This window comes from Salmo salar, chromosome ssa11 (genome assembly GCF_905237065.1).
Source record: "Salmo salar chromosome ssa11, Ssal_v3.1, whole genome shotgun sequence".
NCBI classification, from domain to species: domain Eukaryota; kingdom Metazoa; phylum Chordata; class Actinopteri; order Salmoniformes; family Salmonidae; genus Salmo; species Salmo salar.
In genome coordinates this window covers 67259169-67381064 of record NC_059452.1, presented here as the reverse complement: position 1 = coordinate 67381064, position 121896 = coordinate 67259169, and the positions used below count along the sequence as shown (strand labels likewise).

Here is a 121896-nt window from a genome sequence, read left to right as displayed (position 1 = left end):
CTGAGAGTAAATGCCTTTGTTTCATTTTGAGTGTGACCACAACACTAACAGCTCATAAAAAAACCACATAAACATCCCTATAATCAACAGCTTTATCCTCTGCCTAAGTGGCTTCGCTATGCTATCATTCCCCCCAATGTCCTTTATGTGTGAAAATTAAACTATCAAAGTACACAGAAAAATAGAGACAAGCCAAAAACAAAGACATAACCCTTTAATTTCCCCTGTCCCTTCCCTTCCCTTCTTCCTTCTTTACTTCTTCCTCTCTCTCAGGAGAGTCTGGAGCCCAACTGAAATGAGAATAATTAGCGGACTCATTAGTACTTAGTCATATGATGCTGCCTGCCCCCCTTCCCCTCTGGGCCTTCCGTCGGGTCCCGCTGTTCAATCAGACTTTTATGGAGCTCTCTCTCTCGCTCTCCCTTTGTCTCTGTCTGTCACACACACTCTCTGTCTCTCTTTCCCCCCTCCTCTCTCTCTCTCTCTCTTTGCCAGCCCCGGATTGATCGTGACCCAAAGCAATGGGCTGCATCAGAGGCTGCACAGCAGCCAATTTGAATGAATGGAACATCTCAGTCATAAAAGGGGTGAGAATCATATTTTTTATATCTGCCGCTGTGTCTACATGGAGGGGGCTGATAAGCGCTGAGAGGTGGTGATGATGGCTGGGGAGTGTAATGGCCGACTGCCTGGAGAAAGGGACGTGAATTCTATCAGGACAAAAATGTCACAGACTAAAACTCTCCCTCTGTCTTTCACTCTTAATTGTCTCGCTCTCTCTCCGTGACTCCAGCTCTGTCTCCAAGTTAATACAGAATGTAATGTATCTATCCTTCTGTCTCTCCCCCTCTATCTCTCCCGCTCACCCTTTACTCACATTCTTCTCTTCTCATTCTCTCTCTCACGCTCTCTCTTTCTCACTCTATTAGCTCAATAGGAAAGGATAAGAGGAGTGACAGAGAAAATTGTATGCATTCATTAAAGTCCCAGTGCAGTCAAAAGGGAGAATTTCCTTAGAATTGTATATATTTACACAGTGTGAGGTTGGAATAATACTGTGAAATTGTGAACGTTATGATCATGCACTTTTAGTGTAAGATCTGTTTGAAAAGACAGCTTGAAATTTCAGCCTGTTTGGTGGGATGGAGTTTTGGCCTTGCATGGTGACATCACCCTGCAGTAAATTAGTTAATAGACCAATAAGAAAGAGTTCAAACCTATCTATCAACAACAGCAAATGTTCAGTTTTCCACTCCCTACTCAGATTACTCCCAGACAGTCCTAGCAAAATTCTTGCTTGAAAAATTGCCCTTTGCTAAGAAGCAAATTTTGTTTGTTTTCAATTGAAATTGTAAAAATAATCACAGTAAGGTACTTAGAAATTATATTAGATTCAGATCAAAATGTCTGCATTGGACCTCTAGAGTAATTGAATTGGCCAATTATCAACCCAGAAAGAATTTGAAACCGTTAACATTTTTTGAGAAAAATGTCCTCCTGTGTACCAGTCAAAAGTTTGGACACACCTACTTTTCCTAAGGTTTTTCTTTATTTGTAAAATGTTCTACATTGTATAATAACAGTGAAGACAACAACACTATGAAATAACACATATGGAATCATGTAGTAAACAAAAAGGTGTTAAACCAATCAAAATATATTTGAGATTTGAGATTCTTCAAAGTAGCCACCCTTTGCCTTAATGACAGCTTTGCAAACTATTGTCATTCTCTCAACCAGCTTCATAATACTTGGAATGCATTTCAATTAACAGGTGTGCCTTGATAAAAGTTACTTTGTTGAATTTCTTTCTTAATGCGATTGAGCCAATCAGTTGTGCTGTGATAAGGTAGGGGTGGTATACAGAAGATAGCCATATTTGGTAAAAGACCAAGTCCCTTTTATGGCAAGAACATGTTCAAATAAGCAAAGAGAAACGACAGTCCATCATTACTTTAAGACATGACGGTCAGTAAATCCGGAAAATTTCAAGAACTTTGAAAGTTTCTTCAAGTGCGCTGGAAAAACCATCAAGTGCAATGATGAAACTGGCTTTCGTGAGGACCGACACAGAAAAGGAAGACCCAGATTTACATCTGCTGCAGTGGATAAGTACATTAGCGTTAAATGCACCTCTGAAATTGCAGCCCAAATAAACGCTTCAGAGTTCAAGTAACAGACATATCTAAACATCAACTGTTCAGAGGAGACTGCGTGAATCAGGCCTTCATGATCGAATTGCTGCAAAGAAACCACTACTAAAGGACACCAATAAGAAGAAGATACTTGCTTGGGCCAAGAAACACGAGCAATGGGCAGTTGGGAATCTGTCCTTTGGTCTGATGAGTCCAAATTTGCGATTTTTGGTTCCAACTGCCGTGTCTTCGTGAGACACAGAGTAGGTGAACGGATGATCTCTACCCGTGTGGTTACCACCATGAAGCATGGAGGAGGTGTGATGGTGTGGGGGTGCTTTACCTGGTGAAACTGTCAGTGATTTATTTAGAATTCAAGGCACACTTAACCTGTTTTTCAACAGGACAATGACCCAACACACCTCCAGGCTGTGTGAGGGCTTTTTGACCAAGAAAGAGAGTGATGGAGTGCTGCATCAGATGACCTGGCCTCCACAATCACCTGACCTCAACCCAATTGAGATGGTTTGAGATGAGTTGGACTGCAGAGTGAAGGAAAGCCAGCCAACAATGCTCAGCATATGTGGGAACTCCTTCAAGACTGTTCGAAAAGCATTCCAGGTGAAGATGGTTGAGAGAATGCCACAAGTGTGCAAAGCTGTCAAGGCAAAGGGTGGCTACTTTGAAGAATCTAAAATTTAAAAAAATTGATTTGTTTAACACTTTTTTGGTTACTATATGATTCCATATGTGTTATTTCATAGTTTTGATGTCTTCACTATTATACAATGTAGAAAATAGTAAAAATAAAGAAAACCCTGGAATGAGAAGGTGTCTCCAAACTTTTGACTGTTACTGTATATCAGTATGTAAAATGATTAAGATAATACAAAATGCATGCATAAATGTTCCCATATATAGACTGAGTACGGAAAACATTAAGACCTGCTCTTTCCATTCCATAACCTGACCAGGTGAATCCAGGTGAAAGCAGTGATCCCTTATTGATGCCACTTGTTAAATCCACTTCAATCAGTGTAGATAAAGGAGAAGAGACACGTTAAAGAAGTATTTTTAGGTCTTGAGACAATTGAGACATGGATTGTGTATGTGTGCCATTCAGAGGGTGAATGGGCAAGACAACAGACTTAAGTGCCTTTGAACGGGGTATGGTAGTAGGTGACGCAATGGTTTGTGTCCTACAACGCTGCTGGATTTTTCACGCTCGACAGTTTCCTGTTTCTGTCAAAAATGGTCCACCACCCAAAGGACATCCAGCCAACTTGACACAACTGTGGGACAGCGTCCCTGTAGAACGCTTTTTGACACCTTGTAAATTCAATGCCCCGTGTTAAAACATTCTCACAGCTAGAGTACCTTTGTAGCGATGTACGCTGCGAGTCGGGAAGCAAGTTCAGGGAGTGAAAACACTTAATAAATAAATGAACCAACCACGTAACACAACCAGCGCACCGACATGATACAGATACAATGACCACTGGTGAAGGAGCCAAATGGAGTGGCAATTATAGGGCAGGTAATCAAGGTGATGGAGTCCAGGTGAGTGTCATAATGCGCAATTAAGCGTTACGAGGGTGACAGGTGTGTGCCATGACGAGCAGACTGGTGACCTAGAGGCCGGAGAGGGAGCACACGTGATAACCTTTTTAAATTCATCAGATTACTCAAACTCCTGATGTTAAAGTTTAAACACTGAGGTAAACATTAACGCTCATGCACAATTTAAAAGAAAGAAAAAATACAATAAGAAAACTTATTCAGAATCAGAAGGGCTCTATGTAGAACCCTTCTTGCCTTCCAAACAATCATCAAAGAACACTTTCTTCCAAAAACGGTTCTTAGGATGAAAAAGGTTCTAGGTTGAACTCTTTGCCTAACAAAGAACCCTTGTCTTCCAAAAAGGGTTCTTTAGATGACAACGGTTCTTGGTAGAACCCTATCCCTCCGCAAAGAACCCTTTTGGAAACCTTATTTCTAAGAGTGCACTGTAGGCCACAACGTGGTGATATATTATATATTATAATGGAGGCTCCATAAAATGTGTTTAGACTAGGCATATTGTATTACTCTTTTCAAGACTGAGAGTAGAGCAGCTCAACCACTCTAAACAGACAGTGTGTTCATCCCAAATGGCACCCTATTCACTATATAGAGCATTACTTTTGACAACAGCAATATGGGCCCAGGTCAAAAGTAGTGCACTCTATAGGAAATAGGGTGCCATTTGGGACTTAGGCGGTAATGCTCTGCTGGTTCTGAACAACAATAGCTTTTAGGCTACATGCAGTCAAGCTTTTTCCCATTAACCTCTCAGCTAATTTGAGGGCACCTACTGTAGCTAGCTTTTCCTTTCAAAAGCCCACCCGTATAAAAAACTATTTTGTACACAAAGCAATAGAGGGTAAAAGTGTAATAGGATGTTTACCCGACTTCACTATCTTAAGGAAAAACAGTTAGTAAAACTAACAACTAGTAGACTATGCAGCATGTTCTTCACATTACATTACCCCACAGTATCTCTCTGGATTCATTCCAAGTGGCACCCTATTCCCTATACTGCACTACTTCTGACCAGAGCCGTAGGCAGGCTCTGGTCAGATGAAGTGCACTATAAAGGGAATAGGGTGCCATTCGGGACATGCACTATGTACTTCATTGGCTCAGTCCTTTGTAGCCAGAGTAGATGTAAGTGAACACATTTAGCCAGCTATAGCTAGCTGGGTCCCTCTGTAAGCTGTTTAACAAATTAAGGCGTGTGTGTCTGATGCTACATGCCTTTAAGCTGTTAGTGTATGATACAATTCCATCGAGATGCAGGCAGCCTGGCGGCCATGGAATCGCATCAAAGACTTCTCGGGCAAGCAATTGACAGAGGAATTACTTTTGGTCTGCATCTGAGAGAAAAGAGGCCATTACTGAGGCACACAATGAAATGAGCGCGGCACAGAGGGAGAATGCTAAATAGACCACTAAAGTGACAAAGCACATAGGCTTACACACAGCGGCCCAGCACTGTGGGCTACTGCCTACACAAACAAGACCCCCTGCGCACTAATATACCCAATCCAAATAGTTAGATTCTCTCCATGCATAATATTGTAGGATAGAAACTCAGTTACACACACTTACTTACCTGTGGCTCGCCCCCCCACACACATACACACACCCCCCACACACACATACCCCCTTTAGACACACACATACACACACAGACACACCACCAACATATTTTCACTTTAGTTTGAGGGAGGACATAAGCCAGCTTACAGTGACAGTCTATAAAAGTCTATAAAGCCCTCTTCAAGCTGACACACAGCACTTGAACACATTGTACATCACATGTGGCTAAGAGAGGAAGGCATTCAGATGAAAAGTGTTGAACTGCACTTTCAATTCCAACTACGGTTGCAGTCAATTTCATGAACTGCGATATCCCTAGCGTGCAGTTGGGTAAAGCAAATCAAGAACCGGCTGTAGTTGCAGCCTACCACACAGTACGAACACTGTTAAAACGAAGTGCTTCGTAACACCAAAACAAGTAGCAACTGAGCTATCACCAATGTGAAGGAGCCGAAACCTTAACTTTGCTGGAGTATTGAAACACATTATCCTGAGATGTTTTGAAACATTACTTGGTGGGTTTTGACACCACTTAATCAAGTGTTCTGCAACACCTATTTTGGTGTTTCGAGTTCGGTTAGATACTTTCTCTTTTGGTGTTGTATTGAAGAGCTGTTGTATTGAACACGGCGATGTTTAACAGTGAGAACGGCAGAATGGTGAACTTACTAAATGAAATGAGAGTTTGACTGTGTGATAATAGGTTGCTTCTTGTGTAGCTTCTAAACATTATTATGGTGTTTCAAATCCTGTCTAGTACATAATTGGACCACTTCTTTTGGAGTATTTTAATGTTTAACATTGATTTATGTATCTGATCATTTGCCAGTTTAACCCATTTTGTCAGGCACAGTTGAGCACAGTTCTCGATCCCCCAGGAGTAGCTGCAGGTTTTCCAGAAACATTGCAGGAAACGGTATTAGCCTCCAACATTACAAGCTAGAAATGTGGGAATGGGTCGTCTCATCACTGAACTTCATTTTGCCTGACGGTTTTTAAATCTGTTCATCATGAGCAATTACACCTCATGGCACAACAAGCTGCTTAATACTAATATAGAGGTATACCTTTCTTTCTTCAAACATGCATACCACATTGTGTAAAATAATAATGAAGTCTGAACCTTTTGAATTACCTACAGTCCTCTAAAAACAGAGCCACAGGGCAAGAGAGGAAGTGCAAGGAGATTAAAAACACGAGACTTCCAATGAGTTCAATAACTTAATTTTCTCTATCTTTGGTTATCCTCATAAAATATAGTTACAATTAGAATTCCACAACAAACATTTCTTCATAGACCCTTATCATGAATCAATATTTAAGGTGTAACCCATTTGCATTTCTCAGTCTCACACAGTCTGCTAAAAATATATTTATGTTTGTTTTGATGCAGCATTTTACATACACTGAAACGCAAAGTGTTTTCAAACACTCTCTTAAAAACACTAATATTCAGATTGAAGAACCACTTCGGGTGTTTCAGAATAATGCTATTCCATTTTTAAAACACTTTCTGTGCATCGTAACACTTACATTGGGTTTACATTCAAACACCTTCCAAAAACGAGATCTCAGCACTACTTTTCATGGTTTCATGCAACACAAACAACATTACATAATCCCAGTGTTTTGAGTCTTTCTATTTTTACAGTGAAGCCACTGTTACTGCCAGTGTTGCTTGATCAATTTCTCAATTTAGAAACCAACACACGATTTCAGCCTTACAGACTATGATCATGTATTATTTCAATATCAATGAACAGAGGTGTATGTGAAATGAATACCATTATTTTGGAATATGAGCCAAATCAAAGAAGAAACTCCCAATGGACTAAATAGGCTATCTAGAACACAGACAGGCCAGCTTTAGTTTAATAAACCTGTGACAAATAAATTAAATACTAGAATTGAGGGACATGTTTTCTTAATAATAAAAATCATCAAATATTAGGCCTTCTCCCATATCTCTCGTGCGCTCCCTGTTTGAATTTCCCACGCTCTGGCATGTCATTTCCTGGTTCAACACCGTGGACAGCTCCGCCGTCTCTCACATTTTTTCACCAATCGCTATTCTTGAGGCTCGAGGCAGGAGAGCAAAGTTTTGGCAAAATCTGAGTAACCGGTGCAGCTTTCCGTAAACCTACGTCTTCCTTCGCAAATGTTTATCAGAACCCGTAGTGGCGATTAGAGGACGAAAGGGAGGACGAAAGAGGGAGAGCAGAAACACGGAGACCGAGAGGAGCCGAGATTTTTTTTTTAAATATGCGAAGAGACTGTGATTCCGCACAGATTTATCGCTTTCTACTATTTGATTGCTGAGTGATAAACAGGCGGCGAGCGACCTCAGCGCTACGAGGGAGCGGAGAGGACTGCCGTGCGGGGGACGCAAAGGAACCGATCTGCATGTGAGAGCATTGGTACGTTCCACACACCGGAGGCAAGAGATGCAGCCCTCGAGCAAGATCCTGAGTCTTATCGTCCTCGTCTTGATGGGCACAGAACTCACCCAAGTAGGTTTGAACACACGCCATTTTCCCCTCTGTATTAGAGCTACAACGTGGCGGGCGGTTAATTGGTCCGATAAAAGATTAAGAGGCTACCCAGTGCCTGCTCGCTAGACAGAGCTCCGGTAAATCAGACAGTTTCCGCACTTAAACAGATTAAAGGGTGGGATTACATGGCGATGATGTGGATACATTGTGCTACACGGGCGCAGATAGCGCCAGAAGCGCCCAATGAATGTCACACAGCCTGACCCTACTGGGGCTCTCCGTCTAACGCGCAGGGATACAGAGATATACAAAACGCACAAATGTGTGTCAATATACAATATACAAATATATTACAAACGTATAAATAATGAGCAAATGTAATAAATGAATGACAAATATATCCATCCAAATAATCAATGTGCGGGTTAGGGTTATGTCAGAATGTTTTTAATTCCAAATCGAATCGTTGTGCTTTGTCTGCTAGATGTATCGTTATTCTGGATGTGTCGTTTGTTTTGAATAAATAACAGTCAAAGATGATTGCATATCAAGTAGCACAGCTCGTCCTTTGAAGATGCCCAAACGAGCAGTAAGAATTTGACTTCTGAGAGGAATAGGGAGGTCTTCATTCTAACCAACGAAGTACATTTTATTTGTCTGGTATAAACCATTATACAACATATTGATCCAATCACCAAAAATGTATCCAAGGCTGTAATGCAGGAGTTGACAATGTGATGGAAGAATGTTGTCAAGTGTTGTTCTCTGTCTGAACCACCCACACAGCACTTCTGGGAGATGCTTATGGTGGTGCTGTCCATGGTGCTGATGGTTGGTTTATTGTTGTGAGGAAGTTGCCTTTAACTCACATTGTGCACATTTTACTCTATAATTTAAAGTAAATTCCCACATTTTTAGCACACATTTTTACATAAAGGGTTACACAGGTATTCAAGCAATTATTTATGTTTCCCAAAATTACACGTGTGTCTGTTCATTCCCAGAGACCTACACACAAAAAAATTATGGTTATAAATAGTACCAGATTGCGGTTCTTTGGCTTGTAAGTATAGTGGAACCCTTTTTGGTGCTATATAGAACATTTCTTTTCAAGGTTCTATAAAGAACCATGCTCATGAGGTTCTAAATGGAACCCCTATGATGCTATAAAACACCCTTTCCTAAGGTTCTATAAAGAACCATTAAAAAGGTTCTTTATAGAACCAAAAAAAGGGCTCCACTATGGTTACAATCCTTTTTGGGGCTATATATAACACTTTTTTATGGTTATTTTTACAACCTTTATAAATAACTGTTTATTTTATGGAGAAGGGTTCTATAAATAACCTATATCAATCTGAAAGGTTCTGTGTAGATCCTTTTGAAGAACCACACTTTTCTTGTCTTTCTGGTAAGCCCTATTATATTGCTATAAATCCATAGGTGTTAGAAGATTAATTGAATCACGTTAGCTACCTCTGGAACAGCTGGGGGTCCATGAGGAGAGAATTGAGAAACTCTGAGTGATTGAGTCAACCATTTTCAATTGACGCAAGGCCATGCAAAATCTTTCACAAGATATGCCACTGCCCATAATCATATAGCAGAGCATAACACAACACATTTTTACATTACATTTTAGTCATTTAGCAGACGCTCTTATCCAGAGCGACTTACAGTAGCGAAGGCATACATTTCATACTTTTTCATACATTTTTTTTTTCTTCCGTACTGGTCCCGCGTGGGAATCGAACCCACAACCCTGGCGTTGCAAACACCATGCTCTACCAACTGAGCCACACGGGACCATTAGATAGACTGGAATGACACTCTCACTCACGGTTGCACAAAAAGAGCCCCAAAATATCTTAATGAGCCACCTCCCCTACATTTTAAGTATCACTAAAAGAGCAAAGAACCCTTATGTGAACTGTAAAGAACCATTGAAGAGCTCAAAGGGTTCTTGAGTCATTATGGTTCCACATAGAACCAGCACACTTCCCAAAAAACTCTTGAGGAACCCTCATATTTTTTTACCTATCTCCCTAAGCATGAACAAGTTGACAACTGGTTAAAACCTCGAGGATACAATCCCGATAACGGGATTGGATGGACAACAACCAGTGAGATAGCACGGCGCGATATTCAAAACAAAATAATCTCAAAATTAAAATTCAAGTATTATACGGCATTTTAAAGATACTCTACTCGTTAATCCAATCACATTGTCCGATTTCAAAAAGGCTTTACGGTGAAAGCAAAACATTAGATTATTTTAGCATAGCACCTCAGCAAAAAAAAAAAAAAGCAATTTTCCAAGCACGATAGCCATCACAAAACCAGATATACAGCTAAAATTAAGCACTAACCTTTGACAATTTTCATCAGATGACACTCCTAGGACATCATGTTAGACAATACATGCATTTTTTGTTCGATCAAGTTTATATTTATATCCAAAAACCCAATTTTTACATTGGCGCGTGACGTTCAGAAAATGTTTTCTCCCCATAACCGCCGGTGAATAGGCACATTTAATTTACAGAAGAACTCATAAACGTTGAAAAAATGTATAAAATTTATTTAAAGAATTAGAGATAATCTACTCCTTTATGCAACCACTTTGTCAGATTTCAAAATAACGTTACGGAAAAAGCACATTGTTCAATATTCTGAGTACAGAACTTAGCCTTCAATGCTAAGCTATACAGTTAGCCTACAACCACGGCGTCGACAAATCTCTAACAATATGTTCGAAATATTTACTTACCTTTGCTGATCTTCGGCGGAATGCACTCGGATCGGCACCCACTTCCACAAGAAATGTTCATTTGTTCTGCAAAGTCCATCATTTATGACAAATACGTCCGTTTTGTTGACCCATCCAGAACACTTTACAATGCCATGTGGCATGGACGCAAATCCATAGACGAAATGTTCAAAGTTCCATTACCGTTTGTAGAAACACATCAAACGATGTTTACAATCAATCCTTTAGGGTATTTTTTAACGTAAAATTGCGATCATTTTACAACCGGGCAATAGCTATTCATCCCAGAAGAAAAATATAAAAACGATGAAGTCACGTGCACACGCATCTTAAGACACCTCTCCTCAGACTGGCCAATGATTGACTGAGCCAAAATGATCTGCCCGGTAACAGCTGACGGTTGAAACCAGTTCTTAAAGATTGTTGACAGCCAATGGAAGAGTTAGGAGGTGCAACGTAAATCCTATGTCACTGTAGTTTTTCAAGGGATTCAAAACAAAAAATGTCATATTTCTCCCACTTCCTGATTCAATTTTTCTCTGTTTTTTTCTGCCTGCCTTATGAGTTCTGTTATACTCACAGACACCATTCAAACAGTTTTAGAAACTTCAGAGTGTTTTCTATTCAAATCTACTAATAATATGCATATTCTATTTTCTGGGCCAGAGTAGTAACCTGTTTAAATTGGGTACGTTTTTCATCCGGACGTGAAAATACTGCCCTCTAGCCCCTTGAGGTTATTAACAAGCAGAATGGACATTAGTTGAACATAATAATCCTGTCAACATGAATACATTATGTGGACATCTATTTGGCAATGCATAAACATAGACCACACAATATTCTACCAAATTTGAACCTACATTTTAATTAAAATTCAACCACAGGCCTCAACATTTAATTCATTTCAGATTGGATTAATGTTAGGGACAGATCGGAATTTACTAGGGCGGGACTGGTCTACCTCAAGGTGTCATAAAAAAAGCACCCCCCTCCACAAAGTAAAACATATTTTCACTTGACCCTCCCGTTGTACTATAAAACATATTGAACACCCTCCCCCCTCATAGAATTACCTCAAAATAATGTGTTTACTGCCACAAATAACAATAACTGTAGGGATCCTGTGTTTATAAACATGGATATCGACTTTGCCACTTCAGCATGCTTTTGTGGTACAGCTGATTCCACGGAGGGCTACGGGCCAGAAGGTTGAGGTTTCGCTGACCACCACAGACGAGTTAACTCTCCCTGCCTCAGTGATTACACTACGATCAGAGTTGGCTGCAGACACAATCAGCTAGGGGGAAATCACATTTCATTCAACATTTTGATGCAATATTTCTAATTATATAAAATGTATGCAACATATTTTCAACCAACAGGTTTCTGTGCTAATGCACCTCACAACTAATAAACAAAGCATACCGACATTGGGCAATTCAATATCATGGTTTGCATTTTCAACACCACAATAAATAGATTATGTCAATCTCGACAAACAGAAAATACATCCCTACCTTCTAGGCTTACCCAGTATCAAATCCTTGGCTTGACAATGTCCGAATGTCATTCAACTTTTCTGTTTTCTGTATTAGATCTCTCTTTCCATTCATCAACCAGCTGCTGCACAGTTTGGACTGATTGATTTTATTTGTCAGTTAACATAACATATATACAGTTGAAGTCGGAAGTTTACATACACTTAGGTTGGAGTCATTAAAACTCGTTTTTCAACCACTCCACAAATGTATTGTTAACAAACTACAGTTTTGGCAAGTCGGTTAGGACATCTACTTTGTGCACGACACAAGTAATTTTTCCAACAATTGTTTACAGACAGATTATTTCACTTATAATTCACTGTATCACAATTCCAGTGACTCAGAAGTTTAAATACACTAAGTTGACTGTGCCTTTAAACAGCTTGGAAAATTTCAGAAAATGATGTCATGGCTTTAGAAGCGTCTGATAGGGTAATTGACATAATTTGAGTCAATTGGAGGTGTACCTGTGGATGTATTTCAAGGCCTACCTTCAAACTCAGTGCCTCTTTGCTTGATATCATGGGAAAATCAAAAGAAATCAACCAAGACCTCAGAAGAAAGAATTGTTGACCTCGACAAGTTTGGTTCATCCTTGGGAGCAATTTCCAAACACCTGAAGGTACCACGTTCATCTGTACAAACAATAGTACGCAAGTATAAACACCTAGGGACCACGCAGCCGTCATACCGCTCAGGAAGGAGACGTGTTCTGTCTCCTAGAGATGAACGTAGTTTGGTGCGAAAAGTGCAAATCAATCCCAGAACAACAGCAAACGACCTTGTGAAGATGCTGGAGGAAACAGGTACAAAAGTATCTATATCCACAGTAAAATGAGTCCTATATCGACACTTTTTTGGTTACTACATGATTTCATATATGTTATTTCATCATTTTGATGTATTCACTATTATTCTACAATGTAGAAAATATTACAAATAAAGAAAAACCTTGGAATGAGTAGGTGTGTCCAAACTTTTGACTGTTACTGTATAAGTAAAAATGTTGATAAATACTTTGAGGGAAAATATACTTGATACGATTTTGATATGTTGTTGGCTCACCTAGCTATCTTAAGATGAATGCACTAATTGTAAACCACTCTGGATATGAGCGTCTGGTAAATGACTGAAATGTCAATTTTTATGTAAAAATTGCAGAGCCTGCTGAGTATTATTCTAATGAGCTCTGCCCTGAAACAAGGCCATTAATAGTACCCAGTGTGCTTTGTTGTTGATTTTGGTATGTTCATTTTCACATATACATTTACATTTTGGTCATTTAGCAGACACTCCTATCCAGAGTGACTTGCTCAACTAAGGTAGTTAAACAACAACATATCACAGTTATAACATGAAAAACATTTTTGTAACCGTTACTTGCAAATTTATTTTTGTATTTGAGTATGTATTTTAATTAAATACATTAGAGAAAACAAGTGTTTTGTAGTTTATTTTGATACACGGATCACTGTATTTTCTGTCTGAATTGTGTCCTGTTTTGCATCACACACATGCCCCCAAAAAAAAAAAAAATGTTCTTCAAAGTTTCTTTGGGAAGGGTGATGGTTCTATGTGGGGACCATAATACCTCAAATAACCCTTTGAGATCTTCAATGGTTATTTACAGTTCACAAAAGGGTTCTTTGCTCTTTTAGTGATAATTGAAATGTAGGGGAGGTGGCTCATTAAGATATTTTGCTGTGTGGTATGTGCACAGCTCTTTTTGTGCAACCGTGAATTAGGTCATTCCAGTTCATCCAATGTGTTGTGTTATGCAATTGTATATTATGTCTATGGCTAGTGATAGGGTTGTGTGAAACACTCATGTATGGGCTTCTGTCAATTGAGAATGGTTGTTTAAATGTATTTCTTTACGCTCTCCTCGGGGACCCCAAGCTGTTCCAGAGTTAGCTCTCTTGATTCAGCTTGTCAATTAACACAATAACACCTATGGAATTTTAACAATATGAGATGGCTGACCAGAATAAAAAAAACATGTATGGTTCTTCAAAAGGATTTACAGAGAACTTTTCAGGTTGAGAAATGTCAATAAGTACCACCTTGTAACCAACATCAGAGAAGGCGTGTTTGGAGAGGGGCATGGTTTATATAGCTAGGAGCTACTCTGCTGGTGCCAACATTTGACTGTAGTGTCTCTGCAAATAGTGCATAATTAAAAGTTTACCCAGTTCATCTATATAAAAGATACGTATAGGTTTCCCCTTTCATCTGTGTCTGGTGTTCGCTAGTTACTGGCTAGCTAGGTCTTCAGCCAGCATGGAACAAACGTGGGGAGGGCTGTTCAAAACTCTGATGCAGTTGTCAAGTCAACACATCAATCAGTGTTGCTGTGATAACATCACAAGAGACATGCCAAATGGGATATACAGTGCCTTTGAGAAGTATTCAGACCCCTTGACTCTTTTCCCAATGATGTTATATTACAGCCTTATTCTGAAATTGATTGAATCTCAACTTAATACCCAATATTAACAAAGCAAAAACAGGTTTAGACATTGTTGGCAATTTATTAAAAATACAAAACTGAAATATCACATTTACATAAGTATTCAGACTTTTTACTCAGTACTTTGTTGAAGTACCTTTGGCAGTGATTAAAGCATCAAGTCTTCTGGGTATGACACTACAAGCTTGGCACACCTGTATTTGGGGAGTTTCTCCCATTCTCTGCAGGCACTGTCAGGTCGGTTGGGGAGCGTTGCTGCACAGGTTTTTTCAGGTCTCTCCAGAGATGTTTAATCGGATTCAAGTCTGGGCTCTGGCTGGGCCACTCAAGGACATTCAGAGACTTGTCCGGAAGTCAATCCTGCGCTGTCTTGGCTGTGTGCTTAGGGTGATTGTCCTGTTGGAAGGTGAACCTTCGCCCCAGTCTGAGGTCCTGAGCGCTCTGGAGCAGGTTTTCATCATGGATCTCTCTGTACTTGGTTCCGTAAATTTTTTCCTCGATCCTGTCTAGTCGCCCAGTCCCTGCTGCTGAAAAACATCCCCACATAATGATGCTTTCACCACTGTGCTTCACCGTAGGGATGGTGCCAGGTTTCCTCCATACGTAACGCTTGTCATTCATTGTTTTCATCAGACCAGAAAATCTTGTTTCTCATGGTCTGAGAGTCTTTAGGTGCCTTTTGGCAACCTCTAAGCGGGATGTCATGTGCCTTTCACTGAGGAGTGGCTTCCATCTGGTTACTGTACCATAAAGGCCTGATTGGTGGAGTGCTGCAGAGATCCTTGTCCTTCTGGAAGGTTCTCCCATCTCCACAGAGGAACTGTCTTTTCAAACTTCCTGGTAATTAGCATTGAGATAAAAATCACTTTTTCTCTAATTTTGAGCATTGATATCCAAAACAAATATTATGGGTGATATTTTAGTCACTCTAAAGGCTATTTTACGTGGGAATCAGTCCTCAACTGGCAGCTTCATTAAATAGTACCAGCAAAACACCAGTCTCAACGTCAACAGTGAAGAGGCGACTCCGGGATGCTGGCCTTCTAGGCAAAGTTGCAAAGAAAAAGCCATATCTCAGACTGGCCAATAAAAAGAAAAGATAGGCAAAAGAACACAGACACTGGACAGAGGAACTCTGCCTAGAAGGCCAGCATCCCGGAGTTGCCTCTTCACTGTTGACGCTGAGACTGGTGTTTTGCGGGTACTATTTAATGAAGCTGCCAGTTGAGGACTTGTGAGGCGTCTGTTTCTCAAACTAGACACTCTAATGTACTTGTCCTCTTGCTCAGTTGTGCACCGGAGCCTCCCACTCCCCTTTCTATTCTGGTTAGAGACAGTTTGCGCTGTTCTGTGAAGGGAGTAGTATACAGTGTTGTACGAGATCTTCAGTTTCTTGGCAATTTCTCACATGGAATAGCCTTAATTTCTCAGAACAAGAATGGACTGATGAGTTTCAGAAGAAAGTTCTTTGTTTCTAGCCATTTTGAGCCTGTAATTGAACCCACAAATGCTGATGCTCCAGATACTCAACTAGTCTAAAGAAGGCCAGTTTTATTGCTTCTTTAATTATAACCACAGTTTCCAGCTGTGCTAACATAATTGCAAAAGGGTTTTCTAATGATCAATTAGCCTTTTAAAATTATAAACTTGGATTAGCTAACACAATGTGCTATTGGAACACAGTAGTGATGGTTGCTGATAATGGACCTCTGTACGCCTATGTAGATATTCCACCAAAAAATCTGCCATTTCCAGCTACAATAGTCATTTACAACATTAACAATGTCTACGCTGTATTTCTGATCAATCTGATGTTATTTTAATGGTCAGAAAACTGTGCTTTTGAACATTAGTGTAGCTGTTGCCAGAGAATCGACTGTTCATTTCTTTACCATAAGCCACCTCCATTTTAGAGAATTTGGCAGTACATGCAATCGGCCTCACAACTAATTGTTTTTATAATTATTTTCTCTCTGACAAAAATCTTCCTTCGGCCAAATGTAGTTGCGTACTCCTCCCCTAGAGCACTACATATCCAATAGTTCCTTTATGAAGATGTACTCAGAGCATAGCTAGTATGTGGGCAGTATGTATTCCAGAATTCCTTAATTTTTTTTTTTTTAGAATAGATAGTGAGGGCAGTATTTGTTGTTGTTGGTTCAGGTTTTCCGTCATGCAGTGAAAGGCCAGCTGTTCACCTGGCAGTTCCCTCAAGGCTTTAGGCCCACTACATCTCCCTGCATGGCAGTTTTAGACCCCTCTCCCTGCCTGCCCTCTCACAGAGACCTGAAAAGCAGCTGCTGCTGTTACAGTAATATAACAACCCTCTGTAACACTCAAGGATTCAGGCCCACCTCTCCCTCCAGCTTTATGAAGTGATATACAAAGAAACACAGCGAGCATGGGCCCGTGAGTTCTTCTGCATAAATATAGAAATAGAGTTGGATAAATGTAGATAAACTTGCATTTTTTTTGCAAGGACTTATACAGGATACTAGCCTCAACATCAAAACCTTCATTCCAATTTTTGTATTTATTATGGATCCCCATTAGCTGCTGGCAGCAGTAATTCTTCCTGGGGTCCAGCAAAATTAAGGCAGTTTATACCATTTTTAAAAACATTACAATACATTCACAGATTTTACAACACACTGTGTGACCTTAGGCCCCTATTCCACCACATCTACAGTTCTAAATCCATGTGTATGTGTGTATAGTGTGTATGTTATCGTGTGTGTGTATGCATGTGTCTGTGCCTATGCTTGTGTTGCTTCACAGTACCCGCTGTTCCGTAATGTGTTTTTTATCTGTTTTTTAAAATATAAATGTACTGTTTGCATCAGTTACTTGATGTGGAATAGAGTTCCATGTAGTCATGGCACTATGTAGGACTGTGCGCCTCCCATAGTCTCCTCTGGACTTGGGTACTGTGAAGAGACCTCTTGTGGCATGTCTTGTGGGGTATGCATGGGTGTCCGAGCTGTGTGCCAGTAGTTCAAACAGACAGCTCGGTGCATTCAACATGTCTGACACATGTGCTCCCACTCCGGCCTCTAGGTCACCAGGCTGCTCATTGTGGCGCACACCTGTCACCAGCGTTACGCGCATAATGACACTCACCTGGACTCCATCACCTCCTTGATTACCTGCCCTTTATATGTCACTCCCTTTGGTTTCTTCCCCAGTCGTCATTATTCCTGTTTCATGTTGGTGCGCTGTTTGTGTGTCTTGTTTTGTTCATTTATTTATTAATTAAATGTATTCACTCCCTGAGCTTGCTTCCCGACTCTCAGTGTACATCGTTACAATGTCAATACCTCTCATAAATACAAGTAGTGATGAAGTCAATCTCTCCTCCACTTTGAGACAGGTGAGATTGACATGCATCTTATTAATATTAGCTCTCTGTATACATCCAAGGGCCAGCCGTGCTGCCCTGTTCTTTTTTTTGTAGCAGCTGTCCACACGACTGAACAGTAGTCAAGGTGGTACAAAACTAGGGCTTGTAGGACCTACCTTGTTGATAGTGTTGTTAAGATGGCATAGTGTGGCATATTTATTATGGACAGATTTCTCCCCATCTTAGCTACTGTTGTATCAATACGCTTTGACCATGACAGTTTACAATCCAGGCTACTCCAAGCAGTTTAGTCATCTCAACTTGCTCAATTTCCACATTATTTATTACAAGATTTAGTTGAGCTTCAGGGTTTAGTGAATGATTTGTCCCAAATACAATGCTTTTAGTTTTAGAAATAATTAGGGCTAACAAATTCCTTGCCACCTACTCTGAAACTAACTGCAGCTCTTTGTTAAGTGTTGCAGTCATTTCAGTCGCTGTGGTAGCTTATGTGTATAGTGTTGAGTCATCATAGAGTCATACATAGACACTCCGGCTTTACTCTAAGTCAGTGGCATGTCGTTAGTAAAGATTGAAAAAAGCAAGGGGCCTAAACAGCTACCCTGGGGAATTTCTGATTCTACTTGGATTATGTTTGAGAGGATCCATTAAAGAATACCCTCTGTGTTCTGTTAGACAAGTAACTCTTTATCCACATTATAGTAGGGGTTGTAAAGCCATAACACATGTTTTTCCAGCAGCTGACAATGATCAATAATGTCAAAATCTGCACTGAAGTCTAACAAGACAGCCCCCACAATCATTTTATCATCAATTTCTCTCAGCCAATCATCAGTCATTTGTGTAATTGCTGTGCTTGTTGAATGTCCTTCCCTATAAGCGTGCTGAAAGTCTGTTGTCAATTTGGGTACTGTGAAATAGCATTTTACAGAAGTTTACTATGGGTTGGTAACAGGCTGATTGGCCAGCTATTTGAGCCAGTAAAGGGGGCTTTACTATTCTTGGGTAGCGGAATGACTTTAGTTTCCCTCCAGGTCTGAGGGCACACACTTTCTAGTAGGCTTAAATTGAAGATGTGGCAAATAGGAGTGGCAATATCGTCTGCTATTGTCCTCAGTAATTTTCCATCCAGATTGTCAGACCCCGGTGGCTTGTCATTTTTTTTACATTTTAGCCATTTAGCAGACGCTCTTATCCAGAGCGACTTACAAATTGGTGCATTCACCTATAATATCCAGTGGAACAACCACTTTACAATAGTGCATCTAAATCTTTTAAGGGGGGGGGTTCGAAGGATTACCTTATCCTAACCCAGGTATTCCTTGAAGAGGTGGGGTTTCAGGTGTCTCCGGAAGGTGGTGATTGACTCCGCTGTCCTGGCGTCGTGAGGGAGCTTGTTCCACCATTGGGGTGCCAGAGCAGCGAACAGTTTTGACTGGGCTGAGCGGGAACTGTGCTTCCTCAGAGGTAGGGAGGCGAGCAGGCCAGAGGTGGATGAACGGAGTGCCCTTGTTTGGGTGTAGGGCCTGATCAGAGCCTGAAGGTACGGAGGTGCCGTTCCCCTAACAGCTCCGTAGGCAAGCACCATGGTCTTGTAGCGGATGCGAGCTTCGACTGGAAGCCAGTGGAGAGAGCGGAGGAGCGGGGTGGCGTGAGAGAACTTGGGAAGGTTGAACACCAGACGGGCTGCGGCGTTCTGGATGAGTTGTAGGGGTTTAATGGCACAGGCAGGGAGCCCAGCCAACAGCGAGTTGCAGTAATCCAGACGGGGATTGTCATTGTTGATAGACAACAATATTTTTTTCCTCTTCCACACTGACTTTGCGGAATTCAAAATTACAACGCTTGTCTTTCATAATTTGGTCCAATATACTTGGATAACTTGGATTAGTGTCAGCGTTTGTTGAAATTCACAATTCCATACCTAAAACCTTGATTTTGGACAAAATTACCTGAATGGACTATTACTACCAAGTACTATCAAGGAAAAATACTTCTAACAAGCCAAGACCTGCAGAAGAAACACAACGGAACCTGGAAATACCATCCAACACAAAATTGCGTGAGTAATGTTCAGACTGAACCTACTTTCTGAAGCCAAAAAGTAAAAGACAATCTCGAGGTAATTTTGTTATATGAAGCTTAATAAATAAGGCTACTAATCTGCTAGGAAATAATCTGACTGAAATTAGCACTGAAGTGTGAAGTGAGAGGAGTGAAAACTCAAAAAATGCAGGAGAGTTTCACAGCCTCTCCCCACCCAAATGCAGAGGCCTTTGAAGCCCTCTCCATCTGTGCAGAGAAAATATCCTCCTCAGAATCCCCAAAATACAACAGCCACAGGACAACTTTGTTTGGACGTTGTAAAGCACCATTCGCCAAAAACTGACAAGATAAAGCTAGCTAACGGCCTCGTTTTCCATGTGGAAAAGATGGACAGAGACATACTAGCTACGTTAGCTGGGATTTTCTACAAGGAATCTGCCTCCTGAAAATAGCTTCTCCCAAGTGGGTCTGACACCTACTCCCATTGCCTGCTGCACTGCTGCTTGGATTCCACCTGGCGATCTGTTCACCGTTTGCCCTGGCATGTCTCCCCTTATCTGGTATAGGTACCCCCGCCACACTCCCCCCTCTCTCCCGAGCTTTCTCTTGCCTCCAGCACACATGCACTGTTGAGGCAAGTGACTCTGAACTTACAACGGCTAGCCCAAAGTTATATTTTTCTCTTGTGCCTTATGCTATTTGCCTCATGACGCCTGCATGCTTTGTTGACTATGAACTTGCTTGTTTACCCAACCATGGGAAAGTCTGTTTTTTTTAAACACTCGGGACTCTGACTCTCTACTGGTTACACGGACTCTTGGCCTCCCATCCTATTCTAACCACCTCTTGCTGGCTTTGTATTCATGTTACCTGATGAAATTGCTGTACAATATGATCTTGTATGATATCATTCAAATGTTATAAATCAGCACTGCAGAGCTCTCCCTGTCCTCTGCCATTCCCTGATTGTATTACTATTGATTATATCTGGAAATGTGCAAGTACACACTGGCCCATCTACTGTTGCTAGTCCCAATTCTGATTTGTGCTCTGATATCTGCTTCACTGATTTCTGCTCACGTAAAAGCCTGGGATTTCTGTACGTTAACACCAGAAGCTTATTACCTACAATGTATCAATTGAAAGTGTGGGTTCACAACTCCATTCCAGATGTGTTGGCCATTACTGAGACGTGGTTAAGAAAGAGTGCTTTGAACACTGATGTTAACCTTTTTCGGCAAGACAGATCTTCCAAAGGTGGTGGAGTGGCAATCTTTACCAAGGAACACTTTCAGTGCTCGGTTGTCTCCACCAAGTCTGTTCCCAAACAATTTTATCTGCTGGATTTACACATTAAACTTTCAAATAACTCTTTGTTGACTGTTGCTGGGTGTTATCGGCCACCATCAGTACCAGCCTGTACCCTAAATGCCCTAAACTCTCTCCTGCTCCCTTACAATAAGTCTTAATTTGTCCTGCTAGGTGACCTAAACTGGGACATGTTTAAACCACCTGACCAAGTCCTAAAGCAATGGGGCTCTCTAAATCTTCCTCAGATTATAACCCATCCCACACACTATGACTCCAAACACCAAGAAAAGGCTACTCTCCTTGATCTTATCCTTACAAATAATCCTGATAGGTATCAGTCTGGTGTTTTCTGTAATGACCTTAGTGATCACTGTTTTACAGCCTGTGTTCGTAATGGCTGCTCAGTGAAACGACCTGTACTGACTTGTCATAGACGCTTGCTAAAAAAGCTTAATGAGCAAGCCTTCCTTCATGATCTGGCCTCTGTAAATTGGTATAGAATCAGCTTGATCCCCTCTGTCGAAGACGCTTGGCCCTTCTTTTTTGATATTTTTTGTGGTAACAAATACACGCTCATAAGCTAAATGAGAATTAAAAACAGGTTCAGCCCCTGGTTCGACCGTGATCTGGCAGAGTTACTCCACCTCAAGAATTTCATTTGGCGAAAGGCTCGGCACACGGCATTCAGGCTGACTTGCTCTCGTTCAGGCAAATTAGAAATAAGTACACTCAGGCTATCCGGAAGGCCAAAGTTAGTTACTTTAAGGAGCAGCTCTCTCTCTGTGGGTCTAACCCCAAGAAGTTCTAGAAAACGATTACAGACCTGGAGAATAAACCCTCCTCATCACAGCTGCCCATGTCACTTAACGTTGATGATGTGGTTGCTGCTGACAAGGAGCACATGGCTGAGCTCTTTAATCACCACTTCATTAAGTCAGGATTCCTATTTGACAATGCCATGTCTCCTTGCCTGTCCAACATTTCCTCATCTCTCACCCCTTCTAATGTGACTATGCTCCTCCGTCTTTTTCCCCTGCCCCACTACAAAGTATCTCCCTCTAGGCGGTTTCTGAGTCCGGGGTACTAAAGGAGCTCCTTAAACTTGACCCCCAATAAACATCTGGTTCAGATGGTTTAGACCCTTTCTTCTTTAAGGTTACTGCCCATATAATCGTCAAGACTGTCTTTGACCTTTTTAACCGGTCCCTCCTCTGTGGGGAGGTTCCCATTGCTTGGAAGGCAGCCACGGTGCGTCTTTTATTTAAAGTGGGATATCAAACTGATCCTAACTGTTATAGGCCAATTCATTTTTTGCCCTGTTTATCAAAAGTGTTGGAAAAACTTGTCAATAATCAACTTACTGGCTTTCTTGATGTCTATAGTATTCTCTCGGGTATGCAGTCTGGTTTCCGCTCAGGTTATGGATGTGTCACTGCAACCTTAAAGGTCCTAAATGATGTCACCATTGCCCTTGATTTTAAGCAATATTGTGCTGCTATTTTTATTGACTTGGCCAAAGCTTTTGATATGGTAGACCATTCCTTTCTTGTGGGCTGGCTAATGAGTATTGGTGTCTCTGAGGGGTCTTTGGCCTGGTTTGCTAACTACCTTTCTCAAAGAGTGCAGTGTATAACGTCAGAGCATCTGCTGTCTCAGCCACTGCCTGTCACCAAGGGAGTACCCCAATGCTCAATCCTAGGCCCCACACTGTTCACAATTTACAAAAACAACAGAGCTCAAGCAGTAGGAGGCTCTCTCATCTATTTATGTGTAGATGATACAGTCTTATACTCAGCTGGCACCTCTCCAGATATTGTGTTGTACGCAATAAAACAACGTTTTCTTAGTGTCCAACAAGCTTTCTCTGCCCTTAACCTTGTCTTGAACACCTCCAAAACAAAGGTCATGTGGTTTGGAAAGAAGAATGCCCCTAATCACACCCCCCACCAGTGTGATTACTACCTCTGAAGTTTTAGAGCTTGAGGTACGGTATGGTACGGACGGTACACTGTCCTTCTCTCAGAACATATCAAAGCTGCAGGCAAAGATTAAATCTAGACTTGGTTTCCTCTATCGTAATCGCTCCTCTTTCACCATAGCGACTGGAACGAGCTGCAAAAAACACTCAAACTGGACCGTTTTGTCTCCATCTCTTCATTCAAAGACTCAATCATGGACACTCTTACTGAGAGTTGTGGCTGCTTCGTGTGATGTATTGTTGTCTCTACCTTCTTGCCCTTTGTGCTGTTGTCTGTGTCCAATAATGCTTGTACCATGTTTTGTGCTGCTGCCATGTTGTGTTGCTACCAATGTGTTTTCATGTGTTTCTGCCATGCTATATTGTTGTCTTACGTCTCTCTTTATGTAGTGTTTTGGTGTCTCTCTTGTCGTGATGTGTGTTTTGTCCCATATATATATATATATATATATATTTTTTTACATCACGGCCCCTGTCCCCGCAGGAGGCCTTTTGCATTCTGATAGGCCATCATTGTAAATAACAATTTGTTCTTAACAGACTTGCCTAGTTAAATAAAGGTTAAATATAAATAAATACAAATTCTTACAGAGGCTTGGAGTGTCAGATAAGCGCAGTTTGCACATTTGAGATTTTTCTGTTGTTTCCACTGCACCTGAAAGCTCAGTCAAGCACAGTATTTGAATCCAGGTATGCTGCTGTAACAGTAATATAACAGCCCTCTGTAACTTTCAAGGTTTCAGGTCCACTCTATCTCCACCTCTCCCTCCACCTCTCTCTTCCTGCATTCTTACAAAGGCCTGATGTGCAGACCTAGGTTCGAATACCATTTAAAAAAATGTCTAAATACTATTTGAAATAATTTAAAATACTTTATCTGTGCTTGATTGAACTTTTCTGGCTTAACTGACCAATATAGTAGTCCCAAAACTGTAAACCCACATTTGGCACTCTATGCAGGCTAGATCAAAATATATTTTTCATGTTTTAAATTGTTATTTGAACCCAGGTATGCTGCTGTTACAGTAATATACCAGCCCTCTCCTCTATAAACCTAAAGTTTTCAGGCCTACAATTCCATGCTACATATCACACACCTACAATCTGCATCAAAGTGCAAACCTCTACATATCGTCACACGCCTACAAACAAATACAAACCCACACACAGTTACAGGCTAACTCAGAGCGATATGTAACATACTCCCACTAATGTAAACACATGCAGACTCCCTCATAGATCAAATTAAATGTATATATGAGGCCCTTTTTACATCAGCAGATGTCACAAAGTGCTTATACAGAAACTCATTCTAAAACCCCAAACAGCACCGCACCTAAGGGCGCAGCAGATTTTATACATGTGATCACTCCCTAGTGGTATGATCACCTACGTAAATGTATGTATACAGCAATATTTTGAGGTTACCTTATAAGGTGACCTAGTACAGTAGCTTCTCTGAATTCATTAGCATTGTCCACTGTCATACAAGATCAAAATGTCAAAACCAGACAGTGGTTACTTCTTTTTATCTAGTTTCGGTCTGACTCAGACCTAGCCTGCCTGCAAGCACACTCTTGCAACAGCTAGGGCTTAACCACAAAGACTAAAATAGATGGCTTGTGGAATGTATAGTGGTAGAGTTTTTAGGCACATAGCAACCGTATCTATTATAAGGCCTGCAGAAAAACATATGAATCTTAAGGTCCCCTTAATCAATAATGGGGAGGGTCTTTGGGACCCTAACCCCTTCAAGAGGAACCAGGTTCTGGGAGGGGGGGTCAGTCCTCTTCTGGCTGTTCCGGGTGGAGACTATAAGAGCACAGGGCCATTATGGCCAGATTGTTCTTCAAGATGTTCATACATTCATAGATGACCAGCAGGGTCAAATAATAATCACAGTGGTTATAGGATGTGCAACAGATTAGCACCTCAGGAGTAAATGTCAGTTGGCTTTTCATAGTCGAGCATTCAGAGGTCGAGACAGTAGGTGCAGGGGAGAGAGAGATCGAGAGAGGGAGGGAGAGTAGAAAACAGCAGGTTCAGGTAGCACATCCGGTGAACAGTTCAGGGTTCCATAGCCACAGGCAGTTGAACAGTTGAAACTGGAGCAGCAGCACAACCAGGTGGACTGGGGACAGCCAGCACTCATCAGGCCAGGTAGTCCTAAGGCATGGTCCTAGGGCTCAGGTCCTCCGGGAGGGGAGGGAGAGAAAGAGAATTAGAGGGAGCATACTTCAATTCACACAGGACACCAGACATAACAGACTGCTCCTAGCCCCCCGACACATAGACTATTGCAGCTTAGATACTGGAGGCTGAGATGGGGGAGTCGGGGGACACTGTGGCTCTGTCCGACGATACCCCGGATAGGGCCAACTAGGCAGAATATAACCCCACGCACTTTGCCAAAGTACAGCCCCCACACCACTAGAGGAATATCAACAAACCACAAACTTAGATACCCCCTGACAAGGCTGAGTATAGCCCATGAAGATCTCATCCAACGCTGAGCCAAAGGAGGCGCAAACCGGACAGAAAGATTACGTCAGTGACGCAACCCACTTAAGTGATGCACCCCTCCTAGGGAGTGCATGGGAGAGCACTAGTAAGCCAGTGACTCAGCCCCCATAATACGGTCAGAGGCAAAGAATCCCAGTGGAGAGAGGGGAGCTGGCCAGGCAGAGACAGCAAGGGTGTTTAGTTGCTCCACTGCCTTGCTGTTCTCCATCGCATCCCTGGGCCAGACTACACTCAATCATAGGATCTACTGAAGAGATGAGTCTTAAGTAAAGAGTTAAAGGTCAAGACTGAATTTGCATCTCTCACATGGATAGGCAGACCATTCCATAAAATGTAGCTCTATAGGAAAAGCCCTGCCTCCAGCTGTTTGCTTCAAAATTCTAGGGACAGTAAGGAGGCCTGCATCTTGTGATCATAGCATACGTGTAGGTACAGTTCAAGTCGGAAGTTTACATACACTTAGGTTGGAGTCATTAAAACTAGTCTTTCAACCACTCCACAAATGTCTTGTTAACAAGCTATAGTTTTGGCAGGTCAGTTAGGACATCTACTTTGTGCATGACAAAAGTAATTTTTTCCAATAATTGTTTACAGACAGATTATTTCACTTATAATTCACTGTATCACAATTCCAGTGGGTCAGAAGTTTACACACGCTAAGTTGACTGTGCCTTTAAACAGCAAAATGTCATGGCTTTAGAAGCTTCTTATAGGCTAATTTACATGATTTGAGTCAATTGGAGGTGTACCTGTGGATGTATTTCATGGCCTACCTTCAAACTCAGTGCCTCTTTGCTTGACATTATGGGAAAATCAAAAGAAATCAGCCAAGACCTCAGAAAAAAGAATTGTAGACCCCCACAAGTCTGGCTCATCCTTGGGAGTAATTTCCAAACACCTGAAGGTACCACGTTCATCTGTACAAACAATAGTACGCAAGTATAAACACCATGGGACCACACAGCCGTCATACCGCTCAGGAAGGAGACGCCTTCTGTCTCCTAGAGATGAATGGACTTTGGTGCGAAAAGTGCAAATCAATCCCAGAACAACAGCAAAGGACCTTGTAAAGATGCTGGAGGAAACAGGTACAAAAGTATCTATATCCACAGTAAAACGAGTCCTATATCGAAATAACCTGAAAGGCCGCTCAGCAAGGAAGAAGCCACTGCTCCAAAACCGCCATAAAAAAAGCCAGACTACGGTTTGCAACTTGCACATGGGGACAAAGATTGTACTTTTTGGAGAAATGTCCTCTGGTCTGGTGAAACAAAAATAGAACTCTTTGGCCATAATGACCATAGTTATGTTTGAAGTAAAAAGGGGGAGGCTTGCAAGCTGAAGAACACCATCCCAACCGTGAAGCACGGTGGTAGCAGCATCATGTTGTGGGGGTGCTTTGCTGCAGGAGGGACTGATGCACTTAACAAAATAGATGGCATCATGAGGGAGGGAAAATTATGTGGATATATTGAAGCAACATCTCAAGACATCAGTCAGGAAGTTAAAGCTTGGTCACAAATGGGTCTTCCAAATGGACAATGACCCCAAGCATACTTCCAAAGTTGTGGCAAAATGGCTTAAGGACAACAAAGTCAAGGTGTTGGAGTGGCCATCACAAAGCCCTGACCTCAATCCTATAGAAAATGTGTGGGCAGAACTGAAAAAGCGTGTGCGAGCAAGGAGGCCTACAAACCTGACTCCGTTACACCAGCTCTGTCAGGATGAATGGGCCAAAAATCACCCAACCTATTGTGGGAAGCTTGTGGAAGGCTACCCAAAACGTTTGACCCAAGTTAAACAATTTAAAGGCAATGCTACAAAATACTAATTGAGTGTATGTAAACTTCTGACCCGCTGGGAATGTGATGAAATAAATAAAAGCTGAAATAATGTCACGTCCTGACCAGTAACAGGGATTATTTGTTATTATAGTTTGGTCAGGACGTGGCAGGGGGTATTTGTTTTATGTGGTTCGGGGGTATGTAGAGGGGTGTTGTATTTATGTTTTCCGGGATTTTTGGTGTATGTTCTTGTTTTGGTATTCTAGGTTTTCTATGTTGTGTATTTCTTTGTTGGCCGGGTGTGGCTCTCAATCAGGAACAGCTGTACATCGTTGTTTCTGATTGAGAGTCATACTTAGGGAGCTTGTTTTCACCTGTCTGTTTGTGGGTAGTTGTTTTCACATTGCTTTCGTGTATAGCCTGCGAAAATGTTGGACTGTCGTTTCTTTGTTTATTGTTTTTTTTCGTGTTCACTTTAATAAATAAATATGATGAGCACGCAACCCGCTGCGCCTTGGTGTAATTCCTACGACAGCCCTGACAAATAAATAATTCTCTCTACTATTATTCTGACATTTCACATATTTAAAATAAAGTGCTGATCCTAACTGACCTAAAACAGGGCATTTTTACTAGGATTAAATGTCAGGAATTATGAAAAACTGAGTTTAAATGTGTTTGGCTAAGGTGTATGTAAACTTCCGACTTCAACTGTATGTACGGCAAATCGGAGAGATAGAGAGGAGTAAATCTATGCAATGCTTTGTAGGTTTGCAGTAAAATCTTGAAATCAGCCCTAGCCTTAACAGGAAGCCAGAGTAGAGAGGCTAGCACTGGTGTCATTTGATCACATTTTGGGGTTCAAGTCAAGATTCTAGCAGCCGTGTTTAGCACTAACTGAAGTTTATTTTGTGTTTTATCCAGGTAGCCGGAGAGTAGAGCATTGCAGTAGTCTTATCTGAAAGTGATTAAAGCCTGTATTAGCTTTTCTGCATGATTTTTGCAATGTTTTGAATATGGAAAAAAGCTGCCCTTTGATATATTCTTGATATGTTTGTCAGAAGAAAGATCAGGGTCCAGAGTAACGCTGAGGTCCTTCACAGTTTTATTTGGGACCATTAAGATTAATAGTCAGATCCAACAGCAGATCTCTTTGTCTCATGGGACCTAGAAATAGCATCTCTGTTTTGTCCGAGTTTAAAAGTAAAAAATGTACCGCCATCTACTTCCATTCATCTGAAACACAGGCTTCCAGAGTAGGCAATTTTGGGGCTTTACCACGTTTCATCGAAATGTACAGCTGCGTGTCGTTCGCAAAGCAGTGAATGTTGGCATTGTGTTTTCCGAATGTCGTCACCAAGAGGTAGAATATATATTGAAAACAATAGTGGTCCTAAAACGGAACCTTGAGGAACATCGAAACGTACAATTGATTTGTCAGAGGGCAAACTATCCACAGAGACAAACTGATATCTTTCCGACAGATAAGATCTAATCCAGGCAAAAACTTGTCAGTGTAGACAAATTAAGGTTTTCCAACAGTCTTGATGGAGTTCCCACATATGCTGAGCACTTGTTGGCTGCTTTTCCTTCACTCTGCGGTCCAACTCATCCCAAACGATCTCAATTGGGTTAAGGTCGGGTGATTGTGGAGGCCAGGTCATCTGATTCAGCACTCCATCGCTTTCCATCTTGGTCAAATAGACCTTTCACACCCTGGAGGTGTGTTTTGGGTCATTGTCCTGTTGAAAAACAAATACTAGTACCACTAAGCGCAAACCATATGGGATGGTGTATCGCTGCAGAATGCTATTGTAGCCATGCTGGTTAAGTGTGCCTTGAATTCTAAATAAATCCCTGACAGTGTCACTAGCAAAGCACCCCCACACTATCACACTTCCTCCTCTATGCTGCACGGTGGGAACCACACATGCGGAGATCATCCGTTCACCTACTCTGCGTCTCACAAAGACAAGGTTGGAACCAAAAATCTCAAATTTGGACTCATCAGACCTGTGGACATATTTCCACCGGTCTAATGTCCATTGCTCGTGTTTCTTGGCCCAAGTTAGTCTCTTCTTCTTATTGTTGTCCTTCAGTAGTATTTCTTTGCAGCAATTCAACCATGAAGGCCTGATTCACACAGTCTCCTCTGAACAGCTGATGTTGAGATGTGTCTGATACTTGAACTCTGTGAAGCATTTATTTGGACTGCAATCTGAGGTGCAGTTAACTCTAATGAACTTATCCTCTGCAGCAGAGTTAACTCTGGGTCATCCTTTCCTGTGTCGGTCCTCATGAGAACCAGTTTCATCATAGCGCTTGATGGTTTTTGCGACTGCACTTGAAGAAACTTTAACATTTCTTGAAATTTTCCAGATTGATAGACGTTCATGTCTTAAAGTAGTGATGGACTGTTGTTTCTCTTTGCTTATTTGAGCTGTTCTTGCCATAATATGGACTTGGTCTTTTACCAAATAGGGCTATCTTCTATATACTATCCCTACCTTGTCACAACACAACTGATTGTCTCAAACACATTAAGAAGGAAAGAAATTCCACAAATTAACATGCACACCTGTTAATTGAAATGCATTCCAGGTAACTACCTCATGAAGCTGGTTGAGAGAATGTGAAGTGTGTGTAAGCTTTCATCAAGGCAAAGGGTTGCTGCTTTGAAGAATCTCAAATATCAAATATTTTTTGATTTGTTAAACACTTTTTTGGTTACTACATGATTCCATATGTGTTATTTCCTAGTTTTGATGTATTCACTATCATTGTACAATGTACAAAATAGTAACAATTAAGAAAAACCCTGGAATGGGTAGGTGTGTCCAAACTTTTGGCTGTTACTGTAGGTCCGGAGACATGTTGGACAAAACCCACTAAGTGTATGATGTCTCCGAAAGCCTTTTGGAGTGGGTCTGTGAACTTTTCCATGTGAATATTGAAGTCACCAAAAATGTGAATATTATCTGCCATGACTACAAGGTCTGATTGGAATTCCAAATACTCAGTGAGGAATGCTGTATATGGCCCACGAGGCCTGTAAACAGTTGCTATGAAAAGTGTTTGAGTAGGCTGCATAGATTCCATGACTAGAAGCTCAAAAGATGAAAATAGTATTTTTTTTGTTGGTACATTGAAATTTGCTGTCGTAAATGTTAGGAACACCTCCATCTTTGCGGGATGCGCGGGGGATATGGTCACAAGTGTAACCAGAAGGAGAGGCCTCATTTAACACAGTAAATTCATCAGGCTTGAACCATGTTTCAGTCAGGCCAATCAGATCAAGGTTATGATCAGTGATTAGTTCATTGACTATGACTGCCTTGGAAATGAGGGATCTAACATAAAGTAGCCCTATTTTGAGATGTGAGATATCACAATCTCTTTCAATAATTACAGGAATGGAGGAGGTCTTTATTTCAGGGAGATTACTAAGGCAAACACCGCCATGTTCAGTTTTGCCCAACCTAGATCGAGGCACAGACATGGTCTCAATGTGGATAGCTGAGTTGACTACACTGACTGTGCTAGCGGGAGACTCCGCTAAGCTGGCCTGCACCGTATCTCATTGTTTAGCTAGAGGAGTTAGAGCCCTGTCTATGTTGATAGATAAGATGAGTCCGTCACTCCTCAGCAGGCCAGGCGTGGTCCTGTTTGAGGGTGAGTCCCAGAAAGAGGGCCTATTGTCTACAAATTCTATCTTTTGGGAGGGGCGGAAAACCGTTTTCAACCAGTGATTGAGTTGTGAGACTCTGTTGTAGAGCTCATCACTCCCCCTAACTGGGAGGGGGCCAGACACAATTACATGATGTTGACACATCTTTCTAGCTAATTTACACGCGGAAGCACATTCAAATGCATTCACTAAACACATACATAAATCCTCAGCAAATATACACATATCCACAAACACACTCATACAGACAAGACATTCATTTGTTGAGACAAAATTCCAAACACTTATGTCCCGTGTGCTGTTCAGCTTAATCTTTCACCCAGCTAGAAATGTAGGGATCCAAGAGAGAGAGAAGAGAGATAGAGGGAGAGAGTGAGCGAGAGAGCGAGAGGGAGAGAGTGAGTGAGAGAGTGAGCGAGAGAGCGAGAGGGAGAGAGTGAGTGAGAGAGTGAGCGAGAGAGAGAGCGAGAGAGTGAGAGTGGGGGGTTGTAATGCAAGGTTTACACTATAATCAATTCAGTTCTTGGGAGAGTGAGAAATATGGAGAGAAAGATGGAGTCTCTCTGCAGCTGCATTGCATTATGTGATTGACATCTTGGATTTGATTGATTCATAATTCAGTGTGAGTGAAAGAAGTTGTCCATTTGAATTGGCACAGCTCCATCTGACTCAATGGGAGAGATCATTGACGATCATATGTCATACTGTACTTTCACAGTTGTGTATGTAGTAGTAGCAGCAGCAGCACTAGTTATACATGCCATATGGTCATAGTAATCATATAACATGGGAGAATATAGCCGTTTTAAATGACATATTCTAGTCTGACTAAATGAGAGACATAATTGGTGCTGTGTGAACCTCAGGCTTTCTGCATGATACTTACTGTAATGTTCCTTTTACTCCTTAATTTCCTCTCTGCCACTCTCTGTGAATCGGTCAGTCAAGCCAGCCTAGCCTGACAAGCCCGAGCTAGTCCTCCACTGACTGATCTGTTCCAGTGGTTTATCCCGTATTAGCTGATCTGTCCAGGGCATGGTCATAGGGACGGTTTCCCATACACAGACTAAGCCTAGTCATGGACTAAAACCCATGCTCAAGGACTAGGTTGAATTTGTGTTGGGGAACCCACCCAGTTAAAGCAGGTTATTAATGCTTAGCACTGCTATGCAAACTGACTGGCAGAGATGAGATGGCCCTGGGATGGGGTGAGCAGAGCTGAGCTGGGCAGGAGGGGAGGGGAGGTCAAGGCAGGACAGGACAGAACTTGGATGGGTTGGGCTGGGATGGGCAGGGTAGGAGATGGCACACACAGAGGTGAGCTGACCCCCTCTGATACCTCACACTGTCCTGTAGAGTTACAACTGCTGTGTACTGTACACTGAGAAAGGTCAAAGAGAGAGGGGGGATGGAGAGACAGATACATTGTAGGAGGGGGAGAGAGGAAAAGGGAAAAGGAAGGAGAGACTGAAGGTGAGAGAGAATGGGAGACTGAGTCTTATTTATAACAGCATACTGCATTACTGAGAGGACATAAATAGCCCATATAACACTGGATATTTTGGGTCTTGATGTAACCTATAGGTTGAGCACTACCCAGGTAGTGTGATGCTCTGGTCAGTGCTTTGATTCTTTACTTCAGGGTTGGGCAACTCCAGTCCTCGGGGTGCTAATTGGTGTCACACTTTTTCCCCAGACCCAGCTAGCATACCTGAATACAATAATAAACTAATCATGATCTTTGGTTTAGAATGCAATTAGTTTAATCAGCTGTGTTTACTAGGGATGGGAAAAAAAGTGACACCATTCCGGTCACATGAACCAAAACGCTGTAATGAAATTATTTATTGGGTAATATTAAGGGAATTATTAAAGTGAGGATTCAAAATAGTCACAAGGTGATGGGAGAGAGGTGATAGGATAAAAGAAGGAGACAGGTATGGGGTCTAGAGTACTGGTGTGTCATCCTGCTGCTGTGGATATCACTGTGGTTCTTCCCTGTGGGAATGTCTTCCCTGTGGCTCAGTTGGTAGAGCATGGTGTTTTCAATGCCAGCATGGTGTGTGCAATGCCAGGGTTGTGGGTTTTGATTCCCACGGGGGGCCAGTACAAAAAAATATATATATATAAAAAATATGCATGAAATGAAATGTATGCATTCACTACTGTAAGTCGCTCTGGATAAGAGCGTCTGCTAAATGACTAAAATGTAAATGGTTCAGGGGCTGTATGCAGGGCTGGCCCTGGGCATAAGCAACATAAGCGATTGCTTAGGGCCACGGCTGATAATCGAAATTTGGTAGTGTATCAGCAGTTTTTGTCATGTAATGTCAGTTATTGACAGTCACTCAATTAGCCCATGTCAGCAAACATTGATAGCCATCTATCTATACCTTGTTGTAATCATGTCCAAATTACTGACCAGGCACACAAGGCATGTGCCTAGGGGCCCTGACCTATAGGGGGCCCTCATTGATTTTGTTAGTCACTCTCACTCAGGTATCATATGAACATGGGATAAGTCATGGTAAAATGTGTAGAATTGCAGGAAATTAGCTTTAAAACTGCTCATTTTTCTCTCCTCCCCATGGACAAATGACTAGAATTAGTTTTAAAACTGCAAAAATATATCTCCACTGCGTGGCAGAATTTGTAGAATTGCAGGAAATTAGCTTTAAAACAAGAAAATGTTCTGTTCAGCCCCATAACACAATGAGTAGAATTGCATGAAATGTGTTTTAAAACGGAAAGATTTTCTTTCCGCCCTGTGGCAAAATGTTGCAGAAAATGTGCCTTAAAACTGCAACATTTTCTCTATGCCCCATGGCAAAATGTGTAGAATTGCAGGAAATTAACTTTAAAACATAATTTGTTCTCTTCGCCATCAAGAAGGGGACCACTAAAATGCTTTACCCGTGAGGTGGGGGGCTCCCAAACCAAATCTCGCTTCTCAGAGTAGGAGTGCTGATTTAGGATCAATTCCCCCTTGTAATCTTATTCATTGTGAGCTTGAAGGCAAAACTGATCCTAAATCAGTACTCTGACAAGGTTGATACTATATATATGGCCTATGGCTGGGTTTCCAAAACCCTGGTTTTTGCCCTACCACTACAGAGCTGATTCAAGTAATGAGAGAGTGTGAGTGAGTGAGAATCAATTCACCTGACCCTGTATGTCAGGGGTAGGCAACCCTGGTCCTGTAGTGCCGCAGCCACTTCATGTTTTTTGTTTAAACGACTGGGAAGACCAGGTGTGTTGAATTTAGGCAATCACTGAACTGATCAATTAGCTCAGTTGGTCAGGTGTGGTGCCTAGTTGGAACAAAATCCTGCAGTACCTGTGGCACCCCAGGAACAGGCTTGCCTACCCCTGCTGTGCTTGTTCTTTTGCCTGTAACACCTTCAGAAATCATTTTAGGTGATGCAAATTAGGCACACATTCCAACACGAAATTAGTCGCTAACCGTTGGGTGATTCATTTACACATTTAAATTGGGTTGTGACATGTATGTGATATTTCACAGCTATTTAATGAAGAACAGTATTGCCTTATGACTACTGTCCCTTTAAAAGACAGTTTGAAGTACCAGCAACACCAAAAGCAGCTACAAGATGGTGCCAGAGTCTTCAACATCATTAGTTTCAGATTATACTGTAAAGGCAGTGTTGATAATGATAGGTGTGCGCTTTGGGGACTTTTGAATTAAGCTTGGTTTTGTGTTTTAATGCACTTTTTTTTCATTATTGGATAATAAATGCTTGTTATCCATATTGTGTGCACTATTAGGCATATGTACAACCCTTATTTGCCTATCTCACCTTAATATGCCCACCACAACTTCTGATCAAATTCTGAACTGGTGGAGTATTTAAATCAAATCATAATGGACTTTAATTGCATGAGGTTGTTCATTATATGAAGGTCAACTTGAGTAATTATCGGTACCTTAACACCTCGGGGTCCATGGTGGGGGGGGGGTTGAGAAACGTCACCTGCTGCGGCCCGGGATAATTGCCTCGTTCACAACAACTGGGAACTTGGAAATCTCCGATTTCCGACATTAGTGAGTTCAAAACAACTGGGAACTCAGAAACAAATGATCCCTGACTGAGAAAAATCGATTTGAAAAGGTCATCCAACTCGTGAACTTGGGCCTCTTTCTAGAGCTTCAACTATCCGACTTGAAGATCACCTACGTCATGATTTGACCTCGTATTTTTTCGAGTTCACTTTTTTTTTACTTGGCAATAGAAGCGCTCAGCGTCTTGCGAGCAGGCAAGTGGGGCAATTTTACTGGGAATTGCTCTTTCCCCTATTTCCTCTGGGGGCGCGATTGAGGACAATAACGGCGCGCAATCCGAGATTACACAAACCAAGTAGACACGGACCCCCGGTGGCACGAGGAAGGGAGTCTCGATCCTGGTTGACACCATCATTTTTTGCGCGTTGCTTGCGTTGCTATACAAATTAAATAATGTGGTTTCCTCAAGGGTACTTTGGGAAAGGTGATGGTTCTATGTGGAACCACAATGATTTAAAGAACCCTTCGCGCTCTTCAATGGTTCTTTACTGTTTCACAAAAGGGGTCTTTGTTCTTTTAGGGAAAATTAAAACATAGTGAAACGGCTCATCAGAATATGCTGGGTCATGGTATGCGCAAGTTATTTTTGTGCAACCGTGAGTGAGAGTGTCATTCCAGTTTTGTAATCTGTTATGTTGTGGCATTATATGTAACTATGGCCGGTAACGGTGTTTTTTTGTATTAATTGAGAACGGTTGTCCGTTGGTCGCAATTGTTCTCAGGGATCCGCAGTTGTTCCAGAGGTAGTTCACTTCATATTCACCTTGTCAATTAACACAATAATAACACCTAAGGGATGTTAGCAATATGATATTGCTGACAAGAATAAAAATAAACGGCGGTTCTTCAAATTGATCTAGAAAGAATCGTTCAGACTGAGAACGATTCTTTATGGAACCATTCTCCACAAAGTTAAATAAAGAACCGTAATAAAGGGTGCTATATAGCCCCGAAAAGAGTTGTAACCATAGTGGAACCCTTTTTTTGTGCTATAAAGAAAACATTTGAATGGGTCTTTATAGCACCGTACATGTTCCAATTAGAGTCTTGAAAAAAATGGTTCTATATTGCACCAAAAGGTTTCCGCTACGGTTACAAGCCAAATAACCCATCTGGCAGTATACATATCCATTGTTTTCTGTGTATATATCTGCAGGCACCTCCTTCTCCATTTGGAACAGCCTGTGTGTAGTCACTCGCACTTATATTCAAGAGTGCGCGAGGCAGGAGGCGGACTGAGGGCGTGAACGAAAGAGGAAGGGAGAACGGGAAAGCCACCAGAGCGCGGGACAGCACAGAGACAGCACAGAGCCCTTTGAATTGAATTGAAAGAGATAGGCCTGTCCATCCAGATTTCTCCATCTCCAACCCACAACTCAATCTCACTTTCTCACGACTTTCGGGTCTGTCCGATTGGTTATCGAGGCTTTATTCTCATTAACGTGATCCATACCTGCTCCTCCGAGCTTTTTCCAGCTCTGAACCATTCCGCCATTCACCAGTGATGTCCAAGAAACGACCGACCGAAACGGGGCTACGGGTGTTACACCAGCAGGCTATGGCTTCACCAGGCAACATGGATTGCCTTGCTCGTTTCTCACCGGATTGTGCCGAAATAGAATGCAGCTAATTTGGGTTAAACACAGAGTGAAGAGATGTCGGTACCGTTGTTGAAAATCGGTGTGGTGCTGAGCACCATGGCGATGATCACAAACTGGATGTCGCAGACGCTGCCCTCGCTGGTGGGACTCAATACCACCAAGATCACCGCGGAGAGGGCAGGCTACCCGGACAGGAGCACCGGAGTAAGTGGCACCACAACTTTTCGTTTCTCGCGGCTTCGTTTTGTCTGCATATTATTTTCTCAACTATTACTCGTTTTATTTTATTCGCTCTCATTGGTTCATTAATTATTAAACGTATAAAAGCCCTTCTCTTAAAGCTCTTTTTTTTTTGCTTGACTGGGTCACTAGTGTATTTTTATGTTGCGCTGTCTGTTTCCAACGCATGGTTGGCTCTCAGATCTTAGAGCAAATGGAATTGCAGAGGCATGATTGATATCGTCTTTTCCAGTCTGATATCACTCGAGAGAGAGAGAGAGACTAGTTGTAGGTTACTGTATTTTCGAGGTGAGGCGGGGGAGCGCGCTGAGAGGAGGAGGAGAACAAGGGCGCGCGGTGGGAACTGAGAGCGGTAATGGACTTGGATGCTGTCATTGATAAAACGCTGCAAGGTGAAAATTACAGTGAAAGCAGCTGGGTTCATATTTGTTCCCGGATTTCAGGCACCCTCAGTGGGGTCTCTGATTCTCTGATCATCGAATGAAAAGCGCACCAGATAAATCATTGGGTCCTGTTATTACTCGGGGCAGAAGGCTTCTTCTCTTTGTATCTTTGTCAAGCACAATCTGACCTTTTGGTTAATCGAAGAAAATGTAATGATTATTAAACATAAATAGGCTAATACTTTGTGAAATAAATGTTGAAACCTATAGAAAAAGAAATTCTATGTGATTTTACGCAATGAGGTTGAGTAATAAATAATTAATAAAACGCACTCCTTAATCGTTTACATTTTTGGCAAAAACCTATTTGATTAGAACATAAACCATTTCAATAATTAAACCATAAAACAATACTATCTGGTCCGATATAAAGGCTGCACTGTAATGAAGGGCCGACATATTACAATATTACATAGTCATTTTCGCTTATTACATGGTGATCTGATAGACAAAATGTTGTGTTATTACATAGTAATAACCAGAGCCATGTGTTTAGATAAGACATGGCTCTGGTTATAACATTCATGAGTGTTTGCACTCTGAATTTGAGCTGTTCTCCTGTGGGATTATTGATAAAAAAAACTTCCTCTAAACCATGCACCAACAAAAATCTAGGGGGGCACAAAGTACATGAGGACGGCTGGGGGGGGGGTGAAGTTAGAGAATTTAACATTTTTCAATCACCTGAAATAGATTTTTCTTGTAGTCTAGAGACATAATCATAATGCTTAATTATATGTAAAAAAATAAAATAAAAGTATATAATGACTAAAATAAACCTTTGAGCTCTTCAATGGTTCCTTACAGTTCACAAAAGGGTTCTTTAGTCATTTTAGTGATAATTAAAATGTAGGGGACGCGGCTCATTAGAATATTGTTGTGTAACCGAGTCAGAGTGTCATTCCAGTTTGTCTGATGTGTTGTGTTAGGCCAGTATCTGAATTTAGCCGGTGGAAGTGTTTTGTGAAAGACTCATGTATGGCCTTGTTAATTGAGAACGATTGATGAAATCAGTCAGTTCTCAATTCTTTCTTCAGGGACCCCCATCTGTTCCAGCGGTAGCTCACTTGATTCAACTTGTCGATTAACACAGTAATAACACCTATGGAATTTTAACAATATAATATGGCTGACCGGAATAAAAAAACCTGTATTGTTTTTCCGAAAAGGATCTACAAATGACCTTTCATGTTGAGAAATGTTCTTTATATCACCATACAGGTTCCATTTAGAATTCTTTATTGAACCTTCAAAAAAGGGTTCCCGCTATGGTTACAAGCCAAATAACCCCTATCTGGTATTATTTAGAACCATTATTTTCTTGTGTGTAGTTGAGCATCTACCTTTCCATTATATTCAGTCAATGCCTCTGTGAAGTGAATATGGAAAGGTTGCCAGTTGGCTTTAAACATTCAAATTTATTTACCACACTTTAAGTTAATTGTTGGTGACCTTTTTGGTTCCCTTTAGGGCTCTAAGGTAGGGATGTATGTAGGGATGACAAACTGCATCCATGCACTATCCATTCACTCTCAGCAGTACTCTGGCTACCGGACATTTGACTCAGATTAATATTCACTATTGGAATAGGCTTCTCTTGCACCCTGGTCATGATGTACAGTCAAACGATGAATTGTGGAATGAGTGTGTGGATTCAGGATCAGGACGCTGTTGGCTTTTACGTACAGTAGTAATGAAAGTGCTACGATTTCAGATTAGTCCTGCAGATATGTAATGGCCCAGGTAGAGAGACTGAATGGAACGGAAGTGCAACGGTTTCAGATGAACAATGCAGACGAACAATTGGCTATTTCCTATGTTCATGCCACCAGACCTGTAGATACATTTACATATGGAGCATGAGTCTTTGGCTGAAAAGTTTTAGTGATTAATTATTTCAAAGATATCTGCAATCTAAAAAATGCTGGGTTAAAAACAACCCAATTGATGTAAATATTGGACAGAACACACATTGGGTTATTTTGACCCAGCCACTTGGGTCACAAACAACCAATTATTTTCTTTAAATTGGGTTGTTGAGCTATGATCCACCAAGGTCAGATAAGAAGACTGGGGGCGTGGCTTTCCGGTAGTTATTTTTGGCCAACCGTGAGAGTGAATGTCATTCCAGTTAAGAAATTCTGTTGTATTGTCAAGGAATTATAAGGGTTGAGTCAGTCAGTAAAATACTTGGTGGAGAGTGTGGTGAATTGGTGACGACGACGACGTTGTCTGTCCTGCAAAGTTAGGATGTGTTAGTTATCCTGTGAGAGCTTTTGTTCTGAAAATACTGCGGCGTATTATGATCCAAGCTTATGGTCATGTTACAGCAGTGTGTATGAGGGAGATTCCTACATGTAACAAGTGTGCAGGAGGGCATGAGACAAAGCAATGTGTCGTATCGGTGGAGAAAGTCATGTGTCAGCTGTGGCGGTGCCCATGGGGCTGGAGATCGGGTCTCCATTGAGACAAAGGCAGGTTGAGGTTGCCAGGGTCAGAGTAGTACAGAAAGTGTTGTACTGAAGCAGTGAAGAGAGTGGTAGAGGAAGATGGGTACAGCGTGAGGGATCCTGAGAGGATTTCTGCGAGTAGGAAGAGACCATTAGAGAGGGATGGGAATAATATGCGCTTCAGTAAGGTGGGTTTCTTAGCATTCATAGACGTGGTTGTCAACTGAACCGCAGAAATGCAACGTGAGTAACAGAAAATTTGAGGTTGCGGTGGCAGCCGCAGAGAAGTCCTTGGGATTGTGAGGTTTTACTGAAAAAGATTTGCAGGGGGTGTTGAGTGGTAGTTTTTTCCTCCCAGACCTTTGGCCCGGAGAAGGATTAGATAGGGTTAAATAATGGAATAGGGTAGTGTTTTTTGTTGTTGTGAGGGCTAATAATTGGCAGGGTCATTTTCCTTTTCCCCAATTTTGTAGTACCGGAAGTTAGTAGTAGGTGGCGGTGTATGCAACTAGAAGTTGGATGCGAACCGCCAACCCAATCCCAAAGTAGAAAAAGAAGTGTCAGTGAAAGTAACTTGAAGGTTCTTCCGTCCAGAGGGCACGTGCGCTCACAATCACGCACATTGGGACAATAACTATGACTTGCTTTGCTCTTTGGGGCAGGGTGCCATTTAAAAGGAGTGATGGTGTTAAGTGTTGAGGAGGATCAACTGAAATTGAAGATTCCAGGTGTATGTGACGCCTGCCATTTGGTGCGACGCAGACCCAGTGGAGAGCGTGGTGAAACAGAGAAAACACTGTCTGTCCTGCTGAGTTTTTACCTGACAGCCATGGTTATCAACTGTACAGCGGAAATGGAACGTGAGTCTCGGAAAATACACATTGTGGTGGCGGCTGCAGAGAAGTACTTGGCATTACAGGATTTTACTGCAGAAGAGTAACAGGGGATGTTGATTTGGTAGTGTTCTGTCAGCCCAGGCCGTCGGCCTACAAAGTGTCCGTGCTCAACCTTAACATGTGTTGACTATACAACAGAACAGATTAACTGGAATTACATTTACTCCAAAAAATTACTATCTGTAAGTCATGCCCCGACTAAGCCATGCCTCTAGTCTTCTGCTCTGACCCGGTGGATCATAGCTCAGTAACCCAACTAAGTGAGTCAACTGGCTGGGTCAAAAATAACCCAACGTGTTGTCTGTCCACTATTTACCCAACACGGTTGTTTTTAACCCAGCATTTGTTTGAGTGTGGGCCTCAGCTTGTCAATCACTCAGGGACAAGGATAGAGACATGTCAATCAACACCGTTGTCAGATCCCTATCGGATTGCTGTCAATTGGTTGTGAGACCAGCATCAGCCCCAAATTCAGTATTCATTGATGACCTCTCAAGCTTTGTAGGATTCTGCATACCCAGCTTAGCCCTGTCTCAATGCGAACATGATTGGACTCTGTTCATTGTTTAATCTTGACCATCTCACACCTCATCCTTGTATTGTTAAATAGTTGGACACCAATAACTTTGATAATGTACACATACACGAGTATTTCGACGTCTCGACCAGTTCGATTGGCTGCTGTTCCCCTCTGTTTGCATTTGATGATTGGATGGTTGCGGGGTGGGAGGTTGGAGGAGTTTAACGGTTCTCGTCATGGCCATATGTCCCCGTGCGTAATCCTTTGTTCGTGTGCATCCCACAGAGAGACATTATGTAAGTGCCACTGTGGAGAGAAAATAAACACAAAGTACTGAGGGTTTAACACAGCTCCACCACTCCAAATGGTGCTATATGTGACCACAAGCCTACAGTGTATGTTTGAAGTGTGCGGCCAAGCTAAGCCAATGCAGTCAGGGAGCAGGTGAGGATGGAAGGGGCAGAATAAGTTATTTGTTCAACAAATCCCTGACAATTGGATTATAGGATGGATGCTTTTGTTATTCTCTCACCAGTTTTTTCCCCGAACACCCACCCACCCTCCCTCCCTCCCTCCCTCCCTCCCGCTCTCTCTCTCTCTTTCTATCTCTCTCTCTCTTTCTTCCAGGTGTTGCCAGCGAACCCAGAGGAGTCGTGGCAGGTGTACAGTTCAGCCCAGGACAGTGAGGGGAGGTGTGTGTGCACCGTGGTGGCACCGCAGCAGTCCATGTGTTCACGAGATGCCCGCACCAAACAGTTGAGGCAACTGCTAGAGAAGGTAACTACACTGAACAAAATATAAACGCAACATGCAACAATTGCAAAGATTTTACTGAGTTACAGTTCATGTAAGGAAATCAGTCAATTTAAATAAAACAATTAGGCCATAATCTATGGATTTCACATGACTGGGAGTACAGATATGCCTCTGTTGGGCACAGATTCCTTAAAAAATAAAGGTACTGGCGTGGATCAGAAAACCAGTCAGTATCTGGTGTGACCACCATTTGCCTCATGCAGTGTGACACATCTCCTTCGCATAAAGTTGTTCAGGATGTTGATCATGGTCTATGGAATTTTGTCTCACTTCAATGGCTATGCAAAATCGCTTGATATTGGCGGGAACTGGAGATCCCTGTCGTACATTTCGATCCAGAGCATCCCAAAGCGGCTCAATGGGTGACATGTCTGGTGAGTATGCAAGCCATGGAAGAACTGGGACATTTCTGGGACAGCTTCCAGGAATTGTGTACAGATCCTTGCGACATGGGGCCGTGCATTATCATGCTGAAATGAATGGCACGACAATGGGCCTCAGGATCTTGTCAGCGCTTCCCTGTGCATTCAAATTGAGGTCGTTGTTCGTAGTTTATGCCTGCCCATACCATAAACTCACTGCACAATTTTGCACTCTGTTCACAACGTTGACAAACCGCTCACACACACAGCGCCATACACACTGTCTACCATCTGCCTGGTACAGTTGAAACCGGGATTCATCACTTCTCCAGTGGCCATCGAAGGTGAGCATTTGCCCACTAAAGTCGATTACGACGCCGAACTGCAATCAAATCAACACCCTTGTGAGGACGACGATCACGCAGATGAGCTTCCCTGAGACGGTTTCTGTCAGTTTGTGCAGAAATTGTTCGGTTGTGCAAACCCACAGTTTCATCAGCTGTCCGTGTAGCTGGTCTCAGACCATCCCGCTGGTGAAGATGCTGGATGTGGAGGTCCTGGGCTGGTGTGGCTACACGTGGTCTGCGGTTGTGAGGCCGGTTGGACGTACTGCCAAATTCTCTAAAATGACTTTGGAGGTGGCTTATGGTAGAGAGATGAACATTACATTTTCAGGCAACAGCTCTGGTGGACATTCCTGCAGTCAGCATGCCAATTGTGTGCTCCCTCAAAACTTGAGACATCTGTGGCATTGTGTTGTGTGACAAAACTGCAGATTTTTGAGTGCAGCTGTGTAATGATCATGCTGTTTAATCAGCTTCTTGATATGCTATACCTGTCAGGTGGATGGATTATGCTCACTAACAGGGATGTAAACAAATTTGTTCACAAAATTTGAGAGATATACTTTTTGTGCGAATAGAAAATGTCTGTGATCGTTTATTTCAGCTCATGAAAAATGGGACCAACACTTTACATGTTGCGATTATATTTTTGTTCATTATATTATTACTTAATGTCCAAAGCAACACCAACCAATGACCTGTCAAGTCTTACCTCACAGACTTCAAAGGAATTATTCAACTACCCCACCACCACACAACCCACAGACAGCAGCCCACACATACAAGTAGCAGTCCAAGACAACACACTACTTCAGCACCCTGCCTTAACTTGTTCAGCACCAGCTCCACAAAATCTACCCAAATTTACTCCTCCAAAAATGACGGGTAAAAAAACAAACACAATTTGGTTATTTAGCATTGTTTTCTTGAACATGCATTGACAATAAAACACAACAGATGAAACGGAACAACATTTACTCTCACGGGTGGCCAAAAATAACAATATGAAAGCCACGCACATACTAAGACACGCCTCCAGTTTTCTTATCTGACCTGATGGATCATTGCTCAATAACCCAGCATCAACAACCCAACTTAAAGTAAACAATGGGTTGTTTGTGACCAAACTGACTGGTTCAAAATAACCCAACATTTGTCTGTCTAATATTTACCCACATTGGGTTGTTTTTAACCCAGCATTTTTTGAATGTAACTACACTGTAAAACCATGCAACATGTGAACACTTTCATAACTTAAACGTTGGTGTTTAAAACTTCAACATTAGGCATTTAGATTTGCCAATAAGTGTTCTCATCTTAAACACAGCTGTTTAGAATGCAAGATTAAACATGATAGTCAGCTTTTTCCAGTCAGTTTCCAATCAGGAGAACACCTACTGTATATCTCCTAGGTGATCCGATTTCAAACACTAGTGTTTACTTTCCCATCATCCTGTTTAGAGTGCATTTAGTGATTCGAAATTGATGGAACTTTCCATGCCTTTTATTCAGATCAGTGTTAGGAATGTCTGTCACCATACCTACATTTCAGCACTTAACAGGACATTTGATTCAAGAAATCTTTTCAATCGCATGGTGTTGTTGTTACTCGACTGTGTTGAATTCATTTCCGTTAACTCTCTCGTGAGTGAAAGAGACGTGGGAAGGGTGTCATGATCATATATTTCCCAGCATGATTTGTTGCAGGTTGATTTTTAGAGTAGTTTGTCTTAATATCTATTGGTCTTATACTATACAAAGACAAATAACTAAAGATTTTCTAAACTAATCCAATCGCTAAGGGTTTCTATTTATTGCACCCATTGCTGAGATGGTCGTTCCAGTTTAGACGGTTTAGGTACTGTGATCGTCTTTGTTATGTCCGCCATCATAGCAGTCATTCCGAGTGCACGTTGTGGGTGCTAAAATAATCAGGTCGTTGGATGTTCTCCCACTGGTTTGATTCTGATAGTAATTACTTACCGCTTCACTGACTTGTTGGTTTTCATGTAGCCTGTGAGTCAGGATTTTCAGATGTGAATGGCCAGGATAGCTGATTGCCTTACGAAATGTATTAAATTTGGTCATAAAGGTTTTACATTCAGTTGAAATACTTTCACTTAGGCAGTCACGTGAAGGCTTCAGGGGTAGAAGGTTCTGAATGTAACAACCATGTGTCTCTCAGTAAACAAACACAGTCACGCTGTTGGTGGGTATTTCTCACATTCATTCGAAAGGCACGCAGGGAAATATGCAAATACAGCTTTACACCCTACCTACAGTGTTAAAATAACATCCCCTGTGTTTAGTCTTTAAAATCTAAACTCCTTGTGCTGAATAAACATGTTCGTATGTTTAAAAAAATGTTACAGCGAATAAACATGTTTCTGGTATGTACAATCTAAACATTTATTGAAATTCGAAATGCCTTGACGTGTTTAAAAGAGTTTTACAGAAAAGTGTTTAGTTGTGTTCAGATGGTTGTCACCCACGCCCACCTGCGGCTCCATCTTCATCCACCCTGTTGTTCATAAGACAAGAATGAGAACCGGGAACCAGTCAGCCACTAATGAGTTCCATGGAAACCTCAGGGCAAGAAGCAGGCATTATGGGAGTCACTATTACATCACCGCACACTAGCCAGACAACACTACAGATGATGCAACCCAGCTCAATGCACATACAGTACAGCAGGGATTTACAAACTCAGTCCTGGGGCCCTCCTGGGTGCACGTTTTGGTTTTTACTCTAGCACTACACAGCTGATTCAAATAACCAACTCATCATCTAGCTTTGATTATTTGAATCAGTTGTGTAGTGCTAGGGTAAAAACCAAAATGTGGGTGGCATAACTGAGTTTGGAAAACCCTGCAGTACAGTGTTTAGAGAAGGAACAATTATCAAATGTTTGCGATATTTATGATGCATAGTTTGTGCTGTTTTGGCTAGCAATTGGTAAAGCTAATCTCAAAATAACCCAGAGTGTATTAGAACAGTTGGTGAGTGTCCATAGTATTGCTCAAGCTGCCAATAAGTCTGACTGACGCATAAAGATCTCTCTTCCTTAGACTAAGTGATTTATTGTCCAGTCATGTCTGTCGAGTTGTCTGTGGCATACAATAGGCAACTAATAATACATTGCATTATTATGGACAAGTATAGAAATAGAGTACAATACAATTTTACATAACAACATCACATACAAATCAAATCACATTTATTTATATAGCCCTTCTTACATCAGCTGATATCTCAAAGTGCTGTACAGAAACCCAGCCTAAAACCCCAAACAGCAAGCAATGCAGGTGTAGAAGCACGGTGGCTAGGAAAGGCCTAAACCTAGGAAGAAACCTAGAGAGGAACCAGGCTATGAGGGGTGGCCAGTCCTCTTCTGGCTGTGCCGGGTGGAGATTATAACAGCACATGGCCTAGATGTTCAAATGTTCATAAATGACCACCATGGTCAAATAATAATAATCATAGTAGTTGTCGAGGGTGCAACAATTCAGTAACACAAGAGTAAGTGTCAGTTGGCTTTTTCATAGCCGATCTTTGAGAGTATCTCTACCGCTCCTGCTGTCTCTAGCACAGTTCCCGCTCAGCCCAGTCAAAACTGTTCGCTGCTCTGGCACCCCAATGGTGGAACAAGCTCCCTCACGACGCCAGGACAGCGGAGTCAATCACCACCTTCCGGAGACACCTGAAACCCCACCTCTTTAAGGAATACCTAGGATAGGATAAAGTAATCCTTCTAACCCCCCCCCCCCTTAAAAGATTTAGATGCACTATTGTAAAGTGGTTGTTCCACTGGATATCATGAGGTGAATGCACCAATTTGTAAGTCGCTCTGGATAAGAGCGTCTGCTAAATGACTTAAATGTAATGTAATGTAAATGTCTCTAGAGAGTTGAAAACAGCAGGTCTGGGACAGGTAGCACGTCCGGTGAATAGGTCAGGGTTCCAGCAGGACTGGGACAGGTAGCACGTCCGGTGAACAGGTCAGGGTTCCATAGCTGCAGGCAGAACAGTTGGAACTGGAGCAGCAGCACAGCCAGGTGAACTGGGGACAGCAAGGAGTCATCAAGCCAGGTAGTCCTGAGGCATGGTCCTAGGGCTCAGGTCCTCCGAGAGAAAGAAGGAGAGAAAGAGAGAATTAGAGAGAGCATATTTAAATTCACACAGGACACCGGAAAAGACAAGAGAAATTCTCCAGATGTGACGGACTGACCCTAGCCCCCCGACACATAAACTACTGCAGCATAAATACTGGAGGCTGAGACAGGAGGGGTCAGGAGACACTGTGGCCCCATCCGATGAAACCCCCGGACAGGGCCAAACAGGTAGGATATAACCCCACCCACTTTGCCAAAGCACAGCCTCCACACCACTGGAGGGATATCTCCAACCACCAACATACCATCCCGGGACAAGGCCGAGTATAGCCCACAAAGATCTCCGCCACGGCACAGCCCAAGGGGGGGCGCCAACCCAGACAGGAAGACCACGTTAGTGACTCAACCCACTCAAGTGACGCACCCCTCCCAGGGACGGCATGGAAGAACACCAGTAAGCCAGTGACTCAGCCCCGTAATAGGGGTAGAGGCAGAGAATCCCAGTGGAAAGAGGGGAAACCGGCCAGGCAGAGACAGCAAGGGCGGTTCGTTGCTCCAGCCTTTCCGTTCACCTTCACACCCCTGGGCCAGACTACACTTAATCATAGGACCTACTGAAGAGATGTGTCTTCAGTAAAGACTTAAAGGTTGAGACTGAGTCTGCGTCTCTCACATGGGTAGGCAGACTATTCCATAAAAATGAAGCTCTATAGGAGAAAGCCCTGCCTCCAGCTGTTTGCTTAGAAATTCTAGGAACAATTAGGAGGCCCGCGTCTTGTGACCGTAGTGTACGTGTAGGTATGTACGGCAGGACCAAATCGGAAAGATAGGTAGGAGCAAGCCCATGTAATGCTTTGTAGGTTAGCAGTAAAACCTTGAAATCAGCCCTTGCCTTAACAGGAAGCCAGTGTAGGGAGGCTAGCACTGGAGTAATATGATCAAATGTTTTGGTTCTAGTCAGGATTCTAGCAGCCGTATTTAGCACTAACTGAAGTTTATTTAGTGCTTTATCCGGGTAGCCGGAAAGTAGAGCATTGCAGTAGTCCAACCTAGAAGTAACAAAGGCATGGATACATTTTTCTGCGTCATTTTTGGACAGAAAGTTTCTGATTTTTACAATGTTATGTAGATGGAAAAAAGCTGTCCTTGAAACAGTCTTGATATGTTCTTCAAAAGAGAGATCAGGGTCCAGAGTAACGCCGAGGTCCTTCACAGTTTTATTTGAGACGACTGTAGAACCATCCAGATTTATTGTCAGATTCAACAGAAGATCTCGTTGTTTCTTGGGACCTAGAACAAGCATCTCTGTTTTGTCCGAGTTTAAAAGTAGAAAGTTTGCAGCCATCCACTTCCTTATGTCTGAGACACAGGCTTCTAGTGAGGGCAATTTTGGGGCTTCACCATGTTTCATTGAAATGTACAGCTGTGTGTCATCCGCATAGCAGTGAAATGTAACATTATGTTTTCGAATGACATCCCCAAGAGGTAAAATATATAGTGAAAACAATAGTGGTCCTAAAACGGAACCTTGAGGAACACCGAAATTTACAGTTGATTTGTCAGAGGACAAACCATTCACAGAGACAAACTGATATCTTTCTGACAGATAAGACCTAAACCAGGCCAGAACTTGTCCATGTAGACCAATTTGGGTTTCCAATCTCTCCAAAAGAATGTGGTGATCGATGGTATCAAAAGCAGCACTAAGATGTAGGAGCACGAGGACAGACGCAGAGCCTCGGTCTGACGTCATTAACCCCTGGTCGGGCTCGGACGGACATCCAGTGAAAAATCCTATCGCCATTAGCATAACGAAATGTAATATATATATTTTTTCAAATATAGGACTATGTTATATCGTTTTATAGATACACCTCTCCTGAATCGAACCACGTTGTCCGATTTCAAAAAGGCTTTACAGCAAAAGCAAAACATTAGATTATGTTAGAGGAGTATATCGTAAAAGTAGCCACATAGCCATTTTCCGACCAGCCACATGCATCACAAATAACCAAAAAACAGCTAAATGCAGCACTAACCTTTGACAATCTTCATCAGATGACACCCCTAGGACATCATGTTACACAATACATGCATTCTTTTGTTCGATAAAGTTCATATTTGTATCTAAAAACAGCATTTTACATCAGCGCGTAACGTTGACTAACTATTTTCCCTCAAATGCATCCGGTGAAACAGCGCTACAATTTACTAAATTACTATTCAATTTTTTTTTTTAAATGTAATATTGTCATTCTAAGATTTATAGATGAATATCTCTTGAAAGCACCTGTAATGCCAGATTTAAAAATAACTGGGTAATCACACTTTGCGATAAAATGGGATGCGATACTCAGAAAAATAGGCTACCGTTACAGGTCAGCGCCATCTTGGAACAATCGCATATCAAATCTAGTCTTGTATACTATTGTCAATAATCCCTTACCTTTGATTATCTTCCTCAGAAAGCACTTCCAGGAATCCCAGGTCCACAACAAATGTATTTTCGTTCGAAAAAGTTAATCCTTTACGTCCCAATAGCTTGTTCTTGTTAGCGCGTTCTGAAGGCTGCTCCAAAACTTCCGTCGGCTGCGGGACTACTCTTTCAATAAAATGCATTTTTTTTAATGTAGGTTCGTTCAAACATGTCAAACGTTGTATAACATAAATCTTTAGGGCCTTTTTCAACCAGAGCTCCAATAAGATTCAAGGGGGACGATTGCACTGTGTTTCAAAACGTTTCGAAAGGGGAGGGTAGCCAGGGGCGCCGGCGTCATAATGGTGATGGCCCTCTCCGTGTGACCACGTTCCACTGCGTCTCATTCATTCAGTTTTCACAGTAGAAGGCTCAAATCACTTTGTAAAGACTGGGGACATCTAGTGGAAGCAATAGGAAGTGCTCAATGAACCATTGCTCACTGTGTGATTTACAGGCAAACTGATGAAGTTGAGTCCGCAATTCAGAATTCCACTTCCTGTTACGATCGGTCTCGGGGTTTTGACTGCCATATGAGTTCTGTTATACTCACAGACACCATTCAAACAGTTTTAGAAACTTTAGGGTGTTTTCTATGCACAAGTATTAATTATATGCATATCCTAGCTTCTGAGTTTGAGTAGGCTGTTTAAAATGGGCACGAATTCTTTTCAAAAATCGCTGTAGCGCCCCCTATCCTAGGCGAACGACAAGAGGTTAAAAGGTCATTTACCACCTTCACAAGTGCAGTCTCAGTGCTATGATGGGGTCTAAAACCAGACTGAAGCGTTTCGTATACATTGTTTGTCTTCAGGAAGGCAGTGAGTTGCTGCGCAACAGCTTTTTCAATTTTTTTTGAGAGGAATGGAAGAGTTGATATAGGCCGATAGTTTTTTAAATAATTTCTGGGTCAAGATTTGGCTTTTTCAAGAGAGGCTTTATTACTGCCACTTTTAGTGAGTTTGGTACACATCCGGTGGATAGAGAGCCGTTTATTATGTTCAACATAGGAGGGCCAAGCACAGAAAGCAGCTCTTTCAGTAGTTTAGTTGGAATAGGGTCCAGTATGCAGCTTGAAGGTTTAGAGGCCATGATTATTTTCATCATTGTGTCAAGAGATATAGTACTAAAACACTTTAGTGTCTCCCTTGATCCTAGGTCCTGGCAGGGTTGTGCAGACTCAGGACAACGGAGCTTTGGAGGAATACGCAGATTTAAAGAGGAGTCCGTAATTTGCTTTCTAATGATCATGATCTTTTCCTCAAAGAAGTTCATGAATTCATTACTGCTGAAGTGAGAGCCATCCTCTCTTGGGAATGCTGCTTTTTAGTTAACTTTGCGACAGTATCAAAAATAAATTTCGGATTGTTCTTATTTTCCTCAATTAAGTTGGAAAAATAGGATGATCGAGCAACAGTGAGGGCTCGTTGATACTGCACGGTACTGTCTTTCCAAGCTAGTCGGAAGAGCGCATCAGGCCCTTATTTGTGCCACCAGTTAGTACCAATCAATGATTTCCCACAAAGCTAAGATGTGTTCTGCAGAAGTCAGACTCTGAGCCCAGACCATAGAAATAGAATTGCTAGAATGGGTATCCTATTCAAGTCAATGTTCTGTGATGGAAGAATCATATTGAGTGTAGGCATACCCATCTCCATGTCTTCCCTGTTCTCCCCTATGTAGGTCCAGAATATGACCCAGTCCATCCAGGTGCTGGACCAGCGGACACAGAGAGACCTGCAGTACGTGGAGAAAATGGAGGTGCAGCTGAGAGGTCTGGAGACCAAGTTCAGACAGGTGGAGGAGAACCACAAGCAGAACATTGCCAAGCAATACAAGGTACAGCAGCAGACCAGTACACCTAAACCCACCCTGCTGGGGCTATAGGGGCTATCACCATCACCACTCATCTGATAAAAACCACCTCCATCCACCATGGATTGGTTTATGTATGTGCCCACTGCCCCCTCTGGATATGGTCCAGCATCAGATGATAAACAACGACATTCTCAATCAAAAAGTCGTGGATGTGCTGGATCCTCACAGATAATCAATGGAGAGCACTCCCAAAAATGTAATTTCAATACTTATGTATTACCCATGCATGTTTGACGAATGAGTATTGATATTGAACCATTGGAGTGCTGCATATTTCCTTCTTCTATAGTTCGTCTAGAGTGCTTTTCATATTCTCTAGGAAAAGTTCTCAGAATTGAATGCATCAGTATGTATCAAAATGAACTGTATTGGGACTTAAGACTTTTGAATAGGAACATTTGGGATTCTCTCTTACCGAGAAACAGTCTTCTTCCTCCACAACAATAACCATTATTACAACAACAACTACCACTGCCACTAATAGTACTAATACTAGTAACAGTAATGAATTCTAGTTTATTAGCTGATACTGGGGGGATTCTAGACCATTCAGTGGGCACATGCAAAAACTATCATCAACCAGATATTAATTCATTGCTTAGCTCTCCTTCCTTCCTTCCTTCCTTCCTTCCTTCCTTCCTTCCTTCCTTCCTTCCTTCCTTCCTTCCTTCCTTCCTTCCTTCCTTCCTTCCTTCCTTCCTTCCTTCCTTCCTTCCTTCCTTCCTTCCTTCCTCTCACTCCTCCCTCTGCTTCCTTTTAAATGATGATCAACAATGCAAGTTTAGCACCACATTTTTTTATTGATTGATTTGACAAATCAATGAAAGAGTAGATCCACCAGTAAATCACAGCTAACCAACTACACCTTTTAAACCACATAATCATAAGCTACACCTGCACACTGATGTTACTTTCCTGGCACTCAGAAAAACATATTTGTACATATTGTACATCTCAACATAAACAGCGGTGTCGATGACAATTTGCGAAACAACAATTTCCACCCCCTGCATTCCTTTCGGAGTGTCTACATTTCCATTGCATGCCCCCCGCCTTCATATCATGACTGCAAAAATAATCAAAGCCTGTTTAACATACTCTCTAATCCAGTGTGTGCATTACTGTGTGTGTTGTTTTGTGTCTGTTAGATAGGTTAGTGAGCTAGATGTCAAAAGTATGTTATTTTCTTGCTTGCAGGGCTAACTTTAGGACATGTAAAGAGAGAAGAAGAGGCAGGTCAATACCATGTTCCACCTGAACTGGGCTACCACAGTACTGAGCATCAAATAGTTTATGTTTTACCTTTAGCACCATTAGTACTACTACTAAGAAACCCCACCTACCGCCTTTCCCAACCAGCCAGTCTACCTACCTATCTACCTACCTACCACTGATCACTTCCTGCATGTTACTGTTACAATGTTTTCCATCCAAAAGCTTTTTCAAAAGTAAACATTTAGTTATTTACAATTATTGATATTGTTATTTTTATGATTATTGTTATTTTACTTTAGTTTTTTGTCTATGTATATTTGGTTACTAAAGACTACAACGTACTTATAAACATTAGTGATAATAAAATCCAAAACACTTTGTTGTGTGTGACATGTAAAAGCATGTAACCTTTTAAAGATGTTGCATTTTAAACGATGATGACCAATAAAGCGCTTTCCCAATTGTTTCCTGGTGTACCGAGAGCTTGTGTTTAACGCAATGGCTCGTCTCCATTAGGATGGAGCCTCTGCTATCTCGCCGATACGGTGGAACACACACTGGGTTTGTTCCCTCAGACACACACACACAGGTACAAACACTGTACACCCACACACACACTAACAAACAGGGTGCTGTTACAGAGTTGTGTATTGTCAGAGAGTCAAGATAGGCAAGGCTAGAGTAGTTAAGGCCAGATAGGTGTTTTCTCTTTTTTTTTTTTTGCTTTTTTTGGAGTCTCTTCTTTTTTGTCGCCAAGCATGACACTGAACCCAGCTTATTTTAATCCTTTCAGGCCATAAAAGCGAAAATGGAGGAGCTTAGGCCGTTGATACCAGTGTTGGAGGAGTACAAGGCCGATGCCAAATTGGTATTGCAGTTTAAGGAAGAGGTCCAGAATCTGACGTCAGTTCTAAGCGAGCTCCAGGAGGAGATGGGAGCCTATGACTACGAGGAACTCCACACCAGAGTGTCAAATCTTGAGGAGAGACTCCGAGCATGCATGCAAAAATTAGGTAGGCTGAGAAAGTTTCTGACACATACTCACACGCTATGGCTGCGTTTACACAGGCAGACCAATTCAGATCTTTTGCCAAAAATGGGTCTTTTGACCAATCAGATCAGCTCTTTTGCCAATAATTGGGCGAAATATCAGAATTGGGCTGTCTGTGTAAACAGCCTTTGCACACTTCCATTGTTCATGGACAAGTTCTTTATAGTTTTAGACTAAAGTGAGAGCTTCAGGCACATGTAGTACACAACTCAGAAATGTCCAACATCAAGGCGCACAATGTACGCAATGGATACACCTGAAAAGAAACACTCAATCCTTTTTTTTAACACATTGGAATACACCTTAGATTTTTTTGGAGAGAAGACAAACTATTACATACATTTTATCTGTGCATTATATGCATCTTCCACACAGGAAGGAATCAAATTTTACACTGAGAAAGAAAACATGATCCCATATATTTGCCTCAATATAGCCTCTAATTAGCCAATGTGGTATAGGTGCATTTGATTGACAACATAGATGAGTTGTATGCACAACTTACATCCAATTTAAAGTGTGATTCACTTATTCATAAACATATTCTGTCACACATGTGCTAAACACACACATTACTCTCTGCAACATACACACTCTCACTCTCTCTCCCTCTCCCTCATTTTTTATTTCATGTTCCCTATCTCCCCCCCTTTATTTGACAGTGATGGCCCCATGCTTACTGCCAGTACATGATTATTCCAGCACCGATCGTGGTGTCGTCGCTCACAGCTTGTGTCCCAAATGGCTCCCTTTCCCCTGTAACACCTATAGTGCGCTACTTTCGACCAGAGCTCTAAGGGCTCTCTGGTCAAAGTAGTGCGCTATATTGGGAACTGGGTGCTATTTGGGACACACACCGAGATCAATCCACATGCAAAGCCTTTTATCTATGTAGAGTTCTGTGCGGATGAAGAGACACAACCGCAGGAGACAGTCCACCCAGTATACAGTAGTTACGAAAGAATGAAATTAAATGATTTCACCGTTTTTAAAAGGAAATGCCAACAATTGCATAAAGATTTAATTGCTAAAACATTGTGAAATATTCCACTATTTCTATCAGGTCCATATTGAGTAGACATCAATAGAAAAATAGGATCTATATTACTTCGTTTTTTATTTGATGACGGTTATTTTTCATTCCTTAAAAGTCAATAGTCTGATCTCTGCTCAGGCAGTAGCAGACAAACATCCAGACAATGTTCTCCCTGCTCCCTATACTGTAGGCCTACTGTCTTTAGTCATCCTATTTAGCTAGGCTAGCCTGCCTAAGTATGCTGCAGAGCTGTCTGCCGAAATCATTTGACTAGTTCTTCAAAGTAGATCAGGCATACTTTCCACAAACTGTCTCCGTCACTCTCTTCATGGTGTTGTGTACTTTCCTCTCTCATGCGGTCTGTGTGTATCCAACGTAATATTGCAGGCGTAAAAGTGTATCCTAGTGATGGGTTGTTCGGTCGCGAATGGCTCTTTTTGAACGGATCTTTTTGGTGAGGATCTTTTTGGTGAACGTCGGGAACCGAATCTCTTCGGTGAAAGAGCCGTTCATTTGGCTCCCTGATTTCCATACTTACTACTGCTTTTTGAGCTCAAAACAGTGCTTTTCTTCAGATAAGTTACAAAAGAATTCTCTAAAGAGGGTGAATCCTCACTGCAGAAACAATAAATAGTAGGGAGAGCGCATCTCCGATTTTGTCAGTGCCTAAAAACAGGCCATCTAATTATTTGGCCAGGTAAAAAGAAGTTAACTCGCATTTCATGATCTGACATAATGGTAGCCTACCTTTTGGGCTTTACATTGGAGATTTGCATTTTTTTGATTGTTCTAGATTGTATTTTTTTTTTTACAAAGAGCCATTTGGGAGCCAAATGAGCCGTCTCTTTTATGTGAATGGTGCCAAATGAGCTGGCTCACCGAAAATACTCGGAATGTACATCACTAGTGTAAAAAAACAGGCACAATGGATTATGGTCATTGTAGGTAATTACCATGTTTCTGCACTGAACTAGGCTGAATATTTGCCTAATGAAAACTATAACTCCCTTCAGACCAGTGTCCCACTCTCTCGTGAATGATTCGATTTCTCGAATCATTCACGAGAGAGTTTTCAGCGCATTCGGCTCAGAAAAAAACATAACTAAATGGAATTTAAGTAATTGAACCGAAGTTGGTCAATTAGTTGTTTAATAACCCCCCCCAAAAAAAAATATATATGTTGGTTAATCGCTCAACACTTATGACAGGTCAGTCAGAATGGGACTTTATCTGATACAGTAGTACACAGAACGGTTATCACTTTCATCATCACATAAGCACAGGCACCTTTACACACACACACACACACACACACACACACACACACACACACACACACACACACACACACACACACACACACACACACACACACACACACACACACACACACACAAATGCATGCATGCAAGAACACATGCACAGGAACACATGCACACACACACAGACACTGAACGCATTTTGCAGCCACTCACAGGAAACTCATACTCTTTGGGACTGACCTGAGCAGGGTAAACAACTAGGTTGTCACCAGAAAACAGCAAATGGAGGGGAGAAAGATAGAGAGAGAGAGAGAGAGATAAAGAGAATGGATCGCTGAAGGCCTTTCCTTCAGGCTGTTTTGTGGCAGATAGAGTAACAGTGCTGTGACGTTGGCGACACAATGGCCATCCATCACAGGGACATGGCATCTCACAGGGATATAATCAAATAAATAAATCATCCTGTAGTGCTCCTGGCTCTGGTTGGGCCGGTGAGGTCCCTTGTTCTGCAGGACAGGGCGAACGTGCAGTAGCTCTTGTCAGACCTGGGTTTAAATACTATTTGATATCATTTCAAATTCTTTAGCTGGGCTTGATTGAGCTAGAGTAGTTGCCAAAGTGCAAACCCCGCCCATCTGGCACTCCAGGCAGGCTAAAGCAAACACTATTTTTGGGTGAAAGATTTGAAATAGTATCTGAACCCAGGTCTGACTCCTGTGTGTGACATCACAGGGAGTGGAACGACACCATCACATGGTGATGGATAGAGCAGAAAGGCAATCTCACCTAGGTCCCCAGGCACTGACAGCTCTCTCTCTCTTTCACTGCTACACCGAGCCCGGATATACCGACATTTCGCCCCCTATCACTGCTTGACATAGCCCCCAGGCACTTAGATCTTTAACTATCAAGCTCCTTCTCCCTCCCTCTCTCTCTCGCACTCTCTTTTCTATTGTCTCTATATTTACACTCTTCGGGAAAAAAGGTGCTATCTACAACCTAAAAGGGTCCTTCGTCTGTCCCCATAGGAGAACCCTTTGAAGAACCCTATTTGGTTCCAGGTTGAACCCTTTTGGGTTGCATGTAGAACCTTCTGTGGAAAGAGTTCTACCTGGAACCAAAAATGGATTCTACCTGGAATCGAAAAGGGTTATCCTATGGGGACAGCCGAATATTCATTTGGTTTTTCTAAGTGTAAACATTACATCATTGCTATATCTTCCTCTTTATCACTGCTGTCCTTTCTCTTTCTTGCCTTCTGTTATTTCTCTCTGTCTCAGTAGACAATCCTCCTACTCTCTCCTATAGTCCTTCTTTCTGACCCCAGCTCAGTATATAAAACCTAAAAGGTAATAAAACCTGTCTTCTCTCTCTATGTTCCCTTCACACTAGGATCAGGCTGTTCCCTCTTTTATGTGTCCACGTTCATTCACTGATTCGATAATCCTCAAATCATCATTCCATTCCACAATGACTGACTGATGGTGTTTGGGTTATTTCAATTTTATAGTCTAGTTGTGATTTCCATTAGATTTCCCCTAGTCTAGCTCTGGTTGGCTGGAGCCATATTCAGGCCAAGAGGGGATTAGATTAGACCTGATGTGCATATTTCTCCCAGAGGTCCAGACCAAAAGGTAATCTAAAGATAGGAACGATTAGAGGAAATTAATAAAGAAATAAAGGTCCAGATTATTACTATAGTCTGGTACTCCCACTGAAGTATTATGTAAGGGGCTGATGGTAGTGGTGCTTGTTTGCTCATGTGATGTTGTGTTTGTCTCACTGCTGCAGATGCTGAGGTGTCATAGTCACAGCCATACACCTGAGGGCATGAACAAATAATACATATACACAGGAGCACACACACGCAGGGAACACACAGGAATGTGCACGTTGTACGCAAACCTCTCTACTTGATATACGAAATGTTTTATATAACCAATGTGCTAAAACACACAAATGATCCAGTTTTCACATCAAAAACATTCAAAGTGTGACTGTGAAAAAAGGAACAGAGTTGTCACAGAAACTGTGAGAGATGAAGATGGTCATGTGAGGGTGAAAGTAAAAGGAAAAGAAGGAGCAGAAATCTAATCTGGATTCTATGACTCCATCCTATAATTGCATTTCACAACCACTTTATTGCCAGAGAGAGAGAGAGAGAGAGAGAGAGAGAGAGAGAGAGAGAGAGAGAGAGAGAGAGAGAGAGAGAGAGAGAGAGAGAGAGAGAGAGAGAGAGAGAGAGAGAGAGAGAGAGAGAGAGAGAGAGAGAGAGAGAGAGAGAGAGAGAGAGAGAGAGAGAGAGAGAGAGAGAGAGAGAGAGAGAGAGAGAGAGCAAGAGAAGCATAGAGAGAGAGAGATATAGAGGGCAAGAGAAGCATAAAAAGAGAGAGAGAGATATAGATGGGGTGCAAGAGAAGCATAGAGAGAGAGAGATATAGAGGGCAAGAGAAGCATAGAGAGAGAGAGATATAGAGGGCAAGAGAAGCATAGAGAGAGAGAGATATATAATGGGGTGCAAGAGAAGCATAGAGAGAGAGAGATATAGAGGGCAAGAGAAGCATAGAGAGAGAGAGATATAGAGGGCAAGAGAAGCATAGAGAGAGAGAGATATAGAGGGCAAGAGAAGCATAGAGAGAGAGAGATATAGAGGGCAAGAGAAGCATAGAGAGAGAGAGATATAGAGGGCAAGAGAAGCATAGAGAGAGAGAGATATAGAGGGCAAGAGAAGCATAGAGAGAGAGAGATATAGAGGGCAAGAGAAGCATAGAGAGAGAGAGAATAGTTGGGGATGGGACCAGATAGCAAAAATAAAGATGTTGAGAGAAAATGAGACCTTTTAAATGTATAGATTTGTTACCCATTAGCATACAAAACAAGTTCAGTGATATAAATAAACTCATTAAAATAAAATATCGAATTCACCTTTGCCTCGTCAAAACAAAGTGTTAAGTCAATTTAACAAAATATTGCCTTTCAAATTAAGGAACATTAATGTCAGTGTGTTTGAGCTGTTTGCTCGTTAGCTGACATTAAGATCTAACCACAGAATCGAGGTTGTTCCACATCTGTTTCACAGCCATACACCTGAGGGCATGAACAAATAATACATATACACAGGAGCACACACACGCAGGGAACACACAGGAATGTGCACGTTGTACGCAAACCTCTCTACTTGATATACGAAATGTTTTATATAACCAATGTGCTAAAACACACAAATGATCCAGTTTTCATATCAAAAACATTCAAAGTGTGACTGTGAAAAAAGGAACAGAGTTGTCACAGAAACTGTGAGAGATGAAGATGGTCATGTGAGGGTGAAAGTAAAAGGAAAAGAAGGAGCAGAAATCTAATCTGGATTCTATGACTCCATCCTATAATTGCATTTCACAACCACTTTATTGCCAGAGAGAGAGAGAGAGAGAGAGAGAGAGAGAGAGAGAGAGAGAGAGAGAGAGAGAGAGAGAGAGAGAGAGAGAGAGAGAGAGAGAGAGAGAGAGAGAGAGAGAGAGAGAGAGAGAGAGAGAGAGAGAGAGAGAGAGAGAGAGAGAGAGAGAGAGAGAGAGAAAGAAGAGAAGCATAGAGAGAGAGAATAGAGCAGAGAGAGAGAGAGAGAGAGCAAGAGAGAGAGATATAGAGGGCAAGAGAAGCATAGAGAGAGAGAGATATAGAGGGCAAGAGAAGCATAGAGAGAGAGAGATATAGAGGGCAAGAGAAGCATAGAGAGAGAGAGATATATAATGGGGTGCAAGAGAAGCATAGAGAGAGAGAGATATATAATGGGGTGCAAGAGAAGCATAGAGAGAGAGATATAGAGGGCAAGAGAAGCATAGAGAGAGAGATATATAGAGGGCAAGAGAAGCATAGAGAGAGAGAGATATAGAGGGCAAGAGAAGCATAGAGAGAGAGAGATATAGAGGGCAAGAGAAGCATAGAGAGAGAGAGATATAGAGGGCAAGAGAAGCATAGAGAGAGAGAGATAAAGGTATAGAGGGCAAGAGAAGCATAGAGAGAGAGAGAATAGTTGGGGATGGGACCAGATAGCAAAAATAAAGATGTTGAGAGAAAATGAGACCTTTTAAATGTATAGATTTTTTACCCATTAGCATACAAAACAAGTTCAGTGATATAAATAAACTCATTAAAATAAAATATCGAATTCACCTTTGCCTCGTCAAAACAAAGTGTTAAGTCAATTTAACAAAATATTGCCTTTCAAATTAAGGAACATTAATGTCAGTGTGTTTGAGCTGTTTGCTCGTTAGCTGACATTAAGATCTAACCACAGAATCGAGGTTGTTCCACATCTGTTTCAAAATAACAGCCCATTAGTCCAACTACCTGGCTGTCATCGGGGAGGGAGGCACAGCCGAGCGTTCAGATATGTCAACTTCACATTAACACCTCAATCAAGCCTTATTAACGATATGCTCAGCTCACACAGCTTGGAACAAATAGAAGCAGGAGCAACAGCACAATCCTACACAACTTGAATAACAATGAAATCTCTCTCTCCATCCCTCAGACACAAACACAGACACAAACATAAGCACAGAATAACAAAGACCATTACAGTACCTTTATTCTCTCAAGATGGCAGACAGATGGAGGAACCAACATAGACACACACAGCAATAAAATACACACATTCCATTCTCCTTTTGTGAATGAAGGCTACAGGGGCATGTTTTGTAAATAATGTTATAATGTGCAAGTACAACGTGCTTTCTTTATTACAGCACGCGAGACAATATAAATCATACAGATGTGCCCTTGAATGCTGACTCTATGAGAAGTATATGTTGTGTCTATGAGAGGTATTTCTATGTCCGTTATTCCTTCACAGCATGTGGGAAGTTGACGGGCATCAGCGATCCTGTCACCATCAAGACGTCTGGATCCAGGTTCGGATCTTGGATGACTGACCCTGCAGCACCGGAGGGAGATACACGGGTAAGACGCAGACAATCAATCAAATTTATTTAGACAGCCGGTAGGGTAGGAAAGACATTTCAATTGATGGTATCTACCAGTAAATGCTAACTAAGGCAACAATGGATATGCAACCAGGTATTGAAAAAGTTTAGTCCATAGTGTTGATTAGTAGGCTATTTGTGATGCGCAATTGTCCTGATGCACTGTTTGCCTCAGGGGCGTAGACATGGATGGGCCTGGGTGGATAGAGGCCCACCCACTGGGGAGCCAGGCCTTTACACCCCCACCCAATCAAATTGATGTGGTTTAAGCATTGTTGTGGACTTAGACCATCAACATTTTTTGAAAATCTGAAAAATCTATAGAAAGACAAACAAAAAAATTAGAGTATACCCACTTCTCCAGGCACCACTACACCACTGCATAGGGCCGATGGAAAGACAACAGTCACACACAGCGTGATGTTAAAGGATAAGCAGTCCATAAACCTCAACATAATAAGCCAGTAGGTCCCAATCATAAGAGTACAAAAACACAACCATTAACTATTTCCCAATCTAAATGTACAACTATTACTTACCATTGCAAAAAACACATTTCACTTTTAGCTCACAAAGTAACCAGTGAACTAAAGTTTAAAGTGGACGGCCTCCTGAGTAGCGCAGCGGTCTAAGGCAATGCATCGCAGTGCTAGAGGCGCCACCACAGATCCGGGTTCAATCCCAGGTTATGTCGCAGCCGGCCGCGACCGGGAGACCCATGAAGCATCGCACAATTGGCTGAGCGTCGTCTGGTTTAGGGGAGGGTTTGGCCGGCCGGGATGTCCTTGTCCCATCATGTTCTAACGGCTCCTGTGGCGGGCCTGGCGCCTGCACGCTGACACGGTTGCCAGTTGGATGGTGTTTCCTCCGACATGTTGGTCCGGCTGGCTTCTGGGTTAAGCGAGCAGTGAGTCAAGAAACAGTGTGGCTTGGCAGGGTCGTGTTTCTGAGGACGCTTGTCTCTCAACCTTTGCCTCTCCCGAGTCCGTACGGGAGTTGTAGCGATGAGATAAGACTAACTAGCAATTAAACTATTATATATATATATATATATATATATATATATATATATATATATATATATATATATATATATATATATATATATATAATAATATATATAATAGTTTAAAGTGGAACTGACAGTGTTTTAACAACTATGCAGATATGAAACAAACAGACAATCATCAGTCACAAATATCAAATTCCCAGTTTATGCTACAAAACCAACTTTATAAGAAGCTTTAAAAATAGGTTATATTTGACTCAAAGTTCCATGACGTACACTAAGGCATTGTTGGCAGAATAGATGGATGCAGTTCAATGCATGACAAATATAATTCACCAATAAATGTCTTGGTAATCTCAAAAATGTTGCTATCAGGTTGTAAATCACAGCTGGCTTGGTACATACTGCTTCTATTCAGGATGCACTGTTTCAGTTTCAATGACTCAATATTCTGGACAAAAATTGACAAATGTAACTAAGGCTAATACAATCAATGATCACAAGTCAGTCAAAACGTGGCTAATAGGCTAGCATATAAACTCAGCAAAAAAAGAAACGCCCCTTTTTCAGGACCCTGTCATTCAAAGATAATTCGGAAAAATCCAAATAACTTCACAGACTTTCATTCTAAAGGGTTTAAACACTGTTTCCCATGCTTGTTCAATGAACCATAAACAATTAATGAACATGCACCTGTGGAACGGTCGTTAAGACACTAACAGCTTATAGACGGTAGGAAATTAAGGTCACAGTTATGAAAACTTAGGACACTAAAGGTGTCTGAAAAACATCAAAAGAAAGATGCCCAAGGTCCTTGCTCATCTGCATGAACGTGCCTTAGGCATGCTTCAAGGAGGCATGAGGACTGCATATGTGGCCAGGGAAATAAATTGCAATGTCCGTACTGTGAGATGCCTAAGACAGCGCTACAGGGAGACAGGACGGACAGCTGATCGTCCTCGCAGTGGCAGACCAAGTGTAACAACACCTGCACAGGATCGATACATCCAAATATCACACCTGCGGGACCGGTACAGGATGGCAACAACAACTGCCCAAGTTACACCAGGAACGCACAATCCCTCCATCAGTGATCAGACTGTCCGCAATAGGCTGAGAGAGAATTGACTGAGGGCTTGTAAGCCTGTTGTAAGGCAGGTCCTCACCAGACATCACCGGCAACAACGTCGCCTATGGGCACAAACCCACCGTCGCTGGACCAGACAGGACTGGCAAAAAGTGCTCTTCACTGACGAGTCACGTATTGTCTCACCAGGGGTGATGGTGATGGTCAGAATGAGTGTTACATCGAGGCCTGTACTCTGGAGCGGGATCGATTTGGAGGTCGAGGGTCCGTCATGGTCTGAGGCGGTGTGTCACAGCATCATCAGACTGAGCTTGTTGCCATTGCATGCAATCTCAACACTGTGCGTTACAGGGAAGACATCCTTCTCCCTCGTGTGGTACCCTTCCTGCAGGCTCATCCTGACATGACCCTCCAGCATGACAATGCCACGAGCCATACTGCTCGTTCTGTGCCTGATTTCCTGCAAGACAGGAATGTCAGTGTTCTGCCATGGCCAGCGAAGAGCCCGGATCTCAATTCCATTGAGCACGCCTGGGACCTGTTGGAATGGAGGGTGAGGGCTAGGGCCATTCCCCCCAGAAATGTCTGGGAACTTGCAGGTGCCTTGGTGGAAGAGCAGCAAGAACTGGCAAATCTGGTGCAGTCCATGAGGAGGAGATGCACTGCAGTACTTAATGCAGCTGGTGGCCACACCAGATACTGACTGTTACTCTTGATTTTGACCCCCCTTTGTTCAGGGGCGCATTATTCAATTTCTGTTAGTCACTTGTCTGTGGAACTTGTTCAGTTTATCTCTCAGTTGTTGAATCTTGTTATGTTCATGCAAATATTTACACATGTTGAGTTTGCTGAAAATAAACACAGTTGACAGTGAGAGGATGTTTCTGTTTTTGCTGAGTTTATGTTTATGTAGCAAACTAAAACACGTTAGTTACTGTAGATAGCTAGCTAGCTGCTAGGAGGAATTCATGCCATTGGAGGAGTGGGTGAGTGACTGACTTTTTCCCCTCATATCGTTTTTTGGTGGCTATACACAGCTAGAGATGCAGGTGTCATTTGGATAGCTGGCAAGAACTTGAACGACTGTTATCCAGTTAGCATATCTCTTGCGTTTGCAAATTCACTCTGGCTATCTACTCTGATTTCAGAGCACTCTTGTCTGAGTGTGCCAGAGCGCAGAATAACTGATTAATTTTCAAACGCGCAACATCCACTGTGTATGACCGGTGTCAATAAACTAAGGCAAAAAAAGAGTTATTTTTAGTCAAGAACGCTCCAGATAACATGTAAACAGCCTAACCAGCTCTGCTACGATGAGTAAAATAGTCAGAGTGAGGTGTCTGAAAGTAGCTAGCTAGCAAGCTAGACAACTTTAGCCAGTTAGCTTGGGTGCTTGGTTGGGGACAAGAATGCATCGACAGGCAAGCTGCAGAAGGACAAGGAGGCTACAATTTCCCATTGTTTATCATTGGAATTTTGACGGTCAGCTAGCTGAAAAAGTTTGAGAGGGTTTATCTAATGTTCCTTCGTTAGATTTCGCTCATCTTGCTCTGGCTAGCATTAGTTGTTGATCTTTTTGTTGTTGATGATGTGCATATCAGAGAGAGAGAGAGAGACTACCTTTTCATGGTTGTTTGATCAATAGGACTGTAAAATTCCCAATTGTTAGAGGACTCCTGTGGTGTTTATATACAGTATTTGCAGAAATCCATTCACGTGTATTTTGTGGCTTTTAGTGAATGCGTTCTAATGATCTAAAGTTGCACTGTTGTAACTGCCTGTAAACACACAGTCCAGTTCAAAGTGAATGATGGCAGGCCCATGTCACAAATGGCTTTTTTGTATAAAGGCCTACTGTAGCTCTGATTGGCTATTGCGCACCTGCCTGTGTATACTCTGGTCCTGGACAAGACAGATGGTTTTATTTGGTTTTATTTACTGCAGTGTCTATTAATTGTCCAAACGCACGGCCGCTTTCCCACTCTATGTTGCTATAGAATTTTCACAAATGCCTTAGTATACATCATTGCTAAAAAATCTATGAATTTATGAAAATGTGAAAATTACCATATTTAAGTGGTCGCTTGTCAGAAAATGTTTTTAAAGTGTCATATTCTTCCTGGGAGTGTACTGTATATGAACTGCTTTTAATAAGATTTCATGTTGCTAAACTGCTTTCAGTTTCACTTAAAATGCAACAATGTTTCAGACATAAGTTATTTTCAAAGAGATGGCTAACAACAGCAAACATTCTGCAATAAAACACAGTTCCACTCACCAGATGATGATTTGAAACTTAACTTCTTGTTGAAAGTTATTGACCTGCAGCATCCTCCTGCAAACTAACCAACAACAAAAGCTAGCTAGCTTGACCATGGAAAAACTACTGCTCGCTATTACGCAGTGATCTGTTGACTTTCAAAAAGGCAGAAATTTCCTTAAGTTTTTGAAAAACAGTCCCACCCATTAAGTCAAAATGTGATTGGTTTATTCCACTTTCACTCCAAAATGTTTCCCTAATACACTTGAATGGCACATGCCTTTATCTAGCTTCTGATGGACTAGCCAATGGTTGACTTAGCTAGCTAGATTTATCTCCCCAGAAACCAGCAGTGTTAACCCTTTCCTTTACAGCAAAAACTGAAGAGATTAAATCAGAGCATTATTGAAAATAATATTATAATTATTGATTATTATTATAATCATTAATTTATAAATCCTTAGCCCTTCTCTGAATGCGCAGAAGGCCCATTGTTCCCCACTGTGTTTGGGTTAGTAATAATAGGCTCTATTTCCCCTCAGCATGCATTTGTTCACTATTCTGAATGTCTAAAGAATCCATATGTTGTTCTGAAATATGAACACAGAAATACTGGACATTTTTAACTCTTATTATGTGTTGATTTGACAAAATAACAATCATGGTCTTGAATTGGACTCGCATTTTCCTGGTCTCGGTCTTGACTCGGTCTGGCTTTAGGTGGTCTCGACACAATACTGGCTGAGACACACACACACACAAACACACACACACACGCACAAACATACAGTATATATACACACACACACACAACACACACACACACACACACACACACACACACACACACACACACACACACACACACACACACGCTTCAGCCATCCATCAACATGGAAAGCCCAGCTCCATTAAGGTAATGATTTCATGACCTTGGTACTGTGTTTCACTCCTGTTGCTACTGGAAGATCAGACTAAGTGCTTGACAACATCGCATTACCCTCACTCAGATCATGCACACACACACGTTTGTTTTACTATCCTTGTGGGGACCAAACAATTGATTCCTATTCAAAAGCCTATTTTCCCTAAACCTAACACGAGACAAAAACCGTCTGTGCGCGTGCACCATCGTGCATGAATTTATTTTGTCCCCCCACACCAAGCGCGATCACAACACGCAGGTTAAAATATCAAAACAAACTTTGAACCAATTACATTAATTTGGGGACAGGTCGAAAAGCATTAAACATTTATGGCAATTTAGCTAGCTAGCTTGCACTTGCTAGCTAATTTGTCCTATTTAGCTAGATTGCTGTTGCTAGCTAATTTGTCCTGGGATATAAACATTGAGTTGTTATTTTACCTGAAATGCACAAGGTCCTCTACTCCACACATAAAACAATCAACCGAATAATTTCTAGTCATCTCTCCTCCTTCTAGGCTTTTTCCTTCTCTGGACTTTATGTTGCGATTGGCAACTTTCATAAATTAGGTGCATTACTGCCACCGACCTCGTTCGTCTTTCAGTCACCCACATGGGTATAACCAATGAGGAGATGGCACGTGGGTACCTGCTTCTATAAACCAATGAGGAGATGGGAGAGGCAGGACTTGCAGCACAATCTGCGTCACAAATAGAACTGACTTTCTATTTTAGCGCTTGGTAATGCAGACGCTCGTTAGCGCGCACAATAGCTGAATAATATAGATTTCTACATTTATTTTGCAACGGTCGCGCATGCGACGCGAGCGGTGAAGTCAGCCTGTAACCCTTATCATAATCCTAATCCTGATTCTTAACCTAACCTTAACCCCTAACCATAACTATAACCCTAACTCCCAAGCCAAAAATTGCCTTTTTCCTTTTGGGGACAGGCAAAATGTCCTCACTTCTCCAGATTCTCCTTGTTTTACTATCCTTTTGAGGACTTCTGACACACCCACACACCTGTCTGTCTGTCTGTCTGTCTGTCTGTCTGTCTGCTAAGCTCTCCTGGGCTGGTCATCTGTTGAAAAAAAAAAAAAGGCGAGACATTCGTTACTGAAACACATTCAAATGCAAATGCAGAGGATACATCTGTGTGGTTTTCACCTGCGCCAGACGGCTAGGTCACTAATGAAGGGAGGGTGTCAGCGAAGATGTTTATACAGTATGTCAGCCAAGATGTTTTCTTTAAAACATACACATGATTCTTTCATAGTCTTATTCATGTGTACATCAATGCAATGTGATTTGCACGTTACATTATTAAGTCATATGTGAGTATCCTTGCTATTGTTCATTACCCTTGGTTTCTCTGTGTAACGTTTAGGGTTGGGGAGTAACAGATTACATGTAATCCGTCACATGTAACTGATTACAAACATTCTAAAAGGTAATCCATTATGTTACCAGCAAAAATATTGTAATCAGATTACAGATACTTTTGAAAAACTATATGATTGCTTCTAGGATTACTTTTAAATGAAATAGAAACGATGTTTGCTAAAACCAAATATTTTGACACCTTTTTTGTTTTCTCAATGACATTCAAATAAGCATTGAAAAAAATGGCTGAGTTTAAATTTGTTCCACCTGAGCGAGTCTGACCACAAATCAGAGACAACTATGATGACAAACCAAATGTGTTTTGATGGATCACAGGAAAAGAGCAGGAATAGGCTTTTGTAGGCTACAGTCCAAGCTACAGTATGTTTTCAAATGATGTGACTGCTGTCAGCATTCAAAGATTATACATCCAACTTGAATAAATGCTTGGAGGTATGGAATAGAGCAGTGGTGTAGCGTACTGGCGATACGGATGACTTACTATTGATATTTACATGAATCACACTGCTTCTCTCTCATCAGCGATTTACAGATTTTGGTTGTTGTGGATGGCTGTTCACAAATGTATAGGTGTATTAAATGTACGAAGTTTAAACTGCGACCAGTGGACCGCCAGTGAGAAATGTGATCTTGCAGATCCCAGCCTGTGGAATAAAAGTTCCCTTCTAAACTCCTCTGTGATATTGTGGTCCAGAGCAATGAATGCAGGAGCTATGGATGCAAGGACTCACTACATTTACAAGCGTATTTTTGGGGTTCTGATGGAGTACATCAGTTGAACTAAGCTAATGGGGCATTTAAGTTATATTCTTCAGGAATCAATGGGTACATATCATTAATTGTTAAGTGAAAAAATGTATGTAGCAACTGCAGATTGCCACTTTAAGGGGAAAGTAATCTGATTACGTTACTGAGTTTGGGTAATCCAAAAGTTACATTACTGATTACAATTTTGAACAGTTAACTGTAACGGATTACAGAAAGTAACCTACCCAACCCTGGTAACATCGGACCATGCACTATAAAACCAGATAAGTTTTGGCTTCTCAAACATTTTGAGGATACCAAATATCTTGTGGTGGATGAATCATAATTAGCTCGGTAATATAGATAATTAAAATGTCTTATCTGCATAATATGCTTATATAATTTAACTGTTGAACTTATTAGAATGTATCCCTGTTGGCAGTTGCACTTCAGCCCTCAAATGGGCCTCAGTCACCTGGGGTCCAGAGAGGGTAGGAGTTAGGCTTGTCTTATCACTTGTCTATCACATGTCCCTGGTGATATGCAGAATATCAGAAAGGTAAGAGGACAGGAGGGAACATTGTCTTCATGTGTGAATGTCTTTACCTATTCTAAACCATGTGAAGGGATGGCTTGATTCATGGGGAACAATTACTTGTCTCCACAATGTCTGTGCGCCAGTCACTTCCGCCTTTGGCCTTGGGGGAGATAAGGTCTGAGACAAGATGTGTGGGGTAGTGTCTGGAACCATTGTACGTCATCTCTGATGTTGCACCTATCCTGGGATAGTGTATGACCCAGAGACTCACTCACCTCAGGACTTTACAATTGATTTATTCCATAGAATGAGTTGGTGTTTCTGTACTGTGAAGTACCAGGGACGAGATCTTAGGGGCCTAACTCTGTACAATAAAAACAGTCTTCATAACAAATGCTATCTGGCTGGGGGGTACCCCTTTCTCACCTTGTGACCCATTCCATACATCTGTTGTTTGTCATGTAGACTAAGAGGGTGTATCTGCTAGAAAACATATTTTGCATACTTTGTATGTCAGAGCTACTCGCCACAACACTCAAGGGCGTTGAGTCGACCAGCCTCATTATTGTAGAAGCAATTACTCTATGCTCCCTTATTAATAAGGTTTGAATGAAGTAATATCCTGATTGGTGATTGACCTTGTCTCTCCTCATTACTGACTAGAATTTCCATGACAACCAAACAAAAATAAGTTAAGAAACTTAAATAGCTGAAGTGAGCAGTACTACCTTCATATGAGTAAAACAAATGCAGTTTTTTTGAGTAAGGTATACTTAAATGTAACGCCCCCACTAAGCCACACCTCCAATAATTTCCCAGTGTGCCTTGCCTTTTTGATTGAATTGTAGAGATACAACCCATGAATGCATTTGTTAGTGACAGTAACATTTGGTGTTGATTTTTAAAATGTTCATTCCTGTGGCCTTCACTAAGTGAGTTTCTAGGCTAATGTTATCATTATTATTGAATCCTTACATGTATCATAAGGCTCTATACATTGGCCAGAAACTCATAGTCTATAGGCTGTATCAGGCCTGCAAGTAGGGTTGAAAAATTCCACAAACTTTCCAGTAATTTTAGAATGTACTGCTTGTGAGTGGCAAGGTGGTGTGAGAGTGTGTGACACAGTAAGGCAAGATAAAGTAGCTAAGTGGGACCGGAAAATATGTGCTAGGTATCGTTTACATCTGTGAGACCACGTGTAATGTGTTCTAATAGTACCAGGAAGACAGATTAGATGTGATTGATCACAACAGAGAGGTCCTCTCTTTCTTTCTTTCTTTCTTTCTTTCTTTCTTTCTTTCTTTCTTTCTTTCTTTCTTTCTTTCTTTCTTTCTCTCTTTCTTCTTTCTTTCTTTCTTTCTTTCTTTCTTTCTTTCTTTCTTTCTTTCTTCTCTAAGAGCCATAGGGAGAATGCAGCTGAGATGAGCATTTTATCCGGAATGATCCGCATTATTCCCGAGAGGCTCATTCCCGATCCCGGCCTGACGCCGCCTGCAGCTGCCTGTCATTCCTGACTGTTTGTATTCACAATGTCGTCTTGGTCTGCTCCATCAGGAGGCAGGAACACTGCTTCCCGCTTCCGCTCTGAGCTGAGGCTCCGATTTAATGAGGCTTTCTGTGAGCCACACGTTTATATGGCTCCCTTCTACATAATGGTGCACTGAGGAGTTTGATATGAGGGTTTTAAAAGGACTGCAGGGTGTGTTTTATCTTTTTTGTGTTATAAAGTTGCTTCTGACTCTGTGTTAATGTTTCCTCTGTTCTTCCTTCTCATTTGTTCTGTCTGTTAGGTGTGGTACATGGATGGTTACCACAACAACCGCTTTGTGCGGGAGTACAAGTCCATGGCGGACTTCATGACGACGGACAACTTCACGTCTCACCGCCTCCCCCACCCATGGTCCGGTACAGGTCAGGTGGTCTACAATGGCTCCATCTACTTCAACAAGTTCCAGAGCCACGTCATCATCAAGTTCGACTTCAAAACCTCCACCATCAGCAAGTCCCGGCAGCTGGACAATGCCGGCTACAACAACATGTATCACTACGCCTGGGGCGGCCACTCCGACATCGACCTCATGGTGGACGAGGGCGGGCTGTGGGCCGTCTACGCCACCAATCAGAATGCAGGGAACATCGTGATCAGCAAGCTGAATCCCAGCACGCTGCAGATCATCAAGAGCTGGACCACCAACCACCCTAAGAGGAGCGCCGGCGAAGCCTTCATGATCTGTGGTACTCTCTATGTTACCAACGGTTACTCTGGAGGGACCAAGGTGTACTACGCCTACAGCACTAACTCCTCCACGTACGAGTACATAGACATCGCCTTCCAGAACAAGTACTCCCATATCTCCATGCTTGACTACAACCCTCGGGACCGTGCGCTCTACGCCTGGAACAACGGACACCAGGTTCTGTACAACGTCACACTGTTCCACGTCATCAGCTCACAGGAACTGTAACCACAGAGGCAGGACTATATACGACATAATATATACACACAATAGAAAGAGAGAGATCATCCTATATATGAACATATATCTATGAGAGACTTTATGGAATGAGTATCATATATAGTATATCGTAAACCTGTACTACGAGAGATTAGATTAAATGTGACTGGAACTGCAACGTAGATGAATGTGCACTATCTATTGGAATTAAAAAGATAACTGTTTGCTAAAAAGGAAAGGAACATGATACATCTAGAGTTCAAAATGATATATTGGACTGAAAAGAACAGATGCCAAATAAACATCACGCCTTTTTTAATAATGAATAGTAACTATCGTAGAAGATTGTCTTTGTGGCTCTGTGTCTGTCTCTGGATGTACTGTACCTCCTTCCTCCCTCCTGGACTTATTTCAGGGTCAGGGAGGTCCTAGCAATGGACTATGGGATTGGTTATTAACTGTTTGCCAACCAGGACCCCCTGGCCCCTCAGACAGAGAGGGAGAACCTCGCCCCTCGAACAGATAAGGGGAAAACCGAGGAGAACCTGGTCAAACGGTTAGAACTAGGACATTATTTGGAGAACTGTGGGAAGAGCCAGGATATTATGTCCAGAAGACCACTGATTCTATGACCACAGTCTGTCACACACACTTTTATCCGTTCAGTAGCAAATAAAGAAGTCTGTAAACAAGTAAACAACAACAACATCAACATCCATGAGAAGACCTGGGCCTGTATTCACCAAGAGTCTCAGAGTAGGAGTGCTGATCTAGGATCGGGTCCCCTCTCTTATGCATTATGTTTGAAGGGCAAATCTGGTCCGAAATCAGCACACACTTTTTGAATACAGGCCCTGACTGTATTCAAGCACTGACTGTTGGGGCGAACTGTTGTATTGTACAAGAAGAAGGCCGGGATTCAATCTGAGCCGTGTAGTAACGCACTTGACATTTAAAGGTAAATTGATTGAGCCAACATCTGCAGCGTTTACATAGACGCAATCTCCGCAAACTTTGCCTTTAAAAGCCGAATTGTCGACTGCACTAAGATGCGCCTATTGGATTGAATCCCGGTTGAAGACTTTCCTGTGTTTGTGACTCCGTGTGAAACAGCCTTGATTTGCATGAGTGTTTTTTTTACCATTCTCGTCTGCTACCTTCTGAATGTCGTTTTGCTGTATTATGCTATACCTATAAAAGAAGGGGATGGGGTAAAGGGTTAGTTTAGGTACCTTTGGGATTTCAGGGGAGGGGAGTAACAAAGCTGTTTGCTTTTTGAATGTTTTTTTCTTCCAATCAGATCATTTTTTTTGGGGGGGGGGGTGTAATGTTCTTGTATCACCCCCTAACTGTTGGCACCGCCTTTGCTTCTCTGTCTGTGTTTAGTTGGAACATGCGTGGGAGAACCCTAGCTCATATCCAGTTTATATATTTCAGAAGATTAGAAAATAATAGAATGTATCACGTAATATATCCAGGAGACCGGGGCTCAGTCCTATGGCTTCAACTTAATCATCATCAGCCTATTGTTTGAAGTATCCCTCTTAGTCGAGGGTAATGATGTTAAATCTATATCTCCCCTCCCACCCACCTAGCAAAGAATAATGCTGTTTAAATGTAAATCCCATCGCAGAGGACAATGGCTTTTCACTCTTTTTGTGCTTTTGCTGAACGTGTGTTGTACCTGAGATGAGATAGTTAATGATTTGTGTCAATAAACAGAGAATCTTTGTTCCGAGCTGATGCCTCACACAGTTTGAATGACAAATTATTGATTGCCATGGAGCCACAAAGGGGCAATTGAAGAGCCACACAGAACCACAGGTTGCAGACCCCAGGTTATGGCTGCTATTTGTGTGCATGTGACTGACTGCAATACCACCTCATGGGTCTTACTCTAAAGTCATGTTTTTTGAGTGTATTCTCCTTCAGATAAAAGTTAAAGATTATTCCCTAAATGTAGATAATTTACAGTATATAATTTCCTGTATGTGGACAAGTGTTTCAGAATCAGTGGTGGGGAGTAGTGAAACACATGTAGTTCTACTAGTAATTTAACTACATTTTGCAGGAGCTTGGTGGTAGTTGAACTACATTCAAATCTTGTTCGTGTTTTCAGTAGTTGATTACTTTTCTGCCATGTTAGCGGTGTACTTAACTACTGGAACTACAAAGTACTTTTTTGCAGAAAGAAAAGAAAGTCAGAACTGCCTTATACGCACTTGAAACATTGTTTTTGTGTTTAAAAGACTACATTACCCATTCTGTAAACTTCTGACTCCAGAGTGAACTGTTCTTGCAATTTGTAGTCTGACATTTTTTTTACATTTCGTTGCATTACAAAGTGGGATTGAAATAGATTAGCGATTTTTTTTCATTTGATCTACCCAAAAAAGACAATTCTACACATTTTTACAAATGAATAAAAATTATACAACTAAATATAGGTGTTGCATAAGTATTCACCCCCTTGTTTAGGTAAGCCTAAATAAGTTCAGGAGTAAAATTTGGACACTGTGAAATAATAGGGGTTGACATGATTTTTGAATGACTACCCCTTCCTCTGTCCCCCATGCATACAACATCTTTAAGGTACCTCAGCCAATCATTGCATTTCAAGCACAGATTCAACTACAAAGACCAGTAAGCTTTCGAAAGGCTCATAATGAAGGGCAGTGATTGGTAGATGGGTAACAGTAACAAATCAGACATTGACCATCTGTTTAAGCATGGTCAAGTTAATAAGTATGCTTTCGATTATGTATTAAACCACCCAGACACATCAAAGATACAGTCATCTTTCTGAACCGAGCTGCAGGACAGGAAGGAAACAGCTCAAGGATGTCACCATGATTTTAAAACAGCTACGGAGTTCAATGGGGTTGATGGGATAAAACTGAGGATGGTTCCACAACATTGTAGTGACATTTCAATCATGACCTAAATGACAAATATACAGAATAAAAAAATACTCTAAAAAATGCATCCTGTTTGCATCAAAGCACTAAAACAACTCTGAAAAAAAAACAGGCAGTTCTGACTTTCTTTTCTTTCTGCAAAAAAGTACTTTGTAGTTCCAGTCTAAATACAAAGCCTTATGTTTCAGGCAAATCCAACACAATACATCAGTGACTAACTGCCTCCTTATTTTCAAGGTGGTGGCTGCATCATGGTATGGGTATACTTTATATTGGCAAAGACAGGAGTTTTTCAGGATAAAAATTCATGGGGTGGAGCTAAGCACAGGCAAAATCCAAAAGTGAAACTTGCTTCAATCTGCTTTACTCAGACACTGGGAGACAAATTCACCTTTCAGCAGGATAATAACCTACAACACAAGGCCAAATCTACATTGGAGTTGCTAACCAAGAAGACAGTGAATGTTCCTGAGTGGCCAAGTTACAGTTTCGACTTAAATCTGCTTGAAAATAGTTGTCTACACATGATCCCGAACACCTTGACAGAGCTTGAAGAATTTAGAAAAGAATAATGGGCAAATATTGAATAATCTCGGTCTGCAAAGCTCTTAGAGACTTACCCAAGAATACACACAGCTGTAATCGCTTCCAAAGGTGATTCTAACATATATTTACTCAGGGGGGTGAATAATTATGTAATCCAAGTACATTTGTGTTTTATTTTTAATTCATCTTTTTTTTAATGATTTTTTCTTCCACTTTCACATTACAGAGTATTTTGTGTTGATCATTGACAAAAAAAATTACAATGACCTCCATTTTAATAAAATTAAATGTGAAGAAATCCAAGGGGGGTGAATACATTGATGCCCACTGAAGATATGAAAATTTTTCACAAAGTAGCTTTGATGTACTGAACTACTTTTTCAAAGTAACTTTAGTTAAATTAAGTGAACTATATTTTTCATAAGGGTAGCTTTAGTGTATCTCGACGTCTTCCCGTTTGAAGTAATTGGTAGCTTGGTAAACTATATTTTCAGAGTAGCTTCCCCAGCACGGTTCAGAATGGCGGATTAGACTTCCTGTGCACTATCTGCTTGCCTGTAGGTCACAATCACAACACTGTGGGAGAACACTAGTCCCTTATAATGCTAATCTCCCAAACATCATTACCGTTAAGTGTCATAATTAAGTTATCAGACGTCTAACATCAAACATCACAAAACACAATGTAACCCATTAAAAATAGTATTTATTTTAAGCATCTTTTTTATTTCACAGTGGGCTCCCAGCCATTCCAGATAGCTAAAAAGCCTGCTCCCTTTCATAGTAGCTTACATTTTTTTTATTTATTATTTGTAATAAGAAATTATTTGTTTCCACATTGTTGCAATAATAAATGAGAGTGATTCTTGCTAGGAGATCAAACTTTCACAGGGACTGGTAGGGATTGTTCATGTTTCCTTCCTCAGCATAAGTATTTCTCAACAATCTGTTGAGTCTCCTTAAAATGGGTCAAATCAAATCTCTTGTGGAGATAAAATACTTTGGTGTAAAGTGACTTTGGTGTAAAGTTCTCCAAGTCTACCATTCTCACTCTCTGCCTCTGTAGCTCTCTTTCCCTCTCTCTATCAAACTCCTCTCACTCTCTCCCGATTTTGTTTGATTTCTCTGCCCGTCTCCATATAGCTCCTCTTTCTCTACCTCCTTCTGTATTTTGCCTCCAACCCTTTCTCTCCCCTCTCACTGTTTAACCCTCATTCTCTCTCTCCTCCCTCTTCCTGTCCACTCTTTCCCCTCTCCATCCTTCAGCCATTCTCTCTCTCTCTCAATTCAATTTCAATTTAAGGGGCTTTATTGGCATGGGAAACATATGTTTACATTGCCAAAGCAAGTGAAATAGATAATAAACAAAAGTGAAATATCCAATAAAAAATGTACAGTAAACATTACACTTACAAAAGTTCAAAAATAATAAAGTAATTTCAAATGTTATATTATGTCTATATTACAGTCGTGGCCAAAAGTTTTGAGAATGACACAAATATAAATTTTCACAAAGTCTGCTGCCTCAGTTTGTATGATGGCAATTTGCATATACTCCAGAATGTTATGAAGAGTGATCAGATGAATTGCAAAGTCCCTCTTTGCTATGCAAATGAACTGAATCCCCCAAAAACATTTCCACTGCATTCCAGCCCTGCCACAAAGGACCAGCTGACTTCATGTCAGTGATTCTCTCGTTAACACAGGTGTGAGTGTTGAAGAGGACAAGGCTGGAGATCACTCTGTCATGCTGATTGAGTTCGAATAACAGACTGGAAGCTTCAAAAGGAGGGTGGTGATTGGAATTATTGTTCTTCCTCTGTCAACCATGGTTACCTGCAAGGAAACACATGCCGTCATCATTGTTTTGCACAAAAAAGGGCTTCACAGGCAAGGATATTGCTGCCAGTAAGATTGCACCTAAATCAACCATTTATCGGATCATCAAGAACTTCAAGGAGAGCGGTTCAATTGTTGTGAAGAAGGCTTCAGGGCGCCCAAGAAAGTCCAGCAAACACCAGGACCATCTCCTAAAGTTGATTTAGCTGCGGGATTGGGGCACCACCAGTACAGAACTTGCTCATGAGCGGTAGCAGGCAGGTGTGAGTGCATCTGCACACACAGTGAGGCGAAGACTTTTGGAGGATAGCCTGGTGTCAAGAAGGGCAGCAAAGAAGCCACTTCTCTCCATGAAAAACATCAAGGACAAATCAAATCAAATTTATTTATATAGCCCTTCTTACATCAGCTGATATCTCAAAGTGCTGTACGGAAACCCAGCCTAAAACCCCAAACAGCAAGCAATACAGGTGTAACACGGTGGCTAGGAAAAACTTCCTAGAAAGGCCAAAACCTAGGAAGAAACCTAGAGAGGAACCAGGCTATGAGGGGTGGCCAGTCCTCTTCTGGCTGTGCCGGGTGGAGATTATAAAAGCACATGGCCAAGATGTTCAAATGTTCTAAATGACCAGCATGGTCATATAATAATAATCATAGTAGTTGTCGAGGGTGCAACAAGTCAGTAACACAAGAGTAAGTGTCAGTTGGCTTTTTCATAGCCGATCTTTGAGAGTATCTCTACCGCTCCTGCTGTCTCTAGAGAGTTGAAAACAGCAGGTCTGGGACAGATAGAACGTCCGGTGAATAGGTCAGGGTTCCAGCAGGTCTGGGACAGCAGGTCTGGGACAGGTAGCACGTCCGGTGAACAGGTCAGGGTTCCATAGCTGCAGGCAGAACAGTTGGAACTGGAGCAGCAGCACGGCCAGGTGAACTGGAGACAGCAAGGTGTCATCAAGCCAGGTAGTCCTGAGGCATGGTCCTAGGGCTCAGGTCCTCCGAGAGAGAGAAAGAAAGAGAGAAAGAGAGAATTAGAGAGAGCATATTTAAATTCACACAGGATACCGGAAAAGACAAGAGAAATACTCCAGATGTGACAGACTGACCCTAGCCCCCGACACATAAACTACTGCAGCATAAATACTGGAGGTTGAGACAGGAGGGGTCAGGACAGGGCCAAACAGGTAGGATATAACCCCACCCACTTTGCCAAAGCACAGCCCCCACACCACTGGAGGGATATCTCCAACCACCAACATACCATCCCGGGACAAGGCCGAGTATAGCCCACAAAGATCTCCGCCATGGCACAACCCAAGGGGGGGCGCCAACCCAGACAGGAAGACCACGTCAGTGACTCAACCCACTCAAGTGAGGCACCCTTCCCAGGGACGGCATGGAAGAACACCAGTAAGCCAGTGACTCAGCCCCTGATATTCTGCAAAGGTACAGGGATTGGACTGCTGAGGACTGGGGTAAAGGCATTTTCTCTAATGAATCCCCTTTCCGATTGTTTGGGGCATCCGGAAAAAAGCTTGTCCTGAGAAGACAAGGTGAGCCCTACCATCAGTCCTGTGTCATGCCAACAGTAAAGCATCCTGTGACCATTCATGTGTGGGGTTGCTTCTCAGGCAAGGGAGTGGGCTCACTCACAATTTTGCCTAAGAACACAGCCATGAATAAAGAATGGTACCAACACATCCTCTGAGAGCGACTTCTCCCAACCATCCAGGATGGATGGTTTGGTGACGAACAATGCCTTTTCCAGCTTGATGGAGCACCTTTCCACAAGGCAAAAGTGATAACTAAGTGGCTCGGTGAACAAAACATTGATATTTTGGGTCCATGGCCAGGAAACTCCCCAGACCTTAATGCCATTGAGAACTTGTGGTCAATCCTCAAGAGGCGGGTGGACAAACAAAACCCCACAAATTCTGACAAACTCCAAGCATTGATTATGCAAGAATGGGCTGCCATTAGTCAGGATGTGGCCCAGAAGTTAACTGACAGCATGCCAGGGCGGATTGTAGAGGTCTTGAAAAAGAAGCGTCAACACTGCAAATATTGACTCTGCATCAACTTCATGTAATTGTCAATAAATGCCTTTGACACTTATGAAATGCTTGTAATTATACTTCACTTTTCCATAGTAACATCTGACAAAAATATCTAAAGACACTGAGGCAGCAGACTTTGTGAAAATTTATATTTGTGACATTCTCAAAACTTTTGGCCACGACTGTACTGTAATTGTGTTGTAATTATGTGCAAATAGTTAAAGTACAAAAGGGAAAATATAAATATGGGTTGTATTTACAATGGTGTATGTTCTTCACTGGTTGCCCTTTTCTTGTGGCAACAGGTCACAAATCTTGCTGCTGTGATTGCGCACTGTGCAGCTCAGTTTCCACCTCATTTTGTGGGCAATGTGCACATAGCCTGTCTTCTCTTGAGAGCCTGGTCTACCTTTCTCAATAGCAAGGCTATGCTCACTGAGTCTATACATAGTCATTTCCTTAATTTTGGCTCAGTCAAAGTGGTCAGGTATTCTGCCACTGTGTACTCTCTGTTTAGGGCAAAATAGCATTCTAGTTTGCTCAGTTTTTTTGTCAATTATTTTCCAATGTGTCAAGTAATTATCTTTTTGTTTTCTCATGATTTTGTTGGGTCTAATTGTGTTTCTGTCCTGGGGCTCTGTGGGGTCTATTTGTGTTTGTGAACAGAGCCCTAGGACCAGCTTGCTTAGGGGGCTCTTCTCCAGGTTCATTTCTCTGTAGGTGATGGCTTTGTTATGGAAGGTTTGGGAATCGCTTCCTTTTATGTGGTTGTAGAATTTAACGGCTCTTTCCTGGATTTTGATCATTTGCGGGTATCGGACTAATTCTGCTCTGCATGCATTATTTGGTGTTTTACGTTGTACACAAAGGATATTTTTACAGAATTGCGCATACAGAGTCTCAATTTGGTGTGTGTCCCATTTTGTGAATTCTTGGATAGTTAGCAAAATCCAAACCTCAAAACCATAAACTGCAATGGGTTCTATAACTGATTTTAACCGCACACTTGTAGTTTGTGTACATGGATTTTATAATGTATATTTTTTCACCATACCACTTTCCATCAATTTGTATAGCAGGCCCTCATGTCAAATTGAGTCGAAAACCTTTTGGAAATCAACAAAGCATGAGAAGACTTTGTTTGTTTGTCAATTAGGGTATTCAGGGTGAATACATGGTCTGTTGTAAGGTAATTTAGTAAAAAGCCAATTTGACATTTGCTCAGTACATTGTTTTCTCTGACGAAGTGTACGAGTCTGCTGTTAATGACAATGCAGAGGATTTTCCTAAGGTTGCTGTTGACGCATATCCCACGGTAGTTATTGGGGTCAAATTTGTCTCCACTTTTGTGGATTGGGGTGATCAGTCCTTGGTTCCAAATATTGGGGAAGATGCCAGAGCTGAGGATGATGTTAAAGAATTTAAATAAAGCCAATTGGAATTTGTGGTCTGTATATTTTATCATTACATTTAGGATACCATCAACCCCACAGACCTTTTGAGTTGGAGGGTTTGTATTTTGTCCTGTAGTTCATTTAATTTATTTGGAGAATCCAGTGTGTTCTGGTAGTCTTTAATAGTTCTATGATTTTGCTGTTTGTTCTTTGTTATAGAGCCAAAAAGATTGGAGAAGTGGTTTATCCATACATCTCTGTTTTGGATAGATAACTCTTCGTGTTGTTGTTTGTTTGGAGTTTTCAAATTTTCCCAGAAGTGGTTATATTCTATGGATTATTCAATTACATTGAGTTGATTTCTGACGTGCTATTCCTTCTTTTTCCGTAGTGTATTTTTGTATTCTTTTAGTGATTCACCATAGTGAAGGCATAAGCTCAGGTTTTCTGGGTCTCTATGTTTTTGCTTGGATAGGTTTCTCAATTTCTTTCTTAGGTTTTTGAATTCTTCATCAAACCATTTGTCATTGTTGTTAATTTTCTTAGGTTGCCTGCTTGATATTTTTAGATTTGATAGGGAAGCTGAGTGGTCAAATATACTGTTTAGGTTTTCCACTGCTGAGTTTACACCTTCACTATTACAGTGGAAAATTTTGTCCAGGAAATTGTCTAGAAGGGATTGAATTTGTTGTTGCCTAATTGTTTTTTTGATAGATTTCCACACTACTTTCCTTCTATCTATAGCATGTCTTAATATTATTCAGTTCCTTTGGCTTTGATGCCTCATGATTGAGCAAAGCTCTGTTCAAGTAGTGTGATTTTGCTGTGATCTGATAGTGTTCACAGTCAGTCCACTGACACCCCTAAGAGACTCTGGGTGAGGTCAGTGATAAAGTAGTCTGCAGTACTACTGCCACGAGATGAGCTATAGGTGTGCCTTTCATAGGAGTCGCCTCGAAGCCTACCATTGACTATGTACATACCCAGTGTCCGACAGAGCCACAGGAGTTGTGACACGTTTTTGTTGGTTATGTTGTCGTAGTTGTGTCTAGGTGGGTATGCTGTCACCTCCAGGTAGCAGGGAATGCTGTCCCCTCCAGGTAGCAGGGAATGCTGTCAACTCCAGGTACTTGTTTGTCCCCCTATGTGCTGGGGGTGTCAGGTTCTTTTCCAATTCTGGCATTTAGGTCACCACAGACTAGTACATTTCCCTGGGCCTGGAAATTGTTGATCTCCCCCTCTAGGATGGAGAAGCTGTCACCGTTAAAGTACAGGGATTCTACTAAGGTGGATATAGGTTGCACACATGAGGACATTTTTCTTTGTTGAGATCATGTCCATATTGATTTCTAGCCAGATGTAAAATGTTCCTGTTTTGACTAATTTAATAGAGTGGGTTAGGTCTGCTCTATACCAAATTAGCATACCCCCTGAGTCTCTTCCCTGTTTCACACCTGGTAGTTTGTTGGATGGGACTACCAGCTCTCTGTAACCTAGAGAGCAACCAGTGGGTCCGTCTGATTTATACCATGTTTCTTGTAGGATGACAATGTCTGTATTTCCAATTTCTTTGATGAAGTCTGTTTTTTTTTCTCTCTCTCTCTCTCTCTCTCTCTCTCTCTCTCTCTCTCTCTCTCTCTCTCTCTCTCTCTCTCTCTCTCTCTCTCTCTCTCTCTCTCTCTCTCTCTCTCTCTCTCTCTCTCTCTCTCTCTCTCTCTCTCTCTCTCTCTCTCTCTCTCTCTCTCTCTCTCTCTCTCTCTCTCTCTCTCTCTCTCTCTCTCTCTCTCTCTCTCTCTCTCTCTCTCTCTCTCTCTCTCTCTCTCTCTCTCTCTCTCTCTCTGATGTTTCAATCGATGAATAAATGATTGCTTCTATTTTTAGTGAGAGTGCTTGGCCAGCAAATGCGTCCTTGTTCTCCACAAGGAAAGCTCTTGCGATTGAGAAAGAAAGAAACAAAAATAATAAGAAGTAAGATAAATAAGATAAAACATGTTCTGAACAAGGTCTCTGACTGTGTGTTGCAATGCACCGAATACATTACCATGTTTAAGAATGTGATTGGCAGGCACACTGAGACGCACAACACCCCTACAACTACCCCCAACATCCTCTACTCCCCATTTCTCACACACACACTGCTGCAACAATCTCCCCCCACCACACACAACAGTTGCATTTAATTTCATCATGCTGTATAATGTTTGTTTCCTGTGTCTATTGTCTTGTGTATTCCAGATTCCTCTAGCTATGCCACTTGCTAATTATTTAGCAACAGTAATAATGAAGCCTGCCACAAATGAGAAGCATCAGGTGTCCGTTGTGACTTTACCAGGAGCGCAATCACACAAAGCCAACCAGAGTGGAAGCAGAGGCAAGGTGAAGGACACAAAGACTGTGGTCTGTATGCCCTTGTTTGAGCCGACAGCAAGGTAGATCACCCCCAAGGACAGAGACACTGTGTGTGTGTGTGTGTGTGTGTGTGTGTGTGTGTGTGTGTGTGTGTGTGTGTGTGTGTGTGTGTGTGTGTGTGTGTGTGTGTGTGTGTGTGAGAATGTGCTTCTACAGGGTGACTGGCATCTAACTTTCATAGGTGTATTACCACGACCGACAGACCTCAGTTCATATTTCAATCATCCACGTGGGTATAACCCATGAGGAGATGGCAGTTGGATATCTGCTTCTATAAACCAATGAGGAGTTTGGAGAGGCAGGACTTGCACTGCGTTCAGCGTCACAAATAGAACTGACTCCTATTTTAGCGCTTGACAACGCAAACACTCGCTGGCGCACGCGGGCAGTGTGGGTGCAATGATTGAATAACATGTATGTGTGCATTTATTTTGCAACGCTCACGCATGCGGTGTGGTCAGCATGTAAGGCTTACAGAGGAGTATAAGTTTCCTATGCATAGCACAATGTTGGAGTAGTTACCACTTGTTATAATATTTAAATAATAATGTTATTCATTTTAGATTAGTCTTTATAAAAAGTACTGAAGAAAAATTTCAATGTAAAGTGAATGAAATGTACTCTCACGGGTGGCAAAAAATAACTATCTGAAAGCGCCCCCAAAAGGCCAAGCCTTTTTGGATTAACCAAACATGGGTTAAATTAACCATCATTTGGGCCTCCCGAGTGGCGCAGTGGTCAAAGGCACTTCGATCCCGGGTTCGATCCGGGTTGTGTTCGACAGGAAGACCCATGAGGCGGCGCACAATTGGCCCAGCATCGTCCAGGTTAGGGGAGGGTTTGGCCAGCCAGGATGTCTTTGTCCCATCACGCTCTAGCGATTCCTTGTGGCCGGCCGGGTGCATGCACGCTGACTTCGGTCGCCAGCTGTTCGGTGTTTCCTCTGACACATTGGTGCGGCTGGCTTCCGGGTTAAGCGAGCAGTGTGTCAAGAAGCAGTGCAGCTTTGCATGGTCGTGTTTCGGAGGACGCATGTCTCTCGGCCTTCGTCTCTCCCGAGTCCGTACGGGAGTTGCAGTGATCGGACAAAACTGCCAGTTGGATATCATGAAAAAACGGTGAAAATTACTAAAATAACCATCAGTTGGGTTTGTATTCACTTTCATATGGGTTGATCCATGGTCTTTTCCTAGGTAAGCCATAGGTTATTTTCCAGAGGCATGGCCTATTGGGGGCATGGATTTCAGATAGGTATTTTTTTCCACCTGTGAGAGTAAATATCATTGGTGTGCATGATGTTATGTCCGTACTCTGCAAATTTGAATTTCCCTTCGATGTTTTTGGCACGTCACATATTTTAATATAGAAAAGCAAGCCACATTTTCAACTACAATGTTTTGGAAAAACACATATATTCATCTTTTAATACACAATATAATTAATATTTTAACATCATCAGAATACACATATGCATCTCATAAACTCTAACATAAACTTTATTGTAATACAAAAGTGTCAATGATTTACCTATACAATAAAACAGAACAAAATAAACCAGAATGACATTTGTTCTCACGGGTGGCAAAAAAGAACAATCCGAAAGTCACACCCCTACTAAGCCACACCTCCGTCTTCTGACCTGTTCATCGCTCAATCACCCAACTGAGTGACCCAACTAGCAAGATAAAAAATAACCCAAAGTGTCTTCGGGCCACTATATAGCCAGCACATTAAAAAAAATGTCTCTATTGAATCTGCATCGCTGAAGCGTTACAGATTGCGTAATAGAAATGTTAAGATAATTTCCAATTGAGCCGACATATTGAGCCAACATACATTTGTATATATAGTGTATGTGGACACCTCTTAAAATTAGTGGTTTTGGCTATTTCAGCCACACACGTTGCTGACAGGAGTGTAAAATTGAGCACACAGCCGTGCAATCTCCATCTTAAATAAAGATGCCCCATTCAAAAAATGTAGAACCAGGAACAGATATAGCCCGTGGTTTCACTCCAGACCTGACTGCCCTTGACCAGCACAAAAACATCCTGTGGCGTACAGCATTAGCATCAAATAGCCCCCGCGATATGCAACTTTTCAGGGAAGTTAGGAACCAATATACACAGGCAGTTAGGAACACAAAGGCTAGCTTTTTCAAACAGAAATTTGCATACTGCAGCACAAACTCCAAAACGTTCTGGGACACTGTAAAGTCAATGGAGAATAAGAGCACCTCCTCCCAGCTGCCCACTGCACTGAGGCTAGGAAACACTGTCACCACCGATAAATCCACAATAATGAGAATTTTAATAAGCATTTTTCTACAGCTGGCCATGCTTTCCACCAGGCCACCCCTAGCCTGGTCGACAGCCCTGCACCCCCCACAGCAACTTGCTCAAGCCTCCCCATTTCTGCTTCACCCAAATACAGAAAGCTGATGTTCTGAAAGAGCTGCACAATCTGGACCCTCTCTTTCTAAAATTATCAGCCGAAATTGTTGCAACCCCTATTGCTAGCCTGTTCAACCTCTCTTTCGCATCGTCTGAGATCCCCCTCTTCAAAGGGGGAGACACTCTAGACACAAACTGCTACAGACCTATATCTATCCTACCCTGCCATTCTAAGGTCTTCAAAAGCCAAGTTAACAAACAGATCACCGACCATTTCGAATTCCACCGTACCTTCTCCGCTATGCAATCTGGTTTCTGAGCTGGTCATGGGTGCACCTCAGCCACGCTCAAGGTTCTAAACCATATCATAACTGCCATCGATAAGAGATAATACTGTGAAGCTGTATTCATCGACCTGGCCAAGTCTTTTGACTCTGTCAATCACCACATTCTTATTGGCAGACTCAACAGCCTTGGTTTCTCAAATGACTGCCTTGCCTGGTTCACCAACTATTTCTCAGACAGGGTTCAGTGTGTCAAATTGGAGGGCCTGTTGTCCGGACCTCTGGCAGTCTCTATGGGGGTGCCACAGGGTTCAATTCTCGGGCCGACTCTTTTCTCTGTATACATCAATGATGTTGTTCTTGCTGCTGGTGATTCTCTGATCCACCTCAAAGCAGACAACACCATTCTGTATACTTCTGGCCCTTCTTTGGACACTGTGTTAACTAACATCCAGACAAGCTTCAATGCCATACAACTCTCCTTCCGTGGCCTCCAACTGCTCTTAAATGCAAGTAAAACTAAATGCATGCTCTTCAACCGATTGCTGCCTGCACCTGCCCGCCTTCCAGCATCACTACTCTGGACGGTTCTGTCTTGGAATATGTGGACAACTACAAATACCTAGGTGTCTGGTTAGACTGCAAACTCTCCTTCCAGACTCACATTAAGCATCTCCAATCCAAAATTCAATCTAGAATCGGCTTCCTATTTCGCTACAAAGCATCCTTCACTCATGCTGCCAAACATACCCTCGTAAAACTGACTATACTGCTGATCCTTGACTTCGGCGATGTCATTTACAAAACAGCCCCCAACACTCTACTCAGCAAATTGGATGTAGTCTATCACAGTGCCATCCATTTTGTCACCAAAGCCCCATATACTACCCACCACTGTGTATGCTCTCGTTGGCTGGCCCTCGCTCCATATTTGTCGCCAAACCCACTGGCTCCAGGTCATCTATAAGTCTTTGCTAGGTAAAGACCCGCCTTATCTCAGCTCACCGGTCACCATAGCAGCACCCACCCGTAGCACGCGCTCCAGCAGGTATATTTCACTGGTCACCCCCAAAGCCAATTCCTCTTTGGGCGCCTTTCCTTCCTGTTCTCTGCTGCCAATGACTGGAGAGAATTGCAAAAATCACTGAAGCTGGAGACCCATATCTCCCTCACTAACTTTAAGCACCAGCTGTCAGAGCAGCTCACAGATCACTGCACCTGTACATAGCCCATCTGTAAATAGCCCATCTAACTACCGTATCCCTATACTGTTATATTTTTTTTCTACTTTGCACCCCAGTATCTCTACTTCTGCACATCTATCGCTCCAGTGTTTATTTGCTAAATTGTAATTATTTCGCCACTATTGGCCTATTTATTGCCTTACGTCCCTTATCTTACCTCATTTGCACACACTGTATATAGACTTTTTCTCTATTGTGTTATTGACTGTATGTTTGTTTATTCCATGTGTAACTCTGTGTTGTTGTTTGTGTCGCACTGCTTTGCTTTATCTTGGCCAGGTCGCAGTTGTAAATGAGAACTTGTTCTCAACTAGCCTACCGGGTTAAATAAAGGTGAAATAAAAAATAGACAAACATTGGCAGTAGAATGGCCTTACTGAAGAGCTCGGTGACTTTCAACGTGACATCGTCATAGGATGCCACTTTACCAACAAGTCAGTTCATCAACTTTCTGCCCTGCTAGAGCTGCCCCAGTCAACTGTAAGTGCTGTTATTGTGAAGCGGAAAAGTCTAGGAGCAATAACGGCTCAGCCGCGTAGAGGTAGGCCACACAAGTGTTATGTCCAAGATGTCATTTTCTATAGTAGAGTAGGCCAGGGCGTGACAGGGGGTGTTTTTGGGTGGTTTTCTTGTTATCTGTTTCTATGTGGTTTTTCTAGGTTTCTATTTCTATGTTGGCCGGTCCTTGTTGTCTCTAATTGGAGATCATATTTAAGTAGGGGGTTTTTCCACTTGTGTTTGTGGGTTGTTCATTTTTGAGTAGTGTGTATTTCTCTCTGCGTCACGGTTTTGTTGTTTTGTTGCTTTCAAGTATTTGGTGTATTGCATAAATATATACTGCTCAAAAAAATAAAGGGAACACTTAAACAACACATCCTAGATCTGAATGAAAGAAATAATCTTATTAAATACTTTTTTCTTTACATAGTTGAATGTTCTGACAACAAAAATCACACAAAAATAATCAGCGGAAATCCAATTTATCAACCCATGGAGGTCTGGATTTGGAGTCACACTCAAAATTAAAGTGGAAAACCACACTATAGGATGATCCAACTTTGATGTAATGTCCTTAAAACAAGTCAAAATGAGGCTCAGTAGTGTGTGTGGCCTCCACATGCCTGTATGACCTCCCTACAATGCCTGGGCATGCTCCTGATGAGGTGGTTGATGGTCTCCTGAGGGAACTCCTCCCAGACCTGGACTAAAGCATCCGCCAACTCCTGGACAGTCTGTGGTGCAACGTGGCGTTGCTGGATGGAGCGAGACATGATGTCCCAGATGTGCTCAATTGGATTCAGGTCTGGGGAACGGGCGGGCCAGTCCACAGCATCAATGCCTTCCTCTTGCAGGAACTGCTGACACACTCCAGCCACAAGAGGTCTAGCATTGTCTTGCATTAGGAGGAACCCAGGGCCAACCGCACCAGCATATGGTCTCACAAGGGGTCTGAGGATCTCATCTCGGTACCTAATGGCAGTCAGGCTACCTCTGGCGAGCACATGGAGGGCTGTGCGGCCCGCCAAAGAAATGCCACCCCACACCATGACTGACCCACCGCCAAACCGGTCATGCTGGAGGATGTTGCAGGCAGCAGAACGTTCTCCACGGCGTCTCCAGACTCTGTCACGTCTGTCACGTGCTCAGTGTGAACCTGCTTTCATCTGTGAAGAGCACAGGGCGCCAGTGGCGAATTTGCCTATCTTGGTGTTCTCTGGCAAATGCCAAACGTCCTGCACGGTGTTGGGCTGTAAGCACAACCCCCACCTGTGGACGTCGGGCCCTCATACCACCCTCATGGAGTCTGTTTCTGACCGTTTGAGCAGACACATGCACATTTGTGGCCTGCTGGAGGTCATTTTGCAGGGCTCTGGCAGTGCTTCTCCTGCTCCTCCTTGCACAAAGGCGGAGGTAGCGGTCCTGCTGTTGGGTTGTTGCCCTGCTACGGCCTCCTCCACGTCTCCTGATGTACTGGCCTGTCTCCTAGTAGGGCCTCCATGCTCTGGACACTACGCTGACAGACACAGCAAACCTTCTTGCCACAGCTCGCATTGATGTGCCATCCTGGATGAGCTGCACTACCTGAGCCACTTGTGTGGGTTGTAGACTCCGTCTCATGCTACCACTAGAGTGAAAGCACCGCCAGCATTCAAAAGTGACCAAAACATCAGCCAGGAAGCATAGGAACTGAGAAGTGGTCTGTGGTCCCCACCTGCAGAACCACTCCTTTATTGGGGGTGTCTTGCTAATTGCCTATAATTTCCACCTGTTGTCTATTCCATTTGCACAACAGCATGTGAAATGTATTGTCAATCAGTGTTGCTTCCTAAGTGGACAGTTTGATTTCACAGAAGTGTGATTGACTTGGAGTTACATTGTGTTGTTTAAGTGTTCCCTTTATTTTTTTGAGCAGTGTATATAAATAATATAAATAATAAATATGTGGAACTACAACCATTCTGCGCTTTGGTCCGGTCCTTTAACCTTTCAAGGTATAGGGGGCAGTATTTTCGATTTCGGATGAAAAGCATGCCCAGAGTAAACGGCCTAATACTCGGGCCCAGAGTCAAATATTTGTATATTATTAGTAGATTTGGATAGAAAACACTCTAAAGTTTCTAAAACTGTTTGAATGATGTCTGTGTGTATAACAGAACTCATATGGCAGGCAAAAACCTGAGAAAAATCCAAGCAGGAAGTGGGAAATCTGAGAATTTTAGTTCTTCTTTTGAATCCCTATCGAAACTACAGTGTCTGTGGGGTCACGTTGCACTTCCTAAGGCTTCCATTGGCTGTCAACAGCCTTCAGAAAGTTTTTTCATCATTCTCCTGTTACCGGGCAGAGAATAGTAGCTCAGTCAATAAGTGGACTGCCTATGGACAAAGGGCTAGGTGATGCTCAATCCCGCCAGCGCGCTCCTCCTTCTTTTTCTCCTGGAATGAATACTATCGCATTTTTACGTTAAAAATACCCTAAAGATTGATTGTAAACAGTGTTTGACATGTTTCTACGAACGGTAATGTAACTATTTGACTTTGTCTCTTGTACTGCGCTCGCCTTTGGATAGTGATCTGAATGCAAAAACAAAACGGAGGTATTTGGACATAAATATGGAGTATTTCAAACAAAAAGAACATTTCTTGTGGAAGTAGGAGTCCTCGGAGTGCATTCTGACGAAGATCAGCAAAGGTAAGCGAATATTTATAATACTAATTCAGAGTTTTGTTGATGCCAGAACTTGGCGGGTAGCTGTATAGCTTGCTTCGATGGCTGAGCTATGTACTCAGAATATTGAACAATGTGCTTTCTCCGTAAAGTTATTTTGAAATCTGACAAAGCGGTTGCGTCAAGGAGTAGTATATCTATAATTCTTTCAATAACTGTTGTAAATGTTATCAACGTTTATGATGAGTATTTTTGTAAATTGATGTGCACATTCACTGGAAGTTTTGGTGGGATGTAACGCCCTGGCCATAGAGAGGGGTTTTTTGTTCTTTATTTTGGTTAGGCCAGGGTGTTACATTGGGTGGGCGTTCTGTTCCTTTTTCTATGTTTTTGTATTTCTTTGTTTTGGGCCGTGTGTGGCTCCCAATCAGGCACAGCTGAAGCTCGTCGTTGCTGATTGGGAGTCACACATAAGGAGCATGTTTTTCCTTTGGGTTTTGTGGGTAATTGTTTCTGTTAGTGTTTGCACCTGACAGGACTGTTGGCTGTCAGTTTTCTCTTTTCTTGTTTTTGTATAGTGTTCACGTTGTTCAATTAAATATTAAATGATGAACACTAACTCCGCTGCGTTTTGGTCCACTCTCTCTTCAGACAGCCCTTACAGAATTACCCACCAAACAAGGACCAAGCAGCGGAGGAAGGAGCAGCGCCAGGAGGAGCAAGGATCCTGGACCAGGGAGAGAAAGGACTGGACATGGGAGGACATCCTGGACGGCAAGGGATCCTACACTTGGGAAGAGATCCTGGTCGGAAGGGATCGCCTCCCATGGGAACAGGTAGAGGCACTCAGAAGAGTGGAGGCAGCAGGAAGGAAGGACCAACGGCAACGGTATGAGGGAACACGGCTGGGAAGGAAGCCCGAGAGGCAGCCCCAAAAACTTTTTTGGGGGGGGCACACGGGGAGTGTGGCAGAGTCAGGTTGGAGACCTGAGCCAGCTCCCCGTGCTTACAAGAGGCAGCGCAGTACTGGTCAGACACCGTGTTATGCGGTAAAGCGCACGGTGTCCCCAGTACGTGTGGAGAGCCCGGTGCGCTACCTCCCTGCTCCTAACATCTGCCTGGGGAGGTTGGGCATCGAGCCAGGACGGGTTGTGCAGGCCATGCTCTCTAGACCTCCAGTGCGTCTTCTGGACCCGGTCCGTCCTGTGCCTCCTCCTAGGACCAGGCCACCAGTGGGTCTCCCCATCCTGGTCCGTCCTGTGCCACCTCCCAGGACTAGGCCTCCAGTGGGTCTCCCTATCCTGGTCTGTCCTGTGCCTGCTCCACGGACCAGGCCTCCAGTGGGTCTCCCCATCCTGGTTAAACCTGTGCCTCCTCCTCAGACCAGGCCTCCAGTGGGTCTCCCCATCCTGGTCAGTCCTGTGCCTCCTCCTAGGACCAGGCCTCCAGTGGGTTTCCCCATCTTGATTAAGCCTGTGCCTCCTCCTAGGACCAGGCCTCCAGTGAGTTTCCCCATCTTGATTAAGCCTGTGCCTCCTCCTCGGACCAGGCCTCCAGTGGGTCTCCCCATCCTGGTCTGTCCTGTGCCTGCTCCACGGACCAGGCCTCCAGTGGGTCTCCCCATCCTGGTCCGTCCTGTGCCACCTCCCAGGACTAGGCCTCCAGTGGGTCTCGCCAGTCCGGAGCCGCCCGCCAGTCGGGAGCCGCCAGAGCCGCCCGCCAGTCGGGAGCCCTGGCCATAGAGAGGGTTTTTTTGTTCTTTATTTTGGTTAGGCCAGGGTGTTACATTGGGTGGGCGTTCTATGTTCCTTTTTCTATGTTTTTGTATTTCTTTGTTTTGGGCCGTGTGTGGCTCCCAATCAGGCACAGCTGAAGCTCGTTGTTGCTGATTGGGAGTCACACATAAGGAGCATGTTTCCCCTTTGGGTTTTGTGGGTAATTGTTGCACCTGACAGGACTGTTGGCTGTCGGTTTTCTCTTTTCTTGTTTTTTGTATAGTGTTCACGTTGTTCAATTAAATATTAAATGATGAACACTAACTCCGCTGCGTTTTGGTCCACTCTCTCTTCAGACAACCCTTACATGGGAATACATTTTCTGAACATCACGGGCCAATGTAAAATGCTGTTTTTGGATATAAATATGAACTTTATCGAGCAAAACATTAATGTATTGTATAACATGAAGTCCTATGAGTGCCATCTGATGAAGATCAAAGGTTAGTGAATATTTTAGCTGTACTTTTGGTTTTTGTGATGCATGTCCTTGCTTGGAAAATGGCTGTGTGGATTTTCTTGTGAAGTTTATGTCCTAACATAATATAATTGTATGCTTTCGCCGTAAAGCCTTTTTGAAATCGGACGATGTGGTTAGATTAACGAGAGTCTTATCTTTAAAATGGTGTAAAATAGTTGATTGTTTGAGAAAATGAAATTGAGATTTTTGCTGTTTTGTATTTCGTGCCATGCTATTTCACTGGCTGTTGAATAGTGTGGGATGGTCACATCCCACCTAGCCCAGAGAAGTTAAATAGCCGTGACAACAAGCTCACAGAACGGGACCGCCGAGTGCTGAAGCGCATGGTGCGTAAACATTGTCTGTCCTCGGTTGCAACACTCACTACTGGGATTCAAACTACCTCTGGAAGCAACATCAGCACTTGAACTGTGCGTCGGCCTCTTCGTGAAATGGGTTTCCATGGCCGAGCAGTCGTACACAAGCATAATTTCACCATGCGCAATGCCAATTGTCGGCTGGAGTGGTGTAAAGCTCACTGCCATTGGACTCTGGAGCAGTGGAAACGGGTTCTCTGGAGTGATGAATCACGCTTCACCATCTGGCAGTCTGACGGACTGCCCCAATGCATAGTGCCAACTGTAAAGTTTTTCATGGTTCGGGCTAGACCCCTTAGTTCCAGTGAAAGGAAATCTTAACGCTACAGCATACAATGATATTCAAGATGATTCTGTGCTTCCAACTTTGTGGCAACAGTTTGGGGAAGGCCCTTTCCTGTTTCAGCATGATAATGCCCCCGTGCACAAAGCGAGGTCCATACAGAAATGGTTTGTTGCGATCGGTGTGGAAGAACTTGACTGGCCAGCACAGAGCCCTGACCTCAACCCCATCGGACACCTATGGTGGGAAAATTACAAGATTAGGTTATAATGCTGTTTATGCATCAAATAGCTTTGATGAGTACTCTCATCTATGTCTATGTGAACTGAGAGGAGCTTAAAAACCTACAGCTGGCATTCCATAGATAAGATGTGGTGGGTGTAACCGAGATAGAGAGAGCCTGGAGGAATAGAACAAAACCCTTATTATGTGTAATCATTCTTGCATCTGAGAAACAACACCAGAGGCAGATAACCAGGATATGAACCCAAAGTGGCTTATGGTGCCACCCAATCTGCATGAGCTATATAAAGAACAACATTTTCTGTAAAGGTTAGGCTGCTTGGCCCAACAGTCAAGAGTGTTGGGCTGACTAGTCTCCTTTTTGCAATAATAATTAATATTGAATAAAGATGATTGTTTGAAGAAATGACAAAGTCTCTCTCACTTGATTAGAATATTCAACGACACACCTTTAGGACGAATTGGAACGTTAACTGCGAGCCAGTGCCCGACCTCACGAATGCTCTTGTGGCTGAATGGAAGCAAGTCCCCGCACCAATGTTCCAACATCTAGTGGAAAGCATTCCCAGAAGAGTGGAGGCTGTTATAGCAGCAAAAGAGGGACCAACTCCATATTAATGCCCATGATTTTGGAATTAGACGTTTGACGAGCAGGTGTCCACATACTTTTAGTCATGTAGTGTATTTCAATCACACTGTAACGCTAAACATCCATGATACGGGTTGAGTAGAGTCCCTAGTCTTCTAAACCAGTGTTTCCCAAACCTCTTATTTTGTCTGTTTAAATCTGACAGGCCCAGTTGACAGCATACTCCCTTTTTTCTATTTTCTAGTAGTGTTTGATAGTGATGGGCATTGCGGTTCTTTTCAGTGAGCTGGCTCGTTCTGCTCAGCTTACCAAAAAGAGACGGCTCTTTTGACTCCCAAACAGCTCTTTAAAAAAAATATGTTCTGTATTTTTTCAAGTCAAACAGTTTGCGATAGTTTGACTATGATTGGTGTTAAAACAATTCTTATTAAATCATTAAATGAAATCATACTCTACCTTAACCACAATTTATTTAAAAATGCATTGGTTTGTTATAAAAAAAGAATGCTATTAAACATTTGCATTTAAAGTATAACTTTTTAATGCATATAAACAAGGTGCATATGAATCTAACCATTCAAAATTAATACAATCTGAACAGCATAATAGAATATTGCACCATATCAAAGAAAAATAAATAACAATTTGCAAAACTGCAGCATCCCACAAATTGAAATAAATGTAAAAAAGAAGGATGCTATTACACATGTGCATTTAAAGTATAACTTTTTTAACGTATATAAGCAAAGTGCATATAAATGTAACAATTCAAAATGAATACAATATGACCAACATAATAATAGAATATTGCTCCATATCAAAGAAAAATAAATAACAATGTGCAAAACTGCAGCATCCCACTTAAAATATTAAACTGGTCCCTCTTTTCTCTCCCTTATTTATTGCCATGTTATAACCAGCAGCACACAGCAATGCTGACCATATTATGCTTTTATGAGAGATTTGCATTCAGAAATGCAAGCTGCCTCACTTTCGAGGGGCTGATGCGGTTTCTTCTCTCTTTGTGGCACTACTGCTACTGCTCTTCTTCCTGTTGCGCTGGTGCCTGAGCCAGCTGATTGTTGGGGCCGTCCCTCCCTGCTGCTGAGGTTATTCTTTGAAGAGTCTCATCAATCGCTCTGGCATCACTGAAGGCTAACTTCTGAAACCTGGGGTCAAGTGCAGTGGTTTCTGATAGCACGTGATTATATTCCATTCTGTGGAACTTTCTGTCCATTTGTGAACAGAGGGTGTCCATCAACTCTGTCATATGTCCTGTGGTTACATTTGCTTCTCTCTGGCGGCTGGCTGTGATTCGCTGCAGAACCTTACACAGGAGTATCATTGCTGAGGCTGTCACATAGCTGAAAAGAGAGAACAGTAACTTACTAGTTCAGGTTCATGTTTTGTCTACTGATACTACATTCTCATCTACTGCAAATATACATGTATAATACTGGATTATATAATGATGTAGTAATAACCAGAGGTGTGGACTCGAGTCACATGACTTGGACTCGAGTCAGACTCGAGTCACAAATATGATGACTTGTAATTCAACTTTAACACCAATGACTCGTGACTTAACTTGAACTTGAGCCTTTTGACTCGACCTGAATTGATACCCTCCCCAAGCCCAGATATTAAAAATGATGCTATTAAAAAAAGTGTGCAGCGCATCAACTCTTCATTTAACAGATTACAGTTTGAATCGGACAGCAGCCAATCAAATTGTGCCAGCTGAGAAAGAGTTGTGCAGAGAAACGTCGGAGGGTGAATTCAGATGGAGCCCTTGGAAAGATGATACCCAAATTTATAGTTTTGGGATATAAAGACCACACTGTATCAAGTGTGATTGACTTGGAGTTACATTGTGTTGTTTAAGTGTTCCCTTTATTTTTTTGAGCAGTGTATATAAAACAAATGGAATGTGTTATTTCTATAAACATTATGCAGCTGTATTCTGATTTCAATTAGTGTAAAACAAACTTGGGACTCAGACTTAAATTGGATTAGATCTCTTAATCTCTTGGTTGCTAACAACCTGAAATGTCCTGCTACAGTGCAGCTATAGCACTAGATCTGTGAGTGTGAAAGAGATATGGCCACAGACTTACTGGCAAAATGCATTTCTGCACTTTGCTAAAAGCTGCCCAGAGTCAAGTAAATAATTGTCCAATTATTACCAGCAATGTAAAACTTGAATTGTTCAATCTTACTACACATAGAGTATAAATCAATTATTTGAGTATTTGATCTTGCAACCTCTTGGTTGGGTGTGCATCAATGTTTCTGCAGTGCCACCAAGTTCATAGTTATTCATACTATATTCTCAACAAATTGGGGTATGGTTAGGGTACGGTGTTGTTACCTGGGGTAGAAAAAGGTCAAAGGTACACTTCACAGCCAATGTTTTTATATAAGGCATGATCATCACTGCTCTTTCTTAGGTGGGGGTAATGTACTGGTCGGGCTCAATAGCATATTTGGGGGGGTACGTATATATATATGTGTGTATTAATATATGCCTAAGTCTTTTAACAGTTGGAGTGTTTGATAGCTATGCTATGGGGGGGGGTCCACCCACAGAGGAGCCAGGCCAGGCCAGGCCCAGCCCATCCCAACTTTTTGTGTGTATGGAACATTGGGACCAACACTTTACATGTTGCGTTTATATTTTTGTCCAGTGTAGTTGACAGGAAGTTATTGAAAATTAAACATTCACTTTCTGATGAACCAGCTGCCATTATCCTACTGGAAAATGGAAAGTAACCTCTTAACAGTGCAGTTCTTGATTGCCAGAAGTTCTTACAAAGATTGAAGAACTGACAATGGCAAAAGAGGTTTTCAACCTTCATCGACATAACGATAAAACTAGTGATGTTACTTTTGATGCTGGATATACAGTGGCAAGAAAAAGTATGTGAACCCTTTGGAATTAGCTGGATTTCTGCATACATTTGTCATAAAATTTGATCTGCTCTTCATCTAAGTCACATAATAGTCAAACACAGTGCGCTTATACTAATAACACACAAACAATTATACTTTTTCATGTCTTTATTGAACACACCATGAAAATATTCACAGTGCAGGGTGGGAAAAGTATGTGAACCCTTGGATTTAATAACTGGTTGACCCTTTAGCAGAAATAACCTCAACCAAACATTTTTTGTAGTTGCGGATCAGACCTGCACAACGGTTAGGAGGAATTTTGGACCATTCCTCTTTACAAAACTGTTTCCATCAATGATAGCAAGCTATCCAGGCCCCGAGGCAGCAATGCAGCCACAAACCATGATAATCCCTCCACCATACTTTACAGTTGGGATGAGTTTTTGATGTTGGTGTGCAGTGCCATTTTTTTCTCCACACATGGTGTTGTGTGTTCCTTCCTAACAACTCAACTTTAGTTTAATCTGCCCACAGATTATTTTGCCAGTAGCGCTGTGGAACATCCAGGTGCTCTTTTGCGAACTTCAGATGTGCAGCAATGTTTTTTTTGACAGAAGTCTGTAGTGTCCTACCATGAACACCATTCTTGTTTACTCTTTTACGTATCGTAGACTTGTCAACAGAGATGTTAGCATGTTCCATAGATTTCTGTAAGTCTTTAGCTGACACTCTAGGATTCTTCTTAACCTCATTGAGCATTCTGCGCAGTGCTCTTGCAGTCATCTTTGCAGGATGGCCACTCCTAGGGAGAGTAGCAACAGTGCTGAACTTTCTCCATTTATAGATAATTTGTCTTACCGTGGACTGATGAACATCAAGGATTTTAGAGATACTTTTGTAACCCTTTCCAGCTTTATGCAAGTCAACAATTCTTAGGTCTTCTGCGATCTCTTTTGTTCAAGGTGTGGTTCACATCAGGCTTGTGAATAGCAAACTCAAATTTTGCGAGTGTTTTTTAAAGGGCAGGGCAACTTTAACCAACATCTCCAATCTCGTCTCATTGATTGGACTAGGTTAGCTGACTCCTGACTCAAATTAGCTTTTGGAGAAGTCATTAGTCAAGGGGTTCACATGCTTTTCCCAATCTACACTGTGAATGTTTAAATGATTTATTCAATATAGACAAGAAAAATACAATAATTTGTGTGTTATTAGTTTAAGCACACTGTTTGTCTATTGTTGTGACTTAGATGAAGATCAGATCACATTTTATGACCAATTTATGCAGAAAACCATGTTCTTCCAAAGGGTTCACATACTTTTTCTTGTCACTATATAAAGTCTGAATAGGTCAGGAGCCAGACAGGGAGCCTAAGGAACAGAAATGAATTATTTAGGCTATATTATTTAAATGATTTCAAGGCTATAACCTACAAAGAAATATATTGCGAAGCATTTGCGAATGCGACTCAATAAGCTAGTAGGGACATAAAGCGCTCAGCATTTAAACACCATTTTGTTGTTAAATCATTATAGTCTACAAATTGCCCATATAGGCTGTGACTTATTTAGAAGTGAAATGGACGACAAAAACAACTGGATGCGTTATCCCTTTCATGCCCTGCTTCCAGTCCACTTACCAATATCTGAACAAGAGAGCCTCATCAAAATTGCAACAAAATTTAATTTAATCAGAAGCCACTGCCAGATTTCTGGATAGGGCTGTGCTCAGAGTTTGTTGCCTTGGCAGATTGTGTTGTTAAGACACTGATGCCCTTTGCAACCACATACCTATGTGAGAGTGGATTCTTGGCCCTCACTAGCATGAAAAGTAAATACAGGAAAATGATTTAAGACCTAGACTCCCTCGCTCCGCTCCAGCTTCGCTCCGCTCACATACTCTGGTGCAGATGCCTGTATCACTTTATCAGAAGCATGTGATCAATGACATCCGAAGTTTAGTTTCATCGAACAACCACCTGATTTGGTTTGGTATAACACAAAAACGCTACGCTGAGCACATGCTACGGGGCGTCGTATATAATTATTTGGACCAGGAGGTGCCACTAGTGTACACTGTGTTGGTAAAAGCCTTGAGTAATTAACCTATTTTTGACACAATTAGCTGGAAAACCTCAATGCTTCAGGAAGGTTTGTTCCCCCATCACTAGACTAAACTACTTAAACTGGTACAATATTTTTACTGATGGTTGACACAAATACAACAGATTATAAACCCCCAAATATGCTAATGAGCCCCACCAGCACATTGCCTCCACCTACATTTCAAAGTGCAGTAATGATTGTACCTAAAACTGTGTTCGTAACCAAGTGGGAATTTACCACGTAAGACTGGGAAAAATCCACTTGAATGGCCCTACAACTGATAATTACTCGTGGTAATTACTCATCCCTGAGCTCCAATTTCTCCCACATGCTGACCTCTGACATCACCTACTAAGGAAATGACCTCAACAACAGCATTTTCACCAGATAAATCTAACAACAAAACATTATTCATTAAAAGCAATCTATTAATATCTTGAACTCTAGAATTTGTTTAAAAGCATGATAGCTGTACTTTTACTTTATGGTTGACGCAGCTTGTTGGCCATTGGCCAATTGACGTTTTCCAACTTGAATTTCCAACTTCACAACTAGTAAATTCCCACCTTCCATATTGTTATGAATGCAGCTTTATATGTCATATATTTTGGGGAAAAATGTACCATTATATTAGAATATCTGCACATGTACCAAAAAAAGAAATCATACGGAATAAGGTTTTGAAGTGCCTGTTCTATAGCTGAGATATATATACAGTACCAGTCAAAATCATCCGAACTCAACCCAATTGAGATGGTTTGGGATGAGTTGGACTGCAGAGTGAATGAAAAGCAGCCAACAAGTGCTCAGCATATGTGGGAACTCCTTCAAGACTGTTGGAAAAGCATTCCAGGTGAAGCTGGTTGAGAGAATGCCAAGAGTGTGCAAAGCTGTCAAGGCAAAGGGTGGCTACTTTGAAGAATCTAAAATATATTTTGATTTGTTTCACACTTTATTGGTTACTACATGATTCCATATGTGTTATTTCATAGGCTGATGTCTTCACAATTATTCTACTATGTAGAAAAAATTGTAAAAATAAAGAAAAACCCTTGAGGTCCCGTGTAGCTCAGTTGGTAGAGCATGGTGTTTGCAACACCAGGGTTGTGGGTTCAATTCCCACAGGGGACCAGTACAGGAAAAAAATGTATGAAATGTATGCATTCACTACTGTAAGTTGCTGTGGATAAGAGTGTCTGCTAAATGACTAAAATGTAAATGTTGAATGAGTAGGTTTGTCCAAACTTTGGACTAGTAGTGTATAAATATAAAAGACCCATTTTTGGTCATGTCATTAGGCGGACTATTTACCCCTTATGCACATTGTGACACGTTTATAGACCGGTACTGGGTTACTTTCAGGCGACTCCCCTGAAGATGGTGTCGCAAAACAGAGCAAAATAAAAATCACCTTCGTATTCTTGAGTCTCCCCTTTCGATATTGGTGAGATATTAATTTGTAGCGCCAACTGTTTGGTCTGGACAGTATTTTTTGTTGCTGTTGAAGACATCTTTGAAATTAGGACATCTGCGACAGAGTTCAGATGACTGCCGTAAAGCTTGTGGATGTCGTAGAGAAAAACTGACACTGTCGTATTCGTGAGAATCTCATCTTTCGATGGGGGTGACTTACTCATTTGTAGCTCAAGCAGTTTGGGTTTTACATACTATTTCTTGATGATTTTGTTGTAGAAAAAGACTGTCTTTACAAGCCTCATGTTATGCAATAGGCACAAGCTTTATATCGGCGGAAAGAGGGGGATTGAGCTGCAGCCTATACAAAAAATGTTAAGTCTCTAGCCTAAACACACAAGGAGCTATTCAATATTCCAAATGACATCACTGTGTGTCGCTAGGGAGCGTCAATCGACTTTAGGGGGTTAAGTTCCCGTCATTTCAGAAAGGTAACCAAATTGCTAATCCAAATTTTCCGCTATTGAAATTACTGTAAAATAATTAGAAGTGACATTTTTGTGTACTTCCTGTACACAGTTCATTGCTGTATATTTACTGACAAAATACAGTTCAGCTGTAGAAATACACAAGTTGTTTCCACTATTTTCACCGCAACTCAGTAGCCGGTAATTTACTATAAAATTAAAGGATTTGTAATTTTTTTTACCATAAGCGCATGTAAGTATCCTATAGGTTTAAATGCAATTGCAAGTGAGGCATTCCAAGTTCATTTGCAGGATGAGTCAAAAAGTACCCAAGTGCATTGTGATTGACAGTAAATATATAGCAAATCACTAATACAGTATCATATTACTATAGCAATGTTCTGTACAATTTACCACAAAATTAACAACAATGGCTAACAGTGTAGTTTCTTGTTAACACATGTATTTTAGGAACCCTTCACATGACATTTCACACGCGAAAACATGTGTTTTTGGAACACTTAATATGTGATCAAATGTGCAATTCCATGTGTTATCGCTGTTGAGCTAAACTATAACCACACTTGGAATGTTTACTCACAACCTCTGTATTTGAGGTACGCTGATCCTTCTGCTGCACCACAAAGTCTGTAGCATTCCCCTAAACATTCATTACCTTTAATACATCTCTGCAGTTAGCAAAGATTGCCATCTGCACTGCTATCAGTTTTCAGACTATTTTCTGATCATTGATTTAATTGACTTATTTCATCAATTTTAGTGTTTTCTAGTCTAATGTTGGTGGGGCATATTATTCTGTTTTAATGATACTCCTGAATCACTATGATAAATATTATTGTTTTTCTTTAGTTTATTATTAAGAAAGCTGAGATTTACTTTGAAGTCCAAAGTGTAGGAAAGTGTAGGTGAAATCAGTTACTGGCACAGACACAGTGGCACAGCAGGAAGATCAGAATGCCGTGAACTATTTTGGTTTGCAGTGCATCACCTGTGAAATCTCGTGTGAAAATTTGTTAAAGGTTATGTGATCATGTGAAACTTCATGTATAAAATGCCATCACGTGAATTGTTCCAAAAATACCTGGATTCACATGATTTCACATGTACAAAAAACGTGGAAATGTCACGTGAAAACGTGATTTTCCACATATGAAATCATGTGTTTTTTTCCGTAAGAAGAGTCATTCACTGGTAGTACAGGATGACGCACAAATGCTGTGAACCACTTTCTCGGGTTTGTTCCGGTGCCTATGCTAAATTCATCAATTTGAGAGCAGCAGAAGGAAGCAAAAATAACAATAGATCCACGTCTACATTTGTGCTCAGTGGGGATCTTGCAAGCTACAACTATTACCACCCCAGCGTAGATTGGAACACCAGCCTATGATAAATCAATTGAGCCGTATAGCTAGAAGACTGGGAGGAAAAACAACAGCCATAAAAAGCAATTCATCATTATGCGCAATAAAAAGGGAAAGTTAGAAGAACTTGGATGTCCCTGTTGGTATTCTCTCTGCACTGATTCCATTTAGAATGTGTCCTTGTCAGTGTTTCAAACACCTGCTACACCCCCCCAAAAAAACAACCCGCTACACAAACCAAACCAATGAACATTTTCCCAGACACAGCAACAGACAGAATAGTCTCAGACAAAACAACAACTTGATTGCCATGTAGAGGACACACACACACATGCAGACATGACCACTAAGGTAAAACTTTTTAGCTTAGATCCCATTTCATGTTACTTTCACTTTGTTGACCAATAAATATAGTTTAAGCCATATAAAAAATATGATTATATTATTGCGCCACCATTTGTATTGCACCACTAGCTCTTTTCACATGGGAATGCTGCATTACTAGCATATACAAACTATTCCACGAATAACAATGATATGCGTTATTTATAAAGACCATTTCTCATAGTACCCAATGCATCATAAGGGAATTACATTTGCACAAAAAAAAGTATGTTTTTACCCTAAATCCCAGAAAGCCCAGGGGCGATGTCTAGATCTGAGGCAGATAGCAAACTGTGTTTGTGTCTCACCCATTCCTGCATATTCTATTTTGCATATAGATTGTGTGTGTACATGTTTGTGTGTATGTTTGCATGTGTGTGCATGAGTGCGTCTGGCGTGTGCCCCTGTGTGGGTGCTTGCGTGTGTAGTGTACATACGTGTGGCTGAGTAACCATAGATGTGCAATTTCATGCATATAGTACACATACCTTCACATTCAAATAGTCACATGTGTAGACAACAGGCTTGTATTAAACCCACACTCTGCTGTGACAATATAGTTGGCATTCAACCAAGGGTCAAGTTGTGTGTGTGTGTGTGTGTGTCTGTGTGTGTGTGTGAATGCATGCACACGTCCACGCTCACAACACAAGCTGTGGTGACAAAATGCATGCCATCTGTGCACACAGGAGATTTGTCCGTGGATAAACTGTGCCAGTACTCCCAGGGGACTGTGACCAATGAGCACATAGTGCCACAGAGCAACCAGTAAAAACCTGTTGTGTATGACACGCACCGTGAAGAACCCTGCAGTGAACAGATTGGGGTAAGTAGATATGGTCAGTGTTTGTGGCAAATCCACTCTATGCTGGATACTTGGCAATACTGGGTAAATGCAATGGCATTTGGCTGCTCTGAACTTACGAAAACATGAGTAATGATCTATCACAGTGTGAGTGGCAGTTGATGATCCATCATGACTCCACATTTTCCTCCATACTTTCTCTCAGATCATATAAGGACGATGGTCGATGGGGCCGTAGATCTAAAAATGAATAACTCAGCCGATGCTGTTCGATTGGAATGAAACTGAAAGTAGAAATCCAACGGGATGTGGTTGGGTTTTAAATGAAAATGAACTAGTGACAAAGCACACTCTCCCGCCACACTCATTTCAAAGTAAACACAGGAAGACCTATCCAGCAGACGTACCTGGGTTCTCTGATATGGAAAATCAGATTAACCCAGACACACGCCTCAACCTGTAGAGACTCATTAAAACAGCATTGTTCTCATCTCTATGTCCGTGTGCGTGTGTCTTTCTCTCTCTCGCGCTCTCCTTCTCTCACCCGCTCTCTTTCTCTCACTCTCTCTCCCCATGTCTCTCAGTGTTGAGGCCTGCACTGATAGTGTTAAGTTTAATACTGGTCCACTGTCTATACGGGTCCGCACATTTCAGTGTTAAATCAACACACTGCTTAATGTAAAGCATTATTTGCATATTTATAATTTGCATATTTCCCTGAGTGCCTTCCATTTCAAGTGAATTTTATCGTTACCACCCATTACTTTATTTGTTAGTGACAGAGACATGGTTGTTGCATTCATTTAGTTTCTAGCCTAACAATTTACAGGCAACATCAGGCCTCAGGCCTGCAAGTTACATCATGCTGGTTGAAAATCCAGACAGAGTGGAGGTATTTAATATTTTATTCACCTGCATTCAAAATGATTGCTGGGTTGAGAAAATTAAGATATGATATTATCTAAACCATTTAAATTGTAAAAAAACAAACATTTTAGTAACAGTGCAAAAAGTTTGATTGGATTACTTTAGGAAAATGTTTTTTATATTTGAGTAGCATAAGATGAATTAATCAACCAATGTACATGCAAAAACATAGACATTGAAACAAACAATTCTAAAAATCAACCTGCTATAGAGCATGCTGGGAAATATGATAAGGATGGTCGTTGTTTTGGTTTAACACTGTTCATTAACACCAACACAGGGGTTATTTTACACCAATGCGTGTTCATTTAATACTTAGAGTTAATTTAACACCTGAATAAACAATATATCAACAATGTTACACTGAAAAATCTACACTAGGTAACACTGGCCAATTTGCTGTGTGCATCTCCTGTCCTCCCTGTCACTGTATGTTTCTGTCAGTATCTCTCTTTCTCTGATCCTCATAGTGCGTATTCATTAGGCAGAAGTCACTGTCACTGTGTAAACACTGAACTACCCTTTTGGAAACTGTTGTTCATATACTATTCAAAATAAGAAACTCCAACACACTGGTAATCTTGATACATCCAATGAATTAATAGATCTTATTTACCAAAAATTCAGTCTGAAACAACCTCCATCAGGACATTGTCCTACTATTGAACCATCACTACTAAGCCAGCTACAAAACGGACATTTTACTTACTTTGTAGCTATGGTACACACACCCCCAAAAATTGTCTAAATAGTATCAGATAGGGATTCTTTATATTTACATTTTAGTCATTTAGCATACACTCTCATCCAGAGTGACTTACAGTTAGCGCATTCATCTTAGTATAACTAGTTGGGCCAACCACATATCACATTTATAGTAAGTACATTTTTCCTCAATAAAGTAGCTATCAGCAAAGTCAGAGCTAATAAGAGGGAAAATAGTCAAGTGTGAGTGTTAGTTCACAAAAATCTTGAGGTGGTGAGCTGACATACAAGCTGAGATATCTTCCAGACACACAGAGATGTGTGTTGCCACCTGGGTGTCAGAAGGAGGAAGGAGAAAAGTAGTTGAGTGTTATCCGCATAGCAATGATAGGAGATGTGAAGATATGGTGCAGCCGAGTGACTTGGTGTATATAGAGAAGAGGAGAAGGCCTAGAATCGAGGCCCGGGGGACACCAGTACTGAGAGTTCATGGTGCAGACACAGATCCTCACCTCATCACCTGGTAGCAGCAGTCTGCCAGGTAGGATGCAATCCAAGAGTGTGTAGAGCCTGAGACGCTCAGCCCTGAGAGGGTGGAGAGGAGGGATCTGATGGTTGACGGTGTCGAAGGCAGCGGATAGATCTAGGAGGATGTGACTTGCGGGCCTGCTGTGGCCTGTAAACCGTGAGTTTCAGACCATTGTATTAAACTTTAAGAAAAAAAAAGGTTTAGAATTGTTCCCAATGTGCTACAAACACTTGTCTCTGTAGTGATACACAGTAAGGTTATCCTTTAAGCTACTTTCATAATTGTCCTGCAAGTAGGGTTTCAAAAATCCCAATTGAATGATTATGGATTTCCTGCTTCCATTTCCAGGAAACCTCCAACCAGGATTTTTGGAAAACTTGCAAAAGTTAGCAGAGTTTATGCTGACCAAATGGCAAGTGTCTTCACTGACATTTTCAACATGTCCCTGATTGAGTCTGTAATACCAACATGTTTCAAGCAGACCACCATAGTCCCTGTGCCCAAGAACACAAAGGCAACCTGCCCAAATGACTACAGACCCGTAGCACTCATGTCCGTAGCCATGAAGTGCTCTGAAAGGCTGGTAATGGCTCACATCAACACCATTATCCCAGAAACCCTAGTCCCACTCCAATTTGCATTCCGCCCAAACAGATCCACAGATGATGCAATCTCTATTGCACTCCACACTGCCCTTTCCCACCTGGACAAAAGGAACACTTATGTGAGAATGCTATTCATTGACTACAGCTCAACGTTCAACACCATAGTACCCTCAAAGCTCATCACTAAGCTATCACTAACACCTCCCTCTGCAAATGGATCCTGGACTTCCTGACGGGCCGCCGCCAGGTGGTGAGGGTAGGTAGCAACACATCTGCCATGCTGATCCTCAACACTGGAGCCCCCCAGCGGTGGGTGCTCAGTCCCCTCCTGTATTCCCTGTTCACCCACGGCTGCATGGCCAGGCATGACTCCAACACCATCATTAAGTTTGCAGACGACACAACAGTGGTAGGCCTGATCACCGACAACGACGAGACAGCTTATAGGGAGGAGGTGAGAGACCTGGCCGGGTGGTGCCAGAATAACAACCTATCCCTCAACGTAACCAAGACTAAGGAGATGATTGTGGACTACAGGAAAAGGAGGACCGAGCACACCCCCATTCTCATCGACGGGGCTGTAGTGAAGCAGGTTGAGAGCTTCAAGTTCCTTGGTGTCCACATCACGAACAAACTAGAATGGTCCAAAAACACCAAGACAGTCGTGAAGAGGGCACGACAAAGCCTATACTTAAAGATTTGGCATGGGTCCTGAGATCCTCAAAAGGTTCTACAGCTGCAACATCAAGGGCATCCTGACTGGTTGCATCACTGCCTGGCACGGCAATTGCTCGGCCTCCGACCACAAGGCACTACAGATGGTAGTGTGTACGGCCCAGTACATCACTGGGGCTAAGCTTCCTGCCATCCAGGACCTCTACACTAGGCGGTGTCAGAGGAAGTCCCTAAAAATTGTCAAAGACCCCAGCCACCCCAGTCATAGACTGTTCTCTCTTCTACCGCATGGCAAGTGGTACTGGAGTGCCAAGTCTAGGACAAAAAGGCTTCTCAACAGTTTTTACCCCCAAGCCATAAGACTCCTGAACATGTAATCAAATGGCTACCCGGACTATCTGCATTGTGTGCCCCCGCCCCCCAACCCCTCGTACGCTGCTGCTACTCTCTGTTTATCATATATGCATAGTCACTTTAACGCTACTGTATATTGCATCGCTACTGTTTTTCACTGTCTTTTTACTGTTGCTTTTATTTCTTTACTTACCTATTGTTCACCTAATACCTTTTTTGTACTATTGGTTAGAGCCTGTAAGTAAGCATTTCACTGTAAGCTCTACACCTGTTGTATTAGGCGCACGTGACCAATAAACTTTGATTTGATTTGGCAACCCTACCTATAAGTCACATTTCGCTGATTTACAAAGTAACGTTTCATTCCGATATATACATTTTCACAGAGTTAGGATATTCAACAGTTGGAATGTTTATTGACCTGCAACCTTCGTTCAGAATGAGTGTCTTGGTTAGGAACATTGTGAGAAGACTGAAGAATCTAAACTGGAACAAACATTTCAGTAGCAGGTGCAAAAAATCTAAATAACAGATTGGATTAGTTAAGAAAAATGTTCTTTGCCTTAATGCTAAATGGAAATATACTGTAAGTGCGATATAATTCAGTTGTTTCATTCTGTGCTTATCTTTTCCACTCATTTCAGAATGAGGGATATACCTGAACCTACATAACTGATGGCATTGGACAGTTGCATTTTAATGGCGGAATAAGAAAATTGCTTATTTCCGCATCGCTGGAAGAACGTTCAGGCCTGACCGTTGCTCAATGAGTGACAAAACATTTGATGTTAATCAAATGCAACCGCCAGCTTAAATGACTAACCATGATCTAAACTGTTAAAGAAACATAGGCTATGACAATGATGTAAAGAGTCATATTTTTTTAATGGTTTTATTTAACCTTTATTTTGAAAACATATTGAGACTTGTATATATACACACACAGAACATAAATATGCACATTAGACCCAAACATATACACATTAAAACACAAAAATACAGTCATGGGATGCACAAATAAAACATCACAAATATCCCATAAAAACAGTTACATTGCTCTACAAATAATTCCCCAATCAATATTTTAAATTGCCCTTAACATCAAGATGAAATGCATTTTGAATTTGGGTCCAGCATTACGGTGCATTAAAACTAAAAGCAGATTTATCTTGCTTTGTTGAGACCATAGGAACCTCAAGAGTTAACCAATCATGTGAACGGGTTAGGCAACTCAGGTGTGAATACTTCGACAGCAAAGTTAGACAGGACAAAAGTTTATCAAGAACAGCTTTGTAATCAAAAAGGGAATAATGTAAAGATCTATGGATCTTAGCGAAGTCCAGACAACCATTTGATACAGCATGCAGTGATGAGTATCAAAACTGTCAGCTGTAACAAAACGAAGGGCACTATGGTAGATGGCATCCAAAGTTAAGTAGTACAGTAGCAGCTGCAATTTGATAAATAATATCACTGTCAGAGCTCTCTACGAGAGGTGGGTGTAGGAGTCAGGCGCAGGAGAGGAGTAGATGCAAAAAGTGTTTAATGAGTCCATCCAAAACATACAGGCCCAGGACCTAAATACACAGTCCGTTAACACCACTAGAAATAACAATCTAGGGAAAAACCTGAATGAATATACATGAACAAAAATAACATTGCCCAACATAGAAACAGGGAAACGAAAATAAACCCGCACGAAACAAAGCGGGTAGGAAGAAAATAAATAACCACACTAATTAACCTAAACAAGGAACAGGTGCACAATCAAAACAGACAAGACCAAACGAAAAAGGATCGGTGGCAGCTAGTAGACCGGCGACGACGACCGCCGAGCACCACCCGAACAGGGAGAGGAGCCACCTTCGGTGGAAATCCTGACAATCACCATAATCAGTAACAGATAAAAAGGTGACTGAATAATCTGCTTCCTACTGTTTTGAGAAAACCACAATCCGATCCTAAAGAAAATGCCAACTCTAGATCTTAGCCCCTTAACCGCCATATCTATATGTTTTTAAACGTCAAATCAATATAAATCCACATGCATAAGTGTTTATTCGCAACCTGCAACAATTTCAAAGATTTTACTGAGTTACAGATCATGTAAGGAAATCAGTTAATTGAAATCAAATTACTAGTCCCTAATCTATGAATTTCACATGACTGGGCAGGGGCGAGACCATGGGTGGGCCACCCACTGCGGAGCCAGGCTCAGCTAATCAGAATACGTTTTTTCCCCACAAAAGGGTTTAATCATAGACAGAAATACTCCAAAGTTTCATCAGCTGTCTGGGTGGCTGGTCTCAGACCATCAAGCAGATGAAGAAGCTGGATGTGCAGGTCCTGGGCTGGCGTGGTGACACGTGGTCATTGGTTGTGAGGCCGGTTGGACGTGCTGCCAAATTCTCTAAAATGACGTTGGAGGTGGCTTATGGCAGAGAAATTAACATAAAATTCTCTGGCCACAAACTTGAGACATCTGTGGCATTGTGTTGTGTGACAAGACTGCACATTATAAGCTCAAGGTGTACCTGTGTAATGATCATGCTGTTTAATCAGCTTCTTGATATGCCACACTTGTCAAGTGGATGGATTATCTTGGCAAAGGAGAATGTTTCACTCACAGGGATGTGCCAAACATTTGAAATTTGAAAAAAGGTTAGTGTGTATGAAACATTTTTGGGATCTTTTATTTTAGCTCATAAAACATGGGACCAACACTTTACTGTTGCGTTTACATATGCGGGCACACATATGCAGGTACAGTTAATCTGAAACATTCTTACAAGAGTTTGAAAACAACATGTATTTTGTTTTTCCTGTATTAAGCATACGTTTAAATCAGCAAAGGATTCTTGCATAGCTGGTTTTTGACACAGTTAGATCAACAGTCAGGGCAATGGCATACATAATAGTACCATCGCCTAATAAACTCAGCAAAAAAGAAACGTCTTCTCACTGTCAACTGCGTTTATTTTCGGCAAACTTAACATGTGTAAATATTTGCATGAACATAACAAGATTCAATAACTGAGACATAAACTGAACAAGTTCCACAGACAAGTGACTAACAGAAATGGAATTATGCGTCCTCCTCCTCATGGACTGCACCAGATTTGCCAGTTTTTGCTGTGAGATGTTACCCCACTCTTCCACCAACGCACCTGCAAGTTCCCGGACATTTCTGGTGGGATTGGCCCTAGCCCTCACCCTCCGATCCAACAGGTCCCAGACGTGCTCAATGGGATTGAGATCCGGGCTCTTCGCTGGCCATGGCAGAACAATGACATTCCTGTCTTGCAGGAAATCACACACAGAACGAGCAGTATGGCTGGTAGCATTGTCATGCTGGAGGGTCATGTCAGGATGAGCCTGCAGGAAGGGTACCACATGAGGGAGGAGGATGTCTTCCCTGTAACGCACAGCGTTGAAATTGCCTGCAATGACAAGCTCAGTCGGATGAAGCTGTGACACACCACCCCAGACCATGACGGGCCCTCCACCTCCAAATCGATCCCGCTCCAGAGTACAGGCCTGTGTAACACAAATTCCTTTGATGATAAACGCGAATCCGACCATCACCCCTGGTGATACAAAACCCCGACCTGTCAGTGAAGAGCACTTTTTGCCAGTCTTGTCTGGTCCAGCGACGGTGGGTTTGTGACCATAGGCAACGTTGTTGTCGATGATGTCTGGTGAGGACCTGCCTTAGAATAGGCCTAAAAAACCTCAGTCCAGCCTCTCTCAGCCTGTTGCAGACAGTCTGAGCACTGATGGAGGGATTGTGCATTCCTGGTGTAACTCGGGCAGTTGTTGTTGCCATCCTGTACCTGTCCCGCAGGTGTGGTGTTTGTATGTACCGCTCCTGTGCAGGTGTTGTTTCCCGTGGTCTGCCACTGTGAGGACGATCAGCTGTCCGTCCTGTCTCCCAGTAGCGCTGTCTTTAGGCGTCTCACAGTATGGACATTGCAATTTATTGTCGTGGCCACATCTGCAGTCCTCATGCCTCCTTAAAGCATGCCTAAGACACATTCACACAGATGAGCAGGGACCCTGGACATCTTTCTTTTGGTGTTATTCAGAGTCTGTAGAAATGCCTCTTTAGTGTCCTAAGTTTTCATAACTGTGACCTTAATTTCCTACTGTCTGTAAGCTGTTAGTGTCTTAACGACCGTTCCACAGATGCATGTTCATTAATTGTTTATGGTTCATTGAACAAGCATGGGAAACAGTGTTTAAACCCTTTACAATGAAGATCTGTTAAGTTATTTGGGTTTTTATGAATTATCTTTGAAAGACAGGGTCCTGAAAAAGGGACGTTTCTTTTTTTTCTGATTATAGATGAGGTTTGCAATTTAACCTGTTTGGGCTAGGGGGCAGTATTGACACGGCTGGATAAAAAACATACCCGATTTAATCTGGTTACCACTCCTACCCAGTAACTAGAATATGCATATACTTATTACATATGGATAGAAAACACCCTAAATTTTCTAAAACTGTTTGAATGGTGTCTGTGAGTATAACAGAACTCAAATGGCAGGTCAAAACCTGAGAGATTCCTTTACAGGAAGTGGCCTGTCTGACCATTTCTTGAACTTCTTTTCCATCTCTATCATTTACTAAGGATCTCTGCTCTAACGTGACACTTCCCACGTCGTCCATAGGCGCTCAGAGCCCGGGAAAAAACAGAATGTCGTCATTCCAGCCCCAGGCTGAAACACATTATCGCCTTTCTCAAGTGGCCGATCAAGGGACACTGGGCTTATGCGCGTGACCCCGACCGCCCCCGCCTTTGGGATTTTTTCCTCTGTTTGCCGAAAAGGAGATTCCCTGTCGGAATATTATCGCTTTTCTACGAGAAAAATGTCGTAAAAATTGATTTTAAACAGCGGTTGACATGCTTCGAAGTACGGTAATGGAATACTTAGAATTTTATTGTCACGAATTGCGCCATGCGCGTGACACTTCTTTACTATTTCGGATAGTGTCTGGAACGCACGAACAAAACGCCGCTATTCGGATATAACGATGGATTATTTTGGACCAAACCAACATTTGTTATTGAAGTAGCAGTCCTGGGTGTGCATTCTGACGAAGACAACAAAAGGTAATGAAACTTTTATAATAGTAAATATGATTATGGTGAGTGCTAAACTTGCCGGGTGTCTAAATAGCGAGCCCGTGATGCCTGGGCTATGTACTTAGAATATTGGTTAGATTAACGAGAGTCTTGTCTTTACATGGCTGTAAAATAGTCATATGTTTGAGAAATTGAAGTAATAGGATTTTTAAGGTTTTGAAAATCGCGCCACAGGCTGGCAGTGGCTGTTACGTAGGTGGGACGCAAGCGTCCCACCTAGCCCATAGAGGTTAACAGATTGAACAATGGTGTTTATACAAATAGTGAAGACAATAGGTCCCAAAATCAACCCCTGTGGTACACCTTTATCTACGGTACCAGTCAAAAGTTTGAACACACCTACTCCTTCATGGGTTTTTCTTTATTTGTACTATTTTTGTGATTGTGGAGGCCAGGTCATCTGATGCAGCACTCCATCACTCTCCTTGGTCAAATAGCCCTTATACAGCCTGGAGGTGTGTTGAGTCATTGTTGAAAAACAAAATCATAGTCCCACTAAGCACAAACCAGATGGGATGGCATATCACTACAGAATGCTGTGATCGCCATGCTGGTTAACTGTGCATTGAGTTCTAAATAAATCGCAGACAGTGTCACCAGCAAAGCACCCCAACACCATCACACCTCCTCCTCCATGCATCACGGTGGGAAACACACATGCGGAGATCATCCATTCACCTACTCTGCATCTCAATCTCAAATTTGCACTCATCAGACCAAAGGATAGATTTGCACTTGTCTAATGTCCATTGCTTGTGTTTCTTGGCCCAAGGAAGTATCTTCTTATTGGTGTCCTTTAGTGGTGGTTTGTTTGCAGCAATTCAACCATGATTGCCTGATTCCTGCAGTCTCCTCTGAACAGTTTATGTGTCACGGGTACTTAGGGCAGGAGGAAGGAGTAGAGTCAAATGCAGGAGATATCGTCCAGTAGCTCGAAGTTTATTCACACCCAAACACTAGGTGATCAAAAGGCACTGGGAGTGCATAATACCCAAAAGGGAAACAGGTAATCCACAAAGGGAAAATCACGCACTGGGCGCAGCCCGGCGAGAAAATAAATCCTCCAATATAAAAACGATAGAGAGGAAACGGCCACAGCGTAAACCCGCTGACAAACAAACAATCCCACAACACACAACCCCAAAGGAACAAACTAAATACCCCCCCACTAATGACAGAAATGACAACAGGTGCGGACCTAGACAGACAAAACACAATGAACACAGAAACACAGATCGGCGGCAGCTAGTAGACCGGCGACGACGACCGACCGAGGAGGGGCACCATTTTCTGTGGATACTGTGATAGTACCCCTCCCCTGACGCGCGGCCCCCGCAGCGCGCCGACGCCAGCCTCGGGGATGACCCGGAGGGCGAAGCGCCGGCCGGTCCGGACGGAGACGATGGAACTCCTGGAGCATAGTGGGATCCAAAATGTCCTCCACCGGAACCCAGCACCTCTCCTCCGGGCCGTACCCCTCCCAGTCCACGAGGTACTGCAGGCCCCCTACCCGACGTCGGGAGTCCAGGATGGCCCGGACTGTGTACGCCGGGCCCCCCCCGATGTCCAGGGGGGCGGAGGGACCTCCCGCACCTCAGCGTCCTGCAGTGGACCAGCTACCACCGGCCTGAGGAGAGACACATGAAACGAGGGGTTAATGCGGTAATATGAAGGGAGTTGTAACCTATAACACACCTCGTTTATTCTCCTCAGGACTTTGAACGGCCCCACAAATCGCGGACCCAGCTTCCGGCAGGTTCCGGGTCGAGAGCAAGACTCTATCCCCTGGATTGTATACGGGAGCCTCACTGCGGCGGCGGTCAGCGCTCTCCTTCTGTCGCCCGATAGCCCGCTTCAGGCACTCCTGGACAGCCCTCAAGGTTTCCTGAGAGCGCTGTACCCATTCCTCCACCGCAGGGTCCTCCGTCTGGCTCTGCTGCCAAGGCACCAGGACCGGCTGATAACCTAATACAACTTGAAAAGGTGACACGTTAGTGGAGGAGTGGCGTTGAGAGTTCTGGGCCATCTCGGCCCATGGCACGAACTTCGACCACTCCCCTGGCCGGTCCTGGCAATATGACCGCAGAAACCTGCCCACATCCTGGTTGATGCGTTCTACCTGCCCATTACTCTCGGGGTGGAAACCCGAGGTCAGGCTGACCGAGACCCCCAGCCTCTCCATCAACGACCTCCACACTCTGGAGGTGAACTGGGGACCCCGATCAGATACGATGTCCTCGGGCACCCCGTAGTGCCGGAAGACATGGGTGAATAGGGCCTCCGCGGTCTGTAGGGCCGTAGGAAGACCGGGCAATGGGAGCAGACGGCAGGACTTCGAGAACCGATCCACAACAACCAGGATCGTCGTGTTCCCCTGAGATGGCGGGAGATCAGTTAGGAAATCCACCGAGAGGTGAGACCAAGGTCGCTGTGGAACGGGGAGGGGCTGTTGTTTCCCTCGAGGCAGGTGCCTAGGAGCCTTGCACTGGGCGCACACCGAACAGGAAGAGACAGTGTCTTACATCCTCAGCCAAGGTGGGCCACCAGTACTTCCCTTTCAGGCCTCGCACTGTCCGTTCCACCCCAGGATGACCCGAGGAGGTTAAAGTGTGGGCCCATCGGATCAGGCGATCGCGAACACCAAGCGGAACGAACCTCAGACCCGCGGGACATTGAGGCGGAATGGGTTCTGACTGAACCGCCCGCTCGATGTCCGCATCCACCTCCCATACTACCGGTGCCACTAGACAGGACGCAGGGAGTATGGGAGCGGGATCGATGGTCCTCTCCTCGGTGTCATAGAGACGCGACAGTGCGTCGGCCTTCCGGTTCCGAGAACCCGGAATGTATGAAAGGGTGAACTGAAACCTAGTAAAGAACATAGCCCACCTGGCTTGACGAGGATTCAGTCTCCTCGCTGCCCGGATGTACTCCAGGTTATGGTGGTCTGTCCAGATGAGAAAAGGGTGACGTGCCCCCTCATGCCAATGTCTCCACACTGTCAAAGCCTTGACCACAGCTAACAACTCCCTGTCCCCCACATCGTAGTTGCGCTCCGCCGGGCTTAGCTTCCTAGAAAAGAAAGCGCAGGGGCGGAGCTTCAGAGGAGCGCCCGAACGCTGTGACAGAACTGCTCCTACCCCAGCTTCGGACGCGTCCACCTCCACCACGAATGGCAAAGAGGGATCCGGATGCGCCAGCACCGGAGCGTCAGTAAACAGAACCTTCAGATGACGGAAGGCCCTGTCCGCCTCCGCCGACCACCGCAGCCGCACCGGCCCCCCCTTCAGCAGTGAGGTAATGGGAGCTGCCACCTGACCAAAACCCCGGATAAACCTCCGGTAATAATTGACGAACCCCAAAAACCGTTGCACCTCCTTCACCGTGTTAGGGGTAGGCCAATTACGCACAGCCGTAACGCGGTCACATTCCATCACCACCCCTGTGGTGGAAATGCGATATCTTAGGAAAGAGACGGCTCGTTTGGAAAACTCACATTTCTCAGCCTTGACGTTTAGGTTATGCTCCAGCAGCCGCCCAAGCACTCTGCGCACCAAAGCCACATGTTCGGCACGGGTGGCGGAGTAGATCAAGATGTCATCGGTGTACACCACCACCCCCTGTCCGAGCATGTCTCGGAGAACCTCGTCCACAAAGGATTGGAAGACAGCGGGAGCATTTTTTAACCCATACGGCATGACGAGGTACTCATAATGGCCAGATGTGGTACTAAATGCGGTTTTGCACTCGTCTCCCCCTCGGATACGCACCAGATTATACGCACTCCTGAGATCTAGTTTGGTGAAGAAGCGCGCCCCGTGGAATGACTCCACTGCCGTAGCAATGAGAGGTAGTGGGTAACTGAACCCCACTGTGATGGAATTTAGACCTCTATAGTCAATGCACGGGCGCAGGCCTCCCCCCTTCTTCTTCACAAAAAAGAAACTCGAGGAGACGGGTGATTTAGATGGCCGTATGTATCCCTGTCTCAGGGACTCCGTGACGTATGTCTCCATAGCCACCGTCTCCTCCTGAGACAGAGGATAAACATGACTCCTAGGAAGGACCGCGTCAGCTTGGAGATTTATCGCACAATCCCGCTGTCGATGGGGTGGTAATTGAGTCGCCTTCGTTTTACTGAAGGCGATAGCCAAATCGGTATATTCAGAAGGAATGTGCACGGTAGAGACTTGGTCTGGACTCTCCACCGTGGTTGCACCGATGGAAACTCCTACACACCTACCTGAGCACTCCCTTGACCACCCCTTAAGAGGCCTCTGTCTCCACGAAATCTGAGGGTTGTGAGTGGCTAGCCAGGGGAGTCCCAGTACCACCGGAAACGCCGGGGAGTCGATGAGGTATAGGCTGATACGTTCCACATGACCCCCCCACGTCGTCATAACCAGTGGCACAGTAACCTCCCCCACTTGGCCGGACCCTAGCGGTCGACTATCTAGGGCGTGCACAGGGAAGGGGTGGTCCAGCTGAACCAGGGGAATCCCTAACCTATTAGCGACCCCACGGTCCATAAAACTCCCAGCTGCACCTGAATCGACTAGTGCCTTATACTGGGAGTGAGGGGAGAAAAAATAAATAAATAATACAAAATATATATATATAAAAATAATAATAATAATAATAATAATAATAATAATTACAAAAAAAGAAATAATAAAAATCGGGAAAACAAACAGAAGTGTACATGTGGTCGACAGGGGGCTCTGGGTGTGTCTGGTGCTGACTCACCTGGGGGGTTGATGTAGTGCTCTGCCTGCCCTCCGGACTCCTGGGGGGACCCCTCCCGCACCGGTCCGCAGTGTGTCCTCTGCGTCCACAGTGGGTGCAGGAGAGGCCCCCCCCCCTCCGGTCTTCCTCGGAGCAGCTCCTCCTATCTCCATGGGCACTGGAGCAGGAGGGCTGGGAGGTGGAATGAACAGACCCCGACTAGAACGTCCCCGGGTAGCCAGTAGGTGGTCCAGCCTGATGGATGAATCCACCAGCTTGTCGAGGGTGATGGCGTGGTCCCTACAAGCCAGCTCCCGATGGACATCCTCATTTAGACTGCAGCGATAGTGATCCATCAGGGCCGCTCATTCCACCCCAATCCCGCGGCGAGAGTCCGGAACTCCAAGGCGAAGTCCTGAGCGCTCCTCGTCCCCTGTCTCAAATGAAACAGTCTCTCACCCGCCGCCTTGCCCTCCGGGGGATGATTGAATACCGCCCGGAAGCGACGGGTGAACTCCGGGTAGAGTGTGCAAAGCTGTCATCAAGGCAAAGGGTGGCTATTTTGAAGAATCTAAAATATATTCCGATTCTTTTTACTCCTTTTTGTTACTACTTGATTCCGGTTACAATGTAGAAAATAGTAAAAATATAGAAAAACCCTTGAACGAGTAGGTGTGTCCAAACGTTTGACTGGAACTGTACATCAAGTAATTCAGACTTAACCCCATCAATCACAATGGGCTGAGTTCTGTCACTAAGTTAATCATGAAACCATGAACAGGCATCATAGCTCAGGCCTATTGAGGACAGCTTATTCAATGAAATAGCATGATCAACAGTATCAAAAGCTTTTGACAGGTCCAAAAAGAAAGAAGCACATTTGCTGACCTGTTGCACCCTCGACATCCACTGTGATAATTATTATTTGACCCTGCTGGTTATCTATGAACATTTTAACATCTTGGCCATGTTCTGTTATAATCTCCACACGGCATAACCAGAAGAGGACTGGCCATCCCTCACAGCCTGGTTCCTCTCTAGGTTTCTTCCTAGATTCTGGACTTTCTAGGGAGTTTTTCCTAGCCACTGTGCTTCCACACTTGCAGTTTTGGGTTTTAGGCTGGGTTTCTGTACAGCACTTTGAGATATCAGCTGATGTAAGAAGGCCTTTATAAATACATTTGATTTCATTTCATTTTAGGCTCTAAAGCATTGACAAGATCATTCAAAACTAAAGTGGTTGGTGTAATATTGCTATGCGCAGGCCTAAACCCTGATTGGTTTACATTCAAAATACACAGATAGATACACAGATAGAAAAGGAAAGTTGTACATTTACCAAGGATTCAAGAATCTTAGCTAGGCAAACAAGCCTTAAAATGGGGCAATAATGATTAAGATCACTACTATCCCTCCGTTATGGCAGCATTAGCTGATTTCCATACTTTTGGAATATTTCCTGATAACAATGTTAAATAGAAAATGTGGGTTTTTGAAACAACATTCACGGCCATCGCACATTTAAGCAGACCGGGATCCAATTGGTCGGCCCCTGTGGTCTTCTCATTGTCTATTGCTAGCAAAGAATTGGGGACTTATTTTTCTGTAAATAGCCTAAAAGAAAATATTTGACTATCATTTCTCTGATCATTCAGCAAGTTTCCCCTATCAGCAAGTTTCCCCTATCAGCAGCCCAATATTAATATGAATAGCCTTAGAGGTTCTTTCAAAGAGGTAGCCTGCTGAATTTAAACGGTGGCATTTTGTTTCTGTTAAGAGGCTAACGTCTGAATAAATTTGTTATGGCAGAGAGTATAACGTGGCTCGTCTAATGGGGACCAAGACGCGGCGTGTGACGTGCTCATATTAACTTTTATTAAACTCAAAATCAAACAAAACGACCGTAAACAGTCCCGTCAGGTGCAACATACACAAAACAGGGAACAACCACCCACAAAACACAGGGAAAAAAAACACCCCTACTAAATAGGACCTCCAATTGAAGGTCAACCCAAGAAACTAAACATAGAAATAGACACTAGAATAAACATAGAAATATACTAACATAGAACAAAAACCCCGAAACACAAAACCAACACCCCCTGCCATGCCCTGACCAAACTACAATAACAAATAACCCCCTTACTGGTCAGGACGTGACAGTACCCCCCCGCAAAGGTGCAGACCCCGTATGTACCTCAAACAAAAAACACAAAATTAACCCAAAATAAAGGGAGGGAAGGGAGGGTGGCCACCGTCACCGACGGTTCCTGTGCTACACCCCCCCTTCCCAAACCTCCCCCCATAGAGGTGGCTCTGGTTCCGGGCTTAATCCCCACTCTAACCTGTCCACCCCTGCTGAAGGCTCAGGGCTGTAGCCCACCGCTGAAGGCTCAGGGCTGCCGGGCGACTCCGGCTGCGCCGGGCGACTCCGGCTGGACGGGGCACTGGACGGGGCACTGTCGCCGGAAGCTCTGGACGGGGCACTGTCGCCGGAAGCTCTGGACGGGGCACTGTCGCCGGAAGCTCTGGACAGGGAATGCGCACTAAAGGCCTGACGCGTGGGACTGGCTTTGGAGGCGCCAGAACCGTAACACGCACCACATGGCTAGTGCGAGGAGCAGCAACAGGACGTACTGGACTGGGCAGGCGCACTAAAGGCCTGGTGCGTGGGACTGGCTTAGGAGGCGCCAGCCTAGTAACACGCACGTCAGGGCTAGTGCGAGGAGCAGGAACAGGACTGTGGAGGCTTACCGGAGAGAGAGTGCGAGAAGCAGGCACATGCTCGACACAATAAGCATGGGGAGTTTGCTCAGGGCTTACCCCTGGCCCAGCCAAACTACCCGTGTGCCCACCCCCAAAAAAAATGTTGGGGGCTGCCTCTCGTTCTTCCCTGGTAGGCTCCGATAATGTTCAATAACTTGCCCCCAAGTCCAGTTTCTTCTCTCCATCCACTCCAATACCGAACAGGTGTCCATCTCTGCCCGGGCACGCCGCTTGATCCAGTCATGGTGGGTGGTTCTGTAATGTGGGTCGTCTAATGGGGACCAAGACGTGGCGTGTGATGTGCTCATATTTAAACTCAAAATCAAACAAACAACAAAATGACCATAAACAGTCCCGTCAGGTGCAACATACACAAAACAGGAAACAACTACTCACAAAACAGGAAAAAAAACACCCCTACTAAATAGGACCTTCAATTAGAGGCAACGAGGAACAGCTGCCTCCAATTGAAGGTCAACCCAAGAAACTAAACATAGAAATACACACTAGAATAAACATAGAAATATACTAACATAAGACATAAACCAAAAACCCTGAAACACATAAAACAAACACCCCCTGCCACGTCCTGACCAAACTACAATAACAAATAACCCCCTTACTGGTCAGGACGTGACAGAGAGTAGCAAATAGAACCCTTAAGGGATTTGACAGTTTTCCTGAATTTAGCCGGGTTCCCATTATAATCCGAAAGAGCGGTTACATAATAATCAGATTTAGCCTTTCTGATGTCTTACACAATGATTCCTCAGTTGCTTAAAAGCTTGCCAGTCCGGGGCTAAGCCTGTGTTCCTGGCCTTGACCCAAGCCTCATCTCTAATGAATGAATTCTGATAATTCTACTCGATCTACCTATAACTCTTAATTTTTTGAAGGGCGCATGATTATCCACAATAGTATTGAAGACATTTGCAAAAATGCTGAAAGCTAAATCAAGTTCAGGGATAGCTGAAATACAATCAAGGTAAGTAAAATAAAGATCACATTAAAAAACCTGTTCACTAAAGTTAAAGTCCTCTTTGTGATGATGTTACGAATCCCTTTGGCCCAGCGGTCTAGGGGGGGATGGTTCAGTTCTAACTAGGGTACTTAGACACAGTATTCCTATGGGTAATGTATGCCCATGGGCGACTTGTCTTGGTACCCCCTTTTCCCACCAAACAAACAACCAAACAACAAAACAATACTCACAGGATTACCGGACAAATGTGACATGTAGTTGCAAAAACAAAAGAGATCAATACAGAGATAGAGAGAGAGACACAGGGAGATAGAGATTGGACACAAGAGCAATTGAGAGAATGAACACAAAGATTGATCTCAGTGAGAATGAGCTAGCGAGAGATTGCAACTGACTGGGGTTTTAAACCAAGGGAAAGGGACTGATTGGGTGAGGGAAAAGGAACAGGTGTCTTCTGATTGGGGACTGATTGAGGAGTGATGATTGTCACCTGTGAGGAGGAGAAGGAGAGAAAAGAAACACAGGATACACACACACACAGGATGCCTGTATCCGTAACACTCCCATCCTTAAAAGAGCAACCCCAGGGGGGATTGCGACCAAAAGTATGTACAGAGTATTACAATGAATACTCACAAGATCAATCAAAGTCAATCTTCCGAAACATACCAAAAATCATCATTACAGACGAGACAAAGCATCTGCTAACACATTTTCAGAACCCTTTTTGTGGCGGATCTCCAAAATGTTTGGAAATCAGCAATCAAGTTAAAGATAAAGAATTATCAAAAATACAGTTTTGCATTGTACCGGCTGTATTATTGACGAAGTTTCTGATCAAGAACTCGTATACACATGAACATGAAATAATCCCGGGAATCGACAGAACGTCGCTCAGATGCCGAAAAACTATATCATATTCAAAAAAAAAAAAAATGGGTGAATCTTCCCATTGAGAGAGACATTTCAATCTGGTCCGGAGAGCACCGGCACACACAAGGTCAGCTGGGAGCCTGTTCAATGCTTAGTAACACCAAGTTAACAGCATAGGGGTAATTCCAGTAGACCATGACTAGCACTAACAGACCAGAGCCCTTTCCTAAACAGTCTTCACAGCACTAAGGTAGCTAACACCGCAGCACTAAGGTAGCTAACACCGCATGAAGAGCTTTGACAGGAAATTTGTACCTTGATCAGTTTGTACCACCTTAGGTAACCCAAATGTCGTGAAGAACTTAATTAAGGCTTTACTCACCACCGGAGCTGTAATCCTTCTCAGAGGAATGGCTTCGGGGTATCTGGTTGCCATACACATCATCATTAACAGAAACTGGTTACCCGATTTTGTCTTCGGTAACGGTCCAACACAATCCACCACCACATGTTCAAATGGTTCACCTATGACAGGTATTGGACAAAGAGGTGCAGGAGGAATAACCTGATTTGGTTTTCCTGTCACCTGACATGTGTGACATGTCCGACAGAACTGAGCCACATCTTGTTTTAAACCTGGCCAAAAGAAATGTCGAAGGATCCGATCATAAGTCTTTGTGATTCCTAAATGACCAGACCACTGGTGATCATGAGCAAGGGATAACACATTGTGTCGAAAGGCT

The 121896-nt window shown here is 42.6% G+C and overlaps 1 protein-coding gene and 1 non-coding gene across 4 annotated transcripts; one reads left to right on the top strand and one right to left on the bottom strand.

The window, feature by feature from the left end:
- Positions 1-481: 481 nt before the first annotated feature.
- On the top strand, positions 482-73178 carry LOC106562961 (noelin). 3 transcript variants are annotated; one of them, XM_014128096.2, is made up of 6 exons: positions 482-587; positions 42102-42251; positions 51268-51423; positions 53471-53690; positions 60879-60985; positions 70775-73178. In XM_014128096.2, the coding sequence occupies exons 1-6, from the start codon at positions 522-524 to the stop codon at positions 71447-71449; spliced, it is 1374 nt and encodes a 457-aa protein (XP_013983571.1). In that variant the 5' UTR covers positions 482-521; the 3' UTR covers positions 71450-73178. The 3 variants fall into 3 exon arrangements, with proteins under 3 accessions (XP_013983571.1, XP_013983570.1, XP_013983568.1); XM_014128095.2 differs by lacking the exon at positions 482-587 and adding an exon at positions 7315-7786; XM_014128093.2 differs by lacking the exon at positions 482-587 and adding an exon at positions 36511-37129.
- trnaa-ugc (transfer RNA alanine (anticodon UGC)) lies at positions 9501-9576 on the bottom strand. The gene has a single exon. It is a non-coding gene; the product is annotated as a tRNA-Ala (tRNA).
- Positions 73179-121896: the final 48718 nt, after the last annotated feature.

Excerpts from the sequence above, each read along its gene's own strand:
- LOC106562961 (XM_014128093.2), top strand. The coding sequence starts at position 36,980 with ATGTCGGTACCGTTGTTGAAAATCGGTGTGGTGCTGAGCACCATGGCG. Across the intron at positions 53,691-60,878 it reads AGCATGCATGCAAAAATTAG|CATGTGGGAAGTTGACGGGC; the intron begins GTAGGCTGAGAA and ends ATTCCTTCACAG. Across the intron at positions 60,986-70,774 it reads CACCGGAGGGAGATACACGG|GTGTGGTACATGGATGGTTA; the intron begins GTAAGACGCAGA and ends TCTGTCTGTTAG.